Raw genomic sequence first — 144,179 nt, 5'->3', positions numbered from 1 at the left:
GAGAGAATTTCACTGCAACGGTTTCTTTTAACTGTCGATTTTCTCGACAACGGCTGAGAAGTGCATCTTGGTGCTTTGTCACATTACACCTCTGGCCATGAGCTTTTATTATGCGCTGTATGGATCGAATCTGAATTTCACAATTGGCGGCCTCCCCTTGTTAGTCCATAATTTCGTACCATCTTCGTCAATCCAAGCCTTGTCATGTACGTGAACAATAACACCAGGTGGTATTTCAGAAGGTTTTGGTATTATTTTGTGTTTCAAAATGATCATGGATTAATTTTAGTACCTTCAGCACAACATGAAAGTACAAAGTATAGTGCAGTTTTCATGCCCACTTGTTTTTATAGTTACAGTTTTAGCACCTTTCATGGCAACAGTTCTGTTGCTCTATACATCAAATGTCAGCGAGGTTCGTCCATATTCCCTACTTGGCTTAGTTCCACACTGGTTTTCTTTCTACGTTGAATACTGAAGCGATGGAAAGATAATATTTTATCTTGCGATTTTTTCTGAGATATTTTGGTTTTGGTTCGCATGCTCAGTCCATGACGCTTCATGAACCTGTAGCACTAACCAACTCCGCGCTTAAAGTCTGTTAAGTTCCACTGTAGCACTAGTTATCGAGCGTGTAGTTGAGTAAATTTTGTATTTATTCCAGTGCCATTTTGACGGTGGCCTTGAATCCATTTCAATATGCCATCTTCTAGCTCTGGCTATTTTGCATTCAGTGCTCGTTTTGTACATTTAGTCTTCCTAACTTTTTTTTCCGTTTTTCTTTACTAGCCCGCCAATCGTGAATGGTGTTTTCTGTTGGTGGAGAGCCGAAATGCCGCTCAACTTGTCTGTTTCCATGTTATTCTGCATATTCTATTACTTCCAGTTTTTAGCTCGCATTATACACTGAAGCGCCAAAGATACTGCTATATGCATGCGTATTCAAATAAAGAGATACGTAAACAGGGAGAACCCGGCGGTGCGGTCGGCAATGCCTAAATAAGACAACTAGTGTTTGGACTTTCTCGTACGACCATTTCACGAATTTATCGCGAATATCAGGAATCCGTTATATGCGTGTGCAAAACAACTGTTGTTGAAACGAAGCTAAGATCCATGTTTCAGCTTTTATGCTAGTACTAGTTTTCTGGAAGGATAAAAAATCAGAAAGGTGTTACTGCGGCCTTACACATAAAAAAGTCTGGCAAAGCATATTGAAGGGAATGTTCAAGTCATTCTGCATGTCTACCATTGGGAAACTTGCACATTTTGATAGTGTCGCTAATCTTAGAACAAAAGCTAGCGTCCTTCACAGAAGATGATAAGCCAGCGTTCAGAATAGGGGCAGCTAATTCGCACAGACACCAAGAGCTCCACATTTAATCATACAAAGCCGAGAAATATGTTATATAACTCAATGGAGGACGTTAATTGCAGATCGACATCGAAGGATATACCTTTCTCACATGTAGGAGGTAAGTAGTGAGAAAAATTGATCAAGAATCCAGTACCTAGAACTTTCGTGCATAGGACTTAAAAACGTTGCAATTTATGAGTATTCCGGTATAATATACAAAAATGGAATTGGTTTGTACCAAAGTCAACTGCTGCACAAGGATAACAAAATAAAGGGTCAAATGTGTGGGTATAATAGTACACATATAAAAAGGCCATATAAAGTATTATTGTCTGAAACGCTAATCCATCAGCAATGCCAACAGCAGTTGCCTTTATAGTTCAGATCTCAGAGTGTGAGTGTGCAATATGATGACTGACTTGTATGGAACCTCGTCTTCTACGTTTAGCAACATGTAAGGAACGAGTCATCAATAAGAATGCCGAAATTGTATTTAAATGTGAGAAGTATTAGATCGATGATACCAATTACTGGACTGGCTGTTGAAAATTGGAAGAGGAAGGCTTTTAGATGCAGACAATTGATACTCCCATTTCTTTTCAATTGTCACAAGTATTTCGACTAATCTGATTTCATTAACCTTCTTCCTCCTGTATGCCTACTGTAACCTACGTTATCGAAAAATTGTTTTGTAAACAAGGATATTTCACATCAGTGTCTTCGTTCGCCTGCTTCTTTACAAACTTCGCAAATTAGTCTCTTTGTCAGGTACGGCTTTCTCTTCTTTCCTACTCTTTCCATTACTGCTTTATCTCTAAATATTGTGTTTCGTAGACATGAACCTGTTACACAGCATGTATCTTGTTGAACGTACACGCAACATGAAGTAACTGTTGATGATGGATGTTAAACAGCGTCTAGTCAAGTAGTTAAAATAAAATGGCACATACAATGTCCTTTGATCGATACTTTTCTGATGATGAAATCTTTACAATTTCAGTTTTAACTTTTTCAGCGTGGTACATGTAAATCCTTGCAATAATTTTGTTTTCAACATATATCGATGTTAACGTATGAGGTGGTCATCGAGAGTTACTGAAAAATGTGTGGAAACGACAGTCAGTAACGAAAATTTCACGAAAAGAGATTGAATTAAGTATAATAAAACATTCGACCGTTGACAGATAATCGGATCGCACGGTTCTATAGAAAGAAATTAATTGGTTCTGTGGATGCAGCTTCGTGAGTGGTGGCTGAGTATCCCTGGTTTGTCAGTGGACGTTACTGAACAGCAGTGGAGTGATGTTCTGAAGATGGACATAAAAAGCATTGATTCGATGTATCGGGTATTTCCGATGATGGGCCTAAAACATCGAAATCGATTATAGGATACTTTTCAAACAGAAAAAACGCTAGCTACATTAGGATGAAATGTTTTTGCCCCTGGTGGTGTGTATGTGGCGTTGACCATGTATGCCAAGCTGAAACAGAGTGATAGGATAAGATTCGATCTGATGTACCTCTACCTAAATATATACGCCACATGGAACAATTTTGAGCGTCAACTTGCCACTAGCTCTTTTTCATTCCACGTAAGGTGACCATTACAACAACAGAATTGTAAACTGAGGAAAAAATATTTTTGTCATTTATTGGGCAATTACCTGTTGTCTGTGTCACGGCCTGAAAAAATGTTTCGGTTCGCCACATATGATGGGTTTCCAGAGGTTATCGTCACGGGTGCCAAATTAGTCCCACATTAGTCTAACAAAATGGGTTATGACAATAGGGCCAGTTAGGAAAAACGGAAGGCATATAGGCTATTAGGAAATACAGGGGCCACTCATTGTTTTACTGTGGACTTCCATCTAATTGACATCGCATTGACTTTTAGTTGCTGCGTGAGACAGTTTTTGAGTGACTTTCGTCCAAGTAGATATCATTATGATAGATGTAACTCTTTCGAGTGGTGCAGTAACTCTGAAAGTGGCATATGTAGTCTGACCGGGCATATGCTCATATGCTAATGCGTCGGTCTCTTCTTCAATGGAACCTTTAGGGTATGTGGCTGTGACAGCAATGAAAGACGATCACACACCTGATAAAGTTACGTGTGAGTATTTATTTCAGTCACAGTTACAATCGTTTCAAATATGCAGTTACGAGTAGATACTGTCCTTTTTGGTTCGTCCTACGCGGAAAAAAAGAGAAAAAAACGTCGTGTGGCTACGGCCTCCCGTCGGGTGGACCGTTTGCCGGGTGCAAGTATTTCGATTTGACGCCACTTCGGCGACTTGCGCGTCGAATCCTATGCGGTATATGGCGTCAGGTATCACACGTTTTGATATACGTATGGGTAAGAGAATGAACTTACAAATATCTGAACAGACATACGTTTAAATAAGGCCGCGTCATTACGATACACTGAGATAGCTACTAAAACCGCAAGATACAGATTGGGACAGGAAAAAACTCACATGAAAGGGTTGGTCTACAATTCCTGCATCATTTGTCCTTTAAATGATCACATTTATTTACAGTGCACATTATAGCACAAAATAACGTACAATAATACCAAATACCTCTCAATATAACAGGTTGTTAAATGAAACTGAGCCTTTTTCAATTTTAATCACAGACTGACATGACTAAACTTTCAATTCTTGCTACCCCGAGGAATCAGTGCCAGCAACAAATAAAAATAAATCATTGTAAAACCTCTCTTAAGCAATAAGTAAGTAAAAGGTAACAATTGGATAATCTTCTTAAGCAGTTGCAGTTATTCAATTAAGAACTGTGAGGCGTAGCGCCTTCACATCGCTCCTGTCACTTGTTAGGACGATATCGTTATAGACATGAGTCATCGACAGATGTCACCAGCTGACATGGACCTGAGTTATAGAGCTGCACGTAGTTGTACTAGTAGGCGGCAGAGGTCAGCAGTTGACGGACAGTGCTAGCAGTCGTAGTCAAAACAATGTTGTAAAGTTATGATTGACTAATATTTAATGTATTTGCATAATTATAATTGTTTTATATGTGTAGTAATTAGCAGTGTGAGTGTTGTATGAGTGAAGAAGAACAGAGGTAAATGAAAATTGTTTGCCGGCCGAAGTGGCCGTGCGGTTAAAGGCGCTGCAGTCTGGAACCGCAAGACCGCTACGGTCGCAGGTTCGAATCCTGCCTCGGGCATGGATGTTTGTGATGTCCTTAGGTTAGTTAGGTTTAACTAGTTCTAAGTTCTAGGGGACTAATGACCTCAGCAGTTGAGTCCCATAGTGCTCAGAGCCATTTGAAAATTGTTTTGTTTATTCACGAAGTACCACTTCAACGATACAGGGGATTTACTATAATTAAATGTGCAGTCAGTTTATGGTACTAATAAATCGTGAGTAGAACACAAATTAATCGGTAATTTCGGAAGGTGTAATTTTATATTTAATACTTTTCTAAATTTATCTATTTAGCAATTGCCATAGAAAGAAATGTTTTACTATGATTGGTCATTGAAGTAAAGCGCGGTTTAGCGCGGGATAATACTGCAACCTGATTTGCTGCTTGTGATATCAGCCAATCAGAAAAATGCAGGCTCGCGCCAATCTATGCTGGGAACAAAGCCTTTGGTGTGATCTAGGGAAGTCAGGGCTGAGGGTTCGAACTAGTAAGATCTCATTGAAAGCAGCTCCGACGAAAGTACAGTAAAATCGCGGAAAAATGCTATTTACGAGTTCGTGAAGTAGTACAAAGTGTATTTAAGTGAACGGTATAGAGGAAGTCGTGTGGAATTTCGGACGGAATATCAAAATTATTGCTTTTGACTGTTAAAACCGCATGGCGTGTTGTGCGATCTAAGACTGGAACAGGTATTATGTGTAGAGCAGAGTGCACAACATTCATAACATTCACAACATTCATAACATAACATTCATAACATAACATTCATAACAAAACGATCCAGTGAACTCAATTAACTTCGGTAACGGGTGTAAATAGCATAAACTGGCTCCGTGTGTGATTGTGGTGTGCCTGGGAACTTTACATTGTGTAGACACTAAGTACGGACTTTGCAGTATTAACTGTGATCTTTATCGTAAAAATACACCTGGAAATTTTCATTGCCAAGCTAAAACCTTTATTTCAGTACTAGCCACATCCCGTTTGCAGGACAATTCTATGTATTTTGCGACCTGCAGTAGACAGTAGTTGTCTAGTATTTTCTACTAAGGCTTTTAGCTAGACAAATGAACATTCCTGGACATTGGCAGGGCGGTAAAAAGTAACGTTCCGCGCCGCAACTGGTAATTTAGAATAATTATCCAAGCACAGTAGATCTAACAGATTTTCTTACAATCCATAAAACGGATACAATGATGAATTGAATTCAAACAAAATTTTGTGATCAAAATATCCACGGGTGTACTGCCGGTCTAATGTGTCCAACGGGCACAATATTTCGGCGATCGTACATGTCGCCATCATCAGGTGAAGTGACGGACAGAGCTCCTGTGAAAGTGCCGGTACGGAGATCGGTACGCTATGTATGCTCAGGGGGAACTGGGTTCGGTCGCGGCGGCGGCCGATTTAAATACCCTCCGCCCGCGGCGCACTCCCTCCGCCGTCCGGCCCCCGCGCCATGGTCGCGCGGTGGAACAGATTGCGACGGCCTCTGAGATGACGTCGGTGTGATAGCTCTGTCCGCTGTGGTCGTCACAACTATACGTTTGCTCGATTTACTCTTGATTAACACAATCGCTGATTCCCAAGCCTTGCTAAGATTATAGCCACAGTCACGGTTTATAAGGTCGTCATTGGTGCGAATTTCGATGGCCTCTCTAACAACGCTGTCCCAGTATCTCGACGTCTGTACCAGAATCCTCATGCCTTCATACTCCATAGCGTGATTTTCCTACAAACAATGTTTACCGACCGCTGACTTGCTCGGATACATCAGTCGAGTGTGCCTCTGGTGTTCACGGCATCGATCCTCGACGGTACGCATCGTCTGACCAATATACGACTTGCCACATTGATACGGAATCTGGTACACGCCGGCCTTCCTCAAACCGAGGTCATCTTTGGCGCTCCCCACCAGTGCACGAGTTTATTTAGAGGAGGAAACACAGTTCCGACCCGGTGTTTCTTCAAAATGCGGGCGATTTTCCCCGAGAGTGGGATGATGGTGGGATGGTACGAGGTGCCATTGGTTACACGTCTCGGTCACCTCTTGTTCGTATTGACGGCACTTTGAACAGTGGACGTTACATTTCAGATGTGTTATGACACGTGGCTCTACCCTTCATTCGATGCCTGCGAAATCCTACATTTCAGCAGGATAATGCACGACCACATGTTGCAGGTCCTGTACGCGCCTTTCTGGATACAGGAAATGTTCGACTGCTGCCCTGGCCAGCACATTCTCCAGATCTCGCACCAACTGAAAACTTCTGGTCAATGGTGGGCGAGCAACTGGCTCGTCACAATACGCCAGTCCACTACTCTTGATGACCGAGCGGGGTGGCGCAGTGGTTAGACACTGGACTCGCATTCGGGAGGACGACGGTTCAATCCCGCGTCCGGCCATCCTGATTTAGGTTTTCTGTGATTTCCCTAAATCACACCATGCAAATGTTGAGATGGTTCCTCTGAAAGGGCACGGCCGCCTTCCTTCCCCATCCTTCGCTAATCCGATGAGACCGATGACCACGCTGTCTGGTCTCCTTCCCCAAACCAACCAACCAACTACTCTTGATGAACTGTCGTATCGTGTTCAAGCTGTATGGGCAGCTGTACCTGTACACGACATCCAAGCTCTGTCTGACTCAATGCTTATGCGTATCACGGCCGTTATTACGGACAGAGGTGGTTGTTCTGGGTACTGATTTCTCAGGATCTATGCACCCAAATTGTTTGAAAGTGTAATCACATGTCAGTTTTAGTATAATGTATTTATACAATGAATACCCGTTTATCTTCTGCATTTCTTCTTGGTGTAATAATTTTAATGGCCAGTAGTGTATGTTTCTCACTTGTCAATTTGTACATCTGCTAACTCTTAGGCAGCTAGAGGTAGCGAACACCTCACCGAAATGCTGAAATGACATTAAAATAACCTTGTAAGCAAGACTAATGACGTAGTCGGCACAAATGTAGCATTCCACGTCGTATGAAGCGGCGGCGGTGGCAGCAGCAGCAGCAAGGCGAAACACTCCACGAAACGCAGGCGTCACACAGGTTGGAGCGCGAAGCTACGCCTGCCGCGCCACCTGCAGCATTCTCTGCGAACAAAAGACTGTAAACGCGTCGCAATAAAGACGTAATGCCCTGTCATACACTGGAATCAGCCAAGTGTCGAAAAATGCCGTGTCTCCCATCAACTAGCTAAACGAGGCTAGGCCACAAAAGAAAGGGACGGGCAGAGCCGCGGAAATAAAGAAAACGCGACTGCTTAACTGTGTTATTTGAGCTCGTTCGCAAGATCCTGTCCCTTTCTTCCGTCGGATAATGATGGCTCATGCTGAATTTTCGTAACAACCAGTTTTAGAAGGCTGCCACTCAGCCAAATTACTCGTATTTTGCAGTAATCGCAAGAAAGGTGGTCATTACGGATAGAAATTCCATTCTCGTTTTTGTGCCTCTCGCGGGCGCCTCTGACCCGGAGACGCGAGTGGGATTGTCACCAGCGTTCCTGTCGCCAACGAGGGAGGCGTGGGAGGGGGTGAGGCGGGAGGAGGGGAGAGAGACCACGTGGATGACAAAGGGCTTCCGGCTAACGAGGTGAAAGCTGCGACCGCTGACCTGCGTTCTTTTGGGACGTTCAAAACCGTGCAGTCGCTACTGCCGCGTCCGTGGGCAGATACGCCCTGCAAAACGATCAGGTAGTCCACGAGTTGGTACTTTCTGTAACACTGCCGTATAACCTCAAGGTCACTCGCATGTGAATTTCCAGTAAACAGACAAGTAATTTCCGTAAATTTTGCACAGCCACATTCCAACAATCCGAACCCTTTTTTTAGATATCCCCACTAGAAGCATTACTTTAGCAGGAGACAAACTGCCGTATAACCTCAAGCTCACTTGCATGTGAATGTCCAGTAAACAGATACGTAATTTCCGTAAAGCTTGCACAGCCACATTCCAACAATCGGAACCCATTTTTTTTTAACATCCCCACGAGGAGCATTACTTTAGCAAGAAACTTGCTTGGAGGCTACCGAAATTAGCAACATGTACCGAAAATGTACAATACAGTGCATGGGGGCTTAATTAAATATAGAATGCAAATAATTTTAATTTTAGTAGCTGACTGTACGGTTACGCAGTCTCGTAACCGGTTGGCCCTGACTAGTATTACTCCGCAATCTGACTGCATCGAATAACAACAAGGAATGAAACAAAACTTCCGTTAACACAATTAATTAATTAAGTTCCCAGCAACTATAAAAGCTACGAAACAACAAAGCACAAATGTAACTGTTCTGTGTGTGGAAGTGTGATTCAACGTACACATCTGGGACGGTTCTTCCTCAATAAGACAAGGTAATTTAAGCACCATTTACACTGAAGTAATTAAAAAAAACAGAAATACTATAATTGCACATAGAAACCAGAATTACACTCTAATACATGAACACAAGCCAGATGCTTTGTTGACTGAACCTGTGACCAAGAGACATTGTTAGTTAGGACATTTAAAATGAAAAAATAAAAAAGATTTCTTTACCTTCATATATATTGACGAAACATACACTCTGATCATTACAACATCCGCAATCCAACAGCATCGGCTGTCTAGCCCATCAGAACAACTGCATACAACATGCTCACAACTAGTCACGGCTACATCAGAACTCCTACTGCCCACTTCTCAATATGCACTCTCCACGACGACTTCTCGACAAGAACTCTCCACTACCACATCTCAACAAGCACTGCCGGTGGAGGCGCCTGAATAATACTCTTTGGCGCAATCTCTGGCGCTGTGACTCAGTGTAGCCACCTTTCAACAGTCATGGCATTTGCGTCATTGAACCTTTTTACAATAATTACGTGAAACATTCAAAAATTAAAGATACAAATTGATGTAAAACCAGCAATTTTTTTTAAAAAAATTACAGTTTTACTGTTTCTCAACATAATCCCCAAAAATGTTAATATCTTCGTCCCAACGGTGAACTACTTTATTTATGGGTGGTGCAAAGACGTTTTTGTCTTATTTGAGCCGTTTTCCCACAAATTCTTCGACCTCCTCGTTGTTGCTGAGCGTTTTTCCACGTAACATCTCCTTGAGTGGATCAAACAAACGAAAGTTCGAGGGAGACGTTGTGTTTTATCAACAATTTCAGTTTGAAATCCAGTATGCCAGGGTACTCCGAACAAGGTACCAGATGCTTTATCCAGACGGCCAGTACAAGGGAGTGGTGGGGTAGGATATGTTGTGGACAAGGAGCGCGCAGGACTGTCACATTCCCATTCATACATAGCCTTCTCTCAAGTCTGTACACACTTCGAATCTTGTTTCCTTGCATTGTTGTGGTACTCTTTTGGGAACCATCTTGCACTTGATTTGCTGTACTTGAGCTTGTACATGAGAATGTTGCGAACTGTGCCACCTCTTTCTGCCACTGCTATGTGTGCAACTTTAACATGTCGGTGTTCACCAATAATATCGTCGGTGCTGCCTTCAAAGCGAAGGAACTGACACTTCAACTGGCCGGCCAGGACATGAGTTGGTCAGTCACTGACAAGGGAACCTCCCCATCGCACCCCCCTCAGATTTAGTTATAAGTTGGCACAGTGGATAGACCTTGAAAAACTGAACACAGATCAATCGAGAAAACAGGAAGAAGTTATGTGGAAGTATGAAAAAAAATAAGCAAAATATACAAACTGAGTAGTCCATGCTAAGATAGGCAACATCTCGGAAAACATGCACTCATGAGTGCCGTGGTCCCGTGGTTAGCGTGAGCAACTGCAGTGGGAGAGGTCCTTGGATCAAGTCTTCCCTCGAGCGAAAATTTTAATTTTTTATTTTCAGACAATTATTATCTGTCCGTTCGTTCATTGACGTCTCTGTTCACTGTAACAAGTTTAGTGTCTGTGTTTTGCGACCGCACCGCTAAACCGTGCGATTAGTAGACGAAAGGAGGTTCCTATCCAATGGGAACCGAAAAATTTTGATCGCAAGGCCATACGTCAACCGATTCCTCCACAGGAAAACACGTCTGATATATTCTATACGACACTAGTGACGGCATGTGCGTCACATGACAGGAATATGTTGTCGACCCACCTAACCTGTACACTTGGCGAATGGGTAAAAAGGTTCTTCTACCTTGCCCGATTTGCGTTTTCGTGTGGATGTGATAATCACTCCCAAAAAAGTGATCGCATCGGACGGACAGATAATAATTGTCTGAAAATAAAAAATTAAAATTTTCACTCGAGGGAAGATTTAAACCAAGGACCTCTCGTACTGCAGCTGCTCACGCTAACCACGGGACCACGGCGCCCGTGTGCTCTGGCTGTCCTTGATGTTACATATCATAGGCATAGACTATTCAGTTTGTATATTTTGCTTTTTTTTTCATACTTCCACACAACTTCTTCCTGTGTTCTCGACTGATCTGTGTTCAGTTTTTCAAGGCCTATCCACTGTGTCAATTTATAACTAAATCTGAGGGGGGTGCAATGGCGAGGTTCCCTTGTGAGGTTCGACCCTGTTTGAACTACCATACCTACTTACGAACATTTCCGATGTTTTTACAACTTTCGTCTTACTGGAAAATCACTCGAGAAAAGGTTTTAGCTGGTGTCTCGTCGTCAGAAAGCAGACTTTATCTTTGTGTTCTGCCTTACGACAGGTCTTTTCGTGGGGGAAGCCTCGTGAGAGAGGTTCACCACATGATCATCTAGGGAAGTGATTCCAGTGGTGGTTTCCCGTTGCCTTCCACTGATGATGATGATGAAATGATAATGAGGAAAACACAACACCCAGTCCCTGAGCGGAGAAAATCTCCTACCCAGCCGGGAATCGAACCCGGGTCCCTTGGCGTGACAGACCGCCGCGTTAACCACTCAGCTAACGGGGAGGACAGAAGGCAGAAAGCGAATCACAGAATGTTGCTCAACTAGCGTGGAAACTTCAAGCGGACACGCTATCGTCAAATGCAGTGTTGAAGTTATACACAAAACAATTTTTATCCATCAGCTGTTGTCATCTTACCCCAGTGATGCAAGCCGAAGTGTATAATCTCTAAGTCCAGCACAGACAACTAGTGTAAAGCGTTCTGTACTTACCCTATTTAGCATGAGCAGGTCGTAGAGGATATGCCTCAGGACATATACTGGCCTTCGTCATCAGCCATTACTGGAGATAGCCATTTTAGTATGTAAAAGCCCTGTTCACATACCACCTAAAAACAGAAAATAAATTTTATGCAAAACTGGTGCTTAGCCCCTTTCTACAACTACATCTGCATGGATACTCTGCAAATCACATTAACTGCTTGGCAGAGGTTCATCGAACCACCTTCACAATCCTCTATTATTCCAGTCTCGTATAGCGCGCGGAAAGATTGAACACCTATATCTTTCCGTTCAAGCTTTGATTTCCCCTATTTTATCGTGGTGATCGTTCCTCGCTATGTAGGTCCGTGTCAACAAAATATTTTCGCATACAGAGGAGAAGGTTGGTGATTGGAATTCCGTGAGAAGATTCGGTCGCAACGATAAAGGCCTTTCTTTTAATGATTTCCAACCCAAATCCTGTATCATTTCTGTGACACTCCTTCCCATATTTCGCGATAATACGAAACATGCCGCCTTTCTTTGAATTTTTTCGATGTATTCCGTCAGTCCTACCTGGTAAGGATCCCGCACCGCGCAGCAGTATTCTAAAACAGGATGCACAAGTGTAGTGTAGGCAGTCTCCTTCGTAGGTTTCTTACTTTTTCCGAGTGTCCTGCCAATAAAGCGCAGTCTTTGGTTAGCCTTCTCCACAACATTTTCTATGTGTTCCTTCCAATTCGAGTTGTTCGTAACTGTAATACCTAAGTATTTAGTGGAATTTACGGCTTTTAGATTAGACTGATTTATCGTGTTACCGAAGTTAAACGAGTTCCTTTTAACGCTCATGTGAATGACCTCACACTTCTTGCTATTTAGCGTCAACTGTCAATTTTCGCACTATTCGGTTATCTTTTCTAAATCGTTTTGCAGTTTGTTTTGATCTTAAGATTGACTGTCTTAGTAGATAAACGACAGCGTCATCTGCAAACAACCTAAGACGGCTGCTCAGATTGTTTCCAAAATCGTTTATATAGATAAGAAACAGCAAAGGGCCATAACACTACCTTGGGGAACGCCAGAAATCACTTCTGTTTTACTCGATGACTACGAACTGTGACTTCTCTGACAGGAAATCACAAATCCAGTTACATAACTGAGACTGTAATGGACTGACCCGACAGCCAATCCACTAGGACGGGTAGCCGAAAGGCACGCGTTTAAGCTCAAACAGGCTGGCGTGAGGTCTGGAAAATGACAAGGAATTGAGTCTAGTAATTAAAGTACGTAGTTGCTTGAATACTTAACTTTAATCCACAATTCGTGAACATCTCTCGTTACTGTACATGCTTCATTAGATACATAGCAAAGGATAAATGGCGCCTTGCTAGGTCGTAGCAAATGACGTAGCTGAAGGCTATGCTAACTATCGTCTCGGCAAATGAGAGCGTAATTGTCAGTGAACCATGGCTAGCAAATTCGGCTGTACAACTGGGGCGAGTGCCAGGACGTCTCTCTCTAGACCTGCCGTGTGGTGGCGCTCGGTCTGCAATCACTGACAGTGGCGACACGCGGGTCCGACGTATACTAATGGACCGCGGCCGATTTAAAGGCTACCACCTAGCAAGTGTGGTGTCTGGCGGTGACACCACAGAGACCTTATTCCATAAGCACGCAGCCGGCCGGTGTGGCCGTGCGGTTATAGGCGCTTCAGTCTGGAACCGCCTGACCGTTACGGCCGCAGGTTCGAATCCTGCATCGGGCTTAGATGTGTGTGATGTCCTTAGGTTAGTTAGGATTAAGTAGTTCTAAGTTCTAGGGGACTGATGACCACAGATGTTAAGTCCCATAGTGCGCAGAGCCATTCCATAAGCACGCAATTTCACTACGAGCCGCTTGAGTGGTACAGTTGGCAGGGTAACCCTTCAATTGTGGATGAAAAAAATACTTCACTTTCGCTTAAAAGTTTTTTTTTTTCTTTCAGTATCTGCACTAAATGAAACTGCCATATTTAGAAGGAGAGAGCGATTCCTAAATCGACAGTCAGAGAATCGAATAGTGTGCGTGTCTGTTAAAGTTCGCAACGACGAAGAGAGAGTAGTGGCTCGATGTGTCGGAGTACAATGTGTGTCAGTTACTGCCGAACATTTACATTCATAACTCTACTGCCAGCAGTTGGTCCTATTGTGTGAAGAAAGCACCAGGCTCATTTATCCAGTGGGAGCTACGAGAACTGCTGCAGACTACGCTGACAATATATGCGTGGGGGAGCGGTGACTGTTGCTTGGCGGCACTGAATAGCTGTTGGCCATGCCGTGAGTTGCAAAAGTTGGTGTGCTTTATATTTTTTCATTTGGTACCTAATGCGAGTTCGCACGCGTTAAGACGATAATGGCGGTTATAAAAACATTCAAACACTTGTCCATGTGTGATTATTATCCGCCGGACTGTGAATTCAAGTGTGTTACATGTGTGGCAAAAACGGAAGAAACATATTTTTATATTCTTTAATGCATCGTTCTGCACACTTGGAAAGTTAATAATTGTGTCGTGTGGCAAAAATGTTATCGGAGTCAATGAACTACAATATCAGTTGTTTCTAAGTAGCCCATATCTAGTGGGAGTCGACGGAGAAATATTATCGACGCCACATGGATTATGCATACATCAGGAGGAAGTGAAGACTATATTTTCACATCAATAGACCTGCTAAACTTCCCCCGCCACCACCATTCAGCCGGCCGCTGTGACCGAGCGGCTCTAGGAGCTTCAGTCCGGAACCGCGCGACCGCTACGGTCGCAGGTTCGATCCTGCCTCGGGCATGGATGTGTGTGATGTCCTTAGGTTAATTAGGTTTAAGTAGTTCTAAGTTCTAGGGGACTGACGACCTCAGATGTTAAGTCCCATAGTGCTCAAAGCCATTTGAGCCACCATACATCTGCTGACAACATCACACGACAACATCCAACACGCACAGCTAAGAAACTTTAAGATTTTGCATCGCCATAAAGTTCTCACTCCGAGAAGACTCTGAAAGCAGTTCATATAAATTCTTATGTCACTTCATTTCTACTAACATTCTTAAATCAGAGTTTGTTTCAGTGTCGGTAGTAAAAAATGGTTCAAATGGCTCTGAGCACTATGGGACTTAACATCTGTGGTCATCAGTCCCCTAGAACTTAGAATTACTTAAACCTAACTAACCTAAGGACATCACAAACATCCATGCCCGAGGCAGGATTCGAACCCGCGACCGTAGCAGTCGCGCTGTTCCGGACTGAGTGCCTAGAACCGCGAGATCACCGCGGCCGGCTGTCGGTAGTACCACAGTAACTAAAATATATACGTTCTCATTTTTAGGAATATCATCTCCGTACTAATATTATTTGTCGATTTCGTTTATCTTTGATTTTGTTTGCCATTCTATGTAGCTGTACGTATCTTTTAGGTGGATCTGTTTCGACATTATATCTGTTCAGTAACTTTGTCAGAAAATTTTATGTATTTGAATACTGTTGTTGTTGTTGCTGTTGTCGTCTTCAGTCCTGAAACTGGTTTGATGCAGCGCCCCATGCTACTCTATCCTGTGCAAGCTTCTTCATCTCCAAGTAACTACTGCAACCTACATCCTTCTGAATCTGCTTTGTGTATCTCTTGGTCTCCCTTTACGATTTTTACCCGCCACGCTTCCCTTCATCACTAAATTGATGATCCCTTTATGCCACATAATGTGTCCTACTAACCGATCCCTTCTTCTAGCCAAGTTGTGCCACAAATTCCTCTTCTCCCCGATTCTCTTCAGTACCTCCTCATAGTTACGTGATCTACCCATCTAATTTTCAGCATTCTTTTGTAACACCAAATTTCTAAAGCTTCTATTCTCATCTTGTCTAAACTATTTGTCGTCCACGTTTCACATCCGTACACGGGTACACTCCCTACAAATACTTTTAGAAAAGACTTCCTGACACTTAAATCTATACTCGATGTTAACAAATTTCTCTTCTTCAGAAACGCTTTTGTTGCCATTGCAAGTCTACCTTTTATAACCTATCTACTTCGACAATCATCAGTTATTTTGTCATCAGTTATTTTGCTCCCCGAGTAGCAGACCTCATCTACTACTTTAAGTGTCGCATTTCCTAGTCTAATTCTCTCAGCATCAACTGATTTAATTAGACTACATTCTATTATCCTCGTTTTGCTTTTGTTGATGTTCATCTTCTATCCGCCTTTCAAGACACTGTCCATTCCGTTCAACTGCTCTTTCAGGTCGTTTGCTTTCTCTGACAGAATTACAATGTCATAGGCAAATCTCAAAGTTTTTATTTCTTTCCTACACCAAATTTTTCTTTTGTTTCCTTTGCTGCTTGCTCAATATACATATTGAATAACATCGGGAATAGGCTACAGCCCTGGCCCTTCCCAACCGGTGCTTCCCTTTCATGCCCCTCGATTCTTATAACTGCCATCTGGTTATTGTACAAATTGTAATTAGCTTTTCGCTCACTGTAGTTGACCCATGCCACCTTCAGAATTTGAAATAGAGTATTCCAGTCAACCTTGTAAAAAGCATTCTCTAAGTCTATAATGATAGAAACGTGGATTTGCTTTCCTTAACCTACCTATCTTCTAACGTAAGTCGTAGGGTCAGTATTGCCTCACGTGTTCCAACATTTCTACGGAGTCCGAACTGATCTTCCCCAAGGTTGGCTTCTACCATTTTATTATATTTCGTAAAATGTGCTCGACTTGTGACGTGCAGCATTAGGTTTCTGGCTCCAAAAAGTCCCAAAATACAAGGTTTTTTCTCATTGGTCTATACAGCTGCACGGTGACAGGAACTCATGTTTACGATCTGTAACTCGTCTTAATGCAGCATCACCGAAGTCGTGAGTGAGCTTGCTTGCTTTTGCAATTATATTTGGACATTTTACGATTTCTTTGGCTTATTACTACAAAAATATTCATAGAATTTCTGTAATTTATATTTTTTGAAGTTCTGGTACTAAGTGGCCGGGACTGTGACATTAACCGGCTGTTTCCAGCTCTTAAGTGATTTAGTGTTAGCCCTACTTCACTACGGGTTTAAGGTGACAATTTAGGTACATTCGCGCTGAAAGTTTGATTGTTTCAGTCTCACCACAGCTGGTTCCTTACATAGTACTACTCAACTCATAACTATAAGCATTACTTCTATATAAACTTTATACGTATTTACTTATGCTAGAGAAAAGACAGTTAATTGAAAAAAGTCAGCGCTAGTCATCTTGTACTATTCAGATGCTGTTCACAGTTATGCAACTTTACAATGACCTCTATCAACTACTGAACTCACCAAGTATTTAATATAAATATTTTAACTATGTGAAATTTTCATCCGTGAATCCAAATACTTTGATAAATTTTAGAAGGAATGGTTAATGAAATATTATATTACTTTATTTTTCAAATTCCTGCCTGGAGTATGCAGGTAAATTGTTATAAATGTTTGCACCAGAATATTAAGCTCCATTCTGATATATTTTCACTATTAGTAGCGTGGCTATGTATTATTCAGTTTAGCCTCAATTCAGCCATATTATTAATCAAAAATTAATAAAAGAGTAAATGTATGTGTACGACTGCCTATGTCCATGACGAAACCAAATATTTGTTTATCAATTTTGCATAGTGTTTTTTGCTGTAACTGGACTGCAAGGCACGCACTTTCATGTTCCACACTGTCATGGCGACCGTATGTGGGTGGTCTCTTGGACCAAAGACCAGTACATTGTGTGCCATTGACACCCGTAGTTCGGCGCCCCACTTTGGTACAATGCCCAGAGCATAGGGACTGCACCAACGACCAGGGGGGGTATGAGCTCATCTTGGACGATAGTAGATTCGGTGTGAGTAGCTATTCTGGTCGTACCCTTATTCGGCGAGAGGTTGAGAACATGTAATACACCAAAGAACATTCGCGAAAGTAATACGTTTGGTGGTCCAGGTGTTATGGTGTGGGGAGGCATAACGTTGCGTGGGCGTTCTGACCTCCAGATCTTTGAACAAGGTACAATCACTGGTCATTGTTATTGTGACACTGTATTACTTGCTCATGTGGGTTTTTTCAGGGGTGGAATCGGCCCTGACTTCATTTTTATGGATGACAATGCGAGAGCGCATCGAATAACGGCGGTGAATGATCTCTTGGGTCGAGAGGATCCTCAGCGAATACACTGGCCTGCCCGTATCCCCGAGTTACGACCATCGATCACATATGTGATGTGTTAGGGAGACGTATTGTAGCGCGTCCACTTGCACCATCGACCATCCAGCATTCGTCAACCGCGCTGGTGGAGCGATGCCACGCCCTGCCAAAAGACCTCCTTACCAACCCTGTGGCCAGCATGGGAGCACTTTGCAGTTAATGCATTGCCCTCCGTGGTGACCGGACACCCCATTTAGGACCATCCAAAACCCAAGTGGTAATGGTTGGTCATCCTAGGCTCGTCAGCCTGAAATATCGGGAATCCCTACTGTCTTTAACCATAAATGGGACAAATATCAACTTCTCTCCTTTACCAGAAAGTGTAGGAGTAACAACAGATGACTATCTAAATTAGAGTGAGCATACAAGTGAAACGTGTAAGAATCTGTTCCACACAAAAATAAAAGAAGCTCTGCCCTTTTTACATGAAAAAGAAACTTGTACAAACAATCCAATTATTGATTACATCGATGTTATCCTACAAGGCCTTTCTGAGGAAAGCTGAGGACGCCTGGAACGGCTATCAATGACTGTGTTAATGAAATTTGCGATGTTCATCTCTTAGATTATACAGGGTGACAATTATTGAACTATATGAACGAAAACGTAAATTAGTTACAAACTACGACTATCCTGGCCGCACGCTCACAGACATACAGATTTCCATATCCTCCTGCTTCTCTACTGTCTTATCAGCGAACAATGTTCCTCGTACCTCTCCTCGACCTCAACTCCCTTTTCTGAACAACATGGCAGAAATACGTGTTTCTCTCACAGTAAAATCCTTTCTGTCTCACTCTACCGTTCAGCCACTTTCTCAAATCCATCACAGTACCAGGAATCCGACTCTGTAGAAGCCTCCAACATTATATTAGAGAACTGAATAACATACGACTTCCAAAAAAGTTAATGACATATTTCCTAAAGGAACAATAAGACAACAGTTGTCGTCGTACGCACTCGTTACCCTTGTACATCCTTCTTTCCAACCAAATCGTCCTCATATCCTGATATTGTTAGCTGATACAGTCTCCTTAAATTTGCTTTCCTCAGAACTCGCTATATTAGGAAACATCTATTTTGTACGCCTATAATTTTTTTTATATCTTCCACTATCATTATTGTTATTATTGTCATTACTATTGTCATTGCTATTACTACTATTATAATAATAATTATTATTATCATTATTATTACTATTATTTCTATCACCAATCTCGTAGCCGTATTAGACCACCTCATTCAAACTCAGTGAGGTGTTGATAATGGCGTCACTGTCACCTCAAAGGCATTCGTGACTGATATCAACTCACCACATATAATATCAAAGGTAACAGATGCCCACGACCGTTTTGGCGTTTATTTAAAGCAAACGTGATTTTCATCCTCGTACAGGCGCTACTAGCGCCAGTCATATGCAACTAGCGTGAAACTGGAATAGACCTATCTTGCAGATGTAGAAACATGCTACAAACTTTCTTTTATGTCGCACATCTCCTCCTCGGTGTTGTCATCTTTTTCGTTCAGTGTGTACACTGATCAGTCGGAACATTATGACCACCGACATAGTATCGAGATAAACCCCTCCATGCGATAGCAGCATCACCTGGCGTAGAATGACTGCTAGTCAGAAACAAGCACGCTGCATGTAGTATCAGCAAGCGTGCTGTCTGTTCTTAGTTACATGGGGAAAGCGCGCCATCAGTCTGGATTTGACCGAGCGCAGGTTGTGATGACCCGGAGGCTCGGCACAAGCGTTTCAGAAACTGCAGGACTCTTCGGGTGTTCGAGGAGTGCTGTGGTGAGTGTCTTCAACATGTGGCGAAACCAAAGAGAAACTGTTGTAACCACGACAGGAACGGTCGCGCGGTTGCCGCTAATGAAAACGCGGCGGGACCGAACGGGAGCGGCCCACGAACAAACAAGATGCACGAACGGGAATGGAAGGACAAGCACGACGACAAACAACCGAGCAGGACACCAATATCAACAATAAGGTAGTAAGCAACGTCTGGCCGGGGTGGCCGAGCGGTTCTAGGCACTACAGTCTGGAACCGCGCGACCGCTACCCTCGCAGGTTCGAATGCTGCCTCGGGCATGGATGTTTGTGATGTCCTTAGGTTAGTGAGGTTTAAGTAGTTCTAAGTTCTAGGGGACTGATGACCTCAGAAGTTAACTCCCATAGTGCTCAGAGCCATTTGAACCACTAAGCAACGGGGTCACAAGAGAGAACCTCACGAAATCAAAACAAAGTCAAATCGTAAATGGGAAGTAACCACATGCAACGTAAACACGATGTCTGTCAGCGAAATATCAACCGACTCAACGCGAATACCAGACTGCCTCGCTGCGTTTTTTTTTTTTTTTTTCCTTTATTGAGTTTCGATTCCCCCTAAAGGGGGCGGGCTGGCAGCAGCTTATTACGCCGCTCTTCAGCCTACAGAATTTGTTTCAAAAAGATGAAGTCAAGAAAAAATAATAACAGTTGGTGACAAAATCGGTGGCTTACAGGTAAAATGGCAGAAAATGCTGGAGCTTAAAACAAGACACAGGGTTGATGATGCTAATAAAATACACAGGAAGCAGAAAAATAATAGACAGACAATTAAAAAACACGGCGACAGTCTGGGTTCTGTTCGCAAGAGATATAAAATGCACACCCAGCGACAGCATGATTTCCATTCGCAACACTGTGGAAAGACGCACAACACTGAACACACACTTAAACACTGCACTAAAAAGTTGGCACAAATATGACATACCACACCCGAGAGCAGGTGGTGGAAACTGGTCAGATGACAGGAAAAAAAGGGGGGGAAGGAAAGGAAAAGTGAAGTGGGAGGGGGAAAGGAGCCAATGCAAGAGGAGGATCCAGAAGAGGGCTGGGGGGGGGGGCTGAGCAGACGTGCCAGGGAGTGGGGAAGGCAGAGGAGGGGAGTACAAAAGGACTTGGGGGGGGGGGAGAAGGGAGACGGTAGGCAGGGAGAAAACACAGGATGGAAGGGGGGAGGAAGAGGCAGCCCAGGGAAAGGATGGAGGAAAGGAGGGGGTGAGGATCGGAGTTGATAGGAGGGATAAATGGAGGGAGAGAGGGCACCATCCGGGAGGGGAGTTGATGGAAGCCACTTTGGGAAAGGAGATGTAGGGTGTAGAGATGGAGGGTAGGGGGGATACAACAGTGAAGACATGGCAGGGGGCGGAGATGGGAGAGGAGAGGAGCAACCAGGTGGTGAGGGGGTTCAAGGCGGCGGGAGATGTAGAGGATGCGGATATGTTCGAGGAAGAGGACTCGCTGAGTGAGAAGCAGCCGCCTAAATACACGATAGGGTATGTCGCTATTGGCTGCTGGGCCTGCGTGCTCCACAGTGGCGCCGTCACGTTAGACTCGAGCCCAGGAGCGCGCGCAGCCACACTTTACGCCGTGACTGCTGCAGAGACCTCTAGTGGTCATCGAGTTCCATGCCATCCGGCGCGGATTCTAAACACGTGGTGCTCGATACCAGAGAAACAACGTCCAGACATCGTGAGGTTGGGCAAATGCCCTCAACACAGATGTCGGACGTCGTAGGGTGGGCAGACTTGTGAAACGAAACAGTTGGCGAACTATGGCGGAACTAACGCCAGCCTTTAATGCTGGCAGAGTACAAGAGTTTCTGAACACACAGTGTACTGAACCCTCCTAATGACGACCTCTGTAGCCGACGACCCATGCATATGCCAATGTTAACATCGCGACATCGGCAGCTACGATTGAAATGGGCTCGTGACTATCGGCAGTGGAAGTTGGATGCGAGAGAGCATTGCATGGTCTGATGAATCCCGATACCTTCTTCATCGTGCCGATTGGAGGTGTGAATCGGTCGTCTTTCAGGGGAACAGCTGCATAACACCTATACTGGGGGACGGAGACAAGCCGGCAGCGGCACAATTATGCTCTGGGGAACATGCACGTGGTCATCCATGGGTGCAGTGGATCTTGCGCAAGGCACTGTGATAGCCAAGGAGTATCGTACATTGGTTGCAGGCCAAGTAAACCTCTTCACGACGATCATGTTCCCCGAAGACAGTGGAACTTTTCATCAAGATAACGCATCATGTGACAAGGCCGGGAGTGTGATGGAGTAGTTCGAGGAACGCAGAGACTAGTTTCAATTGATGTGCTGGCCCCCGAACTCATCAGGTCTGAACCCTATCGAACACATCTGGGATGTGATTGAATGTGGCGTCAGAGTCCGTCCCCCCTCCCAACTCCCTCCAGCGACCTACCTTCGCTGTAGTTATCCGTGTCAAAGTTCGACATAGCGGTTATTAGATGGTGGACGACAGTGGGATTTTTCAGGAAGGTAATGTCAAATGTCACAAGGCCTACGAGTCTGATGGTGTGGTTCGAGGAACACAGTGGCGAGTGGAAAGTGGCGAATCCAATTGATATACTGGCTCCCAGCTCGCCAGATCTGGACTCGATCGAACACATCTGGGATGTGATTGATTGTAGCGTCAGAGGTCATTGCCCCCTCCCCGGAATTTACATGGAATTAGATGACTTGCGTGTGTAGATGTGGTGCCAACTCCCTCCATTGCTTCCATACCACGACGCGTTACCAAGCCAAATGTCGATATACCTGCTTTAGGGAGGGGGCTCATAATGTTCAGGCTGATTAGTGTGTTTGGTCCAAATTTCATCGAGCTATGTTAGTTGGCAGCGACACTTCACGCAGAAGTTAGTTTCGTGCAGTTTTGCACGTTGGTGTATTTCTTCACTTTCTCTACGTAACTTTTCCTCGTAGAGGAACGTGTCGTGTTATAGTGTCACGGTTACTGTAAGCGCACTCGCGCCCGGGTATAACCGGTGGCGGGGTGTCGGTTGGTACGCGTGGCCGGCACCTGCCGGCTGCAGGGCACCGCCTTATAGGGCGGCGCGGCTAATGGCCGGCGACCGCTTATCTCGCAGATATCTGGCGCGGGAACACTGCTCCCGAAGGCTGATTACATCGACGGCGATTATCCACATGATTAATGGACGGCGGCGCGCGACGCTTTTTAGTGCACGAGTGTGACCGGGCGCGCCGTTACACAATGCGTTACGATAGGACCGGCGACACAAATTACGCACCGCTGTTCGCGACAAATCGAAAACCCAACCAGATAATTACGAAAGCTCGCCGCTACAACGAACGACCGCCGCAGGAACATTCGTCTGGCTGCGGTTCCAGGGCGCTCTTGCAAGACGTGGGGGACTCAGCCTCTCTCGCTTTAGCTACCGAAATGGCGACCAGGCGAGTAGAGGTAGTCAAAGGATAATAGCTGGAAAAAAACACGTCCCATGCTCACTAGCTTCAGCTAGGAAATAGTAGATCTCCTTCTGTATAACAATTCAGCTTAGTTAGCCTGGCAGAAGCCGACCTCGGGGAAGATCAGTTTGGATTCCGTAGAAATGGTGGAACATGTGAGGCAATACTGACCCTACGACTTATCTTAGAAAATAGATTAAGGAAAGGCAAATGTACGTTTCTAGCATTTGCAGACTTAGACAAAGCTTTTGTTAATGTTGACTGGAGCACTCTCTTTCAAATTCTGAAGGTGGCAGGGTTAAAATACAGGGTGCGAAAGGCTATTTACAATTTGTACAGAAACCAGATGGCACTTATAAGAGTCGACGGGCATGAAAGGGAAGCAGTGGTTGGGAAGGGAGTGAGACAGGGTTGTAGGCTATCCCCGATGTTATTCAAAAAATGGCTCTGAGCACTATGGGACTCAACTTCTGAGGTCATTAGTCCCCTAGAACTTAGAACTAGTTAAACCTAACTAACCTAAGGACATCACACACATCCATGCCCGAGGCAGGATTCGAACCTGCGACCGTAGCGGTCTCGCGGTTCCAGACTGATGCGCCTAGAACCGCACGGCCACATCGGCCGGCCGATGTTATTCAATCTGTATATTGAGCAAGCAGTAAAGGAACCAAAAGAAAAATTCGGAGTAGGAATTAAAATCCATGGAGAAGAAATAAAAACTTTGAGGTTTGCCGACGACATTGTAATTCTGTCAGGGACAGCAACAGACCTTGAAGAGTAGCTGAACGGAACGGACAGTGTCTTGAAAGGGAGATATAAGATGAAAATTAACAAAAGCAAAACGAGGATAATGGAATGTAGTCGAATTTAATCGGGTGATGCTGCGGGAATTAGGTCAGGAAATGAGACGCTTAAAGTAGTAAATGAGTTTTGCTATTTGAGGAGCAAAGTAACTGATGATCGGCGAAGTAGAGAGGATATAAAATCAGAATGAGATTTTCACTCTGCAGCGGAGTGTGCGCTGATATGAAACTTCCTGGCAGGTTAAAACTGTGTGCTGGACCGAGACTCGAACTCGGGACCTCTGCCTTTCGCCAGCAAATGCTCTACCAACTTCTTCTTTTTTTTTTTTGTTCATTTTGATCGGTATTGTTCGTTGCGTTTGGTCTGGGCGGACGTCACAAGACATCCGTTCAAGGTGGTTGTTGATTCCTTTACTCAGTTTTTTATTACAGAGGGCGAACAGCGCTCTGACCGAACACGCTGAGCTACCGTGCCGGCATCCAACGGAGCTACCCAAGCACGACTCACGCACCCTCCTCACAGCCTTACTTCTGCCACTACCTCGCCTCCTACCTTCCAAACTTTACAGAATCTCTCCTGCGAACCTCAGTAGCTCAGCTGGTAGAGCGAACCACAGTTTTAATCTGCCAGGAAGTTTCATATCAGCGCACACTCCACTGCAGAGAGAAAATCTCTCCCCCAGGTTGTGGCTAAGCCATGTCTCGGCAATTTCCTTTCTTTCAGGAGTGCTATTTCCGCCAGGTTCGCAGGAGAGCTTCTGTAAAGTTTGGAAGGTAGAAGACGAGGTACTGGCTGTGAGCACACGGCGTGAGTCGTGCTTGGGTAACTCAGTTCGTAGAGCACTTGCCCGCGGAGGCAATGGTCCCGAGTTCGAGTCTCAGTCCAGCACACAGTTTTAATCTACCAGGAAGTTTCAGGATATAACATGTATGCTGGCAATGGCAAGGAATGCGTTTCTGAAGAACAGAAATTTGTTAACATCCAGTATAGATTTAAGTGTCAGGAATTCGTTTCTGAAAGTATTTGTATGGAGTGTAGCCATGTATTGGAGTGAAACGTGGACGATAGTTTGAACAATAAGAGTATAGAAGATTTAGAAATGTGGTGCTACAGAAGAATGCTGAAGATTAGATGGGTAGATCACATAACAAATGAGGATGTATTGAATAGAATTTGGGAGAAGTGGAGTTTGTGGCACAACTTGACTATAAGAAGGGATCGGTTGGTAGCACATGTTCTGAGGCATCAAGGGATCACCAGTTTAGTATTGGAGGACAGCGTGGAGGACAAAAATCGCAGAGGGGGACCAAGAGATAAATACACTAAGCAGATTCAGAAGGATGTAGGTTGCAGTAGGTACTGGGAGATGAAGAACCTTGAACAGGATAGAGTAGCATGGAGGGCAGCATCAAACCAGTCTCTGGACTGATGACCACAACAACAGACTGGCAATTCAGGAGACCAAAGCTTCAGTAGAGAAACAAAGAAGAAATGGTTCAAATGGCTCTGAGCACTATGGGACTCAACTGCTGTGGTCATAAGTCCCCTAGAACTTAGAACTACTTAAACCTAACTAACCTAAGGACATCACTCACATCCATGCCCGAGGCAGGATTCGAACCTGCGACCGTAGCGGTTGTGCGGTTCCAGACTGTAGCGCCTTTAACCGCTCGGCCACTCTGGCCGGCAAACAAAGAAGAAGTAACAAATATGAGCCTTCTGGTTTGAAGTGTACATCGAGGTGACAAAAATCGTAGAATATCTACTAATATCTCTTCGGACCTCCTTTTGTCCTGCTTAGTGCAGCAACTCGACATAGCGTGGACTCAAGAAGTCACTGGCCGGAGTGTCCATGCGGTTCTATGCGCTACAGTCTGGAACCGAGCGAACGCTACGGTCGCAGGTTCGAATTCTGCCTCGGGCATGGATGTGTGTGATGTCCTTAGGTTAGTTAGGTTTAATTAGTTCTAAGTTCGAGGTGACTGATGACCTCAGAAGTTAAGTCGCATAGTGCTCAGAGCCATTTGAACCATTTGAACCTCAAGAAGTCGTTGGAAGTCCCCCGCAGGAATGTTGAGCCATATTGCCTCTAAAGGAGTTCACAATTCCGAAAGTGTTGCCGCTGCAGGACTTTGGGCACGAACTGGCCTCTCTACTATGTTCCATAAATATTCCATGTGATTCGTGTCAACAATCTGGGTGTCCCAATCATTCCCTCGAATTGTACAGAATGTTCTTCAAATAAATCGCGAACGTATGTTTGCCGGTGAATACGGCGCATTATCACTCATAAAAATTTCCATCCTTGTTTGAGAATATAAAGTCCATGAATGGCTGCAAATGGTCTCCAAGTAGCCGAACACAACCATTTCCAGTCGTGATCGGTTCATATGGACCATAGGACCCACACCATTCTATCTAAACACAGCCAATAACGTTATGGAGTCATCACCAGCTTGCACAGTGCTTTATTGACAGTTTGGGTTCATTGCTTAGTGCGGTCAGCGCCACACTCGAAACCTACCATCAGCTTTTACCAATTGAAATCTGCACGATTTCCAGTCTCGTTGGGTATTGAATCTCCATGTATCATTTTGTTGAAGAGTTGAATTAGCAGTTTCACAATTTTGTCACCCCCAGTTCCAGATTGATATTGCCTGGTCCCGGTGATTTACTATTGTTTCCTGTTCTCAATGCCTGAAGTATTTCATTTTCTAAAATCTGGATCTCATCATCTTCATATCCATTTCTTCCACTGTTCCTTCTTCTAGATATTCATCTATGTCCTCATTTAATATTTTTAGGTAATACTCTTCCCAATCCTTTTGGATTATCAATTGGAGATTGGTTTTGCTTTTAATACTGACCATTTGTAGGGAAGCAGCCTACTCACACCTTATAAATTTCACATCAGTCTTTCCATTGTGTGCCAGCCAGTCCGCTGTAACTAGCTCTGATGTCATAAATGTTGCGCAATACCTTAAAAATCAAGTAAATAACCTGGAACGTTTCTAGCATGTCAGGAGTAATACTAAACCAATATGTGTTGAATATCAGTTCAATAACTTTAACCATTTTCTAAATTTGAATGTTTTTCTGTAAAAATCATTGGCGCAACAGAAAAGAGCTAGAAACTTAAAAATTTATATTTAGATTCCATTTGCATAATAATTTAGTATAAACAGTATTCTGGATCTCACAAATTAAAATTTTAGTTGAAATTCATGATTTTCTGGTTTTTATCTTAAAAATTGAGGAAGCAAGATAGATTAAGTAGGCGAATAAATATAGCTAGAATGTTTACATTTAAGTTGAAGGGAGATACGCTATAATCATAAAGATGTGAGAAGTTTCAACTGAATAACTATAAAACTATAGCGATAGCGTATCTCCAAAGAGCAAGCTCAGAGCTCGTCTACTGCGTGTAGTGTAATTAAATTAATTCTCTCGCTCAAAATATTTGACTTAGCCACGTTAGATTTTTATTATGATTACTTACCTGTGTGCTGATTCCACATTTAAATTGAGAGCTTCATCGGCCATCAGCAAAGAAAGCAATGATTTATTCGATAACTTAAAGTGGTGCATTACTAGCCCAGCGGCTAGTCGGATGAGCAGATTTGACCAGGCGTTCCCTTAGCCGTCCGCACCGCGGCTTTATATGTAAGAACACTGCGCGAGAAGAGGAAGGCCCCAGTTCTCTCCAGACGCTGATTAGCGCACCACCTGTGCATAGAGTAGCGTCGCGTCGGTATCGTTGATACAGCCTCGGATTCAGTAATAAGTTACTCGGGATACGCGTAACCATGAAATCGTTTTCGAGTGAAGTGTTAATTTTGGGATGACGTTAATGATCTACCTTTAGTTTGCGTATGTCGTATTTTCACGTGCTGCCGCAGGACAGACATTCTACCATTATTAGTGTGGCGTTTGATGAACGTTATCATCAAATTATGGCGAGCATTCTCTTAAACATTGAATTTGAACAGTTATAGTGGCATCAGCGCATTAGACTCTGAACTGCTCTGGTAGTTGGATTGTGTGGATTCTTTTTGGTCTGTGACTTTCAGAATGTAGTGAACATTTTAGAGAGAATGGTTTTTGATTATGAATCCCAGACAATCTCCTAATTCCTCAGAGCTGTAAGCTGTAGCCATAAATGTATTTCTCAGATGAATTGGGCACTAGGAATTCTAATTACAGGCTTCATGTTTTTCTAATCACTTTCTGGTTGCCAATATTGTAGTTAGGGAGGCAGTGTTGAGAATGGCAAACAACAGCATTAAATAAATAATAGGAACATTAACACAATTATTCCACCCGCCGCCCCACACAAGTTTCTTTTGCTCTCCCAAATCCTAATTTGCTATTAACCTTGGGACATGTTCTTTCCCATGCTTCATTTTTTACCATCCTTATTTTTTTCATCACTTCATTCTTCCTTTCCTTGTATATTGATCTTGTTTCTTCTGATGCAACATTCAACCACCGAAGGAACGCGTTTCGGTTTTCTCTAATGAGGACCCCTCTTTCCTCTCACCTCCACTCTGCTGCACAGACGTGGTTGCTATCTTTTTTACGCAACACCTCTGTTGCTATGATTTTCACGTTAGTTTTTATAGTCATATATTTCCTCTGTTCTTCCTTAAAATGATTCAACCAGTTTCCTTCCCAACCTGGCCGCAAAGAGTGGTCTGATAGTTCCGTCTTGTAGGCTGTCAATATTAAAAGTTACATTTTCATCTACCTCAGTCTGGTTCGTTTTATTTATGTTACTTGTATCATTCCTTGCATTTTCCATGGCCACAAGGATTTCATTTTTACTAGATAGTTGTCTGATCTACATTGGCCTCCTCTATAAGATCTGAAGTCAACTGCCTTGAAACTAATTTTTTGCCTAATGATAAGATAATCTATTATAGAACGAAGTTCTTTAGTGTTCTGTTGCCAAGTATATTTATGAATGTGCTTGTGTTTGAAAAATGTGTTGGTAATTTTTAGATCAAATTGTTCACAAATTGCAATCAATCGTTCCCCATTGTGATTATATTTTTCCTCTCCATGTTTTCCTACTATTCTGCAGGATTCTCTAATTCCTATCCTTCCATTCATGTTACCCATGATAATCAACTCCTTTCTTCTTGGGATTTTTTCAGCAGTCGCCCTGAGGATGGCCCAGAATGTATCTTTCTCCTTATCTTTTGTGTCGTTCGTGGGTGCATATACGCCAATAGTCACAACTTCCTTAGCAAATAATGTCATTTCAACAGTTATAATACGTTGATTGATGAATGTCCAATTTGTGATACTTTTTTTTTATTTTCATGATTTTCTTTATCATAAAGGAGACTCCTGCTTTGGCTCTTATTGCTTTTGATTTTTTTTTTTCGCTTGATATGAGGTTGTTTCGTGCAGCATTTCCAAATGCTTCTAGTTATACATATTTAAGTACTTACAATATATTAAAGCTGTATCGAATAACTTTACTCAGTTTTTTAAAAGTAAAATTCAAAATTCTCTATATTTTTAAAACCAGTTACTTAACATGGTGACGCAAAAACCATACTCGTTGGTCGTGTACCATCTTGTACCGTGAAACAGAGGTAAGTCTTTTGCCACTGAACATGGGACATTTGCAACTTAGGTGGGTTTCGTTAATGTCTTAACAATTTTACCTGCGTCGAGAGTGGAAATCCGTTTTAGTTTCCAATAGCTTCCCCTCCAAGCCATATTTAACTTGTAAAACGGTTTTTGGTAACGCTTCTGCTTAATTTGACTTCACGTACTGATTATTAGTGTGTAGCACAGTAATAATGTAACAGAAAGGCGACTAAGTACAGTAACGACAAGATTTTCTCGATTCAACGCTACTAAATTTCATTAGAATATTTGTTCATAGGGACATGACTGTTTTGTACTTTGGAACATGTTGTTACATTTAGAAAAAAAACTTAAACGTCCACAGCAATTTCTGTAATTTCAGAGAAAGACTGCAGCACATGATTTAAAAATGGAATAAGAAAATACATTAAACTTCTATTACAGAGCTCGCTAGAGACGAAAGTCTGCAAAGTGTCCCAATGTGCAACACCCAATGCCATCATTTAAAAATGGAATAAGAAAATACGTTAAACTCTCTCCTGCATGTCATTTAGAAGTTAATTCTACTGAAATGTAAAGAAACAATCAGAAACTGACTTTTACTTCTAACTACAAGAACAAATTTTTCTGTGTAAAACTAATCGGAGCGCAGAGGACTGAAATGGTATACTGGGAAAATTAAGAGTATAACCTGTAGAAATCCAGCTCGGCCACTTAGTATATATAAAATAAAGAGAAATACTCCAAATGTTGCAAGGTGGAAGAAAGTTGATCTTCACGTGGTAGAAGAAAAAAAAAAAAAGAAGCTGACATCAAAGATATGAGTCATGTAGAACATCGGGAAAATTTTAAGATACTGCAGAGTGATTAGATTGAAAACATGCCACTAGTTATTGAAAGAGCGATGATGTGGAAATTTGTCGTGGGTCTGCTGTTTTATCGGCGACGAAATTCCATGTATATGTCAGCATAATGTACATAGATAATAATAACCAGCAATGAATCAGCTAACCGAGTGATGAGGAGAAAAGTTGATGGCACAGGGAATCTCGCTCGGTAGCCGTGGATTTCAAATACCCGTCCAGTCATCATGATGCAGATTTATCAGATTTTCCTGGGTTTTCCAAAATCTGTGAATGCAAGCTTCGGTATGATTGACTACTTTAAACAGTAGTCTTCTTTCTTTGTTTACGCTTATCTATTATCGTGGAGCACCAGATACTAACCTACTGACACCAGCGACGTTCCTTAGACAGACTCCACAAGATACCACAAGAGAAATTGTCATCAGGCGTGACTGCCCAGCCAACACTTAAATATGAGATTGAGTCCTCGGAGAAGGGTCTCCAACGAACACTTTTCGCTTGGTGGTACGCACATATACTCAGTGGATTTGAGGTCATGTGAACTAGAGAGTCACAGAAGAACATTATATTGAGTTTACGGAAAGCACCCCAGATCATTATAACTATCAGGTTCGTCCCTTTTGATGTCCATCCTGTCATTGTCTTAAGTTTCTATGGTCATGAAAACTGATCAACTGCTTATATTTGTTAATATATTGTTAATTTGTATTATATCGTTAATTACACAATGCCGGAAAAAATGCAACACCCCGAGTATAAAAGCATTTTATTGACAACTGCTGTGACATATAGTTCATCATTGTAGGAGTAAATATTGGGTCGGTGCATAAGTTCGTATGTTTTACCGCAAGACATATAGTTCATCATTGTAGGAGTAAATATTGGGTCGGTGCATAAGTTCGTATGTTTTACCGCAGAGACGTTAGCCATCAATAATATTTTCTTCTTCACTATTCACAACAGTCTGCCAACGATTGGGCAATTTTTCGATTGAGCCGTGGCGAGCTGGCGCCAGTCTTATTTTGTTCATGTATCGTTGAGATCGATTATGGTTGAGGTAAGCTATCTTTGCTTTTCGCGTTCTTACCTTGCGGCTTCGCAGGCGAAGCGAGTTGGTTATCAGCCTTCGAAAGGAACCCTCGAGATCTCGTGTCATTCACGGGGGAGACGAGTATCAACGGCTGCCGAACGAGTGTGATGACCGTTACATGTTGTGGTGTGGAATTGGTTGGCCTTTTTGATGACATGGGCAGCTTGGAGATACAAGTTCTGTGACTTCGCTGGGAACAAAATTTGGAGGGAAGCGGTGAAACTGTGGAACCCACTCCCGCGTATTGTGTACCTGATACGTAGTAAGTCGTCGTAATTGTTTGTTCACCGAATGGTGACCATTATTTGAAAATTTTCTCGGAAGGTTTTTTGCGTCTCTTGCAATGAAATTATTTTATGTTGCTGTTTTTAAAGCCTGCGCTCTATTAATACAGTTGTCCATGAGCAAATGAGTCAAAGGTTCTGCCCAGTGTTTCTATGTTTCAGAGTTATTGGAATTACTTTGTGATTCGGCCTGAAACTTTGAATTGTGCCAGCGGCTTGGCGGGAATGAAATGTCATCCGAGGTCTAGGCCTGTGAGTGTTTAAGAACCTGGCCACTACCGGGAGTTGGTGACATATCGCCTTCCAAAGTTTAGTATTCATCTTCCTTCCGTCAAAGCGGGTTAAGCTGGTAGATATGTATTTTGTATGTAACCTGTTTGTATGCGGACTTGTTTTCTTAGCTATAACTGGCTGGCAACTTGCTAAACCTTAAACTCCATAGCATCCGTTGAGTTCCTTGGGCAGATTTTTCTAGTAATTTTGTATTAACACGTGAGTACGCAAACATTTATTTTTTTAAGATCAGTGTCTCTGTTGTAGTTTTTTTTAATTTAGTCATTCTATCATGTTATGTAAAGGCATCTTAGTTTGGCACTAGTGCTCAAGTGTTATTAAGTCACCCTTTACCTGTAATTGTTTCATTATATCCGTTTTGAAGGAAGCCCTATGTGGGAGTCTGAAGTTCTCAAGTTTGTCAGTAACCCCCTTTTCTTAATTTGGAAATGTTTGTTAGGGTACTGAGTACGTTGAATTTCTAATTGTATTTGCAAAGTTTTACCTAGTTGCTCGTCGACAATTTGTAATTCTCAAATTATTTTCTTAAAGACGTAATGCCAATAAACTGTCTTAATTAAAAAGTGTGACTACCAACCATGATACCACCCCGCTTCCTCTTCTATGGTATTTAAGATATACTGTGCAAGTGTGGTACGACGAAGGAGTCACGTATCAATACTGTAGAAATCAGCTGGTTTTGAGGCGATGAACTTGTCGAGCAACAATATGAACGCATTGTAATCCGAACGGAAGTTCCTTGAAGATTGTTCCACTGAGAGCGGAAAAGATGAAAACATGTGCGCGCAAAGTCAGGTGAGAAAGGTGGGTGCGGAATGAGTTCTCATTCCAACATCTGTGTATCGCTTTTTTTTGTCAGTCTAGCAGAATGCGGGTGGACGTTATCGTGGACTAGCACAACTTCAAGCAAGTTTCCTGCTCTTTGTTTTTGGACTGCATCTGCAAGACGTCTCAGTTTTTGACAGTAGTGTCAACAGTGATGGTTACACCTCGCGAAAGCAATTCGTCGCTGTTCCACCAGATGCATAATATTATCTTTTATAACTGCGTGCAGGTCTTTATATGGGGAGTTACTGCTTTGTTTGGGCTCAACCATTCCTTCATTTTCCTTATGTTCGTGTAAAGACATCATTTCTCGTCACCAGTAACCGTTCAAAGAATTGGTGTTGTTCGCGAGCGAATGGATGATGAGCAAGCATCAGAGCACATATGCAGGGCTTATTTCAATAGTGGTACAAGTCCATTTTTGTTCATTTTGAGATACAGAGTCTTAGAGTTAAATGAGAGCTGAAAAATCTGCAGATATATTCAAGTATATGGCTTCTTGCTAGAGATGGACCTTTCTTTCTGTTTATTTGGATAATTAATTTCAGAAGCATTATAGGCAGAAAAGTGGAGGTAATAGACTTTTACCACTATTGAAATAAGCCCTTCATATGACACCCCGCTGATTTTGGTAATTTTGGCTTAGAGCATGCGGTACTCAAACACCAGATTTTTGAACTTTTCCCATTGCATACAAATGCCACACAATGGAGGAATGACCACAGTTCACCACATCCGCCATTTCTCGAGTGCACCGACGTAGATCATTGTGGATTAATGCGTTCAAACGATCTTCATCACACCTCGAAGGTATTCCTCAACGTCGAGAGCCACAAATGTCAAAACTATCTACCTTAACACGAGAAAACAATTTTATTTCTGTGCTCTGTCCAATGGCATTATCCCCATAGATGACGCAAACGTTTCTTTGGATCTCCGCTGTTGTCACCCGTCTATTGAACTCAAACAGAAGAATATGTCGGAAATGGAACGATTTCTTCACTTGACCCCCATTTTCTAGCGCCCACAGCTCCACTCACTACGTCCAAATGACAAAATGACAATATGTAAACTCAAATAGCAACAGTAAACCACAACTAAAAAGTTACAGTCGGTAAATAAACCCATAGCAACGAGGATAACAACAAGCAAAACAAACGCTAGAAACTTGTGCACCAATCTAATAATAACTTCAGACTATACGAAACACACATCACAGCAAAGGGTGCACAACCAGTTGTATCAATACAGTGTAACCCCTCTGGCGGCAGTTCCGGTCCGTATTCTCGCATCCAGACGATCGTAAAGGAGCTGAATGGCATCGCGTGATAGCTTATCTCAAGCAGTTGGCACCTTTTGTTGCATTTAGGCAATGGTTCTTGCAGGCTCTAGAGAACGAGGAAGTTCCCGCTTCACCAAGTCCCATATGTGACCAATTGGCAAGAGATGTGGTGATCTCATTGGCCGGGCCAGTTGTTGTGCAGTATGAACAGCACGTTGTGTCCAGCAGTCGTATATGGGCTTGCTTGTCCTGCTGTTAAAGCACATCGCCTTCCTCTCGAAGAAGAAGATGGTGTCCCCGCGATGGTGCAATGTACCCTACAGAAACCGCGAGTTGTAACTGATGTCCCCACACACCATGATGCCTGGAATGAGGGTTGTGTGTCGTGGGTGAATGCACTCGGGAATAGAACGCTTATCAGGTCCACTCCCACTACTAAAGACAACCGGACTGCAGTTCTCTATCCTTTCGACTCTTTCAAGGGTACAGAGTAGCAACGCTTGGAGGTACCATGCTATCAGTGGCAACCTGCCCAGAGGCACCTGCGGTATTAATCCTGCTGCAAGCAGACTGTTCCCAGTGGTCTCACATGACACAGCAGATGCCACATGTGCCCAGATTTCTTCCCTGGATGATGTTCGTCGGCTACTGCTGCTCTCTTGGCGTGTGTCTGTACTGGGGTACGTCTAGAACCTGGTCTACAGGTATGAGAATGTTCCACAGACGAGTGCTGTGAACACCGCCATACTGACCGCACTTTGTGCCCGACATGTGCAGCAACCTGTCAATACATCCATCCAGTTTCCCGTAAGCCCATACTGCGTCTGTGGTCAAATGGTTGAAGTTGGGCGACAAAATATGTACTAGTTGGTGCGGCATGGTTGTAGCGTGGAATGAATGTTGCACACACTGTTTGCTTTTAACTCAGGCCTATTACATCCCGCATAATCAAAACAGGGGTCACACAGTCAGGCTTCCAGAGTGCCATCTAATCGCCGAAGACAGTGACAGATGAGTCACTTACTCAGAAACACCTCAGTATGCACATATTATACCCTGGTGCCACTGAACACAGTCTACGAAAGTATTTTCCGTCAGAGTGCACTGGCGCTCTATGAAGCATTACTCCAGTATTTGTAAAACTCTCGGCAGACGTTCATCACGTACCAGATATTAAATGACCAGCGAAAAAATGCTTCTATAGGAGCAAAACAAAAAAAAAAAAATGCTAATATGTTCCTTTTTCTTCAAAAGCCTCTGACTGAAAGGTCTGGTACCAGCTACTTCATCCTACCTTCTTCAGCTCCATTCAAATTTTCCTAAATATTTTGGCATGCAAGCAATTTCGTGCCTTTTTTAAACATGGAACTCACCTCAAATTTTCCCAAGCTCTTTTAACTGTAACTTACACTCACTAATTCATTGTTGTAAATCGTTCATACCCACCCGCTCCCAGTTACCCACTCCCACTCTCTCCTTCAACCCAACTCACGTCACTATCTCTTTGGTCTCTCTGTCACTATCTCCTGTGTCACAGCCACAGTCCACTTCTTTCTGTGCTACTACTACAGTATCTTCTCTCCGTCACTGGCTCCCTCTTACTCTCTCTTAATGCCCAAATCCCATTCCTTTCTTCTTGTTCCTGGAATCTCTTCTCTCTGTCACTATCTCTCTCTTCCTCGTTGTCATTGTCATACACTCTGTCTCTCATTGTCACTCTCTCTTATTCACTTCCACTTTCTCTTTCTCTTTATTCCTCCCCACTTGGCACTCCTTCCTTCACTCTTTTCCAAATGGCTCTGAGCACTATGGGACTTAACATCTATGGTCATCAGTCCCCTAGAACTTAGAACTACTTAAACCTAACTAACCTAAGGACAGCACACAACACCCAGTCATCACGAGGCAGAGAAAATCCCTGGCCCCGCCGGGAATCGAACCCGGGAACCCGGGCGTGGGAAGCGAGAACGCTACCGCACGACCACGAGCTGCGGACACTCTTTTCCAAGCACTGTTCTAAAACTATCAACTATGTTCCATTGTTACTGTATCGCTCTTTTTCTCTCACACTGTCTTTGTCTCCTTCGTTCTTCCTATAACACAAGGGTATAGCGTTTCCGTCTGTTTACCACTCCCACTGTCTTATTATCTCTCAGGATAAAAATGCGCTAATATGTTCGCATGCCAAAATTTTTGGGACAATTTTTAAAGGTACTGAAGAAGATAGAATGAGACAACTGGTACCCCACTTTTCAGTCAGTCTTTTAAACAAACCGGAACATATTCGTATTTGTTGTGCGCCATTAGGAGTGTTTTTCCCTGATGCAGCAGACCGTGTAACTCATATGAAAACAATTCAATTGGTCAGTAAAATCTAGATAGTTTACTTCTGTGAAATTCAAACAATGCAAAACTAATTTCACATCTCAAACCGGATTTTACGTACGAAAGAATTTTGCATGTGGTTCAGCACTGCAACATCGGGTTTCGAAATGATAACGTGTGATAAACCTTTTGCATTTCTTACTTTTATGTTTTCGTCTTCTTTAAAGGCAACGAGAAATGATGAAGCGGTAGCCCAGTGTAGAGCCTGTGCCTACCATCATGTATTTTTGATTTTCAGTTAATAAAAAACAGAGGAATTTTCCTTGTACCAGTAGTAGGTAGGATGGATTCGCGCTCAGCTAGTGAACGAATGAGAAGCACGATTTTTGTTTTTTTTTTTAGCGAGTAATTGTAGACCGCCATCTTGGGATCGCTATGAATAAGTGAGGAGTATGTATTTCGTATGTGCACCGTTTAGAAAAATGCAGTATCGCTTTATTAACAGAAAGGTATCATTATAAAGAAGAGTAAGCACAAATCTACAGAGGAGAACGAAACTACTGCCCCCCTGCAAAATAATATGAACTAATACGAACTTATTTCCAGGCATAGCTCAGCTTATTGTGTTTGTCATTCGTGCCGAAAAATTAATCTCATTAATTCAATACATTTAAAAAAGTCACACATTTCAGCATTTTATTATCATTTATTCCATTATTTTATTATACTATAAACAGAGACACTTCACAACATAGTTCTCCGTGCTACATCACTTTATAAATACATCTTCGCCTCACACCAGAAATTACGTGTACAAGTAGGGTAACGCTGAACCTCTGTATCTCGGAAAAGGAGAACGACATGGTGAAAATTTTCACGGTTATTCGAGATGATGATCCTGGAAATCCATAGTAAAAATTACTGTAATTTGCTGTGACCAGTCGTCTTGAAATCCGTGGCTGGGTTTTGGTACCCAAGAAACACGTTTTTGGGATGATCCCCGATTACGGACAAAGATTTTTGAAAACGAGTAGATGGCTAGCCTAGAAAAATCCCGAGAGAACATACTGTTAAAATTTGAGCAGTTTGCTGCAGTTACTTATTATTTAGTTTACGCAAATACCGGATTTTACGTGTTGAAGTGGTGTAAATTTTAACCTCTGTATCTAGGAAATGAATGAAGATATCAAGAAAATATACAAGGTTGTTCGAGACCCGGATGTTAGGAACGCATCGTAAAATTTTCAATTATTTACCGTGCATAGCCGTCTTGGAATCATCGGGTGGTTTTTGGTCCGCGGAGCACGTTGAATTTCACGGGTAGTGTGTGAGTAAACATTGTGCTGCTGGAACAACACATCATCTTCTTTTTGCAAGAAGGGGCTAACAACATTCTACACATACCAAGCACTGGTTTGCGTCTCATCTCTCCTCCAGAGACACCGAATGTGAATGAGACTTGTAGCTTATCGCACCCCAACCACTAGAGACCGTTCAAATCCATTCGATGAAATCTGAACGTGTATGTGTGTAGGTGTGGGTGGGGGGATGAAAAAGCATATCTGCGAGAGTTATTGCGAATAGAGTTAGTACTAAAGAAGTAATAATTTTAAACGTCATTCATGATGCGACTCTTTTTCACGCATGTCATTGTTTACAACGTCATACAAAAATGGCTCTAAACACTATGGGACTTAACTTCTGAGGCCATCAGTCCCCTAGACCTTAGAACTACTTAAACCTAACTAACCTAAGGACATCACAAACATCCATGCCCGAGGCAGGATTCGAACCTGCGACCGTAGCGGTCACGCGGTTCCAGACTGTAGCGCCTAGAACCGCTCGGCCACTCGGGCCGACTTATGACGTAACATATCGTGAACTATGTGTCGTACAATGATATAAATTTGCACTTACATTCAGTGATATATGTGCATACTCTCTGTAAAATGTGTGGCGAATACACTTAGTAGTTAGAAAGTAATAAATTAAAACGTCAAGCCTCATTCAATAATTATACTGCATGCACAGAGAGAAAGTAGGAAGCGATAAACATTTCTGCTTCCATCGTGTTGTAGGCGTTGTCAGCGAGAAAAATATTTCGCAATGGTTTGGCATTATGTGTCACGTTTGTTTCAAGCCCATAGCTACGCTCATTCTCAAATACTGGATGAATAAATTCTACGATTAACGCGTCATGGGCTACGCTTCTTTTTCACTCTCACTCTTTTGTTACCCCGACAACTATTGCCGCCTGACGGTAAGGCATATGTGTACCAAGTTTGGTTGAAATCGGTCCACTGATCAACATTTTCTCCAAAAAACTTAAACACACACACACACACACATGCACGAACAAACACTGCCATTTTTCATAATATGTGTGGGTTTTAGAAAGGAACCAGCACAGAGGCTCCGACACAGATTCAGCCTTGCGGCTGCTCTGGCGCCTGAAGTCAGGCAACCTCACCTAACGGCTGTCGAAGATTCAAATGGCTCTGAGCACTATGGGACTTAACATCTGAGGTCCTCAGTCCCCTAGAACTTAGAACTACTTAAACCTTACTAACCTAAGGACATCACACACATCCATTCCCGAGGCAGGATTCGAACCTGCGACCGTAGCGATCGCGCGGTTCCAGACTGAAGCTCCTAGAACCGCTCGGCCACACCGGCAGGCCGACTGTCAAAGATGTTGCCTTTTTAGTCACCCACATGTTAACGTTGCACCACGCGATGTTCACGCCACTGGAGGGCACAAAACGGGAGAGCTTAAAATGCATAAGCACGCTTTGCTGCTTGGGATCACAATCAAATTTTATAGAATGGTTTTGAACGTTGGCTAGTAGCTTCACGTTCTATACCAGAGCAAAAACTGCGGTCGCGGCATACACTCCAAAGGGGTCACAACCCGTTCAAAGGGGTTGCAGCTTGCCGATATACTTAGAGTAGTGCTGAACTGCCCGCCGGGTGGCAGCACTGTCGAACTTTGTGCTCGTCTGCTACTCATCGCACTGCAAACTGTCACTTTCGAATGCGAAATGTGTGGGAGTCAACGTGTGAAGGAATGGCGTTGTTTCATTGACGCCATTTATACTAACATCTGAGGGTTTTTCCTGTTGATTCTGAGCGGCGGTGTGTGTCAAATGTTTTCCTCGGCCACCCAGAAGCCACCCGCGTTCTTTCAACGCTGGGTGTTGCGGTTGTGACCTTCATCGCAGAGCCGCGAAAAGCAGGGGTGAAACGTCGGTAAGAGGAAGTATGGCGACCTCTTTATCACGTGACACGCTTCAATGGCGTTGCACAGAATTAAATTTTGTGCCAATGTGACGTCGTTATCCTACCTCACTTGAACTTCTGAGCTGAGCTGTGGCCATTTTTTCGTATGCGTCGACACCTTGCTGTTTTAAGTGCCGCCGCGTCGGTCGCTGACGTCGCGGGGCGGCGTGATTTTAGACCATTACAGTGGAAGGTTGTGGGCAACTTTGAGCCAATTTTCAAACTTACGCTCCGCAATGAGAGACAATTAAGGAGTTTCGAAAAAGTGATCCTTTACTTCGGTCCCGCCGTGTGATTGTCATGGTATGGGATCTATTTACCTGGCTTCTATCTGAAGTTTACCACTGTCGTGATGAAGTCTAACTGAAGTTGTAGACTCACCATATAGTGGAGATGCTCATTGCTGATAGGCACAACAAATTCATACGAATATAGCTTCGGCCATTAAGGCCTTAATAGCCGAAAGCTATAATTGTGTGAATATTTTTGATGTGCCTATCGCGACTCAGCATCTCCGCTATATGGTGAGTATCTACTTTCCTCCTCTAATATTGTTACATTTCATACTGGATTTTCCATTGCTTCAAGTTGTACACTGGTCTATATACTTTTCAATATGCGAACATACTGTTGTGTTCATCAATCCGAATACTGGTTTTCTTATAGTTTCCCAATTTAATTTATTCTCTGCAAGCCTTTTCATCTCAGTAAGTGCTCAGCATACGAGACACCCATTTGAACATGCTGACTGTAATGATGACTTGGCGTCCTGCCGGCCGCGGTGGCCGAGGGGTTCTAGGCACTTCAGTCAGGATCGTCGCGGCTGCTACGGTCGCAGGTACGAATCCTGTCTCGGGCATGGATGTGTGTGATGTCCTTAGGTTAGTTAGGTTTAAGTAGTTCTAAGTCTAGGGGACTAATGACCTCAAATGTTAAGTCCCATAGTGCTTAGAGCCATATGAACCATTTTTGAGGCTTGGCCTCCCTCTACGATTTTTACCCAACTTCTTCCTCCTTATTAAACTGTCTATTCCTTGGTGCCTCAGCAAGTCACCTGTCAAACAGTTCCTTCCCAATTCCAGTCAACACCTCTTCGTTATTCATCCGATCTACCCTTCTGATCTCCTGCTATCATCTGTATTAACACATTTTTACAAATTTCTCATCGTGGTTCAACTGTTTATTGTCCACGTTTAGTTTTCGTACAGGGCTACACTCCAAATACCTTCAGGATATGCTTCCTAGAATTTAAGACTATACAGAGTTGTTATACTTTTTAGAATTATCTCTCTTTAGACACTCTGGAAATAATATTGCAGATTAATTTAATATTACTCTTATTCGAAACTCAATCAGTTTTGCAACGCCATCATCGCCAAGTGCATTTTGTTTCTTTATACATCGAATAGTTTTGTACACTTTATCTTTTATAACTTCCGCGATACTTGCATTGAAATACCTACAGAAATCTTAGCATTATTGTATAGTTTGGTTTCTGCTATTATTTATGTACCATCTGGAACATTTACTGATGGAATGAAATGTCTGTCAAGAAAATGTTTCTGTCTTATATCGTTCACGTTCCTACTATTTTATCGTTTATATCTTCCCAAACTCGTTTCAGAAAAGGTTCAAAATAAGAAGGCTCGTTATTATTATCGTCTGCCTAAAGCAATCGTTTCCTCTCTACTAATTGCATTTTTTCAAATGCATTTTGTTTCTTTGCTTCCTTCACGGTTGCCATATCATTGTACCAAGAAATACGAACATTGTTCGTTAGTTTTCTTACACCTTGCCAGGACGGAATGCGTCGGAAACGGACTCTTGACAATAAACCTTGCGGTAGCATCATCAGAACTGGGAGACCTCAGTCAGGTTTGCAGTTTACGTTTCATGCTTCAGATACTACATATTCTTTTCCATTTACCCAACCATTACTGCAATTCTAGCAGTCTAGTGGCCAGAGGGTATAATTACTTCACTCCTCCGCTTGGAGACCCCTCATCTTGGACATCACATCCGGATATCTCTGGCAGTTGCCAAAATTACATCGTGACACAGGTTTCCCAGTTTACAGATGTTTAAGAGTGTCTCTCTAACAGCGCTTTCTCTGTTATTTCTGTTTTATTTTGTGAGTGGCTAAAATACACTGCCTGTGACCGTTGCTGAAAACTCTTCTGTTTATTGTTTGCTTCATTTGTAGCCATCGAATAGATTTTACTATTTCCTATGACGTAGGTTGTGAAGGTTTATACCATAGACTTCTGCATTGTTTCAACAAACTGCGTAGATTATTTCCCTTCTATGCTATGGCGTTGAAATCTGCTTTAAAATATGCTCGTTGTATTACGATACGGACATCAAGAATTCCTTCCACTGTTCTCTCTGTTATTTAATTATTTACGGGTGGCTTAACACATATTCTAGTAACCTGATAATCTGTCTGGTTATAACGACTATATGTTATCCTTCAGACTGACTGCTGTTCGCATTACGTACATCATCTGTAAGAAATGAAGATGAAACGTGAGCTGACGTGTCTTCAAAGGAATCTGAAGTAGAAGTGTTTCTTACAACAAACATTATGGCTCCACACTAGGAAGACAGTTACCCAGATGCACTCACAGATATTCAAATGTTTCAGGATGTGGTAGGATTATTGGATTCTTGATCTTGCTCTTCTCGTCAGTTACTCTCATTGAGAGACATTGTCTTACATGAACGCAGATACCATTGGCTTTTCCCAGTTACAATAAAAAATTTCCAGTGTGTATCTTCTTGCTGCGATGTTGGTCAACGCGTCTTCAATTTAAGCAAATAGCTGCGTCAAGGTGGCGTATTTACATTGTCCCGGTAAAATATTTTATTCTCCCCAGATAAGACAATTATGGTGAAGAGAGGTACACAGTCCCGAAGGGCGCTCTCGTAAATTAACCTGCGTGCCGCTAAATCCGCAAACAGATTTGCTGTAGAATATTTGGTCTCAGATGATAAAGTCTAGGCGTTCACTGAGCAGAAAATGTCTCCTATAGGATAAAGTCACTCACTGAGAATACCCCACCATGTACTTTTATGTGTTTCGATACACCATCCGTAGCAGTGGCAAGACCTCCATGCATCTTCTACTGAGTCCAACACAGTTCAGGATCTGCGCAAATACAGGGCTATTACATATGATTGAAGCGATTTCATAAATTCACTGTAGCTCCATTCATTGACATATGGTCACGACACAGTACAGGTACGTAGAAAAACTCATAAAGTTTTGTTCGGCTGAAGCCGCACTTCAGGTTTCTGCCGCCAGGGCGCTCGAGAGCGCAGTGAGACAAAATGGCGACAGGAGCCGAGAAAGCGTATGTCGTGCTTCAAATTCACTCACATCAGTCAGTCATAACAGTGCAACGATACTTCAGGACGAAGTTCAACAAAGATCCACCAACTGCTAACTCCATTCGGCGATGGTATGCGCAGTTTAAAGCTTCTGGATGCCTCTGTAAGGGGAAATCAACGGGTCGGCCTGCAGTGAGCGAAGAAACGGTTGAACACGTGCGGGCAAGTTTCACGCGTAGCCCGCGGAAGTCGACGAATAAAGTAAGCAGGGAGCTAAACGTACCACAGCCGACGGTTTGGAAAATCTTACGGAAAAGGCTAAAGCAGAAGCCTTACCGTTTACAATTGCTACTAGCCCTGACACCCGATGACAAAGTCAAACGCTTTGAATTTTCGGCGCGGTTGCAACAGGTCATGGAAGAGGATGAGTTCAGTGCGAAACTTGTTTTCAGTGATGAAGCAACATTTTTTCTTAATGGTGAAGTGAACAGACACAATGTGCGAATCTGGGCGGTAGAGAATCCTCACGCATTCGTGCAGCAAATTCGCAATTCACCAAAAGTTAAAGTGTTTTGTGCAAGCTCACGGCTTAAAGTTTACGGCCCTTTTTCTTCTCCGAAAAAAACGTTACAGGACACGTGTATCTGGACATGCTGGAAAATTGGCTCATGCCACAACTGGAGACCGACAGCGCCGACTTCATCTTTCAACAGGATGGTGCTCCACCGCACTTCTATCGTGATGTTCGGCATTTCTTAAACTGGAGATTGGAAAACTGATGGATCGGTCGTGGTGGAGATCGTGATCAGCAATTCATGTCATGGCCTCCACGCTCTCCCGCCTTAACCCCATGCGATTTCTTTCTGTGGGGTTATGTGAAAGATTCAGTGTTTAAAGCTCCTCTACTAAGAAACGTGCCAGAACTGCGAGCTCGCATCAACGATGCTTTCGAACTCATTGATGGGGAAATGCTGCGCCGAGTGTGGGAGGAACTTGATTATCGGCTTGATGTCTGCCGAATCACTAAAGGGGCACATATCGAACATTTGTGAATGCCTAAAAAAACTTTTTGAGTTTTTGTATGTGTGTGCAAAGCATTGTGAAAATATCTCAAATAATAAAGTTATTGTAGAGCTGTGAAATCGCTTTAATCATTTGTAATAACCCTCTACTGTCACACACGAGTGTCGCCCTCTTCTTTATTATTCTGCACAATACCGGACGATTTTTATAAACCTTTGTAATCTTCTTAGACGTCCTACATTGGCGGTGCATTAATCCAGACAATTACCACGACAGTGACATACAGTCTCATTGAACCATTAACCCCACCCACGATTGTTTAAAGAATCGAACTTACATGTATAAAACAGCTAATTTTTCACGCCTCTCAGTGTTTATGACGTCATCTCTTCTGAATTTCTTGTAAATTTGTGGTAAGATCTTAAGGGACCAAACTGCTTAGCTCATCGGTCCCTAAGCTACGCACTACTTAGTCTAGCTTTAAGTAACCTACGCTATGGACAACACAGACACCCATGCCCGACGGAGGACTCGAACCACCGACGGGGAGAGCCGCGCAGACTGTGCAAGACCCCCAAGATCGCGCGGCTACCCCGCGCAGCATCTCTTCTGAAATATGTGTCGTACAATGATGTAATTTTTCAAAAGTAACAAGTGATGAAAAAGTTTCCGTCTGAGGGCGTTGCTGCGGTTTACACAGTGTGTTCGGGTTCCCCTTAGAAACTTCTAGGACTTGTAGAGGGGAGTGAGTACATAATATTTTGGATAGGGACACATGTCCGGAAATGTTAGATTACATTCAGTTTTCGTTCCATAGGTTCAAAAAATGAGATGAGTCTCGTGGGTGTGGGACATGTTATCCAACGACTCTACACAGCGTAAAAGTTATACGCGCCGGCGCCTGTAAATGTATGTATACCTGTATACAAGGTGACTCCGTGACAAATTACAAACTTTCAAGGATGGCGAAGAAGGATAAATGTATCAATTTGAGGTAAGGGACCCTGTACCGGAAACTAAAGAGTCTGAAGCTGTAAGCGACAACCGTTCTGGTACCTCTGACAGCGGAATACATGTACCGGCACTGTTGTTGCGAAGATTGCAGGGTAGGCAACTTTCAGGGGTGGCAGTATGGACCAAAACAAGAAAATGCATAGGTGGGTTTCCTGATGTTTTGGGGTGGCATTATGTGGGGCCGACGTACGCCGCTGGTGGTCATGGAAGGCGCCATAACGACTGCACGATACGTGAATGCCATCCTCCGACCGATAGTGCAACCATATCGGCAGCACATTGACGAGGCATTCGTCTTCGTGGACGACAATTCGCGCCCTCATCATGCACATCTTGTGAATGACTTCCTTCAGGATAACGGCATCGCTCGACGAGAGTGGCCAGCACGTTGTCCAGACATCAACACTATCGAACATGCCTAGGGTAGATTGAAAAGGGCTCTTTATGGACGACGTGACCCACCAACCACTCTGAGGGATCTACGCCGAATCGCCGTTGAGGAGGGGGATAATCTGGATCAACAATGCCTTGATGAACTTGTGATAGTATGCCACGATGAATACAGGTATGCATCAATGCAAGAGGAGGTGCTACAAGGTATTAGAGGTACCGGCGTGTACACCAATCTGGACGACGACCTCTGAAGGTCTCAAGCAATGTGTGGTTTTCATGATCAATAAAAAGGGCGGAAATGATGTTTATGTTGATCTCCATTCCAATTTTCTTTTCAGGTTCGGGAACTCTCATAACCGAGGTGATGCAAAACTTTATTGGATGTGTATATATCTGTAGTCCTGTGCACATGTCAACTTCTTCCCTTTAAACTGAAACAGTTCGTATTTTTATAAAATCCCAATGGATACTGCGCAACTCAACAAATTGATGATAATCTCCTGTTATATACAGAGTGTCCGATATAGAATCGCGACAGTTCCCCACGAGACCCAGAGGACTTTAGACAGCTTTAGAACTGACGTGCCTTTTTGATTACTGAACCATTTATCTCTGCATCTGTCCTTAGCTATATATGTTTTTGCATTACAATTCTCCAAACGATTGTCAAATTGCAATGCTGATACTAGGATCTTTTTTACTGATTAGCAAAACTACGACTTCGTTTGAATCTGTGATCTAACTCGCCATGTTTTCGTAGTAGTTATCTATCATTGCTATCCAATCTTAGCAAGACTTTTGTTATTCAGACAAAAATTCACATAATAGCTTTTTTCATTTTTCACTATCTTACACAGAATGCATTTACTTACAGGGTGCCAAACAATACAACTGATTTTAAACCTTAAATTTTTCATGTTTCCGTCTGCAAATCTGGATGTTGGTTACAGGTCTTGTCGGAGCAACTGAACAGATATTTTTCCGACTTATGTAACAACTTTGTCAATACCATTACACGATAATTCTACAACGGCCATAGGGTAATTGATTGACTGTTCAGTGTACACTAAATAGAACAGTTCGGTTCGTTGCCAGGAGATACACCAGTTAAAAAACAGGTGTGGTATGTAACTAGCAACCCTGGAAGATTCCGTAAACAGAATTTTAAATCAACGTCACAGGAATGCTCGGGACATCAACTACACTAGTAAACGAAATGTTGAAAAAACTTTTTACACTACCTACGTATATGTGAAAGTGGATATGCTAAGAGAGGATATACCTTATGGAATTAAAAAAGTAGCTCGAATGTGAATTAAACTGCCTGACAAAAAATGAAGTACAGAGATAATATGTTCAAATGTCAACGTAACTTCGTACACGCACACACGTCGGCGGGTATGTAAATGAATAGAGCTCAATTCTCTGTGTAGAACGGACACCAATGTACATTAAAGTTAATTATTTCTAGTGTTGTTTCCAGGCTTGGTAGGATATATTAGGATATATAGGGGCGTGAACAGCGTCAAATGTTGAGTGATCACTGTGTAGCATACAGAGATGGAGTGTACTCATGAGACACAGCGGTATCAGAAACACTTGTAGTATGGGTGGGACTTCATTGTGGGTCTCAATGATCCAATCGTGCACTGCTTAGATTTGTGGAGCATTGGTATGTGACAGTGGCCCTATGTACACTACGCGGAAAGCTGCCGAAAGATACACTGTGTCGAACTTCCGTTTCACCACTTCATCACCATGTTGTGCAACAACCCCCTTCACATCAGCGCGTGTCATTCCAGAGGAAGTAATGGACTCGTTGCAATGTTCTGTATCAACCTGCACCACTGGCTAGACACTAGCAGTAGGAGTTATTGCCCTACGGGAAGGCCGCCATTAAAACCACAACACAAACTGCTGAGTTTGAGCTCTTGGCCATGACCGGGGTGCACGGACTGATGATGAATGGCGTCGCATTGTCTTCAGTGATGAATCGCAGTCCTTCATTACTCTTTATAACTATCCTGAGCGAGTTCAGTGGTCATCTGGCGGAGCTGGGGGGGGGGGGGGGGGAGAGGGGTCGCATTCCTTCCGAAGTTTGACCATGATGGCAGGACACGGCACATGGCATGTACGTTCAGCGTCCATATGTGTTACCTCTCATACAATAGTGCCGTGGTGCCATTTTTCAACAGAGTAATGCTCGACTGTACGTGGCAGGCATCTCTGTGATCTGTCTGTGTGACGTCGAGGTATTCTCATGGTCAGCTAGGTCCCGGATCTGTCCCCAGCATATGACACACTTCCTAACCGAATCAGTGCATGCACACAGGCCATAGCGGGCACAACGTCATACTGATTGGCGTACTCATACTGCCAAGTTGTTAGTGAATTTGACTCTACTTTGTAATCACTGAATTAGCATCACACAACCTCTCCACACATTAATTACATTTTGTTTTCTCCATCCCTTCTGGTCGTTTTATTTTCCTGTCAGTCAGTGCAGTAACAAAATTTAAACAGAGGAAATCTATGCACATCAGTGTCATGAAAATCTGATGCTCGGAAATATTCAATACCCTATTTTTCAATCCCGTTGAGGTATAAAATACCAGGAAGCTCCACACAAACTGTCCACGCACAGGCGGAGACGTTATTGTGCACTGCTGTTCCATTCTTCAACGGCCACTCTTCTTTGTCCCTTTCAGTATGTGAGGAGTCTCAACTGGTACCAGTCAGATTCGGTCTTCTGGACGTCAGTAAATATCGCAAGCCATTCTATTCTTGTGGAGGAAGGCGTTCTTGAGGTTGCCGCGATGTGCTCGAGCACTATCGTCTTAAAAGATGAATCCATCGCCGAGGCATGCTTCACAGCCCTCTAACTGCCATCGACCGCCATGAGAGGCATCCAACAGCTCCGCCTGCAACCGTCGTGAAATTTAGCTGGCCGACCTTTCTGCTCAAACCCTGTAACTATTTGGGAATCATCCAATCGTATTTAGCAATCATCACACTCTTCTACGACTTTAGTGAGCCATCAGATAAATCCTGAACCACGCGAAGAAGGGAGAGTGATGTCAATGATACACCTGACGCACCTCCTTCGCGCACCATGGTGCTCGGGAGGGATTCGGGTTGTTACTCCTAATGGACACCAGAGACTCAATTGATTGTGTGCATACGGTTGTGTGCTATCTACGTCGATACAGCCCTCGCAGTTCCTGGAAAAAGGCAGAGCAAAGTTATGTTGCATTGAAGACCTGAGACGTTTCTGCGATGTATGATTTACTTGCGTATGTGGAGAATATCTGCGGCAGTATAGTCCAGTCCCCTATAAAGGAAAAATTTGTATTTAGTAGACTAATAATGTTTTAAATTACAGACTCATACAGGAGGCGAAATTACGATTCCAGCGACAGTGTTAAAGAGCTGTTTAAGTGAGTACTGAATTAGTCAGAAAACCTAATAGGCAAGTACCAGTAATATAATGAGCTGTCTTTGAATGATTTTACTTTTGTGTGGAACTACAGTCACGTAAAACAGTCTGAAAGAAATAACCGCCATTGGATTGTATAACAGGTTTTAGTCCACAATCTAGATTTCGGCCTTAAACAATTATACTTAAGCAGAACACAATTCATTGTCAAAACATGAATCTTCGGTTATATAAATCAATTTTGTCAAAAGTAAATGCCAGAACATTTGTGTAATAGGCTAATTTACTGGCAGTTAGCACTTCACTTGATACGTTTATGGAATAAAATAGATGATCAAATCATAAGTTTTAAACTTTGCTACACAGTGTAGGAAAGTTTAAAACTTGTGATTTGGTGACCCGTTTTATTTCACAATGAAATGTTTTGGTGATGACTTGTGTTCTACTCAAATCTAATGATTTTTACTATTTGTAACACTTGATAATGGTCTAAGGCCGAAATCTAGATTGTAGAATAAAACCTGTTGTACAGTCAAATGGCGGTTACAGCTTTCAAAAAGCTATCTTTGAACTTATGAGCCCACCAGTGCGATGCCTAGATGCCGGACCACTGGTAGGAGCGATTCAGTTTTAATATCAGCCAAATAATTAAACTGAACAAGTGAGAAGATAGTGTAAATTGGGGAAGAACAACGCCGTTGCATTCAAAGTCGTTATGCAGACACAACAGTGTAGAACCAGATCGCCCTATCGCGGGGATCGCCCTGCTGGTGCCATTGCAGAAAGGCAAGCTTCAACGCCAGTGAGTCTTTGTCGCCCGTCCGGTCAAAATGTGTTGGAGTGGTCAGCGCTATCTCCCCAGAAAGGTTTGTTAAAGAGAATAGTTTTGTTCAGGGAAAGAATGGCTCTGAGCACTATGGGACTTAACATCTGAGGTCATCAGTCCCCTAGAACTAAGAACTACTTAAACCTAACTAACCTAAGGACGTCACACAAGTCCATGCCCGAGGCAGGATTCGAAACCGCAACCGTAGAGGTCGCGCGGTTCCAGACTGAAGCGCTAAGAACCGCTCGGCCACAACGGCCGGCTTTGTTCAGGAGTGACCGGCCGGGGTGGCGGAGCGGTTCTAGTCGCTGCAGTCTGGAACCGCGCGACCTCTACGGTCGCAGGTTCGAATTCTGCCTCGGACATGGACTTGTGTGATGTCCTTATGTTAGATAGGTTTAAGTAGTTCTTAGTTCTAGGGGACTGATGACCTCAGACATTAAGTCTCATAGTACTCGGAGCCATTTGAACCATTTGTTCAGGAGTTCAGGAGTCGGCACTCTACTGCGTTTGCTCCGAGACAATAAAATCTTGGAGACCTGCTCTCCGAGCTCACTCTTAGGCAGACTTCGGACAGAGTCTGTTCATTTTGCAGATACACGACGGTGTTTTTAATTCATAAGCATGGACGTCGCCGCCACCTATAGTTAACATGAAATGGTTTCCACTACATTGGAATCAGTCGTGTGTAAAATCAGGTATCTCCTTGCGTCGCGGGAGTATGTACAAACTTACCTCACCAGCAGAAATCACGGTCGCTCGCTTCTTACCTTCTGAGCATCCTGCACATGGCTCGTTGATGCTGACAGGGCAAGATGTGTCTCACTCATTGCTCTTTGTGTCCGAATCTCTCATCTCGCATTATCAGTCACAATTTCTACATTGTTTCTAATAATGGTTTTCAGGTTTCACTCTTAAGGAATTTTTTGTTCTGGCGTTTTCTTTAATTACTATTAAGTCCTCCAGAGGACGGTTAGTCGACTATTCGAGTAATCCAGACCTGTGCATTCATATCGTTGCACTTCTCACATTTAAATTTGTTTTCGAAAGATTAATACACTGAGGTCATGGGGTAGCGATAGGCACATATACAGAAGACGGTAGTATCGAGCTCACAAGGTATAAAAGGGCAGTGCATTGGCGTATCTGTCATTTGTGTTCAGGTGATTCATGCTAAAAGCTTTCCGAGGTGATTACGGCTCTATGACAGCAGTTAACACGGAATGGTAGTTAGAGCCAAACAGTTGGGTCACTCCAGTGCTAACATACAAGTAATACTGCGTGAAATAACCGCAGAAACCAATGTTGGCGGTATTATGAACGTATCCGTTAGGCAAGTGCGGCGGACTTTGGCGCTAATGGACTCTTGTAGCAGATGGACGAAGCGAGTGCCTTTGGTAACATCACGACATCGCCTTCAGCGCCTCTCGTGGGCTCGTGACCATATCGGTTGGTCTCTAGACGACTGGAAAACCGTGACTTGTCAGACAAGCTCTTACTTCAGTTGTTAAGAGCTGATGGCAGGGTTAGAGTGTGGTGCAGACCCTAAGCATCCATGGACCCAGATTGTCAACAAAGCACCGTGCAAACTGGTGGTGGAATCATAATCATCTGGGCTGCGTTGATATGGAATGGACAGGGTCTTCTGGACATTCGGCCACTTGGAAACCATTTGCAACCATTCACGGGCGTCATGTTCTCAAACAGTGATGGAATATTTATGAATGACAATGTGCCATGTCACCAGGGCGCACTTGTTCGCGATTGGTTTGGAGAACCAACTCGACGAAAGATCCGTACCCAAAGACTGGAAAGTTGCACAGGTCACACCAATGTTCAAGAAAGGTAGTAGGAGTAATCCACCAAATTACAGTGCCATAAGGTTAACGTCGATGTGCAGCAGTATTTTGGAACATATATTGTGTTTGAACATTATGTATTACCTCGAAGAAAACGGTCTATTGACACACAGTCAACATGGGTTTAGAAAACATCGTTCCTGTGAAACACAACTAGCTCTTTATTGACATGAAGTGTTGAGTGCTATTGACAAGGGATTTCAGATCAATTCCGTATTTCTGGATTTCCGGAAGGCTTTTGACACTGTAGCACACAAGCGGCTCGTAGTGAAATTGCGTGCTTATGGAATAGCGTCTCAGTTATGTGACTGGATTTGTGAATTCCTGTCAGAGAGGTCACAGTTCATAGAAACTGACGGAAAGTCATCGTGTAAAACATAAGTGATTTCTGGAGTCCCCCAAGGTAACATTATAGGCCCTTTGGTGTTCATTATCTATATAAGCGATTTGGGAGACAATCTGAGCAGCCGTCTTCGGTTGTTTGCAGATGACGCTGTCGTTTATTGACTAATGAAGTCATCAGAAGATCAAAACAAACTGCAAAACGATTTAGAAAAGATATCTGAATGGTGCGAAAAGTGGCAGTTGACCCTAAATAACGAAAAGTGTGAGGTCATCCACATGAGTGCTAAAAGTAACTCGTTAAACTTCGTTTACACGGTAAATTAGTCTAATGTAATAGCTGTAAATTCAACTAAATACCTCGGCATTACAATTACGAACAACTTAAATTGGAAGGAGCGCATAGAAAATGTTGTGGGGAAGGCTAAGCGAAGACTGCGTTTTGTTGGCAGGACCTTAGAAAATGTAACAGACCTACTAAGGAGACTGCCTACACTAGGCTTGTCCGTCTTCTTTTAGAATACTGCTGCCCGGTGTTGAATCCTTACCAGATTGGACTGACGGAATACATCGAAAAAGTTCAAAGAAATGCAGAACGTTTTGTATTATCACGAAATATGGGAGAGAGTGTCACAGAAATGAGGAGCTTCTCACGAAATTCCAATCACCAACTTTCTCCTGACAATGCGAGAATATTTTGTTGACACCGACCTACATAAGGAGGAGCGATCACCAGGATAAAATAAGGGAAATCAGAGCTCGTACGGAAAGATTTAGGTGTTCATTCTTTCCGCGCGCTATACGAGATTCGAATAATAGAGATTTGTAAAGGTGGGTCGATGAACCCTCTGCCAGGTACTTAATGTGATTTTCTGAGTATCCATGTAGGTGTAGATGAACATTCTGGACAGTCCGAGCGAATGGTTTGGCCAATCAGATAGCCGTACAGGAATATCATCGAATATTTATGGGACATAATCGAGCGGTCTGTTAGTGCACGAAATTCTGCACCGGTAAAACTTCCTCAACTATGGATTGCTATAATAGAGGCAGCATGGCTCAATATTTCTGCAGAGGACTGTCAAAAAGTTGTTTAGTCCATGCCACGTCGGGATGCAACAGTACACCGACAATAGGAGGTACTACACGATATAATAGCTATCCATGACTTTTGTCTCATCAGTGTGTATTTCCATTGATATACTCTTACTATCTTACGCCCTTTCTGCCGAAAACACCTCATGCAAAGTCTAACTCCGATGGTGGCACGAGTTTTTGGACAGTAGACTGCCGATAAGACGGTTTTACTTGATGATAGAGATTTTAACAGATAGGGCAACTGAATCAATTTAATTCTTTACACCTCTACTTTGTCAAAAAATTTCGCACACGCTAGAGCATTCTGCTCAGGGTACCAACGGAGCAGTGTTTATAAACAGCGGTCGACAATTAGTGTTGTTGACCGTGGGCGGCCACCACGAAGTAGATGGTCAGTGTTTTGTCAATCATAATAGCGGCTGAATGTTTGAATGACGTCACTGTGGTGTACGCAGGGAACTTCCACTACAGCTAAATCTTCATGCGTTCGGTATAAGCTCCATCCGACCCAACAGGGCAAGTTGACTGACTGGACAATATACACAAGCCACATTGTGCTATTCACGATTGGAGAAACAGTACGCTCTGTCATCTGCCTTGAGAAAATAGTCTTACTTCCGACTCCACTACACATATTACTTTACGTTCTATGATTAAAAAGTACTGCGAGAGAGGCTTATCATCAGGAAAACCATAATAGGCAGGTCACGAAGCCAGAGAAAAATCGTTTTCTCTTTTATTTTGAGCAATTTATTCATCTTGCTGCACTCTAAATGCAATGGAGCAGCACGTAAGACATGTGCCTGTTTCGTTGGTAAAGTAACAGACAGAAGATATGAAAACACAAAAGCGAAAATCTCCAAGACATATTTCTCAAAACTTTAATGCAGCAATGTAACAACAGTCTTTAAAATAGTATCGAATGAGTAACGAGCGGGATTTCAAATGACGTGGTTCTGGATTCAAATAAAAAAACCGAAATAGTTAGGGAAAAGTGGGGAAGTCAAAAATTCAGGTTTTCATCTACATCCACACGATCACACTGCAATTCACTCTTAAGTGCCTGACAGAGGGTCCTTCGAACCATCTTCAGACTATGTTTCTACTGCTCCATTCTCTAACAGCGAGTGGTAAAAATTGAACACTTAAATCTTTCTGTACCAGCTCTGATTTCTCTTGTTTTATAACGAAGGTCATTTCTACCTAGATTGGGGAAAATAAAATATTTTCATATTCAGTGGAGAAAGTTTGTGACTGAAATTACGTGAAAAGATCTCGCCGCAACGAAAACCGCCATTGTTTTAACAACTGTCACCAAAGATCGCTCAATTTATGCGTGACACTCTCTCCCCTATTTCGTGATAATACAAAACGTGCTGCCTTCCTCGAGACGTTTCCGGTGTGCTCCGTCAATCCTATTTGGTAAGTATCCCATACCGCACTGCACTACTCTAGCAGACGGCGGAAAAACGTAATGTAGGTAGTCTCTTTAGTGAAATTGTTACATCATATAAGTGGTCTGACAATAGAAGGTAGTCTTTGGTTTGCCTTCCCCACAACATAATCTATGTGAGCTTCCAATTTCAGTTGTTCGTAATTCTAATTCCTAGGCATTTAGCTGAATTGACAGCCTATAAATTTGTGGGATTTATTGTGTGACCCAAATTTAAAGGATTCGTTATTCAACTTATGTGGATAACATCATACTTTACATTACATAGAGTCAACTACCACTTTTCACACCGTACAGCTATTTCATCTAAATCAATTTGCAATTTGTTTTGATCTAGTGATGACTTAACTGTACAGTAAACGACATCAACATCTGCAAACAATCTAAGAGAACCGCTAAGGCTGTCTCCTAATTCACTGATCTAGAGCCGGGCGCTGGTGGCCAAGAGGTTCTAGGCGCTTCAGTCTGGAACCGCGCAACCGCTACGGTCGCAGGTTCGAATCCTGCCTCGTGCATGGATGTGTGTGATGTCCTTAGATTAGTTAAGTTTAAGCATTTCTAAGTTCTAGGGGACTGATGACCTCAGATGTTAAGTCCCATAGTGCTCAGAGCCATTTGAACCAACTGATTTAGATTATGAATCGCAGAGGGCCTATAAGACTTCCTCGTGGAATATCGGATATCATTTCCGTTTTATTTGACGATTTTTCGTCGATTGCTATTTACTGTAACCTTTCTGACAGTAAATCACGAATCCGGTCGCACACTAAAGCGATACTCTAAAGACACGCAAAATGATTAGAAGTCTCTTGGAAGGAACGGTGTCAAGAGTATTGTGGAAATCTAGAAATATGGTACCAAGTTGATGCCCCTGACGATTGCAGTCATTACTTCAACGTTATTGAAAGCTCTACAAAACAGTAGCTCGGGAAAAAAAAGACCACCAGTGAATAACATAGTATGGAACACCATTGTCATTTTATTCTTGTAACTGTTATCTGAGAAAAAGGAATGGATTACTACATACTATGTAAGTCGCATGTGAAACATGTATTGTACTTTTTTCAGTAGTTAAATCCATGCAAAATAACTTAGTCAGCTTTACTTCAACACTTTAACCTCACACAGTCTTATGAGCTACAAAACAGTATAAGAATAGAGTACTTTTCATAAGCTTAAAGTTTATTGTTTCTATTGGGAATGAGTGCAGAAGAATCTTAAATAATCTCAAAACGCTCAATCGCAGGAAACATCACTTTGTACTGAGCAATGTCTGTGTAGCTATTCAGCACACGCAGTAGATACGGCGAACGCAGTGCCATCTTCAGGCAAAGCACGCGGACCGCAGCACTCTGGTGACGTCACTGGCTCCCCTGCTGACTGTGACGTCACCCGCAAGCCGCGGTCGCTGCTGCGGGACGAACTGGTTCTCGTGGCGCAGTTACTCGCATCACGGCCCTGCAAGAGACAAAAACACCAGGGCATTACGTGAAGGAATTTGTGTAACGGCAGCTGTCCTGCCGAATACCTTGCTAAATTGTTCACAGTTAGATAATACAGCAAAGAAAAATATAATGGAATTTTCCGATTGAACCGCACAGTACTTGACGTGCTATGTCATTCAGCTGCGTAAGGTGAAAAAGCTGACTTACAATACTATGCGACGGAAAGACAATCCTTGTAGAATGGCGTGATTCATTTGTATTCGACATTAGTAACAAAATGTAAGTGTTTATGAGTTTGAATGTATGAGAATATTTCTAATATTTTTTCTTTCCTGTCAAGTCAGTTATATTATCTTAAAGAGACATTGTCGTTGTAGAATTGAGGGCGGAAAGCAGCAATCCAGGTGTTCTCTGTAAAAATGTATTGAAGCTGGACGGGAAGAATGAGAAACGACAAATGGAAGAGTGGTCAGTTATACGAAGTAATGCTGGTTTACAGTTCTTTTCCACAAACTGCAGGATGTCGCTTAAGTTTTACTGAGAAAATGATAAGTATTTTACCTAAGTTTACAGCTTCCAACTTGTCACTGTTCAACCTGTCTATCAATGCGTCATTGTTTGTTACATGACCTATAACGTGAGAATAGCGAGGAAGAGAAAGTTCTCCTTGCGAAATTTTATCGCGCACACACACAGACATACACACTTAAACAGCACAACCCTCAAACACACACACACACACACACACACACACACACACGCACGCACACGCACACACATACATACACATAAATGTGCGCTGTTGTCTGGGGCAATGGATAACCCTGTCGCAAAAACAAATTTAAAATATTTCTTTGTCTAGTACATGCTTTATATTGGCGACATGCCATCCTTAACCGTTCACAGTAAACAGGAATAAATGACAGCTCCAGCTGAATAAAATACGTTCTCTAATGCAACCCGTTACGACATTTAGAACATTCTCAGGATAACAAGGGTTGTTGAACAGAATGTGTATCCACGAAGTTTAGGAGTGTTTTACGCCTTCCTGCCTAAAGACGCCATTTGATCCCGTTTTTGGGATACGTTCCTAGGACAGACAGGAATCCAAATCTCCAGGTGTGAATGCATTACAATGTACCATCCTTATCCGAATGGCCGAGCGGTTCTAGGCGCTACAGTCTAGAACCGCGCGACCACTACGGTCGCAGAATCGAATCCTGCCTTGGGCATGGATGTGTGTGATGTCCTTAGGTTAATTAGGTTTAAGTAGTTCTAAGTTCTAGGGGACTGATGACCTCAGAAGTTAAGTCCCATAGTGCTCAGTGCCATTTGAATCTTGTCCGCCGGCCGCTGGTGGCCGAGCGGTTCTAGGCGCTTCAGTCTGGAACCGGGCGTCCGCTCCGGTCGCAGGTTCGAATCCTGGGCATGGATGTGTGTGATGACCTTAGTTTAGTTAGGTTTAAGTAGTTCTAAGTTCTAGGGGACTGATGACCTGAGTTGTTAAGTCCCATAGTGCTCAGAGCCATTTGAACCATTTTTTGAATCTTGTCCGAAACGTCTGCCGGAAATCGGTATGATGTCGACCAAGAGCAACATCCTTATCTGATGTTAGCTACACACCGATATCTCCAAGATAACATTGTCTGTAGCGCTAACAGCAGCCTCAGTACCTGAAAATTTCGTGCATACTGCAAAGCGACTGAGGCTCAGAGAAAACTGACTGGGATGTCACGCGTCCAGCGTGTTTACTCGCTTCTGACCGTGAATGGTCGGGCTCGATTATCGTGCTTATAATACCTGTAGCGGCTGCTGTGTAAGAGCACGAGGGGATGTGAACACCGTAACTGTCGACACCTTGCACAGCTAGCGCTAGCCACTCATCTAGAGTTTTACGTCCGTGCCTCCAGATGGTAGTACACTGCGGAAGAATTGTATCCCCGTTCGTTCGGCATAAATCCCGCAACACGATAACACTCTCCTCAGATATGCTAATTCACTCACTATATACTGTAGTAAATTTATATCGGACGTCAGAATATGTTAAAGTTGTGACAGCAAAGCTATTTTGTGGGTTTCCGGATGAGTTTCAGCATATGAAGTTATGAATTTCATCAGTCCCATCTGAGGCGCTAAGAATCATAAGGACCTACAGCACATCACCGTCGATTGTGAGACTGTAGCATTTATTCATACTTGTGAAATCTGTTGATCTTGCGGTGAATCAGGTTAATCTGTGCTGTAGTCCCACATTTTATATAATTTACGAAAAGCTGTATCACTGGTTTCTCTGATACTCATTGAAATGTGGGATCGTCGGTGGCGTGCTTTTGGACCTTATCGATCTCAGCGCCTCATTTGTGTTCTAATCAAGTGACCAAGTTGGTAGACGTTACTACTTGAGTTTAATCATTTGCACAAACGGCAGTTTGTGTTTGAAGTTGGTTGTTTACTGTGCGGGAATGGGCTTTCGTGTGCAGTGTAAACATGAACTATGTTGAATCTCATTAGTTAAAGCTTCCGGGTTGAGAGGCCAAAGTAGATTCGTAAAACTTCTTCTTCCTGGTGTTTCGTTGCCAACTGCGGGCAACATCTTCCGAGGTGAGTCAACGACTCAAATTTTTTAAATTATTTTCAATAATTAATAACAAGGATTCAAAAATCTCAGCAATTATCCACGCTCTTTCAAATCCAAACTAGATAGTTTCCTCATGGCTCACTCCTTCTGTTAGGTCGACGAATTCCTTGAAAAATCAAGCTGATTCCTATGTTATATTGTTGATTGCGTTTAAATAAACTTACCTATAGCTTGACGTCTTTTTATAATTCATAAACATTTTATTTTGTCTGCCATTACTTTTCTGTTGTAATTTCGTGTACTGACACGTTCCATGACCACGGAGATTTGCTCGTCAGTGTGGACCTAGACGTGGAAAATAAAGAAAAAAATTACGGTTCCAAAATGAAGATGCCCCACCACAACGCTCCGTTGATGTCAGAGAACATTTAATAACGTTTCCCCCAGTCGGTTGAATAGGAAGGATGGACCAGTACTGTGGGCAACACCTCTCTCCCGACCTCACTACTACCGATTCTGTTTTTTGTGGGGAAAAGAGGCTTTTGGTGTGTGAGACACCAGTAGACACTCCGGAAGAGCTGGTTGCCGGTTTGACTGAAGCTTCAGCCTTTATTCGAGAAACATGTCCAAAGTTAGGGTATTAGACAGTCATTAGTATTCCGACGCCACATTTGCGGCAACGCCTCTAGAAAAATACTCATCGTACTAGAGTTAGAACACCATCTCTGAACATCACTAGCGTCAAAACCTTCATGGATCTCTTCATCGCGGACCACTGTGGCCTAGCGGTTCTAGGCGCTTCAGTCCGGAACCGCGCTGCTGCTGCGGTCGCAGGTTCGAATCCTGCCTCGGGCATGGATGTGTGTGATGTCCTTAGGTTAGTTAGGTTTAAGTAGTTCTAGGGGACTGATGACCTTGTCCCATAGTGCTTAGAGCCATTTGAACCAACCTCTTCATCGTCGTTGGTGAGATGCGCCTTCTAGGCGCCGGTCCATGGCAATCTCACTGTTTGTCAAAGACGCTTAAGGCAGTAAATTTCGACAAGTGCGGCCCGTACCGCCGCTAGAATGATTACCGATTCGTTTCTGCTTCACTTATTTACTCGTACACTCTAAAATATCCACCACGAGGGAGTCATCCAAAAGGGAGGAAAGGCTGTAGATGTGAAGTAGGTGTGCAGACAAACAGATGATTACAAATTCAGAAAAACTGAATGATTTATTCAAGAAAAAGAGGTTCACAAATTGAGCAAGTCAGGAAAGCGTAGGTCCACCCGTTGCCCATATGCAAGGAGTTATTCGGTTTTCCATTGATTGGTAGAGTTGTTAAACGTCCTCGTGAAGGATATCATGCCAAATTCTGTCCAGTTGACCCATTAGATCGTAAAAATCGCGGGCTGGTTGGAGGACTCTGCCTATAATGCTCCAAAGTTTGCTATTGGGGAGGCATCCGGTAACCTTGCTGGCCAAAGCAGAATTTGGCAAGCACGAAAGCAAGCAGTAGAAACTCTTGCCGTGTGCAGAAGGATTTATCTTGCTGTACGAGATGCATTCAAGTTCTAAGGCCTCCGATTTTTTTTCTCCGGACTGGAAAGAGATAGAAACATGCGCATTGTTTTAAAATGGAGCTGCCTTCATTGTCAATACGTCCCAGAGATGGCAGCATCGCACGGCAGATGGAATTTTACCACGAGCGGCGAGAATGAGAGCTGTTTTAAATACTTAAAATGGCGACGTTTTCCTTACTTGAACAGCATGCAATCATTCGTTTTCTGAATTTGCGTGGTGTGAAACCTATTGAAATTCATCGACAGTTGAAGGAGACATGCGGTGATAGAGTTATGGATGAGTCGAAAGTGCGTTCGTGGGTGCGACAGTTTAATGAAGGCAGAACATCGTGTGACAACAAACCGAAACAACCTCGGGCTCGCACAAGCCAGTCTGACGACATGATAGAGAAAGTGGAGAGAATTGTTTTGGGGGATCGCCGAATGACTGTTGAACAGATCGCCTCCAGAGTTGACATTTCTGTGGGTTCAGTGCACACAACCCTGCATGACGACCTGAAAATGTGAAAAGTGTCATCCAGGTGGTGGGTACCACAAATGCTGACGGACGGCCACATGGCTGCCCGTGTGGCATGTTGCCAAGCAATGTTGACGCGCAACGACAGCATGAATGGGACTTTCTTTTCGTCGGTTGTGACAATGGATGAGACGTGGATGCCATTTTTCAATCCAGAAACAAAGCGCCAGTCAGCTCAATGGAAGCACACAGATTCACCGTCACCAAAAAAATTTCGGGTAACCGCCAGTGCTGAAAAAATGATGGTGTCCATGTTCTGGGTCAGCGAGGGCGTAATCCTTACCCATTGCGTTCCAAAGGGCACTACGGTAACAGGTGCATCCTACAAAAATGTTTTGAAGAACAAATTCCTTCCTGCACTGCAACAGAAACGTCCGGGAAGGGCTGCGCGTGTGCTGTTTCACCAAGACAACGCACCCGCACATCGAGCTAACGTTACGCAACAGTTTCTTCGTGATAACAACTTTGAAGTGATTCCTCATGCTCCCTACTCACCTGACCTGGCTCCTAGTGACTTTTGGCTTTTTCCAAGAATGAAAGACACTCTCCGTGGCCACACATTCACCAGCCGTGCTGCTGTTGCCTCAGCGATTTTCCAGTGGTCAAAACAGACTCCTAAAGAAGCGTTGGCCGCTGCCATGGAATCATGGCAGTGTTGTGAAAAATCTGTGCGTCTGCAGGGCGATTACGTAGAGAAGTAACGGCAATTTCATCGATTTCGGGTGAGTAGTTAATTAGAAAAAAAATCGGAGGCCTTAGAACTTGAATGCACCTCGTAATGTAAGCTCGAGATGGCTTGCGTCGAAGGCCGACAAAACGGGGCGTAGAATACTGTCGACGTACCGCTGTACTGCAAAGGTGACGCGGACGACAACCTAACGTGACCTGCTGTGAAACTAAATGGCACCAAAGACCACTCCCGGCTGTCGGGACGTGCGGCGAGCGACTGTCACGCTGGTATCCCACCGCAGATAGGGGCGTCTCGTGACACGTCTTCACTTCGAAGAGGGAATCGTCATTGGTACTTTACATGCTTACCAATAAACAATGTAATACACTTTTACTGATATGAAAGAGAAGCTTTCACCATGGATTTGACTGGTAAGATGACGAGAACGCAGCGGATGAATTCAGTTGAGCTTGATGTCTTAAAAGGGACCGGGGAGGGAGGGAGGGGGAAGGGTTCTCTAACACACGAATTATTACTATATAGCAATGGAAGTGTCACTTGTGGCTTGTGAATGAGGAATGGCAGAGGATGAGCCCGCCGAGACAATGGCCGTCTTGGTAGTAAACATTCGGCTGCACTTCCGTGACCTTTTCAAATACACTCATGCTCATAAACTAAGGATAATGCTGATACATGGTGAAAAAACGCTCTTTTGGACGATTTGCGGGTTTAAAACACCCCGGGGTAATACCATGCGGTGCATTTGACCTGCGGTCGTCGCACGGTGGCGCTGACAGGAGTCCACATATGCAGAGGTGTGTTGATGCAAATCAGAGTACGGTGCAGCGAGAAAGACTGCAGACGTTTTCAGACGTGCTAATGGTGACTGTCTGTTGAAAATGGCTCAAAGAACACATATTGATGACGTTATGAGGGTTAGAATACTAGGGTGACTGGAGGCTGGTCAAACACAGCAGGTCGTAGCACGGGCCCTCCGTGTGCCATAAAGTGTGATCTCAAGATTATGGCAACGATTCAAGCAGACAGGAAACGTGTCCAGGTCCTACAGTACGGGACGTCCACAGTGTACAACACCACAAGAAGACCATTATCTCACCATCAGTGCCCGCAGAAGGCCACGGAGTACTGCAGGTAGCTTGCTCAGGACCTTACCGCAGCCACTGGAACAGTTGCCTCCAGGCATACAGTCTACAGACGACTGAACAGACATCGTTTATTCGCCCGGAGACCTGCAAGGTGCATTCCACAGACCCCTGGTCACAGGAACGCCCGTAAAGCCTGATGTCAAGAACACAGAACATGGTCACTGGAACAGTGATCCCAGGTTATGTTCATGAGCGAGTCCAGGCATAGTCTGAACAGTGGTTCTCGCCGAGTTTTCATCTGGCGTGAACTAGGAACCAGATACCAACCCCTTAATGACCTTGAAAGGGACCTGTATGGAGGTCGTGGTTTGACGGTGTGGGGTGGGATTATGATTGGTGCACTTACACCCCTGCACGTCTTTGACAGAGGAACTGTAACAGGTCAGGTGTATCGGGACGTCATTTTGCATCAACTTGTCCGCCTTTTCAGGGGTGCAGTGGGTCCCACCTACGTCCTGATGGACGATAACGCACGGCCTCACCGAGCTACCATCGTGGAGGAGTTACATGAAAGAGAAGATATCAGACGAATAGAGCGGCCTGCCTGGTATCCAGCCCTAAACCCCATCGAGCACGTCTGGGATGCTGTCGGTCGACGTATCGCTGCACGTCTTGAAACCCCTACGACACTTCAGGAGCTCCGACAGGCACTGGTGCAAGAATGGGAGGCTATACGCCAGCAGCTGCTCGACCACCTGATCCAGAATATGCCAACCCGTTGTGCGGCCTGTGTACGTGTGTATGGTGATCGTATCCCATATTGATGTCGAGGTACATGCGCAGGAAACAGTGGCGTTTTGTAGCACATGTACTGCGGGACGGTTTTCTCAACTTATCACCAATACCGTGGACTTAGAGATCTCCGTCGTGAGTGTTCCTTATGTGCCTACGCTATTAGCGCCAGTTGTGTGCAGTGCCACGTTGTGTTGCACCACATTCTGCAATTATCCTTAATTTATGAGCATGAATGTAGATCTGAAGATGGTAGGTAGTTGGTAGCCGCAATGGAGCTTGCACTAACGTAAAATTTCGGTCGAGGTGAACAACTGTTCCACTGTGAAAGTGAAATACCGGTAACTCATCTGTGCAGTTTTCAACACGTCAACATGCATAAACCAGGGAAATGTATCGGATGGCAACAACAAGTAAAGATCTTGTAGTAGTTGTACACTACTAAAACTACTCAAAATTACCAAGAAAAATCATTAAAAATCAAGAAAGATGGACGTTATGTTAGAAATCAATAACTCCGAAAGCAGACTTAAGACTGAAAGGAATGGAGCACAACGAGAGACAGGACAAGAAGCCACACAAGAGGAAAACATCATTATTAATATAAATGGAAGGATTATAAACGATAGTCACAGGCACCAGATATGTTTAATAATCTTTTCTTAAATGTAGTAGAAAGTATTAAGAGAAAAATCAGAAGAAAAATCAGTAGGGTGTGTTGAAATAGTAACGTACATGAAATTAAATCTTATAGATGTCGCACCCACTACTCCTTCTCAAATCAAGAAAAGCATTTTGGTCTCTCGAAGATAAAGCACATCTGGATTTGAGGTGTTCCCAACAGACTATTAAAGACTTGTTTCCAAAAAATAAGCACTGTCTTTTCAGAAATGTGTAATGCTTCACTAACTCATTTTCCAGACAGACGACACGTTTCACTACTGTTATCATTTCCCAAAATTTTTCAAAAGATCATGTGTTTTAGAATAATATCCCATCTCAGTAAGAAAACATACTCATATATGACATGGAAATGTGATTCTGCCTTGGACAAACAAACACACAGTCTTGATTTAATACCAAGACAGGTTTCGGAGAAGGTTCTCATCTTGAGTCGGTTCATTTACAATGAGGTGACGAAAGTCATAGGATACCTCCTAATATGGTTCAAATGGTTCTGAACACTATGGGACTTAACTGCTGAGGTCATCAGTCCCCTAGAACTTAGAACTACTTAAACCTAACTAACCTAAGGGCATCACACACATCCATTCCCGAGGCAGGATTCGAACCTGCGACCGTAGCGGTCGCGCGGTTCCAGACTGTAGCACCTAGAACCGCTCGGCCACTCAGGACGGCTCCTAATATCGTGTCGGACCTACTTTTGCCTGGCGTAGTGTAGCAGCTCGACATGCCATGGACTCAACAAGTCGATGGAAGTTCCCTGCAGAACAATTGAGCCATGCTGTCTCTATAGCCGTCCATAATTGCGAATGTACCTCCGGTGAAACATTTTATGCGCGAATTGACCTCTCGGTTATGTTCCATAAATGTTCGATGAGGTTCATATCGGGCGATCATGGTGGCCAGATCATTCGCTGGAGCTGTCTAGAACGTTCTTCAAACCAATCGCGAGAAATTGTATTCCGCTGACATGGCGCATTGTTATCCATGAAAATACCGTCGTTGTTTGGGAACATGAAGTCCATGAGTGGTTGCAGATGGTCTCCATGTAGTCTAACATAGACATTTCCAGTCAGTGATCGGTTAAGTTGGCCTATAGGACCCAGTAAATTCCCTATAAACACCACCCAAAACATTATGGCTTGCTCAGTGGCTTGTTGATAACTTTGATCCATGGCTTCGGGGATCTGCGCCACACTATAAACCGAACCTCATATGACCAGTCAACGATTTTCCAGTATTCCAGGGGCTGTTAGCAAAGTCACTCGCGTCGGTCGTCTGCTGCCAGAGCTCATTAACGCTAAATTTCGGCGCAGTGTCCAAACGGGTACTTTCGTCGTACATCCCACATTGATTTCTCCCTTTATTTCACGCAACGTTTCTTGTCTGTTAGCACTGCTAACTCTATGCAAACATTGCTTCTCTCGGTCGTTAAGTGAAGGCTGTCGGCCACTTCGTTGTCCGTGGTGAGTGGTAATGCCTGAAATTTGGTGTTCTCGGCCCACTCCTGACACTGGGGAGATCACAATATTGAATTCTCTAATGATTTCTGAAACTAAATGTCATATGCGTATAGCTCCAACTACCATCCCGGTTCAGATTGTATAATGACCTTTTTCAGAAGGCCCTCTTTAAAACGCTAGGAAATACCCGTATTCTGCCTGAAAAAAGCCTGTAGATTATTAAATTGCTTACACGAGTTCTTGCAAGTTCGCAACTGAATAATCAAATGTTTGGTGTGTGATATGTCCCTTTTCTGCAGAGAGTTCTGACATCGATGACGAAGGCGAACAATATGATTTTCGCGCACATTACGATCCACAAGAAATTTCTGTTGTCACAGTGCTGGTTTAATTTAGTAGGAGCTACAGTAATAGCCTGCTCTGTGATCAGAAGTAGTGGCACATTTGTTTCTACAACTTCAAATACATAATGGTAGGAAAATGTTACGCTAGAGAAGTCAAGTGGATGACTTTGTTCCTCTACGGCAGCTAAGCTAGACTCAGATCTAGCTAGTAACATGGACGAGACACGTTGATTGTAGCTTTTTCATAACCTGTTGCTCGCCGTTGGTTGGAAAGTCGTGAAATAACTCGTTATTCTGTTTAGTGTTAAACAAGCGCTCTCTGATTCATAACTATTAGGCTGCTCGAAAGACATTTCTGATGAAATTGTATCTTTATTAATAGGAAACGTGTCGTCGTTGTTAATTTACAGCCGCTTGGAAATATACTAACCTCTCTTTCACATATGCTAACTGGATACCGATACGTAATTGCGCTTGCTAACGTTGTGTTGTATATCTCGTCCACGGTGGTAAAAGAGAACCACCTTTGCAGAAGGTAAAACGTGCAAGTACATGCAACAGAGGGAAGTATGCGCTCACAATGCAGCCCCTGGTGGACGTTTACGACGCCCGTTACTTATATCTGCCCTTCCTGTTCGACTGGAAGAGTGCGAAGGGAACAAAAATTAACGAAGTCGTGTTTGCAAATAGTGCATTACAAAAACACTAGAAACCTGAAGAAAGTTACGAGAAAATATTGAAAACATAACATAATAATTTTGTACGACTGCTGTGGCGAAAATTTATCTTAGAGACTGTACTGCAGCATTTTTCACAGTGTTGACATTTAATGTAGCGGCAGATTCTTCCTCATGGTCACAAAACAGAAGGACGCGTTAGTTCGGCAACACTTCTCTCTCCAGCGTGCCTTTGTGGGCACTCCTACATTCTCCCACCCCTCCTCCTCCTCCACCTCCTAACCGTGCTCAACTTGTGATTTAATGGCTCCCCTTATTTCACATCGTTTGTTCAGTAAATGACGGTGTAAGAGTGTCTTAAGGTTTACGGGAGAGATAATGCAAGTATCCATAAATACGCTAGATAGAGGTTAAAAAATGGTTGAAATGGCTCTGAGCACTATGGGACTTAACATCTGAGGTCATCAGTCCCCTAGAACATAGAAATACTTAAATCTAACCAACATAGGAAATCAAACACATCCATCCCCGAGGCAGGATTCGAACCTGCGATTGTAGCAGTCGCGCGGTTCCAGACTGAAGCGCCTAGAACTGCTCGGCCACAGCGGCCGGCCAAGATACAGGAAAAGGCAGAAATAATTAAATTTAGACTTCAGTTTTATGGAGTAAGTCGGCTGAAAACTTTATGGCAAATGGATGAATTGGGACTGAACATTCAACAAGAGAGTTGTGGCTTACGTGCATGAAGAACCATTACTACTAAAGTGATGACCGTTAAGCGAGATAGGTTTTCATAAACGTTGTTTTTTGCACTGATGACATATAAGCAACGATAAGGTTGAATCTAATTGATCGATGACTTGATGCCATTGTAATGGCATATAATGTGACTCAAAAATGACTTTACAACTTTGAAAATATATAGAAATTCATTGAGATAACATACAAAATCATAACGTTTGTCATTTTTAGCAAACAATCTGAAGCTTGATTCACGTAGGGCATCAATACAACCAGCGTAGTGCACAGTTGAAACGCCTCCTTTCACTGGCGCGGAGCGTGCTCGCAGTGTGGCTAAACAGCACCAGATTTCTTTCTATGGAGATCCACCGAAGACCGTGCGTATGTTCCTCCCCTGCCAAACAATTTAGCTGGCCTGCAAAATTGAAGCTACGCTGGCGTTGCACAAGTTACTCCCGATTTTCTGCGACGAGTGTGGAAGGCAAGTGCGGATACACCAACGGAAAGATCATGTCTATTCAAATTTCACGCCAGTCCCACAAGAGTGGCGCAGGCAGCACCACTATGCGGATACAAGTCAGCTTTGTTTTAAATACACGGTGTAACGGTCGAGAGCGTTAGTTACCTTTGGGACTAGGCGTGGTGAGTTGGCGTTAGTCAAGAATGTCTTTAAGGGGGGTAGGACGTCAAACGGGCCGACTTGGAGCAGGAGAGGCACCACAGGACATTACAATTTCCACTGTCTATACTCTTACAAATAAATTTATAAAACTTCGTCAACATGACCAGGAAGGATTCAGAATTCACACTCTTAGCAGTGGAAGTTCGAAAACATAATGAAATATTTTTTTTTTACAAGTGAAATTTCATCATTTTTTTCACTTACTAATGGCAGCGTTTGTTGCTATAGGTACAGTTTTCTTCATAAGTAAGAGAGATTCTTCGATGAATTTGGCACAGCACACAAACCACACTTACAGGTGTATGAAACTCTAGAATTTTCCAAATCTATTATAAACTGTGGTAAAGATTGAGGTAATTAACTACAAAATTTGTGTTTTTTTCTAAACATGAAGTTTAAAATGCAACAGCTCATTCGTTTTTTCATAAATTACATAAATTCTAGAGTTTCATACACCTGTAAGTATGGCATGTATGCTGTGCAAAATTCATCGAAGAATCTCTCCAACTTATGAAGAAAAGTCTACCTATAGTAACAAATGCAGCCAATAGTAAGTGAAAAAATGATGAAATTTCGCACGTAAAAAAAATTATTTTGTTATGTATTCGAACTTCCACTGCAGTGGGTGTGAATCCTGAATCCTTCTTGGTGATGCTGACAAAGTTTTATGAATTTATTTGTAAAAGTATAGACACTGGAAATTAAAATGTTCTGTGATGCCTCTCCTGCTCCAAGTCGGCCCGTTTGACGGCCTACCCCTCTTAAGGCACGAAGACGTCATTATCTACACCTCACTGAGTTTGATCAACGTTGTATCGTAAGAATACCGGGTTCCGGATGGCAACGTGGCATTGCCGAGACGGAAGACCACCGTGTTGGCGTATGGCTCTGGCGAATAGTACTGCACCTGCAGCAGTAATTTCAACAGCTGTTGGCACCACAGTGACACAACGAAGTGTTACGCATCGGTTACCTCGAGAACAGCTCCTATCCAGTCGTCTTGTAACGCGCATTCCACGGACCCCAAACCACCGCCACTTGAGACTTCAGTGGTGTCAAGTGATAAGTCATTGGACGGCAGGGTGTCGGTCTGTCTTCAGGTAACAGCTGGTTGTTTCTCAGGCCAGTGATAGCCGTCTGTTGTTGGTCAGGACGCCGTGCTAGAGACACTGGACCTACACCTGGAGTTATGGTCTGGGATTCGATGTGGTATAACAACAGTACCACTCTTGTGGTTATCCGACGCATCCTGACTGCAAAATTGTACATCAGTCTGGTGATTCGACATGTTGTGCTGCCTTTCAAGAACAGTATTCCAGGGGGTGTTTTCCAACAGAGTAACACTCGCCCACATACCGCTGATGTAACAAATCATTCTTCAGAGTGTCGACAAGTTGCCTTGGCCTGCTCGATTACCAGATCAACCTGTATCTCCAATCGAGCACGTATGGGTCATCGTCGGACTACAACTCCAACGTCATCCACAAACACATGTATTGACCGACCAAAGTCAACAGAAATGGCACTCCCTGCTACAAACTAACATACGGCACCTGTACAACACAATGCATGCACGTTTTCATGGTTGGATTCAACATTCTGGACGTTACTTGGGTTATTAATGTACAACCATTTCGTATTTGCAATGGCTTATCTCCCGCTCACAGTAACCTGTAACCTTGCGATGCTGATCACTTAAATACGCTAGCTAGACGAATGTATTCTCGAAATTTTTATTCCTATACATTAATTAATATTTGGTTTTGCGTTTTTTTCCGTCATTGTGTTTTTATCGGTGACTGAGGACAGTGTACTGAACAGCATTACGTCGGTATTTACTTAACTTTCAAGGATAATATAGCTATTAGGAGTAGTACCTTTTAGACTGGTTTATGCCTCCGAGTACAGTATCGCTGAAAAGTATTCTTTAGCTGAACTAGTGGGTTGGTAGGCATTTATTTTATACGAAGAATCAAATCAAGCGATTGTTCAGACTGAGAACTACTTCACTACGTCGTGATTCCTTGTATTGGCTGCTGAGTGCAGGTAAGCATGGACTTTAGCCATAAAAAGTGTTTCCAAGGGGCTCATAAATATTTTGTAGAATGAGAAGGCTGTAAGAAACTTAACTACAAACAAATCTACTTGCAGCATACCTTAAACTAAGGATTATTTCGTAGATTTCATAAGAGCAGTCCTAACAGGCGTGAGTCGAGGCCGAACTCTGTCTTTTGTTGTGAAGGTGTTTGGCATCCCACAACAGCTTTTGAGTGTCCGGACGCAGCTGCGATAAAAAAAGGGGGGGGGGATAGACAACACTGCGCGAAGTGATCGCCCTCGGAAAACCACCCAAAAAGAAGATAAGATCATCCGTAGGCCGTCGATGGCTGATCCCAAGAAATATGCCAGGGCAACACGTGACGATGTATAGGTAATACGCTTAGTGAAGTTTAATGTTTCGACATTTATACATCGCTTAGCAGCTACAGATCTGAATGGTAGTCGATCTTCTCGAAAACCTACGACAAGTACGAAAAAGGCCAGACTACAGTTTGCTAAGAAGTATGCGTCATGAACCACTGAAAGTTGGAGCGCTAAAAGGAAATTTTATCTCTTGTCCTCAGACGGTTTACGGTACGTTTGATGGCCGAAAAACAAGAGGGAAGACAGAAGGTACCAAGTAGCCACAATTAAGCACGGTGTCGGGCTGTTTCTCACGAAGTACTTCACGTAAGACGAAATATGCCTCGCAATTGGCAATTCGAGCGTGACAACGATGCGAAGCACACTTCTGGCTGTGTGAAGACAGTTCTGAAAGAATACAAAGCAAAAGTATTCGAATGGCCAAGCCAAGGTCCAGACTTAAACCCCATAGCACATCTTTGGAGCGTGCTAGATAGACTTTTTCGCCAGTGAAACTGCACCAATAAGGAGGATTTCTACAAAGAGTCGCGCGAGCAATAAAAGAAGAATCCTCAGGTGCGATTGATTAAACTCTTGGTTTCTATGCCATGCAAGTGTGCTGTAGTAATACACGCAAAGGACTGTACAATCAAGTATTAAGATAAGAACATCATGGATCAAGTATCCAGTATTGTTTTTCTTCTGTTTAGTGTTTTAAAAATACTTTTGAACCTCTGTAAGTTGCTCATTTGTGTTTGATTATTGTTGCAAAGTTAGAATTGTGTAACGTATGTAAGAAAATATAGTTCACATTATAAAGATGTGGTACTTTAGTTCTTTCGTTTTAATTTTCTCCTAAAGAATTTTACTTCCGAATTTATTATCTCTACAGATTACTTTTGAGCGATACTATAAGTGTGACAAGAGCAAGCCATTAACTTTTATTTTCCTCTAGGCAGCAGGTTAGGTGATACACAATAGGGACACATGGACGGAAAACGGTTAGTCTATACTGACAGGTATAGTCCACTTAGTGGTGCAGTTACGACCATGCAAAAAACTTTAGATAGTAAACTATGTGACGTGTTTGCGGGAAGACTGTTATATACAGAAATACACAATTAACACATTGAAGTGGGAACATATTAAAGCACCAATTATCACAACATCTCCACTTATATCCATAACACCCTGTTTATATAACACTTTGATTACATTGCCATCTAACTGGGCCTCAAAGAGCATCTCTGGTCCATGGTTGGGAGATGTGCTACAAGCATGACAGGCCAATCTGCCATACTTCGCTTTTGCCGCATGGCACGCAAGACGACACTTAATGCGCCAGTGTGGTGCAAGATTGATAATCGAGAAAGGCCTGTACCTTGGCCTCCAAGATCCTCTGGATTTTTCTTTCTGGAGTCATCTCAGGAGTTAAGTTCACAGCACTCCTGCTGACACTTTTAATGAATTTAGCCACGTGTCTTACAGTTATGGTAAAATTCACAAGATCATTCTGGGTAGCTCATGGCAGAGGCGAGTGCAGTACTGCATCCAAATATGGTAACAAAACGTGGAACACCTTCTTTAACCGTTCCTCACAAGCGTCTTCTAGCAAAACTGAGTGCCTACGGAGTATCGCCTCAGTTGTGCGATTGGATTCGTGATTTCCTGTCGGAAAGGTCACAGTTCGTAGTAATAGACGGAAACTTATCGAGTAAAACAGAAGTAATATCCGGCGTTCCTCAAGGAAGTGTTATAGGCCCTCTATTATTCCTGATCTATATTAACAACATAGGAGACAATCTGAGCAACCGTCTCAGATTGTTTGCAGATGATGCTGTCATTTACCGTCTTGTAAAGTCATAAGATTATCAAAACGACTTGCAAAATGATTTAGATAAGATATCTGTATGGTGCGAAAAGAGGCAATTGACCCTGAATAAAGAAAAGTGTGAAGTTATTCACATGAGTACTAAAAGAAATCAGCTAAATTTCGATTACGCGATAAATCTCACAAATCTGAGGGCTGTAAATTCAACTAAATACTTAGGGATTACAATTACAAATAACCTAAATTGGAACGATCACATAGATAATATTGTGGGTAGAGCAAAACAAAGACTGTGATTCACTGGCAGAACACTTAGAAGGTGCAACAGATCTACCAAAGAGACTGCTTACTCTACGGTCGTCCGCCCTATTCTGGGGTACTGCTGTGCGGTGTGGGATCCGCATCAGGTGGGACCGACGGATGACAGCCAGAAAGTACCAAGAAGGGCAGCTCGTTTTGTATTATCGCTAAATAGGGGAGATAGTGTCACAGACATGATACGTGAATTGGAGTGGCAATCATTAAAACAAGGCATTTTTCGTTGCGATGGGATCTTCTCAAAAAATTTCAATCACCAGTTTTCTCCTCCGATTGCGAAAACATTCTGTTGGCACCCACCTACAGAGGGAGAAATGGTCATCACGATAAAATAAGAGAAATCAGGCCACGCAGAGAAAAATTTAAGTGCTCGTTTTTCCCGTGCGCCGTTCGAGAGTGGAACGGTAGAGAGACAGCAGGAAGGTGGTTCATTGAACCCTCTGCCAGGGACTTTATTGTGAAAAACGGAGTAATCACGTAGAAGCAGATGTAGATGTAGAAACGGCTGACGAGTGTACAGTAAATTGTAATATAAACATGTTGAAGGATTCTTGGATTACTTGTCAGTGGAGGTTGTGGAAGAAATTTGAGCTCAATTAGTGGGAGTCAACTGAAAAATCTACAATTAGACCACTTTAGTAGTCACAACTCAAACTCCGCCTGGAGACCCTTCGGAAGGTTCAAGGACATCGAACGGAGTATGATCCTCAGGTGATAGACGTCGCTGGATATGGATATGGAAGGACATGTGGTCAGCACACCACTCTCCCAGTCTTGTCAGCTTTTCATGGCCAGGGCCGCTACCTCACAGCCAAGTAGCTCCTCAATCGGTTTCACAAGGGCTTAGTGCTCCTCACTTACCAACAGCGCTTAGGAGATCCAGACGGTCACCCAGCCAAGCACTAGGCAAGCCCAACAGTCTGTAACTACGGTGATCTAAAGAGAACTAGTGTTAGCACAGCAGCAAGGCCTCTCTTGTACTAAATATTTTAATAATTCATATGGAGGTCAGTGGGGGTTGTAACCAACAGAATAGCTATTATATTTTTGCCACGCTTTGAAGTGTGCGTATATATATAGAAGTATGCATATATATATATATATATATATATATATATATATATATATATATATACACACTCCTGGAAATTGAAATAAGAACACCGTGAATTCATTGTCCCAGGAAGGGGAAACTTTATTGACACATTCCTGGGGTCAGATACATCACATGATCACACTGACAGAACCACAGGCACATAGATACAGGCAACAGAGCATGCACAATGTCGGCACTAGTACAGTGTATATCCACCTTTCGCAGCAATGCAGGCTGCTATTCTCCCATGGAGACGATCGTAGAGATGCTGGATGTAGTCCTGTGGAACGGCTTGCCATGCCATTTCCACCTGGCGCCTCAGTTGGACCAGCGTTCGTGCTGGACGTGCAGACCGCGTGAGACGACGCTTCATCCAGTCCCAAACATGCTCAATGGGGGACAGATCCGGAGATCTTGCTGGCCAGGGTAGTTGACTTACACCTTCTAGAGCACGTTGGGTGGCACGGGATACATGCGGACGTGCATTGTCCTGTTGGAACAGCAAGTTCCCTTGCTGGTCTAGGAATGGTAGAACGATGGGTTCGATGACGGTTTGGATGTACCGTGCACTATTCAGTGTCCCCTCGACGATCACCAGTGGTGTACGGCCAGTGTAGGAGATCGCTCCCCACACCATGATGCCGGGTGTTGGCCCTGTGTGCCTCGGTCGTATGCAGTCCTGATTGTGGCGCTCACCTGCACGGCGCCAAACACGCATACGACCATCATTGGCACCAAGGCAGAAGCGACTCTCATCGCTGAAGACGACACGTCTCCATTCGTCCCTCCGTTCACGCCTGTCGCGACACCACTGGAGGCGGGCTGCACGATGTTGGGGCGTGAGCGGAAGACGGCCTAATGGTGTGCGGGACCGTAGCCCAGCTTCATGGAGACGGTTGCGAATGGTCCTCGCCGATACCCCAGGAGCAACAGTGTCCCTAATTTGCTGGGAAGTGGCGGTGCGGTCCCCTACGGCACTGCGTAGGATCCTACGGTCTTGGCGTGCATCCATGCGTCGCTGCGGTCCGGCCCCAGGTCGACGGGCACGTGCACCTTCCGCCAACCACTGACGACAACATCAATGTATTGTGGAGACCTCACGCCCCACGTGTTGAGCAATTCGGCGGTACGTCCACCCGGCCCCCCGCATGCCCACTATACGCCCTCGCTCAAAGTCCGTCAACTGCACATACGGTTCACGTCCACGCTGTCGCGGCATGTTACCAGTGTTAAAGACTGCGATGGAGCTCCGTATGCCACGGCAAACTGGCTGACACTGACGGCGGCGGTGCACAAATGCTGCGCAGCTAGCGCCATTCGACGGCCAACACCGCGGTTCCTGGTGTGTCCGCTGTGCCGTGCGTGTGATCATTGCTTGTACAGCCCTCTCGCAGTGTCCGGAGCAAGTATGGTGGGTCTGGCACACCGGTGTCAATGTGTTCTTTTTTCCATTTCCAGGAGTATGTATATATATATATATATATATATATATATATGTATATATATATATATTGAAGTGTGCATATACAGTGTGGTCAGAAAATGTCTGAAACGCTTGGAGGGATGTTGTAGGGCAGGTTGTACTGAGATATGAACGTTACAAAAAAAATTCGATACGTTGCGCCGTTTCGGATTTATTTAGCATTGAAGTTAACCAATCAGATCGTCGCGCGCGTAAATTCAAGCTTCAGGTAACGAGACAAAGCACTCGTTGGGCAACACCGCCCCTGGCAGGCCGCTTGAGGGCAACACCGACCCTGGCAGGCCGCTTAAATTCGTGCGCGCGACGCCCCGATTGGCTAACTTCAATGCTAAATAACTCGGAAACGGAGCAACGTATCGAATTTCTTTCTTAACATTTATGTCTCAGTACAACCTGCCCTGTAACATCCCTACAAGCATTTCACATATTTTCTGACCACCCTATATATATATATATATATATATATATATATATATATAAACGATGAGTATTTATAGAGATTCTGGAGCTACTTGTTATATATATATATATATATATATATATATATATATATATATATATATATATATATATATATAAACACTAGTTCTCCTCAGATCACCGCAGTTGCGGACTATCGGGCTTGCCTAGTGCTTGGCTGGGTGACCGTCTGGATCTCCTAAGCGCTGTTGGTAAGTGAGGTGCACTCAGCCCTTGTGAAACCGATTGAGGAGCTACTTGGCTGTGAGGTAGCGGGCCTGGCCATGAAAAGCTGACAAGACTGGGAGAGTGGTGTGCAGACAACATGTCCTTCCATATCCGCATCCAGTGACGCCTATCAGCTGACTATGACAATATATATATGCTAGGCGCTATCTTATTTTCGTCGTTTCCCAGTAAAACAGCAGCAATGCCACGGCTATGGTAAAAGAGTCACAGAAGGTGCCCATGGGAGAGCCGACCAAAGCACCGGTACATCAGTACACCAGGGGTACTAATGCACTGCTCATTGTCCACATGTCGCTCCGAGCCAGGGGGCGGCGACTCAGTAGCTCCGATAGAGCACAAAAATGGGACCACTGTGGCATAGCAAAGCTAGTTACTACACTTCAGAGCTATGTGGTTGGAAGAAGTGCTTCCGCATAACAAGTAGCTGCCGAATCTCTATAAATACTCATCGTTTCAGTCTGGCAGCACCATCTACGAGAAGACGTTTATACTTGCCCATGGGGTAACACGGTTTTACAAGCAGCCACATTTGAACTTCGCCTGCAGCAACGACAACCCTATTGCTAGTTTTATCTTCACCAACGCGGACTTTGCGCCTTCTAGCTGGTGGGCCACCTGCAGGCTCACACTACCCGCAGCCAATCTTCTGCCTTCGATGGCAGCCATTCGAGTTCCAGGTCTGTGCAGCTGCTTTGACATCTACACCTCCACTGACGCTGTACTCCTCTGCAACATAAAAATGGTGGTTTACCCGGAGGTGTGGAGTCATGATGAGGGGGTACACGTGCTGCCACGGACTCCACGCGTCAGCATTCCTGCCCAGCCACCGGTGTCGAACTGGCCACTGGCTGCATGTTGCATCAGCGCCGTCATGGCCGCTACTGTCAGCACAGGCCCACCGGGACGTTGCCACAGCAGAATTTCGCCAAGAGTATTGTAGTTTGTTTGCTAATAAATGCATGCCTAGTAATGAGTGTTCCTTGAGCATGTGATCATCCTGGCGACAACCCACCGAGTCGATTCAACCGTTCAATCACAGAGATCATCCCTCCCAGACCACTATATTTTTATGTCAGATGTGGGATCGACGGCTGCAGCTGGACCGGGAATCTTGTCTCTAGCGGTAACTGGAAAGGTCAACATGCACTGGGTTGAGTACAGTGCTTTTTATTTTCTTTTATTTTTTCGTATTGACCTGTTGGGACAAGGTAACAACTTCAATTCCTCTTCTTTCCTTGCTGTTTTCTGTTTTTCCAGCACGTCTTCATCTCTTCCCCCTGTTGTCTTTTCCTGTTTCAGTCCTTGTTGTTCCCAATTTCTTATTTCTTCTGCATTGAAAGCTTTCTAAAATTTACGTTTATTATTAAAATTGTTTCTGTCTGTTATTTCCGATTCTTTGATGTTTTTTCTTTGTAGTTCTTTCCTTATGTATGTAATCCACGCAACTGTCGGTTTCTTTTTCATGATATACCGAATATTTCTTTCGTGATCCTCATCTCATCTACTTGATGTAGGTGTCCAAAAAAGATTACTCTTCTTTCAGCCATTACTTCTGACATTTGTCTATACTTTTGAACTTCCCCTTTTCCAACGGCTTATAGATCATCATTAAGCGTTCACATCCCTATAAACATTCTAGTCGCACCACGGTGTTCTAGTTTTGTTTTTGTAGATATGCATTTCTTGTTGTAAATATTCTTTCTCAAACCATATCTTCTTTCCATTTTGTTAACTCTTACATCTACTCCAAATTTTTCTAGTCCATTCTGTTGTATAGTTTCTCCAAGATATTTAAATTTACTTACTCGCTCTGTTTTACCTGTTTGTATTGATGTGCACTTTGGTACATATTTTACATTTGTCGCGAAATTTGTTTCTTCAGCTGAAATTTTGATAGCAGTGGTACTTGCTATTTCTTTCAAAAGATTTCTTTGAATCACTCCATCTGTCAGACTTTCTGGAAGCATTGTAAAATTGACTGCAAAAGGCAGGTTACCTTAATTTTATTATTTTACCATCCTAGAATTGTTGGTGCAATTTGGTGATTTTTAGCTCCAAATTCCTGATTCATACAATTTTTTCTGTCCACGGCTCGTGGTCTTGTGCTAGCGTTGTAGCTTCCCTCGCAAGGGGTTCGGGGTTCGATTCCTGGCGGGGTCAGGAATTTTCCCGGCCTCGAGATGACTGGGTGTTGTTGTGTTGTCTTCATCATCATCATCATCATTCATCCCAATTACGGTCTGACGAAGGCAATGGCAAACCACCTCCGTTAGGACCTTGCCTAGTGCGGCGGTGCAGGTTTCCCGCATCGTTCCGTATTCTCCTCGGAGTATTGGACCTCACCATCACAATAATTTCTAGGACGCAGCTGAACAATAAATGTTTTAAACCATCCTATTGTCTATCACTAGTTTTTATTTAAAATAGCTCGGATAGCTCTCCCATAAACTTAACTTTAAATATTATTTCTTAACTTTATGTTTTTAACTTCAGATGAAGGGCTTATTTCAATAGTGGTACAAGTCCATTACCTTTACTTTTCTGTCTGTAATGCTTCTGAAATTAATGAGCCAAGCAAACAGAAAGAAAGGTTCATCTCTAGCAAGAAGCCATATGCTTGAATATTTCTGACATCTCAACTGCAGATTTTTCAGCGCTCATTTAACTTTAGGACTCTGTATCTCAATATGAACAAAAATGGACTTGTACTACTATTGAAATAAGCCCTTCAGATGTCACTTATGTATTAATTTTTTACTAGAGTGCAAGTGGCACGGTTAGTCAGTGGTTCTTTTTCCAGACATTAAATTGTATTTTTAGCTTCAGTATGTGGGAAGTAAACTCAGGTGCGTTAGGTGGACGTGTGAAAACAAATGTTAGTTTTCGCCTGGTTGACGTGGGCAGTATGTCGTATGGTGCGCAAAAAATAATTAATCAGGCAACGACGAGTAATCTGGTAGCGCAATAGTAAATGGCCTGGAGTGCTGCTTCATAGTGGTCGTAAACTTCACACAACGTTAATAAATAAATTCTTTATGGTAGCGCATGATGTTCACCTTCATCCACGTCTAAGAAATGTATGACGTCATCCACTTTAGATAGCTGCATTAAATAAATGTGTTTGAAAAAGAAATATTTGCAAGAATCACGTTCACTTAAAGTTGTAAGCTAATCAAAATTTCCCGCAATTTCTTAGAAATCTGCGAGATCTGTCACTCTACTTTTATGATGATAGTAGAATTACTAGACCAAATGATAAGTACAATATGATTTAGTTAGTAATCGTTTTATGTATCCTGGCAGCTAGTATATTATTCACGATCACCTGTTAAAGAAGTTGTTAGAGGTTAGACTTTCTTTCATTTATAGACTTTGTTTCTTTCCGTTCAAAGAGAACCACTGCCGAAATTTTGCCGATTATATTTTTTATTCTAAGTATATAACTCATTTGTTGCTATCCATTCGCACTAATTTTAATCAGTTTGTAGAACAATAGTTCCGTATCCTTAGCAATTCCTGTTCTGACACGGGTAGCGTGTTACAAGCATAACGCAGTAACCTCAAAACAGTCCATCAGCTGCAAATAGCCCTTCTCTGTGTATATTGAGCTAGCTGGTTCGTACCGCTCGAACGACCGACTTTTGCGGTCGGTTGAGAGATGGCATTACGAGAAGCCTCATGCCGCCATCTAATTTCGCGAAATTGCGCGGTTTTTGCTGAACTAGTTCCTTCACGCGTTGCTTCATTTTCTCAGGGCACCTATTTCATAAACGTGTTTGAACATAGACAGTTGTAGCTCAAATATTTCCTCCAACAGGCGATATTGCAGGCTCGTTTATGTCACACGGTTCGTAACATTTGTTTTATTTTTGTCCATTCTATGTATAGCATTGCAGTGAAATGAGATTAATGGATACGTACATGACATGTGCTGTTCAAAGCAGGGCCGAAGCCATTCTACAGATGCAAAAGTCTTCTGTTTTTGCTGCTGGAAAATAACAGCTATTACTAGAAGCTTGCGTAATATTTCTTCCGTCGAATTACTCTTGATTTGTATGCTTCCTTCACGTTCATTATTAACTCTTGCAATGCATTAGCGGCAGATGTTAAAAGGCGCCGCGCGTTGTAAGGCTGACCGGTGGAAACACTCCCAGCTGACTCGCAAAACCCAATGACCGCATTCCGATGTATCAAGAAGGTGCTGAGGCAAAGTTACTCTACTGCTTCCACTCTTCTCTCTGCCGATGCTGCGTCCAGGAAAGCGAAGTGAAAATAGTTAATGGTCTATACAAAACGAAATTTTATGTCATCGACATTTATGAAGCACAATATTGCCCAAAATTGCTGATATTTTGTGCTAGGATGTTGATAGTTCCAGCGCAGAAACTGCTAACCTTCCGAATAAAAATTTTTGAATTTATTATTTTTTTTAAATTTTCGCACTGATCAATTAGTATCAAATAACAACTTCAGTTCCTCTTCTTTCCTAGTTGTTTCCCATTTTTTCTAGTACTGCTTAATCTTTTCTCCTCATGTTGTCGTTTCCTTTCTCCATTCCATATTGTTCCCGACTGCCTATTTATTCTGCAGCCTTCTAAATTTGGTTTTTTATTATTAAAAATGTTTCTGTCTGTTATATCCGATTCTTTAACGTTGTTTCTCAGTAGTTCTTCCTTTACTTCTGTAATCGATGTTACCGCCAAATCATTCTTACAGAAATATAGGAATATTTGTTTCGTTAGCCTGTTCTCATTCATTAGCTAGGGGTGTCCAAAAAAGATTAATCTTGTTCTACCCATTAATTTTGGTATTTTCTTTGTATTTATGTAGATCTCATTACGTCTCATTTTCCAGCCATCTGTAGTTTGTATTGCACCTGTTATTTTTCTGACAGTCTATGTTTCAAGTGTCTCCATTCTGTCCAGCTCGGCTTTCACATCCACACAAACATTCTGGTCGTACCAAGGTGGTATAGTGTTCTAGTTTTGTTTTATACATTTGCATCTTTTGTTTCATGTATTCTTTGTGAAATCATATGCTCTCTATATTTTGTATATCTACTGAAAATTTTTATAGTTCGTTTTGTTATGTAGTTTATAGAAGATATTTTAATTTGACTTAATCGCTCTATTTTACCTATTTGTGTGTCTATGAATTTTGAGACCTTTTTATATTTTTGTCTTCGATATTGCTTTTTTTGCTTAAATTTTGAGACCAGTTCTATTTGATATATCTTCCAGAAGACTTATTTGCTTATTTGGATAAGTAGGTCTGATTTTTTGAAAGTACTCCAAAATCGTCTCGAAACATTAGCTAGTTTACATTAACTCCATTTGTTTTCCTTCTTAGAATATTGGTTCAAGTTTATGGTTTTTTAGCTTCAAATTCCAGATCCTTACAATTATTACCACAACGCAATTAAACGTCAGCTTTTCTACACCAGTTAGTATGAGGTAGTATGTGGATGACTCTTGTCAGTCTTGAAGATATTACCCCCTGGTTTTAGCATCAATGCAAGGAAAAGAACTTACTGTTTCTACGCTACTAAACATGGAGAATTGTAGAAAACTTGTCATAGTTATTCATCATCTTACTAGTAACGACATAACTGCCCCGTAAGTCGCAACGACCTTCTTCAACAAGTCCTGTAGAAGAAATTTTCCTGTCGTTCTAGATCTCTTGAGGCCTCTCAGTAAGATTAGATCGAGTGATTTTTAGAAACATCTGCAGTTCCAAATCTATATTATCGGTAGCTAATACCAATTTAGTATTGGTTGTACTCGGCATGTGCCTCCATGCACGCATACGGATTTTTATAACACACGTTACCGTTTTAACTTCGCTCCGCCTTTAATGACTTTTTCTTCGACGGAACACAGATACTTCCCCCCGTTTTAATTATAAGCGTGTGAAATATCGCAAGGTTCAAACACACCGCATAGTCCACCTTTGCACGAATACACTATTATTTGGAAAAAAGCAAAATACTTAGGATCTTGCTGAAAATATTTGTATGAGAATTACAATTAGACTGGTACCGGAGAAAGTAAAGCGAAAAACGTGTGCAGTTTGTTAGGCTTTCTTAAAGCACAGCGGTGTTTTCATGACATAGTGCAAGTGATCACAATCATTTCATGTTTCTCTGCTAGTTGTGAAATGCTGCCACTAAAAATTACCTGGCGAAAGTCGTGAGCCAATTTAGCAAGTTTGTTTCTACTTTTTGCCGCTGTCACAGTTGACGTTAAGCGATGACTCACTGAGCGGACAAAAGAAAACGAGATACGATTGCGAGAGATCCGGGACGAAAGCCGGATGCGACTGAACGCCTCGGCCTGCAGTTTGAAGCTTTCAATGCGATGTATAAAACTCGAGAGCGCCGTCCTGTCCGCTGTAAACCAGGGGCGCTTCCTGATCCAGGCTTTACATGCATTTCCGAACATCTCTTTGTAGGCTCGGTTGATAATTACATAATTTCTTTGTAGACTAATGGAAGCATTCACATTATTACCGACATTCTGACACGACGTGGATTACATCAACTTCCTTATCAACAGACTTTGCGCCAATGTTCTAGAATAAATCCAAAACTTTTCGTGCACTGAGGACAGACTCTTTAAAGTGATGCACCAGTCGAATGAAGACATTAAGAGGGGACATTCATGAAAAATACACACTCATTAAAAGATGCACCAAATACACCATTTTGAAGATACGGCAACGAAATTTTGTACCAAGCTTTAGATGAAATTAACATGTTTACTGTTAAGTTCCTTGGATTACAGATATCTAACTTTTTTATGGAATTTAAAAATTACATTTCAAAAAATTATATATCGATCTTTTTCTCAGAAACTATTCAAGATATTTCTACAAACTTTTCTGTGTTTAATATCTTTACACATAGTAAGCTTCGCTCATGATATTTTTCGATATATCGAACAGGAGAACTTTAATAATTTTTAGGTATAATTCTGAAAGCTTAACATAAAGTTGATACAAAGTTCCAAGCACTTTGGCAACATATCTCAGATTACATTCAGAATTTAAAAATTCCCTCTTGAGGCAATATTTATTGGTTGTATATTCCAACATGTCCGCAGCTCGTGGTCTCGCGATAGCGTTCTCGAGTCCCGAGCGCGTGGTCGTGGGTTCGATTCCCGGCGGTGTCAGGGATTTTTCACCTGCCCCGAGACGAATGGGTGTTGATGTGTCAAACTCATCATTCATCCCCATTACGGTCGGAGAAAGGCAACGGTAAACCACCTCCATTAAGACCTAGCCTAGTACGGCGGTACGGATCTCCCGCATCGTTCCCCTGCGCTCTGTCAAGAAGCATGGGACTTCATTTCCACTTCCATATTCCAACATAATTGTCTAAAGGAGGGTGACTGAAATATAAGTGAAATGTTTGTTTTACACTACCGTAATCAAGCCATAGCCACAGTACATAAAATTTTTCTTTATAAAAAAGGGCTTACATTAGCTGTTTAAACGAACTACGTCATTTTCAAATGTAAAAGATCAGTTGGAGACTATGTAATAGGAATTGTGAACTGACAACATTTACGAAAAATAATGAGATCAGCTAGCCGAAGCAATGGAGGCACAACCAAGACACTACAAGTTACACCGATGCTTGCCTAACCATTCATTCCACGTCCTAAAATAGAATAGATACAAATCACACCAGGTTAAAAATTTCCAAGGATTTTTGCAATGTGTCCCGCTGTGATACAACGATCGTATGGCACTATTGTAGTGTCAAATAAACATTTACTGGGTTTACAGAAATAAGTGTATAAACCTTCACAGTTACTGCTCTCATAGATTATGAAAAAAAGATACATAAACCTTAACAAACATAATTTTCTGTCGAATCAATTTAAAGTACAACTTAATGCTTTTTATTTTCCATCTCTTCAGAAGGCATCGGGTTTGTATTCAGGTCGTCTTTTCCTTCAAGGATTCTCCTTTGGTTCCATGTTTTATGCCTTAGTTTCTTTGTCAGGTCGTCAACTGACTTTTCAGCTGCAGAGAGCTATTTTTCTGGAGATGTCTTGAGTGAAATTTCCTGTTTTAATGCCCGTTCTCTGCAATTCCTTCATCCTCCCTCCATTCCCATCATTAAATAGAAGAACTCCATCGTAAGTTTCAATTCTGATAATTGCAGCAGATGAAAATGTGGTTTGAGGGCGCGTTTCCATATGAGTGAATTTGGAGACTAATTCGTATTCGACGTTTTGTCATTAACACACCTTTTAAGAAGTTCGGGAAACTCCAGAAACCCGTAAATGGGCTTCACAGCATTCATAATACAATTTGGAAGCCCCTCCTTTTGAACGTGGAGGTTGTTATACAACTGTGCCTGGAAATATTGAAATATAGCTTCAAAAAGTGGGCGTGGCAGGAAGGTCGTGACATGCACTTGATTATTTTTCAGGCACTTTGGATGCGATTTCACCACTGATACTTCGCGAATATGTTGTCATGAGTTCTACTAATAAACAAAAAATTAATTTTAAAATTGACCTATTCGGTCAGTTTCATGAACGTCGCCCCTCCCTTTCCCTCCCCTGAAGTTCAACGACCTCTTGGTTGCCATTAGAGAGAAGCACTACCTGCCGTACATACACGGGGACCGCGTCTACCCGAAATCACCGATTTCGTCCACATTTATGGTATACGCAGGGCTTGGCCAGAAGTGTAGGTGACGGAAGTGGGAACTTCAGAGGGCCAAGCATTTAGAAAAATGTTTTGTCACCGATCGCGCCAGTTCCTGTTTGCTTAGTTTCCAGAGAGCTGTTGGCGTAGAAGAAAGAGTAGGGTAAAGGTTGTTGCGTTGACGCGGAAAAGAGAGGACTTTCCCTTTTCACATTTGCTGATATGTGGCAGGACCAGTCTGTTAGTAGCAAGTTAGTAGTTTTTGAGGACAGGCGTGCTGCAAATTTTGTAGAAATTATGAGCGTATTCGCAAGTTTCAGGAATGGATTTTCTCACCGACCGGCCGTGCAAAGCGTCTGAAATTTCACGAACATATTGGAGTATTGTGATACGTATAATGGATATGCAAAGAGGAATTAACATAAAACCGAATGATGCAAGCCATAGACAACTTCATGATAATGGCGTGTTTAATGCTAGTCAAACATTTTTGCACCGGAAACGCAAGGTCCGACTTGTTCACTACCGCAGTTAGCGCATCAAAGCAGTAGGAGAAAAGACGCAAACCTCAAACGGGTATCAGTTTAATGTGCGGTAATATCGCGCTTATAGTGTAATATAGTTTCTCTAAATGACCTACGTTGTGCTTGCACATTAAATACATCGTACCAAATACCTATAACCGGGCAACGAATCGAGCTTCACGTGTTTCTACGATGAATATCACATAGCGCGTGTAAAACATCAGCCGTGCAATAATAGAAGTATCTAATTTTGTGTACGAAGTTCTCATGTGCACCTTACAATTCATTCCCTGAAACAGATTTGCAATCCCAAATTCATCTTTGACTTTCCTCTTCTTGATTCTTACGACAATATTAATAATTACACTAATGAAATATACTTAGCAGTATTTCAGTTTATTTTCAATTATGTAAGTAATGTAAAAATTTAAAGTAGAAGAAATGAAAAAAAATTCATATAGGGACTCGACTGCACAACCCCCGGATTACCGTGCCGTACTCTGTCCGCTGCGCCAACAGCTTACCCTTCACCCGACCCGCACGAAAAGATTTTTTTTTCTCTAAGTGCTTGACCATCTGGAGCTTCAAATTGTGTCGCTTTCATTTCTGGCCGAGCCCCAAATAGGCTATTAATTGGGACGAGTAAGCGTTGTCCTCTCGTGACCTCACACCCGTAACACCCAAAACGCAACTTCGTACTTTTCAAGCACTTATCCCAGACATCAACAATACACATGTATTCTCTTCACATTTCATAACGTCTCAGATGAAGACAACGGCTGAAACACCTCTACTATGAACTAGGCCAGAAACACAATGCAGGGTTCAGACATCAGCTCCCAACGTTCATTTGCAGAGTATAGAGTTAATTTCAGCTTTTTCATATCCGTTGTGACCTGTGCTGTCCATATTACAATATGATGCATTTGAACGTTTCAGCGTTCTCTGCCATAATAAGAGTTCTTACTCATGGGAAGTTTAGCAACACGGGTGCCAAATGATGTCTTTGATATCTCGGATGATGTTCTCGTCTGTTGTAAAACGAACTCAGTGGTTTCGACATTTTTTTATGCCATCATTGCTGTGGAAATTACCTGCTTCTTTTTCTGCTCTTCATAAACAGCAAGGAGTGAAACATCAGGCGTCATGCCAATCAGAAATAGAATCACTGTACTTAATTCTTCCAAAGTGTAGTATTATCTGTGACTCTGGAATTAGTGTCGCATCATATGTACAGCGATCAAGTATTTGCTTGAAAATGATGAACAGTTTCTTTACCTCTGGTAATGAAAGTCGGACAATTCAATATCATGTAAATATTTTTTATTTACTGTTATTCGTGTCTTTGCTTATTTGAAGTCCATTGTATCATCGCCTTTAAAATAGTTCGGCTTATCTGACATTACACTGCCGCTAAAAATATTGCATGATGATGTGAGCAAGAAGAGGACAAGAATTCAGACTGCATTGCATGATCAGTGACAGATTACGAACTGAGAATATTAAAGCATATCACTTATCGTCATAAAGATCTCAAATACATTAAAATTTAAACATCACGGTTCAGGATGTGGGATACAGCATCATATCGAAACAGTCACTAACCCATTCTGTTATATCGATCAAACGAATACCCTGTGCCTGCTGATTGCTGCAAGCAGCATAGATCTGGGCTTTAGAACATTGAACACAGTATCAACAAAGCATTACGTTTATTTACTGCGGTTGCCTAAGATTGTAGGACAAACATTTCTAAATGGTTCACTTATCGGAAACTGTAAGTGATATGTTTTAGTGTACATGACTGCGGTGAATATATGTAGAGTGTTCTGTTGTTCAAAATCATCAGGGAAAATGAAGAGAGTCAACTCCCGTGGTGGTGCATTGATTATTCCTCTAGAACGGTAGGAATAGATTTCAAGGGCTGGACATTTGGATACGACTGAGGGAACATCATTGGCAGTATGACACGCCCTCATTCTGCGAAAAAGTTTGGAGAGGTTTGGAATTTGTCTGCAACGTAGATGCATGGTCCAGTGAGGGGAACCTGTACGAAATTGTCTCTCCTCTCATTGCTACCACACCGAATGTTTTCTTCTGCTAGAATACGTGGAAGCCGAATGCGTGTCCAGTTCGGATTCCATTGAACAGTTAGCACGTCGTGCTGTTGTGGTTATCGCTACTGACTGTTGTTCGCAGGACACCGGCTCCGATTCCCGGCCGGGTTTGTGTGTCGGTTGTCATCGTCATCATCACCATCAACAAGAAAATCGCCGGAATGGTGTCACTAGAAAGATCTGCAACAATGGTCGAACTCCTCAAGGAGGGACTCCCGGCAAAATATACATTAAGCACACATTTTTCCACGAAGAGGGTTAAGCGACGGTTGTCGACTTTGTAGACGGGTAGCTTGAAGCAAGTTCGATAGTTGAATTGGCGCGTTCCAATTTGTTGTGGTCTTCAGTCCTGAGACTGGTTTGATGCAGCTCTCCATGCTACTCTATCCTGTGCAAGCTTCTTCATCTCCCAGTACTTACTGCAACCTACATCCTTCTGAATCTGCTTAGTGTATTCATCTCTTGGTCTCCCTCTACGATTTTTACCCTCCACGCTGCCCTCCAATGCTAAATTTGTGATCCCTTGATGCCTCAAAACATGTTCGACCAACCGATCCCTTCTTCTAGTCAAGTTGTGCCACAAACTTCTCTTCTCCCCAATCCTATTCAATACCTCCTCATTAGTTACGTGATCTACCCACCTTATCTTCAGCATTCTTCTGTAGCACCACATTTCCAAAGCTTCTATTCTCTTCTTGTCCAAACTAGTTATCGTCCATGTTTCACTTCCATACATGGCCACACTCCATCAAAGACTTTCAGAAAGGACTTCCTGACACTTAAATCTATACTCGATGTTAACAAATTTCTCTTCTTCAGAAACGATTTCCTTGCCATTGCCAGTTTACATTTTATATCCTCTCTACTTCGACCATCATCAGTTATTTTACTCCCTAAATAGCAAAACTCCTTTACTACTTCAAGTGTCTCATTTCCTAATCTAATTCCCTCAGGATCACCCGATTTAATTTGACTACATTCCATTATCCTCGTTTTGCTTTTGTTGATGTTCATCTTATATCCTCCTTTCAAGACACTGTCCGTTCCGTTCAACTGCTCTTCCAAGTCCTTTGCTGTCTCTGACAGAATTACAATGTCATCGGCGAACCTCAAAGTTTTTACTTCTTCTCCATGAATTTTAATACCTACTCCGAATTGTTCTTTTGTTTCCTTTACTGCTTACTGACCATTAAAATTGCAACATCACGAAGATGACATGCTACAGACGCGAAATTTAACCAACAGGTAGAAGATGCTGTGATATGCAAATGATTGGCTTTTCAGAGCATTCACACAAGGTTGGCGCCGGTGGCGACACCTACAACTTGCTGATGTGAGGAAAGTTGCAACCAATTTTTCATACACAAATAGCAGTTGACCGGCGTTGCCTGGTGAAACGTTGTTGTGATGCCTCGTGTAAGGAGGAGAAATGCGTACCATCACTTTCCGACTCTGATAAAGGTCGGTTTGTAGCATATCGCGATTGCGGTTTGTCGTTTCGCGACATTGCTGCTCGCATTGGTCGAGATCGAATGACTGTTAGCAGAATATGGAATCGGTGGGTTCAGGAGGGTAATACGGAACGCCGTGCTGGATCCCATAGGCTCGAATCACTAGCAGTCGAGGTGACAGGCATCTTATCCGCATTACAGTAAAGGATCGTGCAGCCACGTCTCGATCCCTGAGTCAACAGATGGGGACGTTTGCAAGACAACAACCATCTCCACGAACACTTCGACGACGTTTGCAGCAGCACGGACTATCAGCTCGGAGGCCACGGCTGCGGTTACCATTGACGCTGCAACACAGACAGGAGCGCCTGCGATGGTGTACTCAACAACGAACCTGGGTGCACGAATGGCAAAACGGCATTTTTCCGGATGAATCCAGATTCTGCTTACAGCATCATGATGGCCGCATCCGTGTATGGCGACATCGCGGTCAACTCACATTGGAAGCGTGTATTCGTCATCACCATACTGGCGTATCACCCGGCGTGATGGTATGGGTTGCCATTGGTTACACGTCTCGGTCACCTCTTGTTCGCATTGACGGCACTTTGAACAGTGGACGTTACGTTTCAGATGTGTTACGACCCATGGCTCTACCCTTCATTCGATCCCTGCAAAGCCCTACATTTCAGCAGGATGTTGCAGGTCCTGTACGGGCCTTTCTGGATACAGAAAATGTTCGACTGCTGCCCTGGCCAGCACATTCCCCAGATCTCTCACAAATTGAAAACGTCTGGTCTATGGTGGCCGAGCAACTGGCTCGTCACAATACACCAATCACTATTCTTGATGAACTGTGGTATCGTGTTGAGGCTGCATGGGCAGCTGTACCTGTACACGCGATCCAAGCTCTGTTTCACTCAATGCCCAGGCGTATCAAGGCCTTTATTACGGCCAGAGGAGGTTGTTCTGAGTACTGATCTATGCACCCAATTTGCGTGAAAATGTAGTCTCATGCCAGTTCTAGTATAATATATTTGTCCAATGAATACCCGTTTATCATCTGCATTTCTTATTGGTGTAGCAATTTTAATGGCCAATAGTGTATATATATTCAGTATTAATATCAAAAACGCTATGTACGGGATTTTAAAGCAGACTTCGCCTATTAACACTTTCAAAACAGTGTTACTAGAACAGATTCAAAGGGCTGGATCAAACAATTATTGTAAACTGCTCAGTGTAGCTGGAAAAGTGAATAAATCTAATTTGTGCCAAAGACAATTGAAAAGAGAACAGTAGAATTAACTAATTTTGTGACAACGTCATTACCTACTTTCACTGATACCATGAGATTGCCTCTGAATAACATTACAGAGCAATCTAGGAACTAATATCTGATATGTAGTCAGAAGACCACTGAGCTAGATATGTGACTAGATATGTGACATGTCAGATTTACGCACTGCTCAGATGCGTAAAAATGATTAATACGACGAACAGAAAAATTAATTCGTGAAAGGGAAAATGGAAATGTTTCGACATATTACTCTGCCATATCTTCACCTACAGCTCTGATTCCATACAACTTACTGGCACATGCTCAGCACTTGATTTCCATTACTTTGGCGAGCGGTGAAGGCTCACGTGACCGCCTGGCACCAGTACAGCACCATCTATAGCTACCAGCGTCCTCTTTTAAGAGGGTGAGTAACATTTAGGCCAATGAGCTTGTAAATCAGAAAAGAAATCAGGCAAACTCTTCCGAACATGTGACTAGGCCACCATGAGCGTATGGCATTGGTGGCCGGGAGACCCCTCGCGGGGCGGTTCGGCTGCCGCTCTACAAGTTCCTTAACGCCACTACGGCGGCTTGAGAGTGAATGAGGATGAATTAATGATGAAAGACCCACAACACCCAGTCATCTCGAGGCAGAAAAAAATCCCTAACCCCTCCGGGAATCGAACTCAGGACCCCGTGCACGGGAAGCGAGAACGCTACCGCAAGACCGCGAGCCGCGGAAGGAATCATTAGATTTCATTTCACATTGCGACATTGTCACATATCGATAACATTATAGCACCCATATAATAGGTCTTTGGAAGTCTTTGTGACAGACTTTAAGGAGTTTTAGATCACGCCATGGGGAGTAACTTCTTTTGGAGACAACGTGTTCGCTGATGCTTCCCAGTAACGTCAGGAGTTGTCTGAGTTTGGTAACGACCCTGAAAAGCAGCAGGTCGGTTGAAATGGTTCAAATGGCTCTGAGCACTATGGGACTTAACTTCTGAGGTCATCAGTCCCCTAGAACTTAGAACTACTTAAACCTAACTAACCTAAGGACATCACAGACAACCATGCCCGTGGTAGGATTCGAACCTGCGACCGTAGTGGTCGCGCGGTTCCAGACTGTAGCGCCTAGAACCGCACGGCTACCCCGGCCGGCGCAGCAGGCCGCAGGCAGTCTCTGATGTTAATGGGCAATACTCGTTGCACATCTTCGAATAATCTTCTCCACGTCAAACACACTAGACTGAGCAAAATCTAAGTTCCACATTCGCTTCTAAAATTTCTTTTTCCGATTACAGATGTTAATTTTTATGGTTTTCTTGGTAACATTAATCGGCGCCTAATATACTACACACATGATGAGTATTCACTGCTAATGTGATGAAATCTTGGCGTTTAGTCTCAGCGAGAATGTTGTCTCTTACGTAAGTTTTGCCCCATGACATCATCTGTCACTTCTACACGTTTGTTGCAAGGAATTTCAAATACTCTGTATATGTATTTGCTCAGTAAGAGTCTGTATAGTATTATACACCACTATTAGCCCCTCCTGTCCGATTACACACACACGTGGGACAATCGTAAACGAGTTTCTGTATATCTCCATTCCCACCCTACTCCTATTTAATTCTCAAGATGTTTATGCGGCTGATGGGACAGGGACGGCATAAACTTTCTGTATTCCAGAACAGGTAAGGTTCCTTTACCCACCAGGGTTTATTGAAAACGGCGTCATCTTTCTTCAATGATTGCCAGTATAGCTCCGTGTGTTTCTGTGGGTACTTTCCCTGACCATCTCTGTTGCACTTTCGTATTCGATATGCCCATCTGTTATGGTTTTAGCGGTGGTCATCAGAAATCCTTCTATGTCTCGTGTCACGCCTGCTTGGCAAAGACACGAAAACCTGAAGCTGTGTTCTAGGATTGGTCGCACTAGCATCTATTATGCTGCTAACGTGTCAGATAGCTTGCATTTCTTCAAAATACTCTCAAGACATATGTTACTCGTGTTTGTTCCCTTTCAATATCTCTTCGTTGTTCAGCACCTTTGAACCCAAATAATGTCTCAAGATAGAAATGTTTATCATAACTTAGTAACTAGGCGCTGCAGAATATTATGTATTGTTATTTGCCTTTACCTTACATTTATCCGCAACAGAGTTGCTATCGGCACAGAAATTGTAAGTGGGACTACTGTTCACGTGGTTTCTGGTTTCACTTAAAAATTCCCCACTGTAACTATAACTCCGCGAGTTGAAGATAACACAAGTGACTGACTAGTCGTCCTGATGCTATACGTCGTGGGCGTCGTTGGAGCTAGGATGGAGGTGCATGCAGTCAACACCTAGAGTTCCCAGTCGTGGTCAGCTGCCCGACTTTGGAACCATTATTTATGACTCAATTACACAATCCGAGTTTGTGCTCTGTCTCTAATGACCTCGATGTCGACGGGACGTTTAACTCACTCTTCACTTTTTTATGATTCAGACGGCTCCTCAGTTTGTCTCACAAGGCTGAATGGTTTCAGCAAGGAAACATTGCCGGAAATCTCAGGTACCAATCTCGAACCCTCAGCATCCCAGTTTACACAGAGCAGCGAGTTAGAAAGTATCCATCTACGATAGTTTGCTGTGATAAACAGCATCATCAGGTTGAAATGCGACAGTAGTGGTGATCCTGTATGGTAAAGAGTTCATGTGTACTGACAACGGTGGAGGTTGGAGCACACACGATGTTACCTGTGTTTATGTTGAACATTCGTACTGGATTAAAACAAAAAAGGAGTCTTTGAGAAAATCAAAGACGTAATAGCTGATCTCGAATGCACAGAACTGCACGAAAAATGTGCTTGATCTAAACTGCTCATATGAAAAACGGTGGTGTGGAGCATTTATATGTAACGCTGCTCGTCTTATCCCGAGAGTTAATTGAATTTACATCCATTCAAGGTCTAAGGGAGGAAGTTTGGTAACAGGAAAAAAACAAAATATCATGAACCAAGACACACACATTTCAGTGTCTTCACTGAGTTTAAAGTAATTATGCTATCTGAAGAACGTACTTTTTCGCTACTGACCTGATAGTGTTGCACAGCTATTCTGTCCTCAAAGTGCAGGTATGCGATTTCAATGAGGTGATTAAAGCAAAGTGGAACAGAACAGTACGCACTTCTGGCTGAAGTCACTTTTTCACATTCAACATCGAATATGCAGGTTATGACGCTGACATACGAGTAACGTCGTTGAGAAATGGAGAAATGTAATTAGTGTGGCGTATGTTGGACTGCCTGAGAGCGGAAGTAATACTGAATGTGAAAAAGTGTATTTAGTCGGAAGTTCATACTGTTCTGCTTCACTTTGCTTCGACGACCTCATTAAAATCCCACACCTGCACTCCGAAGACTCAGTAGCTGTGCAACACTATCATGTCAGGAGAAAAAGTTAGAAGCTCATACAGCATAATTATGTTAAGCAGTGGAAATACAGTAACAGGACACGGTATTGAAATATGTGTGTTTTTGATCCTATAATGTCAATATTTTGTTTCACCGCGGTAGCACTTTTCTTCTCTTAGACCTTCAGTTGGCAGTTGTGGTACCATAAATGCCTAAACCGTGATGCGTGCCGCCACGGGGCCGCAGATCAGATGACACACAGCCCACGGTCAGCCGCTCTTAGCGCATGCGCAACGCTGGTGAAATGGACAGCACAGGAGCGTCGCATGTACCGCTCACCGCCTGATGCTTCAAAAGCGCTTCAGCATCTCACTGCAGGAAGTCTCGTCTCGGACTTCACTGTCGCTGATACCGCGACGCCACACCATTCTATTCGCCATGGACGGGATTTCAGTCCCACTCTGGAACTGGACTACTCACAAAGGGAAACTCCCCTTCTCCGCCCTCCCTTCCCACCACACTCCCCACAGATTTAGTGGTAACATAGCCCGATAGATAGTCCGTCAAAAACTGAACACGAACCAAGCATGAAAACAGAAAGAATGTGTATTGAAGTGTGAAAAAAAGCAAAATAGAAACAGTGAAGGTCCAAGCTTAAGAAGTGCAACATCGAGCAAAGTGGAGGAGCGATGGCGTCATGGTAAAGCGATCACGGTTTTGGCTTGCAAAGCGGGCGAGCAGTGTTAAAAACTAGCTCGTACCATTTATTTTTATTTTTTTCACAAAATTATGAACTGTCCGTCCTACCATTGAAATGTTTGTTTCCTTTTTGTAATCTTGGCAGTTGTCGTAATATACATTGGCTGTAGAATATGAAATGTTCGTATGGCATTGTTTGCCGGGAGGCCCCACGCGGGGGAGTTAGGCCGCCGTGTTGCAAGTCCTTTTTAATTGACGCCACTTCGGCGACTTGAGAGGGGAAGATGATGAAGGACACACAACACCCAGTCATCTTGAGGCACAGAAAATCCCTGACTCCGCCGGGAATCGAACCCAGGATCCCGTACGCAGGAAGCAAGAACGCTACCGCAAGACCACAACCTGCGGACAGCCATGTGGTAATAACATATAACCGTAGCAAATGGTTCAAATGGCTCTGAGCTCTATGGGACTTAACATCTGAGGTCATCAGTCCCCTAGAACTTAGAACTACTTACATCTAACTAACCTAAGGACATCACACACATCCATGCCCTAGGCAGGATTCGAACCTGCGACCGTAGCGTAACCGTAGCAAGTAAATGTGATTGAACAGTTAGAGCGGGCGAGATACCATACAGACGTCTCACAGAAATGGAAACAACAAGTGTAAACTATTTTACAGCAAAGGAATTCAACAGTCAAAACTTCCAAAATGGAAAGCAACTTTCAGAAACATTAAAAACGTACGTTTTGATAGAGCACAGAGAAAACAGTGAGACTGTAAAACTGCTGCGTTCATTTGTTGCAGTTTATGTGACAAAATAAGGAATTATCACATTTACATTCATGTTGTTGTTGTTGTGGTCTTCAGTCCTGAGACTGGTTTGATGCAGCTCTCCATGCTACTCTATCCTGTGCAAGCTTTTTCATCTCCCAGTACCTACTGCAACCTACATCCTTCTGAATCTGCTTAGTGTATTCATCTCTTGGTCTCCCCCTACGATTTTTACCCTCCACGCTGCCCTCCAATACTAAATTGGTGATCCCTTGATGCCTCAGAACATGTCCTACCAACCGATCCCTTCTTCTGGTCAAGTTGTGCCACAAACTTCTCTTCTCCCCAATCCTATTCAGTACCTCCTCATTAGTTATGTGATCTACCCATCTAATCTTCAGCATTCTTCTGTAGCACCACATTTCGAAAGCTTCTATTCTCTTCTTGTCCAAACTATTTATCGTCCATGTTTCACTTTCATACATGGCTACACTCCATACGAATACTTTCAGAAATGACTTCCTGACACTTAAATCAATACTGGATGTTAACAAATTTCTCTTCTTCAGAAACGCTTTCCTTGCCATTGCCAGCCTACATTTTATATCCTCTCTACTTCGACCATCATCAGTTATTTTGCTCCCCAAATAGCAAAACTCCTTTACTACTTTAAGTGCCTCATTTCCTAATCTAATTCCCTCAGCATCACCCGACTTAATTAGACTACATTCCATTATCCTTGTTTTGCTTTTGTTGATGTTCATCTTATATCCTCCTTTCAAGACACTGTCCATTCCATTCAACTGCTCTTCCAAGTCCTTTGCTGTCTCTGACAGAATTACAATGTTATCGGCGAACCTCAAAGTTCTTATTTCTTCTCCATGAATTTTAATACCTACTCCGAATTTTTCTTTTGTTTCCTTTACTGCTTGCTCAGTATACAGATTGAACAACATCGGGGACAGGCTACAACCCTGTCTTACTCCCTTCCCAACCACTGCTTCCCTTTCATGTCCCTCGACTCTTATAACTGCCATCTGGTTTCTGTACAAATTGTAAATAGCCTTTCGCTCCCTGTATTTTACCCCGGCCACCTTTAGAATTTGAAAGAGAATATTCCAGTCAACATTGTCAAAAGCTTTCTCTAAGTCTACAAATGCTAGAAACGTAGGTTAGTCTTTCCTTAATCTTTCTTCTAAGATTTACATTCATACCAACTCGTAAATCTGGCAGGGAGGCGTATCTCACTCACTCACCAGGCGTACAAGTTAGGTGCGTCAGTAAGAGATTCGTATCCTATGACACAGGTACTTTCACTAATGTCGTGTATGATACACCAGACGTAGGTACTTTCACTAATGTCGTGTATGATACACCAGACGTACACCAGACGTATTTTCCGGTGGAGGATTCGGTTAACTTGTCGCCTTGTTATCAAACGTTTGCGGTTAACATTCGAAACCTATTTCCTTTCGGATCCCAATAGTGTAGTTGTGGCGCAGTAGTGGCCGTGCGGTTTAGGGCGCCAAGTTACGGATGCGCGGCCCCTCCCGCTGGAGGTTCGAGTCCTCCCCCGGGCATGGGTGTGAGTGTTGTCCTTAACGTTAAGTTAGTTTAAGAAGTGTGTAAGTCTAGGGACCGATGACCTCAGCACTTTGGTCCCTTAGGAATTCACACACACACACACACACACACACACACACACACACACACAGTGTAGTTGCGCAGAACCATCTTTCATTATAGGTCCCTCTCTTACACCTGGCTGTTGCAAACGGACGTTACAGCACGACACAGACGCAAATTTGAATATATCGAAAAAAGAAAAGAAAACTGTTGGTACGAGGTAGCTTTGAAGACGATTGCATGAATGGTATTCTAACACCGTGACCACTTAACCGCGACGTGGTAGCACCTCTCGGTTGCTCTATGTTGCATTTCTAATACTTGGAGCGTCCACTGTTTTCATTTTGCTTCTATTTCCACAACTCAGTACAACTTTGACTTAGAATAGGAAGTAGATTTAGGCAATTAGAATAGGAAAGTAAATTAGGAACCTGCAGCGATAAACCATCTTTGCCTGCCCTGTGCCAGGGGCACGCCCATAGGGATTAGCTCTATGGGCAAGGCTTCCAAAGTAGTAGGTTTATACATTACACTGGCACAATTGTAACGCTGCAGGCAGTTAGGACTAACCCTTTCGTAGTAACTAGAAGTTAAGCTAACTTAGAATAAGAAGTAGTCTGCCTAGTACTAACCACATAACTGTCTGTAATTAAGTAAAACGTAGAAGCTGCCATTGTATAAAGTAGGAACATAGGACCCACTAATCATTAAGGTGGTGGGTCAATCATGTATAATTATTATTGTTGTTATGAATAAAGAAATTTAAAAAAAAAAAAAAAAAAAAACTCAGTACACCTTCTTCCTGTTTTCATGCTTGATACCGAGCGAGGTGGCGCAGTGGCTAGCACACTGGCCTCGCATTCGGGAGGACGACGGTTCAATCCCGCGTCCGGCCATCCTGATTTAGGTTTCCCGTGATTTCCCTAAATATCTCCAGGCAAATGCCGGGATGGTTCCTTTGAAAGGGCACGGCCGCCTTCCTTCCCCGTCCTTCCCTAATCCGATGAGACCGATGACCTCGCTGTCTGGTCTCCTCCCCCACAACAACCCAATCCAACCTCTAGTACCACTGATCACATCTAGGTGCGGTTCTAAGCATTCGAGGTCACGTACTTCCCGTTCTGAGATGTTTACTACTCCACTCGCACTCACCAAGTGTGTGCAGCCGTTGTCACCGGGGCGCCAGGAACGCGTCATCCAGCAGCGGTGGCGGCGTCAGGCAGAGGTCCGGGGGCGGCCACGCGTCGTCGAGCGCGGGGGCCACGCAGTCCGCCCCCAGCGACGACGACGGCGTCAGCGACGGCGGCGGCGTCAGCAGCTGCTCGCAGCCCGCCGCCGCGTCGCCGGAGAAGAAGCCGCCGCAGGGCGCGCCCTGCGGCAGGATCAGCGTCGACACCGGGGGCAGCGACACCGCGGCCGACACCCCCAGCTGCAGCGCCGCCGCCTCCCCGACAGTCTGCTGCTGCTGCTGCGGCGGCAGCTGCGGCGGCAGCTGCTGGGTCTGCAGCGCGGAGTAGGGCACGGAGAAGACCTCCTGCTGCTGGCCGCACGGCGCCGGCAGCAGCGCGGGCGACGGCGGCGAGTACGACACGGTCTCGAGCGCGCGCGTGAGCTCGGTGATGTAGCGGATGGCGAGCCGCAGCGTGGCCACCTTGGTGACCTTCTCGCCGGCGCGCTGCTGCTCCTCGGACGCGTCGTCGTCGTCGGACTCGGGGGCGGCGGGGGCGGCCAGCGGCGGCAGCGCGCGGCGCAGCGCCTCGAAGGCGGCGTTGATCTCGCGCATGCGCTCGCGCTCCCGGGCGTTGGCCGTCCTGCGGCGGTACCTGCTGAGCGGCTGCGGCTGGCGGCGCCGGGCCCTCCGGCCGCCGCCGCCTCCGGTCCGCCGCCGCGCGCCGCCCCCGCCCTCGGCCGCCGGCGACGCCTCCCCCGAGCACTTGCCGCCGTCCTCGTCCTCCGTCGAATCCTCCTGCGAGCGCTGCCGCCTCTGCGTCCGCGGCCTCAGAGAGTACTTGCTCGCTCCCGACTCCGCGGCGGGCGCCGCCTCCGCTTCTCGCTCAGTGTTTTCCTTGGAGCTGCCGTTCGCCGCCGCAGCGCAGCCATCTTCGGTAACCTCGGGCGTATTATTATTCGAGTCGAAGATCGGCAGCGAGTTTAGGTACAGCAATCCGTCCATCTTACTGCTGGCTGGAGCAGGCGTTACTGGTGTGCCATCACTTGATAGCAATCTTCCTGATTTCAGTCATTCCCAGTCAAACAGCAGACCTCGGTTTTGAATCTGTAAAATATTTTAAAAATGTGTGTTGATACTAAGAGACATTCTGAATTAAACATTTAACAGTACACAAACGACATAAATTAGTAAAGCATCTTAGATAAATAAAGTTACGAATTGTTCTCCTTGTACACGAAATAGAGAGGACAAAGGGAAGAAATTAGTGAGGCAAAATTACACTTCCGATTAGAAAGTTATATATCATTCTCAAAAACGTCTCCGACTTGGGAAATGTGTGCGAGTAATGCTCAAAGCAGGTAAGATCTCAGCTAGGGAGGCCGGTCATCTTAGGTTCGTTGTTGTGAAGTCGATCGAGGAAGCAGAATACAATATCATACAAAATAGGAAAGAGAACTATCGGGAAGATGATGTACCTTAATCAAAAAATAAGCTTGGTGCAGTTATATGTACGACTATAACGTAAATAGAGGCTGATAGGCATTCCTACAATTTTGCAAATACAGACATAATGTCTGATAGGATAGCAGCAATCAGTGATTTTACAATGTTACTTATAATCAGTCTTCATTGCAAAATTTTTATTCGTATGACCGGTTTCGGTTCATCTAGAACCATTTTCAGGTCTGATATTTCGGTTACAGGAGTAACCCGTCCAAATCCAGCAACTTTCACATGCTGCGTCAGGTGGACGCGTTACTCCTGTAACCGAAATATCAATATGCAAATAATTAGCTTTTCAGAGCATTCACACAAGGTTGGCGCCGGTGGCGACACCTACAACGTGCTGACACGAAGAAAGGTTCCAACCAATTTCTTATACACAAACAGCAGTTGACCGGCGTTGCCTGGTGAAACGTTGCTGTGATGCCTCGTGTAAGGAGGAGAAATGCTCTGATAAAGGTCGGATTGTAGCCTATCGCGATTGCGGTTTATCGTATCGCGACATTGCTGCTCGCGTTGATCGAGATCCAATGACTGTTAGCAGAAAATGGAATCGTTGGGTTCAGGAGGGTAATACGGAACGCCGTGCTGGATCCCAACGGCCTCGTATCACTAGCAGTCGAGATGACAGGCATCTTATCCGCATGGCTGTAACGGACCGTGCAGCCACGTCTCAATACCTGAAACAACAGATAGGGACGTATGCAAGACAACAACCATCTTCACGAACAGTTAGACGACGTTTGCAGCAACATGGACTATCATCTCGAAGACCATGACTGCGGTTACCCTTGACGCAGCATCGCAGACAGGAGCGCCTGCGATGGTGTACTCAACCACGAACATGGGTGCACGAATGGAAAAACGTCATTTTTTCGGATGAATCCAGGTTGTGTTTAAAGAATCATGATGGTCGCATCAGTGTTTGGCGACATCGCGGTGAACGCACATTGGAAGTGTGTATTCGTCATCGCCAAACTGGCGTATCACACGGCGTGATGGTATTGGGTGCCATTGGTTACACGTCTCGGTCACCTCTTGTTCGCATTGATGGCAATTTGAACAGTGGAAGTTACATTTCAGATGTGTTACGACCCGTGGCTCTACCCTTCATTCGATCCATGCGAAACGCTACATTTCAGCAGGATAATGCACGACCGCATGCTGCAGGTCCTGTACGGGGCTTTTTGGATACAGAAAATGTTCGACCGCTGCCCTGGTCAGCACATTCCCCAGATCTCTCACCAACTGAAATCGTCTGGTCAATGGAGGCCAGTACTCTTGATGAACCGTGGTATCGTGTTGAAGCTGCATTGGCAGCTGTAGCTGTACACGGCATCCAAGCACTGTTTTACTCAATGCCCAGGCGTATCAAGGCCGTTATTGCAGCCAGAGGTGGTTGTTCTGGGTACTGATTTCTCAGGATCTGTGCACCCAAACTGCGTGAAAATGTAATCACATGTCAGTTCTAGTATAATATATTTGTCCAATGAATACCCGTTTAACGTCTGCATTTCTTCTTGGTGTAGCAATTTTAATGGCCAGTAGTGTACCTTCACAAACCCACCAACAAACTGTCTGATCCCTGATACGCGGTATCACTGGTGTATTTCGTTCCAAACATGGACAAACAAGCAATTAGACAGGTGGTTATAGTATTTCTGCTCATTAGTGTACGCTTTCAGGGTTTAATTTCGTAAACTGACCGACGATCTGTCAACCAACTGTTAACCAACGTCTCAACCAGAGACGTTCGCGCAGGAGCGTGCCGGATGGCAGATTCAGGTGTGCCAGACTGCGCCGCCCCACAGGTGTGGACGCGCCTGTGCGCTGTCGCCGGCGGCTGAGTGTGCCGGAGAAAGTTCCGTTTTCCTTCCGCCTCGAGCGGCTACTGGTTGCCTCGCAACTGGCCGTCGGCTCAGTTCTACCATACATGGAGATGGAACTCTTCCTGTTCTCTTCCTTACGGTTTATTACCCATCTTATTTTTTTCCCTCTCTGAAGGAATTGATCTAGAGATGTTCGTTTCTTCCCAACGACTCCGTCGAGGAAGCGATTTTTCCGGTATTTCTCATCATACTGAAATTGTTTTGAAAACAGAGTAAAAGTGGTTCGAACAGTCCACTGGTATACTGCCGGTTCATAGTGTGCATCGGGCACAATATTTCGGCGATCAGACATGTCGCCATCGTCAGGTGCGTTGACGAACTGAGCTCCTGAGGGCGGGCGGCAGATTTAAATCTCCTCCCCCCGCGGGCCGCTCTCTTCTCCGTCCGCGCCCGCGCGCCGGTGGTCACGAAGACGTGGGCGTTGGAATCTGTCGTAGCGTCGATGTGCTTGCTACATCCGCCCTGGTCTTCTTAAAGACAGTGCAGAGAAGACTCTCAGCAAGAAGTATGAGCTGGCGACCAGGGCGGACGTAGCAAGCACATCGACGCTACGACAGATTCCGACGCCCACGTCTTCGCGACCGCCGGCGCGCGGGCGCGGACGGAGAAGAGAGCGGCCCGCGGGGGAAGGGGATTTAAATCGGCCGCCCGCCCTCAGGAGCTCAGTTCGCCAGCGCACCTGACGATGGTGACATGTCTGATCGCCGAAATATTGTGCCCATTGGACACTATGGACCGGCAGTATACCCGTGGACTCTTCGAGCAACAAATACGAGGGGAGAAACTGAAGAATCACAGAGTAAAAGTGATTTCCATATACAAAAGAAAATTAGGGAAAACGACGTACAAAAAAGCCCCAAACAAGCTGCTATTCTGAGAAGTGCGTATGTACGATGGACCAATATGGAATGTGATTAATGGATCGTAAGGAAAAGCTTAATGTTTAGGAAGAAGTGACGACTGCCTCATAGCCCAAGAGGGAGAAAGATTTGCAGCCACACAATACCTACATCAAACACAGGGCACATTAGGGGACTGTTGCCATTTGGAGTTGAGAGATGGACTGTGAATGCCACCATGGCGGGTCATCCAACTGCTATTGCAGGACCAGTCTGTGTTTTCGCCAGCAGTAGGACTGAGGAGCTCCTTAAAAAAGAAATGCAACCTGCCATAACACAGGGAGGCGTTCCAAGTAAGCCTTTCGTGAAGAGTATGTGTGTGGTTCTTAGCCTGGGAAAAGAAGGCATTGCGCAAAGCTTACTAAATTTCTCGTTAAATAATTCGACTACGGAGTAGAAGCGCGGCCACTACCGCCGGAGGTTCGAGTCCTCCCTCGGGCATGGGTGCGTGTGTTGTTCTTAGCATAGGTTAGTTTAAGTAGTGTGTAAGTCGAGGGACGGATGAACTCAGCAGTTTGTCCCTTGGGAATTCACACATATTTGAACATTTGGGCAGCAGAAAAATATGAGCTGGCAAATCAGATGTAAGGACACGACCACTGAGATCCGTACAGAACGCCGGGGGAGAAGTCATCGTAGTGTGAGACACTTTACTGCTGGATTTAAGTGTGTGCACTCCAACATCCTTCATGAGGAGCACTTATTGACGTCTCGAACAACGCTCTAGGCTTTGCTTCTGGGAGCAACGCCAACACGTGGAAGTAGCCACTCCTAACACCTAACATCCACTACGATCCAGCTCTGGCCAAGAAACTTGCAAGAGGTGCCGTCCGAGATTGCTGCCAAAGGGCTCCCGCCGCCACAAGTATGACGTTAATTGTCAGCCAATCACCGCTGCCTAAATGACGCGCACAACAGCACTCCAGTTGCGGACCACCGGTCAGTTGACACTTGTCTCACAGCAAGTAGTTAAAACACTTTTATGACCTGAGATGTTTTCTTATTTCAATAGTAGTGATATAAGTATATCTAGCTTTTTATAACGGGCAACTAAAGTCAGTAGCCGTGGACCAAGCACAACATTTTTTGAAGGTACTCAGCCGGCCAGAGTGGCCCTGCGGTTCTAGGCGCTACAGTCTGGAGCCGAGTGACCGCTACGGTCGCAGGTTCGAATCCTGCCTCGGGCATGGATGTGTGTGATGTCCTTAGGTTAGCTAGGTTTATTTAGTTCTAAGTTCTAGGCGACTGATGACCTCAGAAGTTAAGTCGCATAGTGCTCAGAGCCATTTTGAAGATACTCAGTTGTGCTACATTCTGTTCACACTCTTGCAGCTGACTCGCCAAATTCCTTCATTCATTGTAAAGTTCGCACGCAAGTGCAATTATGAGATGTGTTGAAACAGTAATGCAACACATTTCTCTCTCGGACTATTTCGGTTGACAAAAAATGCAGAACTTGTTGTCATAAATCGTGGAATATTCCCTCTTCACTCCCCTACAGTTTCACGAATTACCGACAGGTGGCGGCGTTGTAAGTAGCCTTCAAAATGGCGTCTGTGACTGAGGTGCGTACCAAGCAGAGAGAACTCATTGAGTTGCTTTTGGCGGAAAACCAGACCATTGCAGATATTCATAACCACTCGCAGAATATCTACGGCTGCCTGGTAGTGAACAAAGAGCGGTGACTCATTGGGCGAGGCGTCATGGCAACAAGGACGCGCAAACCTGTCCGATTTCCCGCATGCAGGGCGGCCGCACACAGTTGCGACTCCTGCATTTTTGGAACGTGCGGACACTCTCATTCGAGGTGATCGGCGGTTCACAATCAAACCACCTCGCTGCTCAACTGGACGTCTCTATTGCTGGTGCTCACACACTCGCCCACCAGTTGAGGAACTCACAGGCGTGCGATCACTGGATTCCTCGCCACCTAACACAAGACCATAAAGAGCAACGAAAGACCATCTGTGCGGAAATGGTTGCACGTTACGAGGCTGAATCGTGACATATTTTGTCGAACATCGTCTATGGCGATGAAACATGGGTTCATCACTTCGAACTGGAAACAAAACGGCGATCCATTGAGTAGCGCGACGCCACGTCTCCTACGGTACGTTCAAAGCGACACCAACAGCCGGTACAGTCATGGCGACGATCTCTCCGGGCTCTGAATGGGCTATGCCTCATTCTGCAACCATCGACTCGGAAGTGTATTGTGCTAACCTCAGGAAATCGAAGAAATGCCTTCACCGTGTTCGTGGCCACAATAATGCAAACAACTTCTTCTCCATGACAACGCTGGGCCTCACACAAGTCTGCGAACACGATAGGACCTTACAGAACTTTCATTGGACTGTTCTTCCGCATTCACCCTAAAGCCCGGATCTCGCAACTTCCGATTTCCATGTGTTTGGCCCAATGAAGAACGCCCTCCGCGAGAACCGGTACGTGGATGATGGGGAGGTTATAGATGCAAAAAGACGTTGGCCCCGACGTCAACCAGTGGAATGGTGACATGCCCGCATGTCCTCCCTGTAGGGGGCGTAAGTCCGTCCCATTGAACGGATATTATGTTGCAAAATAGGGTTTTGTGGCGAGGAACGACATGTTGTTCGGCTTCCACGTCATACCTTACATCGCTTCCCGCAGAAATGTTACTGGGGTAGGCTAGGGAAATGCAAATCCCTGAAGTTATGTCCAATTGAAAGTCTTACACCAAGCAGTTGAAAGACATGGAATTATTATCATCATTATTATTATTCATATTATTATTATCTGCCTGTTTCCATTGTATACATTCTGGTTTCACCATGTAACATTATTTATTTGCTGAACCAAATCGCTATCCACTCGTAATAGCTGGAAACTGTTCACTTAAAGGCTAAATAATATTGTGTTTGAGATTTGCAGACAATGTTGTCCTTCTAGCCAATGACGGAAAAGAGAACAAAGTACTTTTAGAGACGATCAAAACTACAGAAAGAAACTATGGAAATCGAGTAAATCTAAAGGAAACGATTATAATATAAATACGGGGAGACAATGGCGTAAGGGTACTGTCTAATGGATTACAGGTAAGATACTGAGGAGCTATGAACTAGAATAGAAAGAAACTGCAGATGCATCATAGGCATTAAAGCAAAATCAGCAATGGCGAAATCGTCATTCTTTACAAAGAGGAGAATGTTGTGTAAAGGTGTCGAAACGAAAGTGAGGAAAAGGCTGATGAAGGGTTATTGCTGGAGTGTCCAAATGTTTTCTTCTTCTTCTTCTTCTGTCAATTGTTAGGCATTTTCCAGTTACGTTCTGTTCTTCAGTGCCTCTATTGAACGTGGTTAGTTTCTATTTGATCTGTCATCACTTTCTTGCATTAACTATTGATTTTTCGAATATTAGTCGATAATTATTTATTATTTAGGCATACTATTTTCATTCATTCATGTGACTTGATGTGTCCATTTATTTCTGTACTCCTTAATCTGCACATTTATGGTTTTAAGTCCTAGTTCTTGTCTCATTACCACAGCTTTTCATATCATACGGTCTATAGGCAGTGGCCATTCTTAAAACCTTCATATCCCGATGTTAAGTCCCAAAATGTGGACCTTGAGGAAACAAGACTAGAGGCATTTGGAGAGTTTTTAAAATGAGATCATGTCGAAGAACTGATAAAATAAAATGGATAGATAAAATAATGAACGAAGGGGAACTGTGGAGATTGAGTAGTTGTTGGATGTAATTAAACGAAGTAAAATAAACTGGAATGACCATGTACTGAGAAAGATTGACGGAATTTTTGAATGCTTTTTGAAACGGTATGTGGAAGGGAAGAGAAAAATTCGGAGAGATTGGTCAGATCTCGGACGATCTGCTTCATGGATGTTAACCAAACAGCCTGAAGAAGAAACTGATGAACCTCAAAATGAGGTCACGTTCATAGTGTAGAAAACTGATAACTACGATGATAACCTAATGCGCACGCTGGTACATGCCTTCCCAATATTTTTCACTTCATGACATCGAGCGGAAGATTAGTGTTTTTAGATGGAACATACAGATCTAAAAAAATACACAGAATATCGCTTTTATTTATGATCAGCTGAAATTATGCCAAGTAATAAAACGGAGGAACCCAAACTGGTTGTCAATGTGATTAATAATTTTTCATAGTATATTTCTACTTCCATCTGTGTTATTGTTTTACTGATGTCACAGGTGTATTCTTCCACTACGAATTATGATAGAATTTGTTTACTGCTATAGTGAATTCGTATCCCGCTTATGATCTTTTCACTTGTCAACGTTCCAGATCTTAGGTCGAAGTTTCGTTTCTTCTGTACTTAGCTCAATATCAGTAAAACATTCATAGCTACTCAGATGTAATTTGCGCTTAAGTAGACAGATTTTGAACTCCAGTATGGAAATCTGTCATATTTACAACTTTCACTGCTAAAACTATTTTATATATTATTTACTCGCAGGTTCACTGCAAAGATGCACGTCTATACCTAGCTTTCCATTTCTGCAAGCGTAAGTGTGTTTAGGAGCTTCAGTAAGCTTGGTTCGAAGGGCTCTGTGAAATTCCAATTACACGGGTCGCTGACATTCATGGGCACCTCGTGGCGGACTGTGCTCAGCGTGTCTTCTCTAGTGTGGTCTGGAGGCCTTTTTGGTGTTGTCTGGTGTCGAGGACGTCACTGTATGGTAACTCGCTGTGTGATTGTGTAGAGGATCAGCACTTCTGCGATACGAGTTTATCAATCATACACAGATATTGTGCAGTATACGCGTACTTATTTTCTTGGTTTGCGCGGCGAGGCTAGTACTGGAGAATTTCACCGAATCTTTCATGACTTCAAAGAGTGTGTTTCATGACTTCGACGCACGATACGGAATTGGTCTGTTAGTAATTAATCCGAATGGGTGAGCACTTAAATTCGTCTCACCATACTTACTGGCGGTTTTACACATATATAGATCTTCTTTTGTTTCAAGTTATCAGGTTGAAGCATTTTGTACCACATTTTCTGCGAACTTACGTTTCAGCGCCATCGTGGCTTGGTTATTAATCAGATATTTTACAACTTAATTTGATTTCTTTCCCATCATTTTCCAATGCAGATGAATTTTAAGCCTCGCTACACCTTACAGTTAACATGTGCCACTATGTGCACCATTTTGCCACCAGCAGAGACGGTGTTTCATAAAATCTTTTACGGATCAATCTCATATCTTGCACCAATCACAGTGAACATTACACACCGTATGTCTACGCGTGGTTTTCAGATCACAAAGTAAGTGACGGGGTTCTTCACTCTGTCAAGTGCAGCTATTTTATTTTATGTATTTGTGAACTATCCTAACAGTGTGGATAAATGATACCTACGGCACCTAACGCCGCAATAAGCACCGTTTTTCACGCATTTCCATATAACTTCAGGTGTGTGCTACGATTAATTGGTTCTCGTAAATCAGTTAACCGCTCGAAATGGAAATTAAAACACCTTCAGCCGTCTCTCTTGCATTTAATTTATTTACGCAACTAGTTTCGGTGTTCCGTTACACGGTCTTCAGACCCATCGACCAATGTAAATTGGGAGCAATCCAATCTCGTGTGCAGTCACAAGAGGAGCCAACATTAAATAACCAATGTCCATGGATCTCTTGTTTACCTGACACTGTCCCTTGTTGCATCAAGCGAGACCCCCTGTCCAGTCACCGATTACTCCCCGTCTAGTTGTCAGTTGATGAACGAGAAGTTGCTGTCCATGCATGAGCACGGCTTTAGAAAGCACCGCTCCTGCGAAACCCAACTCGCCCTTTTTTCTCATGATATCTTGCGAACCATGGATGAAGGGTATCAGACGGGTGCCATATTCCTTGACTTCCGGAAAGTGTTTGACTCGGTGCCCCACTGCAGACTCCTAACTAAGGTACGAGCTTATGGGATTGGTTCCCAAGTATGTGAGTTACTCTAAGACTTCTTAAGTAATACAACCCAGTACGTTGTCCTCGATGGTGAGTGTTCATTGTAGGTCAGGGTATCATCTGGAGTGCCCCAGGGAAGTGTGGTAGGTCAGCTGTTGTTTTCTATCTATATAAATGATCTTTTGGAGCCGGCCGAAGTGGCCGTGCGGTTAAAGGCGCTGCAGTCTGGAACCGCAAGACCGCTACGGTCGCAGGTTCGAATCCTGCCTAGGGCATGGATGTTTGAGATGTCCTTAGGTTAGTTAGGTTTAACTAGTTCTAAGTTCTAGGGGACTAATGACCTCAGCAGTTGAGTCCCATAGTGCTCAGAGCCATTTGAACCATTTTTTTTGATCTTTTGGATAGGATGGATAGCAATGTGCGGCTGTTTGCTGATGATGCTGTGGTGTACGGGAAGGTGTCGTTGTTGAGTGACTGTTGGAGGATACAAGATGACTTCGACAGGATTTGTGATTGGTGTTAAGAACGGCAGCTAACTCTAAATATAGATAAATGTAAATTAGTGCAGATGAATAGGAAAAAGAATCCCGTAATGTTTGAATACTCCATTAGTAGTGTAGCGCTTGACACAGTCACGTCGATTAAATGTTTGGGCGTAACACTGCAGAGCGATATGAAGTGGGGCAAGCACGTAATGGTAGTTGTGGGGAAGGCGGATGGTCGTCTTCGGTTCATTGGTAGAATTTTGTGAAGATGTGGTTCATCTGTAAAGGAGACCGCTTATAGAATGCTGGTGCGACCTATTCTTGAGTACTGCCCGAGCGTTTGGGATCCCTATCAGGTCGGATTGAGGGAGGACATAGAAGCAATTCAGAGGCGGGCTGCTAGATTTGTTACTGGTAGGTTTGATCATCACGCGAGTGTTACGAAAATGCTTCAGGAACTCGGGTGGGAGTCTCTAGAGGAAACGAGGCGTTCTCTTCGTGAATCGCTACTGAGGATATTTAGAGAACCAGCATTTGAGGCTGACTGCAGTACAATTTTGCTGCCACCAACTTACAGTTCGCGGAAAGACCACAAAGATAAGACAAGAGAGATTAGGGCTCGTACAGAGGCATATAGGCAGTCATTTTTTCCTCGTTCTGTTTGGGAGTGGAACAGGGAGAGAAGATGCTAGTTGTGGTACGAGGTATCCTCCGCCACGCACCGTATGGTGGATTGCGGAGTATGTATGTAGATGTAGATGTAGATGTAGAAGGTATAGTGTCATGTAAACCAGATATCTACGGACACAGGTTATTTAACATTGGCTCCTGTTCTGACTGCACACGAAACTGGGTTCTTCCCAACTTACGTTGATCAAGGGGTATGAAGGTTGTGTAATGGAACACCAAAACTGATGTGAAAATAAATTATTTGAAAAAGTGATGGCTGCAGGTGTTTTAATTTTCATTTCATTTTGAACAGCCAATGTCTTTGCACCCATCTATTACAAGGATGAGCGTACAAAGAATGAACTGTCTCGTTTGCCCCTTATAATACGTTGCATGAAATAAGTGTCTATTGCTCCACGTCGTATTCTCTTAATATTGTAGTCAGATCGTGTTATTATATTTATTCGTGCGTCTTAACTTTCTATGTGAGAGGGAATTTCAATTTACGGCATATTTCGGACTTACTTTCGTAGGTAATCCGTTTTCGAAACTGTCTAGGGAGGTCACAGTATCCCGCATGATTTTTAGAATGAAACTGCAGGGTAAGTATGACGTTTCAGAACTGAAACTAGGTGCTACCGAAAATACTTTACGATGTATAATGATGTCATCTACGTGCTTGCTTGCCGAAATATACCCCGTGGGAACAGGACACAGCGTAACGTTGCACAGTACGTACATTATACACTACTGGACATTAAAATTCCTACACCACGAAGATGACATGCTACATATGCGAAATTTAACCGACAGGAAGAAGATGCTGTGATATGCAAATGATTAGTTTTTCAGAGCATTCAAATAAGGTTGGCGCCGGTGGCGACACATACAACGTGCTGACATGAGGAAAGTTTCCAACCGGTTTCTCATACACAAACAGCAGTTGACCGGCGTTGCCTGGTGAAACATTGTTTTGATGCCTCTTGTAAGGAGGAGAAATGCGTACCATCACGTTTCCAACTTTGATAAAGGTCGGATCGTAGCCTATCGCGATTGCGGTTTATCGTATCGCGACACTGCTCCTCGCGTTGGTCGAGATCCAATGACTGTTAGCAGAATATGGAATCGGTGGGTTCAGGAGGGTAATACGGAACGCCGTGCCGGATCCCAACGGCCTCGTATCACTAGCAGTCGAGATGACAGGCATCTTATCCGCATGGCTGTAACGCACCATGCAGTCACGTCTAGATCCCTGAGTCAACAGATGGGGACGTTTGCAAGACAACAACCATCTGCACGAACAGTTCGACGACGTTTGCAGCAGCATGGACTACCAGCTCGGAGACCATGGCTGCGGTTGCCTTTGACGCTGCGTCACAGACAGGAGCACCTGCGATGGTGTACTCAACGACGAACCTGGATGCACGAATGGCAAAACGGCATTTTTTCGGATGAATCCAGGTTCTGTTTACAGCATCATGATGGTCGCATCCGTGTTTGGCGACCTCGCGGTGAACGCACATTGGAAGCGTGTATTCGTCATCGCCATACTGGCGTATCACCCGGCGTGATGGTATGGGGTGCCATTGGTTACACGTCTCGGTCACCTCTTGTTCGCATTGACGGCACTTTGAACAGTGGACGTTACATTTCAGATGTGTTACGACCCGTGGCTCTACCCATCATTCGATCCCTGCGAAACCCTACATTTCAGCAGGATAATTCACGACCGCATGTTGCAGGTCCTGTACGGGCCTTTCTGGATACAGAAAATGTTCGACTGATGCCCTGGCCAGCACATTCTCCAGATCTCTCACCAACTGAAAACGTCTGGTTAATGGTGGCCGAGCAACTGGCTCGTCACAATACGCCAGTCACTACTCCTGATGAACTGTGGTATCGTGTTGAAGCTGCATGGGCAGCCTTCCAACTTTGTTCGACTCAATGTCCAGGCGTATCAAGGCCGTTATTTCGGCCAGAGCTGGTTGTTCTGGGTACTGATTTCTCAGGATCTATGCACCCAAATTGCGTGAAAATGTAATCACCTGTCAGTTCTAGTATATTTGTCCAATGAATACCTGTTTATCATCTGCATTTCTTCTTGGTGTAGCAATTTGAATGACCAGTATTGTACGTCTGCGCCAAGTTTCACGTGGGACGTGCGCCGCGACTCTGCCACAAAATGTCAGGAGTCGCGTTCCCCTGATCTGCGTGCAGCACGGCGCAGTGGACTGCAGTGCAGTGCCCCTTGCAGGTGAATGCACCGGCAGGGTGCCTCTGAATGGCAGTACACCCACCACACCCACCGCAGCCAGCGGAGCGTGAAGGCCGCTACACTACTGTACACCGATACGCCGCTACGCCGCGTTCACGAGGTGCCCGCAACACACCTCTGCTGCGAACCGTTGCAGACTCCCCAGGCGACGCCCGACGCTCTCCGCTCACTGAGACAGGGAAACAGCGGAAGGGAGGATTCTACCACTTGCAACATTTTTGTTTCGATTTGCTACACGGAATTATTTCCGTTCCGCGACGGTGATGAAACGTCTTTTTGCCTGTCATACATAAATGACCTAGTAGGTAAAGTCGGAACTTAGATGAGGATCCTCGTGAATGATGCTTTTGTATACACAGCAGTCACAACGCTAGAAAATTATAATGAACCGCAGGAAGACCTGCCGAGGATCGATGCTTGGTGCAGGAGCCGGCAGTCGACCATCAGTATAAACAAACGTAAGGTATGATAAAAGCAGAAAGATCCGTTATCGTAAGATTACACTATTACAGAAAAATCGCTGAAAACAGTCAACAACCATTAAAAATTTCAGAGTATACCTACAGATCGACTACAAGTGGAATGACCACATAAAACTAATGGAATGTAAGGTAAATGCCAGACTGAACATGACTCGAAGAACCGTCCCAGCGAGGAGGTTTCTAACAAAACCCTAGCTTGACCAACACTTGAATATTGCTCTTCAGTCTGTGAGCCGTAGCATATGGAATAGATAGAGGGAGAAAATCCAAAGAACAGCAGTGCATATCACAGCAGGTAGGTTTAGGAAGAGCGAAAGCATCACGGAAATGCTCTTCTAACTGTAGCGTCAGACGCTGCTAGAGACTCCTTGCGCATCACTGTATGGCTCGCTGTAGAAATTCCGAAATCATAGATGTGCAGAAAGAACGAGCAGTATATTTATATATTCCTGACACTGTCAGTCTGGTGGTCATCTGCAGTGTGTGTTGAGGTAGGAAAACTTCACATTCCAACATCGCTGAAAAAGCATTTTATTGGATGACCAGCTTCGACAAAGCTAGGCTGTCGTAATCGGATGTTGTGGTTTAAAATTTTTACACCATATTGTCCCTCAGTATTGCTAGTCGTTTCACACTGCAAGTGCACTTCCCACTACCATGAAAATCACTCCACATTGACATGTCAACTGTAAAAGTGTTATGTACAAACAAACATAACCATATTGCGCCGATTACAAATGTTGTTATTCATCACCAGTTGGCAAATGGCAAAAGGAACGGGTAAAGGGGGGAAGAACAGCAGGACGCAAAGAACTCTCCGTGAAGCACCTTAAAGAGGTCTACTGAGAACGGATGTGAATGTATATGTAACAGATATTTAACAATGGTATTAGTCGTTCACCCGTGAACCCCATCGTATCTTGTCCCAAATTTTTCAGCTTTGTACCACACATGCTGATCTATTTTCTCTGTGTATCTCCTTCTAGTACCAATATAATTATTTCTTGACGCTTTAACTAGTGTCAAATCTGTCATTTCTGAGTTTCCTTACCTGTGGACATGTCTTTATTTGAGAGTAACAGTTACATCCAGAACACTTAATAATTTTTTTTTTCGAATTGCTCAGTCTCTGTCTCCCCTAGAAACTTAACCCCCAATCGCTGTCTCTAGTATCATGCAAGTTATTTCCTGATGTGTTACTACATGTCCTTCCACAGGGCACTTTGTTCTAATTACTGTTTTCCGTATCTCACTTTCTTCCTCAGATAAGGGCCTCTCTGTTACTAGTCGGCATAGTCTGCTTCTTATTCCCCTTGCTTCAACCGTCAGGTATTTTTCTTCCAAGATTGCAGAATTATTTTCCCTACGTAATTTTTAATTTTGTTGTCAAGTTTATCGCCAATCTCATTTCTGCTACACAAAACTACAGCCTTTATTTGGTTAGCCTCCATCCATATTTTGTGCGCAATGGTTATTCACGGAACGCAACAGATCCTGTAGTTCATCCCCACTTTTATAGAAGATAGCAGTGTCATCATGTAATATTGCCACTGAAATCATTTCGACCAGAATTTTAATGCTATTTATTGATTTTTCTTTAATTCTTCGTCTTACTTTTTTCTTACTTTGTTATCTCTTTTATATCCTTTCATCCGACCCGTTGTTTCTGACTATTCTATGCTTATTGTTCTCTCTTGGTAGTTGAATAGGGTAGCCAAAATAATTGTGGCCAGTATAATATTTGCAAAGTTGATATGGAATTGGCCCCTTATTACCTAAAAGCAGAACTACTGATAACAGGAGTCGTTGTAAGCCTTGGACCAATCGGCTGCTATTATATTTCTGCGCACCTGCATCTCCTGCACGCAGTGAACTGAACACTTCGCTGTGTCATCACATTTCACCTATAATCTACGTTTACATGAGTACTCTTCATTTAACAGATGTGTGCCTCAATGAGAGTTCATCGAACCGCCTTCAAACAATTTCTCTGCTTTTCCGCTTTCGAGCAGCGCGCGGGAAAGTCAACACTTAAATCTTTCCTGGCGATGTTTGATTTCTCTCATTCTATTACAATGATAATTTTGGCCTATGTAGGTGGGCGCCAAAAAATACTTTCGACTTCGAAGGAGAAATGTGCTGACTGAAATTTCGTAAAAAGATCTCGCTTCAGCGAAAAACACGTTTGTTTTAATGAGTGCCGCTCCAAATCGATATCTCTTCTATTTCGCGACAATGCAAAACGAGTTGTGCTTTTTTGAATTTTTTCTGTACCCTCCATCTGTCCTATCTGCTGCTCCAGAAGAGCTTAGTGTACGCAGTCTCTTGCATCTTCTAAGTGCTCTACCATAAGTCACAGTCTATGGCAAGCTTTCGTCATTTCATCCCTGCGGATTCCACCTCCTTCGCATTATTCGTTATTTAAAGTCAGAAGCCACTTTTTGCGTCATACGGATTTCTTGTTTAAACAATTTTGCAATTGGTTTCGACCATCTAAAGTCTTTACAAAACGGTAAATGAGAGCATCATCTGCAAACAATGTAAGTGGGCTGCTGAGATTGACTCTTATATCGTTTATACATCTACATCGATATCTTCGTGGCTACTTTGCAAATCACACTTATGTGTCTGGCAGAGGATTCATCGAATCGCCTTCATGCTAATTCTCTACTATTCGGTTCTCGAACAGCGAGCGGAAAAGACTAACATTTATATCATTCCGTGCGAGCTCTGATTTCCCTTATTTTATTATGATGACACTTTTCTCCGTATGTAGGTCGGCGTCAACAAAATATTTTCGCATTTGGAGGAGAATGTTGGCGATTGAAATTTCGTGAGTAGATATGCAGCAACGAAACACGCGTGTGTCTCAATGATTTTCATCCTAAATCTTGTATCATGCCCGTGACACTTTCTACACTATTTCGTGATAATACAAATCGTGCTACCCTTTCCTGAACTTTCTCGATGAACTCCGTTAATCCTATCGGGTAAGGATCCCACATCGCACAGCAGTTCTCCAAAAGAGGACGAACAAGCATTGTGTAGGCAGTTTCTTCAGCAGATCCGTTGCAACTTTACGTGTTCTGCCATTAAAACGCCGTCTTTGGTTCCTCTTCCCCTCAAAATTTTCTGTGTGTTCTTTCCTATTTAAATTTTTCATAATGACAATTTAATAATGAACATCTAACTTACTAACGTTGGCAGTGTTTGAGTGAAATCAGCAGACGTGTGAACTCACAGAACATGCGCTATCATACATCTGAAAATTCCCAGCAGCATCCTAAATACTTGTTGGGTAATCTCACTATGGGTGTTTAGTGTGCAGTGTCTGCAGTCCTATTCGTAACTCGATTTCAAACAGTTAATACTAACCGGTATGTGCAGAAGCTGTGTAAGCTGTATGTGGAGCAACTCACTGAAGATGGATCAGTCGTTACCCACTTCGATCACCTGAGCATTCTCTTCCTGTGAATTTCACCTGTGGGGCACACTCAAGGGTCAGATGTACTCAAATAATGTAGAGCCAGAGCATAACACTGGAAACGAAACTGTTGCTGTCCCTCATCCAGAGTTGCTTTGCGTGTCTCACAACTTGGTTCAAATGGCTCTGAGCACTATGAGACTTAACATCTGTGGTCATCAGTCCCCTAGAACTTAGAACTACTTAAACCTAACTAACCTAAGGACATCACACACATCCATGCCCGAGGCAGGATTCGAACCTGCGACCGTAGCGGTCACGCGGTTCCAGACTGAAGCGCCTAGAACCGCACGGCCACACAGGCCTGTTTTCACAACTTGAAAAATCGAATACCGTGGATGCATCGACGCCGAAGGACGCAATTTCCAGCATCTTCTGTGACTTTGATTAACAAGGATCAATCCCGCGTCAGTTTTACTGTAAATATTTTTCTACCGAGTTTCATTTTTCCGCCCGTACATACAGAACATTACCTACCGTTCCTTATAGCGTGTAGCTTACCTATTTTTCTAAGGATTTTCAAGAATTCGCAACACTGGACACTGCCCAAGACTGTTTTAGGCCTACAAGCCCTATAAAAGTCTCTTCGCTTCTTTCACCAAGTATAAAGTCAGAACTGAATATGTGATGTTTTAAACTTTCTTTTTCTCTAGTTAAGACTATGTTCGGGCCTCGAACTTAGGGTGTTTGCAATTACGGCCGTAGGAAGAGTTCAGCGAGGAGTATCGGAAAGTGCAATTCGCAATACACTGCTCATGGAAGGGAGGCTCCTGTTAGGAACGCACTGCCACTTCCTCTAGAGTTTGTCAATTTGTACTTTATTTACTCTCTTCTATGATACCATCGTTTCGAGGGGGCACTTTTTATATGTTTTACCCCTGTTTTCCCACAGTACACGTTTTATTTACATGTAATGCCGTGCTCTCTACTCTGTAAGATGTATCTATAGTCCAAAAAATTTCTTCTTCAATTTAAAATTAAACTCCAAGATGTCATCATTTCACATACTTCAATGAGCACCATCGCTTCCACCGTACTGCGTATTCATATTCCCTTGGTGGATGAGCTCTATCACTTTCCTCACTGTTTTCCGCAGTTTTGCTTCTTATCGAGACTTGGTAAAGCTCTCCGTCACTATAACCAGTTAATTTTGCTATTTTCAGGCCACATTAACTACTATTTTACCCACTCATTTTACATCTTACAGTTTTGAGTCTTCATGTCCAACGAAATGATCACGTCATGGGTGAATATGAGCATTGTTATCTATTCTTCTTGCAAAATTTTTTTCTGTCCCAATATTTTCTTTCGCTTTGCTCGGTACTCCTTCAAGATAGCAGACAGGATATCTTGATATAGACCTTTAGCCATAATCATACACAAACAAACAAAATTTTTCAGTCTTGGCTACATTTTATTATTTTCATTACGTGTTTTGGCTGACGACCATCATCGTATAAAAAACTTTAAAAATATCAATACAAGATATACCATCAAACAGTGCATAATAGTATGACGTGTAGACGCACCTTCACCTCTTTCGAGTGCTTACTATTTGACGATATACTTTGTATGGATCCAGAATGAGATTTTCTCTCTGCAGCGGATTGTGCACTGATATGAAACTTCCTGCCAGATTAAAACTGTGTGCCAAACCGAGACTCGAACTCGGGACCTTTGCCTTTAGCGGGCATTTGCTCTACCAAACACGACTCAGCCCCGTCCTGACAGCTTTACTTCTGCCAGTACCTCGTCTCCTACCTTCGAGACTTCACAGACGCTCTCCTGCACACCTGCAAAACAGGCTAAGCCATGTCTCTGCAGTATCCTTTCTTTCAGGAGTGCTAGTTTTGCAGGTTTTCAGGAGAGCTTCTGTGAAGTTCGGAAGGTAGGAGACGATGTAATAGCGGAAGTTAAGATGTGAGGACGGGGCTGAGTCGTGTTTGGGTAGCTCAGATGGTAGAGCACTTGCCCGCGAAAAGCAAAGGTCCCTAGTTCGATATTCGGTTCGGCACACAGTTTTAAGCTTCCAGGAAGTTTCATTGTTTTGGATGTTTTAAAGTATTCGAATCGAAAATGGCCGTAAGCCAAAGGGCGTCATAAAAATAAGAAACAGTAATGTATGGCTATGACTGTAAAATTTTGTGTGTTTATTAGTTCTTCGACACAAAAAATTAAAACAGTGTAAAGCGCCAACCGTGCCTTACAGCATTTGTTAACAGTAATATTCACATCTTCATTTTCTTTTTTCCTCATTTCCGCTTATTATATTTTATACATCACATATTTAGACTACCTTATTTACGGACCTATAAGTCCCGAATAGAAGGAATGTGCCCAACGCCGTGTTTATTCTTCCTGGCGTTACTGACAGCAGTGTTAAAATTGTTGCGAGAGATGTTCAGTTTTTTTTCTGAACCTAAACTAAGTCTCGTCAATAGCTTCTCCAGTTTATCTTACTTTTCATCCCTGTGTGCGTGTATTCATCAAGCGAAAATTTAGACTAATTGTCGAATACATTTGTAATCTCTGGACTGCCTCACATTCGCTATTCAAATACTGCACCTGACATGTAACATCTTCGACTCGTGTTTGTGTACCATGAACTCCTTATTTAACAGATATTCACAATGAAAATGCTGCTTCCGATCTTTTGATAACATTTGGAGGAATGTTTATCTTATGAACAAAAGATACTGGATACCTGAACTTGTGCAGAAAAAATTGCATTAGATAGCTATGTACGGCTATAATCACAAATAAGCGTAAATGAGAGGAACTCTCAGTTTTTTGCTCTTTCTGTTCTTCTATTAAACAGGAGACATGGATCTGATAAAAGTTTAAATTCCTTTAATAACTTTGGTTGAGACCAAGCGCTGCCAACTTGTCGCACTTAACGGAAAGCCGATCACGTAGCACCAATGTCAGAATGTTGATTATTTTGTTTCTTGAGATATTACAGATTTTTAAGATGCAATAATGCTATCCCAAATGTGCAACTAACTGCTTCAATTACTTCAGCAGTAGATTGCACTGCAGTGTAGTTTGTAAAATATAGTAATCAAATTTATCTCTAGTTAGGGCGGACTGTGATCTTGTTATACGAAAGGCGTATCATAGTACGAATAAGCAGCGGATGCATTCGCAGTCATTAGTCACTCTCGAAAGCATAACAACAGGAACAACACTGGAAATCTGCTGTTCATATGTTGAAGCATTCCTGTGTGATGACAGATTCCAAAACTGTTACCTCAGATGGAATCGACATTCAAACTTTACATTCACCAACATTTTTTTGTCACTGACACGTAAATAGTTCTCGCAAAATTCGGGCTCGGCTCTATGAATTCTATTATGCAAACATACAATAAATAAATTACTTTAAAATTATTTAGAAACTTAAGGGCCCAACTTCATATTTCAGAAACAGTTTTAGAAGAAACAGAGAGCAAGTAGTAAGTCCATACTTTGTACCTAAATAGTATGCCGACTCTCTCAGGAGATATAAAAAAATCCCCATAAAAAATCGACGAATTGTGGATCAAACTATGAGACATAATTTCGTGTAGTAGCAAAATACATGTATTCATTTGTTTTTGTGAAATATAAATTATAAATCGTCAGGATAATGAATGGAACACGTCATGTTAGTTAGTTGTAATAAGAAGAGTAATTAGTTTGTTTTCATGAATATGATATACAAAAAACTACGATAATGGATACTAATGAAAGGAATATATGTTAGTTAGTGTTAATATGAAACGTAATCGATTTTTCTTCATGAATACGATGTAGCAAAAATGCGATAATTAACAGAGATGCATATTCCTGAACGAAAATATTGAGAAGAAAGAGTAATATCGAAAGGCCGTATTGCCACGCTCGCTTTTGTCGACAAACAGGACAAAACCGACATAGACAATGAGAGGAGAGGCTGAAGTTGTATGAAATTTAAGTAACGGCTGAGCGCCTAAATCGAATAACACTGTTGTGGCATTCTACACTAGATGAGAGAAAAGCATCTTGATCAAATGAACCTGTAATCTTCACGTCAGTACAAAATTGGTAATACTCGGATGTGAACACGCAGTAATACAGTATTCCATTTTGTAGACGAGCTTCGTGTAAATTAGGACACGAAAGAGTAGCAGGAAGGCAAACAGCTGTAACACCATAGGGGACATACAGGTTTTCCAAGACAGTGAGTAGAATAGAAGTACCTACAAACTGACCTTTACAGACTAAATCACCAAGGGGTATAACGGAAATTATCACCAAATTAAAGTGAAGAAGTGCGCTTAGACAAATAAAACTTGGTCGTTCTCTAGTCACTCTACGATCTGGATTTCACTGATGAATCGTTGAAGGACGTCCAAAGTAACTCAGAAGAAAAGTTTTGCATGATTTCTTTTCTGGTGAAATTTTCGCACTAGTTGCCTTTGTACACTTATGAATACGGATATTAACTTCCACATGCCTAAGGTTTAGCTAATCTATAAAGTTATCAACGGAAAATGTTTTGGGATAGTGAATGTCTCCTCACATGTGACTATATAACTGTCATGTGAACTCTGAGAGGGTAAAAGCTAGACACAGCAGAACAGAAGCAACGCAGATGTGGAGACGGGTGAAAGTGTGCTGTGTTTCGCAGTATAATGTCAGCTGTCGATGTGAAGCACTGTCCAATGGAGAACCACTGACCGCAAAACAACTGACTAGTATGGATAGTGCACATTCAACCGTAAATGAGTTCGGCAACAGACCTTTGGACGATCTTACTCGTATTATGAGGAGTGATTTTGTAACTCGAGAAATCTGAAAGTAACTTCCTGACAATTCTTCTTCAGACCACTATCACTTGATATTCGACGCTGTAAAACAGATGGTATGAGGGACTATGTATCTCGTAGTTTCTTGATAATTGTAGTTTTGTTGACTTAATTTATGTATTCCTTTTGGATTACCATTATTCATAAACGTATAGACGAATGATTTCCCATAAAATCACTCTTTAAAGGGATTAATCATGGTTTTTATTCCTAACACACTGTCTTATGACTCGTTATTTTTACAAATTTAACCCAATTATCATTTACTTTCACCGAACTAATTTCTTTTACACCCTCTCTAAATGTTTATCTATTGCTACAACCCTACCACCACAGATTTTTTCTCGCTTGCTAGTCTTGACTCAGTGGAACTATTTTAGGAAAGTTTCTAGAAACAATTCCGTTTTGCGAACATTACTGTCCAACTAATGATAAACAGGTACCTGTCTGATAGTTTTCGGAACAGCTGCTCCCTCTTTTCCATTTGATTGTTCATAACCAGTTTGCATATAACATCTTGTTTGAGAGTGGTTTTAGAAAAAGGTGTACGAACTTCGCGTATTCTTCGTCGCTGGCGTGGACACAACGAAAGTGCTCAAAACTAATAATGATAGTTAAGGCATGAAATTTTCAGATGTCATTGCGCTTTGATATACTTCTTACGTAGACACAGTGTCAGGTTCTGTTACTTCCTGTCATGCTTTCATTGAAAATCAGTAACGTTTCTTACTGTATTCAGCAGTCTTCTCTTTACTTCACTTAAGATGTAGGGTAGTATCAACGAGCGAAGAGATCTCCAATCTAGAAAAAAATGTCGTATAAAAGAGTATGGAGGGGGCATTAAGAAGCTCGAAATATAGTTGTTAATCAGTTAATCGACTGAATGGACTTCAAGGGATATGCCAGTTTCTTAGATGATCATTCACCTGGCATTACTGAAAATGGTGATCGATAGTATTTTGTACAAAGTAGTAAGCCTTTCTGTTTAATTTTCAGCGACTGTCTATTGTTTCAGACTGCGTAATCATTCTTCGTATGGTATCTAATACTTAGCCTTTGTTTTTGCCTTCTGACTGATTTTTCATCTTGGATGCAACAACAACAACAAGTCATGAGACATATTTTTCAGTCATAAATTCGATCCAAAACAGTAATTCACAGTTAATTTATCACAATATCCAGTTGAAATCTCATCGAAGGTTCCGAAGACATCCTTCTTCACAGTTGCACCGATCGTTCAGTTACTTTCTAGGTGCAATTTAGACACTTTTTTCGCCTATGAATACCTGCCCCGTAATCAGAGCAATGCGCAGATTTGCAGAGACTTAGCTCTTGAACGAATTAACATTATCAGTCAAGCGTTTCTTTTGCAACCCACCATTTCTTCCAATTCAGTGGTATTTTGTATGAATTTTCCTCCTTGTGACGAAGTGACTTTGATTGTACACAAAACCATCGTGGAGGTAACAACTCTCAGTTTTACAACAAAACTTTCGGAGAAGTATATACTCACGGTTGCAACAATGGGTATATTCCATACAAACAACAAAATCTAGCAATAATTCGCCTGTACTAAAATTCGATCGGTTCCCTCCAGCGTAATAGAGTCATAAATGAGCGTTTGTCGTGTTTAGTGGTGCATTTTAGTCATAATGCTTTTCCGCCGAAGCTTGTGAAACTTTGGTAAATTGTAGCCAAAGACGAAATATTTTGAGATCCTTTCAGGCCATTATAACGGAATATTCGTTGCTGAGGACAAATGAACGTTCTCGAAGAAATTCAATACGAATAGTGCTAGTAAAAGTAATAGTTCATAATCTGTAAGTGGTGTGCTACTAAATACTATTTTCGGTTTCCCAATGAAGGAAGTTTTACAACTTATCTAACAACTAGACTGTATCATGGTCTGCTTTTAGACTTTCAGTGATCTAGAGGGGAGATGTTACTTCCGAATGACAATACGGCTGTCTCTTACCTATGTCACGTGGTAGAGCAATCGTTGAGTTAATGTAGATATTTTTCAACACGTTTTGATTACATGACGTGAGTATTATACGATCTAGGTACTAAGATTGAGGACTGAAGTACTTACCTCCGCTAAGAGCATATCATCATAGCAGTCGTAGAAAACTCCCGTTCGACGGTTAATATGTCCTTTGGTCAATTCGTGACTTCTAAATTAACAGCGATAAATTCACACGCATTTTTTAGATCTGGGAGTACTATAGAGTTCGTTTGTCTGTTTGATCGAGGTGTGCTAAAAGATCACAAGAGTGCATAGGAAGATGAGGAGACTGTGTCCGAGTATCTACAGTTCATCAGTTAACACTCTTAAGAAATTGAGCTAATCGGTTATTTCACTAGCACAGAAGATGGATATTGACTCCTTTCCAGTACTCCGTTTGACTGTGAATTGGCGTACTGGATTAGCAGCGATTATGTCTGTGAGTGGGCGTCAGTTATTAGCTTGCGGCGCCTAGCGGTGCACGACATCCCACAAGGCATGCTGACACGGAGACCTCCCGACGAATTTCTTCTGGTGTTGGCGACCCTACGGACGGTGCTGGGAAGACGTGAACGCTGCGGCGGCTCCAGCGGGTGAGCAGCGGACGGATGCAGGGAGGTGCTGCCGCGGTGGCTGCCGAGGCGGCACTGGAGCCCGCTGGAGGCGGCTGGAGCCCACTGGAGGCGGGTGGCGCCGTGGCGGCACGCGCGCAGCCCGCAGAGCGGACCGGTCCGCCCCTCCAGCGCTCCAGCGGGCCGGGCTCCAGCGGCAAAGTGAATCACTGTGCCGGGCTACCGGCGCACGTGCCTCTCCGCTGCTCCAGCGGCGGCGGCGGCGGCGGCGGCGGCGGCGGCGCCTCGTCGAGCTGGAAATGCGGCCGGCACGACCGCCCAGATTAAAGATGTCACGCGCAATTTGCGGCCCGCCGCTTCTGCCTCTGATGGGTAATCGACCCAGCCAGAAATCCGGCCGCAAATGTTCCGCCGTTCAGTCTCCTAGCTCTGGCGTGGGTGGCCGAATAGTGTCAAGGACGCTCGCCAGCCGCTGGAGCGCTGCGGCTTCTTCCAGCGAGAGCATCGCTTGCAGCAATCTTCTGAGTCGGCGGACAGCGAAGCGCCTCTCCATGTTAGGACGAATATGGTACGGCCGATGACGCAAGCAGGCAACGAGCATTGTAGTGGGGAAAATGGGTAAAGAATAAATTACGGTGAAACAAAGGTTACGCGTGAGGTGCTGTTCGCAATCTCGGTATCTGAGGTTACGCCGCATTACAGTTGTCGTGAAGTGCGACGTACCTAACTAAACTGCGGCGACCTCAAATTATAAACTCGACCTTACCCCATTACATCATAGCGAACATTTATCTCTTTATTCTCCAAAGTATTTCGACTGCCTTGGTGTAGTCTAGCATTAATACTATGTAACGTCCTCTGACCGCAAAAATTTTAATCCATACATAGGTATTGTAAAAATGTCTGTATGGAACGTATGTGTGTGTGTGTGTGTGTGTGTGTGTGTGTGTGTGTGTGTATGTATGTATGTATGTATCTATTTGTGTGTTCGTTCCATATCTTCTCCTATACCTGCCGGCCGAAGTGGCCGTGCGGTTAAAGGCGCTGCAGCCTGAAACCGCAAGACCGCTACGGTCGCAGGTTCGAATCCTGCCTCGGGCATGGATGTTTGTGATGTCCTTAAGTTACTTAGGTTTAACTAGTTCTAAGTTCTAGGGGACTACTGACCTCAGCAGTTGAGTCCCATAGTGCTCAGAGCCATTTGAACCATTTTTTTTTCTCCTATACCACTTTTCAACGGAACTTGGTAGATACATAGTTCAAATGGCTCTGAGCACTATGGGACTTAACGTCTGAGGTCGTCAGTCCCCTAGAACTTAGAACTACTTAAACCTAACTAACGTATGGACATCACACACATCCATGCCCGAGGCAAGATTGGAATCTGCGACCGTAGCGGTCGCGCGCTTCCAGACTGAAGCGCCTAGAACCGTTCGGCCACAATGTCCGGCGGTAGACGTATCCCTTACCGTCTGGCAACAATCGCTGTCTGGGTGAGAACTACCTACCCATCTTAGTTCAGGAGATATAACGCCATAAACAGTGAGATTCGTGAGGAACTGCCGCATCATGTATGACGTTTAAATTTATAACGTCATTATTACTAACTCTATTTATAACATATTTTTAAGACAATGTCCACATATGCCGCTCAATGTAGCTACAGGAATATACACTGAAGCACCAAAGAAAGTGATATAGGCATGCGTATTGAAATACAGAGATATGTAAAGAGGCAGAACACGGCGCTGAGGTCGGCAACGCCGATATAAGACAACAAGTGTATGGCGCAGTTGTTAGATAGGTTACTCCAGCTACAAAGGTGGGTTATCAAGATTTAAGTGAGTTTGAACGTGGTGTTACAGTCGGCGCACGAGCGATGGGACATAGCATCTCCGAGGAACGACCATTTCACGAGTATACCGTGAATATCAAATCTACGACATCACTGTGGAAAAGATCCTCCAAGAACAGAACCAACGACTACTGAAGAGAATTATTCGACGCGACAGAAGCGCAACCCTTGCCCTAATTGCTGCAGATTTCTGTGCTGGACCATTAGCAAGTGTCAGAGAGCGAACCATTCAACGAAACATGATCGATATGGGCTTTCGGAGCCGAAGGCCTACTCGTGTACCCTTGATGACTGCACGACACAAAGCATTACTCTTCGCCCGGGCCCGTCAACACCGACATTAGGTTGTTAATGAATGGAAACATGTTGCCTCGTCGAGCGAGTCTCGTTTGAAATTGTATCGAGAAGATGAACGAGTACGGGTATGAAGACAACCTGATGAAGCCATGGACGCTGCATGTCGGCAGGGGACTGTTCAAGCTGGTGGAGGCTCTGTAATGGTGTGAGGCGTGTACAATAGGACTTATATGGAATCCCTGATACGCCTAGATGCGACTCTGACAGGTGACACGTAAGTAAGCATCCTGTCTGATCACCTACATCCACTCATCTCCATTGTGTATTCCGACAGACTTGGGCAGTTCCAGCAGGACCATGCTACACCCTACACCTCCAGAGTTGCTACATAGTGTCTCCAGGAACACTCTTCTGAGTTTAAACTCTCCCGGTGACCACCAATCTCCCCAGACGTGAACATTATTGAGCATATCTGGGATGCCTTGCAACGTGCTATTCGGAAGAGATCTTCACTCCCTCGTATTTTTACGGATTTATGTACAGACCTGCAGGATTCATGGTGTCATTTCCCTCCAGCGCTACTTCAGACATTAGTGGAGTCCATGCCGCGTCGTGTTGCGGCACTTCTGCGTGCTCGCGGGAGTCCTACACGATATTAGGCAGGTATACCAGTTTCTTCTGCTGTTCAGTGTATCAACACATATTTGAAAAGAGATGATGTCATAAACACTTGGATGCGTGAAAAAAAATCTGCACTATGTATGAAGTTTTAATACGAGTTCACTTATTCTTCCATGACACTCCTACAGTCAAGTCAGTTTAAGGAAATCCCTGACACCTGGCAGCACTTCTTACACCTTTCAACTGTGAAGTGCAAACTGCTGTAGGTGGAAACAGTAGCCGTCTATAGAGCTATGAAGAGGTGTAGCCATAGAGTCGCTTACAAAATCGCGTTGTAGCTTCTGGACACGTAACAATAAATTTTGGCTACAATCGGGTTCTAAGTTAAATGAACATTACAGAAAATTAGTATTTTTCATACTATGTTTCTTAATTTGGATACCGACTTATATATGTATGCGTTACCCTAGCCAGAGGGCGCTGAGGCGTAGCTGCGGCCGGTTGCCTGCCGTGTTTGCCAGAGAGCGTTGGTCTGGAGGAGGAACCGTAATTGCGGACATGTGGGAACGTACAGGAGGCCACGCCATTTGTTGATCTTTGGCGTGACTCTTGTCAGGTGTGAGGCATCATTAAGACAGTGATAGCAGCCAATGTTGCCGTGATTTCTTATCTCCGCATTGGTTAATCTAAACTCATAATATTTCATTGCTTATATATAGGAGGGAGGTGCTTGTGTCCCACTTGCCAATAGAAAATTCGCAAAACACGTACCCGGGCAATGGCAGGTTTGTCAGCTAGTTGCACAATAAAGCAAACACATGAGTTGAGCAGCCTTCAGCTGTGATATTCTTAAGGAATTTCCTACTTTTCTTGTTTTACCAGAAAATGAGAAGTCTTGCGTAATATTTAAGCACTATAGCTAAGCGTTCTATTATTTTTTGTGAAAGCACCTTTAGCACGTCAGAAAACCATGTGATTTCATCATAATTTTACTGTTTAATTATCCATACTACGAACCACAAACGAAACGTAACATTCCAGTCGTAAAGTTTTAGCATCAAGCAGAGGCATAGCCAGATCGAATGTTTCCTTATAAGAAGAAATTGACGACAACGAGGCAGAAGGTAAGTATTTAGTTCATGTCTGATCGAAGTCAGTCGGCCCTCGGTAGCTGAGTGGTCAGCGGGATAGAGTTTCAATCCTAAGGGCCCAGGATCGATTCCCGGCTGGGTCGGAGATTTTCTCCTCTCAGGGACTGGGTGTTGTGTTGTCCTAATCATCATCATTTCATCCCCATCGACGCGCAAGTCACCGAAGTGGCGTCAAATCGAGAGACTTGCACCCGGCGAACGGTCTACCCGACGGAAGGCCCTAGCCACATGACATTTACATTTTTACACTGAAGTTAAAGTAGAATAGAAATCGTGAGCTCAAAGGAGGAAAGTGGCAACTGCCTTGTGCTCATACTTTCCTCCATGCACACCGACTACATTCAGTATCTTTCATAAGCCGGTCCACAGTACGGTGCGTCTCTTTATCTGTCTCTGCTGTTTTCAGTCTCTAGTGCTCTTCATAGCACCTAGTTAAACGCAGGGTATATGACTTATAACACAAGCACCGTCTCCGGCGTTGCACGATGTGACACGGAGCAGATCGGATCTTTGTCGAGAACAATGTAGACGAGTTAGGAGCGGCCTTGGAAAATCGTTGCGCCATTTTGCACTTCGGAGTGGGGTGTTAGTCCAGCCACTGAGAGATCTGTGTACAAACTTAGACTGAAACGTTACAAAGTAACGGCACTGGATCGGCGGTAGTGGGGATACTGTTGTTGCTCGACGTGAGTATTGATACTGGCTATTTGTCTGTGCTTGATGCAGATATTGATCCTGAAATACTCATTCCTTTCTGATGAGGCATCAAAGCATTCTGGAAACTAGCCAAACAATCGATGACTGCATTCTAAAAATCTTCACCAACTTGTAAGGTTTTCATATGTTGCTTTGCATTGTAAATAATTCACCTTTACTATCGTGGGACAAAGATGAATGAGCGTACTGCATGAGTAGTGAATAGGAGCCCTGAATCTGTGTTTAGTTTTATCTGCGGTTCACTTGCTAGTCGGTATGTTATGCAGCACTGGAGCATTCTTATCTGAAGCATAGTAGCGAGCAGTTGAATTTTTCAGGGAAGGAAGTCTGTTATTTGTGAATCTGGGAGAAAGTATATGGAATGGTTTGGTATGTGGATGAGAACTTATTTATGAAGCTATTTCATTCTTTCTATTAATAGAGAAGATTTTTGGAGAATTTTTTAAAAGTAACGCATGTATGCGCAGGAGTGAGATGTATTGATTGTCAGAACTATTAATTGAAGGAAATCTTTATCCCTATTTGTATTTGCTTTCGACAACGTCAATATATCAGACTCAAAACAGCATGCTGAGCAAGAGGTAATTCACTTTTATTTCAGTGCGGATTTCACCTTGCATTCCTGTGAGCGATTGTGAGCAAACATCGTGTAGTCGGAGTTATCAGGTGTTGTGCTATAAAGCAGACTGATTTTCAGCGAACGGTGATGGTAATTTCATACAGTTTTTTTCTCCGAGTAGGGTAGTAATTTGTTTTTGTTATTATCTCAAGTCAAACATTGCACTTCATATCACACAACTTTCGTAATGTAATTCGGTGCTGAGTTTCACTGACCTAGTTTTCATTGAGCATATCATTAGTTTCATTTGGGCAGTTAATTAGATTCATTTTCGTTATTCCAAATTCTGCATTTCATTAAGTTTGAAGTTTTGTTTCACGACACTGTTTACAAGCACATCACAGGGCCAACCAACAGTCACTATTCCTCAGCAGTAGAACACGACATCTAAAGTACACGTTAGACGAATAGACAGTTTTCGAACACCAGATATTTGGTATTCAAACGTATAGGCAATTGTTTTGCAAAACGCTTACAAGCTACGTCATGGTATCAAATCAGGGGGTGGTGTCCGATTGGTGCAACACGATTTACTAGGTTGATCCCTCTCCATCAAACCATAACTTCTGATAGAGAAATGAACTGTAGGGTGTGCAGAATATTTCATGTCCATTAAGGTAGGCATCTCTCCTTACATCCAACCACACCCCAGGTCAAGGTGAAGGAAGTTGGGTTGGCTATTTTAAGGTGTAAGAAATATTTTCGGGGCATGTTTTATTCTGCACACCTTGCATGTACTATATTTTTTTTTTCCTTACAACAAACAAGTAACGAAAAGATCTACAGCCATTTGAAGCAGTGCAACGCAAAAACGTACACCTCGAAGGAGTCTGAGATATTAATACGAGATGATTCTGGTTATAGGACGGTTCCTACGTGAGTGTCTACATCTACGACTATAGTCTGCAAGATACCTTTCGGTGTGTGGAGGAGGCTATTTTGTGTATCACAGTCACTTTCCCCCACTCCTGTTCCAGTCGCGAATCGTTCGCGAGAAGAACTATTGCTGCTAGGTCTCCGCCTCAGCTCTATAATTTACCTTCATGGCCTAACACTAAACCACACCGTGATGCCGAACGCTTCTCTTGCGGTGTCTTCTACTGAAATTGGTTGAGCATTTCCGTGACGCTTTCGAGCTTATTGAATGAACCTCTACGAAAACGCGCTGCTCTTCTTTGGATGATCTACATTTTCCTCTCTGTCTCACATGGTTCCGATCCTAGATCAGCCAGCAATATTCGGGTTCCTGCAGACAGAGTATTCTTTAAGCTACTTCCCATATCAGTGGACTACATTTCCTGAGGATTCTTGTAGCGAATATGAATCTAGCATTTGCCTTACCCGCTGTTATCTTTGAGGTCGTGCCATTTTAAGTCGCTGTGTATGCGTATTCCCCAATATGTTACGGAATTAACTGCTTCCAATAACTGTTCTGCAGTCTTGTAGTCACACAATGTATCTTTGGGACCGTTCAGGCACAGTACGTTACATTTGTTTACGTCGAAGGTCTGATGCCGATTCCTACGCCAAGCTCGGTCTGCAACAGGTGTTCCTGTTCAATGCTGAACACGGCACTTGCGTAGCTTATGAAACACCGTGCACTTCTCGGTGCTACTGAACTTAGCGCAGCAATCTGTCGTGCCCCTTCATAAGGTAAGGGATTTCTACACACTCATGTAGCCGTATTACCTAGCAGCCCTTCAGTTCGCACAAAATATTTATCTCCAAATTTTTAAAATGTTACAAACTTGTCACGTTTCTGATGGGCACATATGGCATACTGAAATTTGCAGTGTTACTGCGCACATCACAGCTTTGTGAAAATTTTCTTTTAAAAATGGATCGTGTGGCAAGAGGATGCAACCGACAGTATCACGAATTGTATTACCGGCGGAATAAAGTTGAAGACTCATTCAATTACCGGTGATGTTTTCTTAGTAACGTTTCTCAGCAACGAAAGATGCAGAGAGGACTCACTTCTATTTTACGAATATATCACGCTAAATTACAGAGCAGGAAAATCATAGGACCAAATTTACAGTTTCAGGACACAAAATTGTCAGTGATCAAGTAGCAACATTCTCGAAGTAGGAGAAACGGCAGCAGAGTTGAGGTACGAGTGTTAACATATTGAAAACAGCAGACAATAGTTGAAGTATTCTCCAGGACGTGTTACCAACATAGATTCGTGAAGATTATATTAATACCTGACCAAAGTAGAAAACAGCATTTGTTTCAGTCACAAACAATTGTTGTGTAACTTAACAAAGTTTCAAGCATGTGATTCGTAATGGACGTGTTTCTTATCTCTGGAATTTCCAGGCTCACAAACTCCAATCTTATAGTCCAAATTAGTCGCACAGACCTGTTTAATTTGCTCTTAATGGAGGATCTTAATGGAAATTTGGCGAACTTCACATTGCTTGAAGATGCATGAAAGCGTGTTAATAGGTACAACAGATATTCCACGTTTAATTGCTCGCGCATTGAGCATCTTTCAGTGTGGCGCTAAAATTTTGATAGGGAACATTACAGTACAATGAGTACTAGACAACCGTATGTCACCACCGACGCCTCAGTTGACAATGGTTTTCCAAAGAAACCGATACAGCTAGTTCTTTAGTTTCATTTTTTCCTTCCTAAATATGATTTTTAATAGAAAATAATACTGTTATTTATGGTTTCCTCATTTTACTCTTGAATATTGGTCTAGACGTTTCCAAAATTTATGTGTACGTTTTACCGTACAGATCGAAGCAAAGGCGTACAAAATTGCCTATGTTCATGACACTCTGAACATCATGTTTTGGAGGAGCTGTTGATTGATAACCTTAACACTGGGAAACAGGTCTACGAGTCGAACGAAGTACATCAACGCAAAAAAATTATTCTCCCAGACGATTTGACTCCTTTGAAGCCGGATGAAATTTTCATGTGCTGTATGCTTGAGGGTGATTTCTCATGGTATTTGTCCAGAACTGACCGTCACGTATAAGTCGGTTATTGGTAGCCTTTGCAACAATTGCGGTCCACCAAGCGGTCCATGTACTCCCAAAGCGATAGGATGCTCTCACAGTGTTACAAGTTCAGTCACCACGTTATGATTTCTCAAAGTAGGTTTTCTGGATCTATGGACAGCTACTGACAGCAGATGATTCAGTATATCTCTTGAGCATACTTTACTGGATCTTTGCTCCATCGAGCCGCTGGCTACCGTTACGTTTTAGGGTATCTGACTTGTATGTACCCTCAATTTTTTACTTCCTGTGGCTAGCTAAGGTTTACAACATTGTATTGTCAACACCAGGACTAGATTCTCTCCCCCTAACAACACATCATGTACCAGCAGAGAGAAGTGATGTCGAAATTACAGACGATAGTGCTCCAATTAAAATTCTTACTGCACCTCGATTTAATGATAATCTTATTATAGTAATATGCTTTCTCAGTTAATGCAGAACACTGAATGGCAATATCAGTTTCTGTATGTGCATATCCGGTAGGTTCACTCACAAAACGATCAGCTTCCTGTACGTGTTTGTTAGAACCAATATTCCTGTCTTTGTTTATTTATTTTTTATTTTAATGTTCTGGAGATATTTATGTGGTAGATATCTCCTGTAATTAAGATTTATTTCGGCATTCTAAGAGGGGTGAAAATTCCAGTTTTCCCATATGCCAAAGCCTAGTAAGGTCTTGTTCGTCAGATGATGTGAAGGAAGAAACATCACGTTTATCGTCCCTTCGTTATCGATGTGCCTAGACTAGCTCAGTTAGACAAGGATGGCGGATAAAATCGATCGTGATTTATTCGAAGCAACTATCCCAGTATCCACTTGAAATGAATACGGGCACCCAATATTAAATTCGATGCCGTCCAGCACAGCTGCTAATTATCTATTTCATTATACTAAAAGTTTCGATTTCTGGTTGAATATATCAAAACAAACATTACATTAAATACGATAATGAAAGTTGCACGTTGTCGCTTCATCAACAATATGGCCGGGAATAGGAAAACAGAAAAGCTAAATTAGGTTGGTGGAACTAGGACTTGAGCCCCTCTTCTCCCAAATGCCGGACCAGTACTTTATCGACTGCGTCACCACAGACAGTACAGAAACTGTGTAGCAACAAAGGTTAATTGTGCACGTTTGGTCTGTGCCTGGCAGTTCCTATTGTTAGTTTGCTACAAATGTAGCAATTACTAGTCATAGTATTTCACAAATGTTTCTGCTCCCAGCCAAGCAGAACTATGAAGTACCCTCGGTTTTACATGTATTCTTCGCAGCTTGGAGTCTTCCAGTCGTCTAAAAGGATTTCTGTGTGGGGTTTACGGATATACTGTTAATTTTCTGCCTCAGTAACTGTTGATTTTACATTTAATATCTAGTACACTGGGTTCAATTGTCCCGTATGTCGTAAAGATCTAATTTTATAGAAATTAGTTGTTCAAGTAGCCCAAGGGGGCGAGAAATCTTGGCCAAGGGATTGTGAAAAGCATTTGCTCTCTGACGCACTAGTGGACTCCAGCAACCTAGTGAGAGACGAGAAGACTGCATGGGCACACTCTTTCGTTTCGCCTCTAATAACGTTAAGAATGACATAGCTGAGGGGACTCGATTAATTTACAAGTCGAAAGAAAATGGAGTTACGAGCTAATCATACGTTAGTATTTTGAGAACGTTTTCTAACAAATATTTTTGCAAGTTAATGTTACTTAATGACAATCCCTGTCCTAATGAACTAATTGGTTGGCAAAATGAAAAATCTGAGATGGCCAGACAGATATAAGGATAAACACGGAGTAAATTCCACAAAACTGTGGATGAAACACACTTCTACTGGGAAAGTGTTGCTGTGAAGCCTTACAAGACAATCAGAGTCATTGCCGGTAGATATCCGCCCCTCTTTGCCCCAGCCGCAATATGCACACTCGGCTGCTGTTGTTATACAGCCAACACAGAGAGATCCTGTCTGTAATGCGTACTGACGTACACCGGCTGGTAATGCAATACAATAATGTTATCTGTTTAAGTTGCACCTATCTTTGGTTCAAATGACTCTGAGCACTAGGGGACTTAACTTCTGAGGTCATCAGTCCCCTAGAACTTAGAACTACTTAAACCTAACTAATCTAAGGACATCACACACATACATACCCGAAGCAGGATTCGAACCTGCGACGTAGCGGTCGCGCGGTTCCAGACGGCAGCCCCTAGAATCGCTGGGCCACGTAGGCCGGCCAGTGGGCTTCACTGCAAAGCTGTATGAGCTCCTTGGTTATTTTCTGATGTTGGAACTGTCATTTCATGTGCCTTGTGCTTCACTCTGGTTACAGAATCCGTCTCACGCCCCCCCACACACACACATACACTCCGCGATCAAATCTGCATAACATCGACCGCCTACAAGTTAACTTCTGTCATATTCTGTGATTCGGATGTAGTATTTGAAGGCATGGGGCAAGAGATTATTATATCGCCCGTTGTCGGCTTTCCAGACTTTAGAACCACTACATCTATTCCAATAAGTCTTCAGTTGGCATTACGAGGCTGAGTTGATCTGTTCCAGTACTCTCATCGAGAGGTAGTCGTTACGAAGGTCGTTTCTTGTTATGACAAGAAGCATTACAATATTATATCAGAATACAAGCAATTTCAAATGCTAATTCTGAATGAGAAATCCACTGTGCGATCTTTTCTCTTGCAATGTAGATTTCGTTACTCCTACCTACTTCGTGCGGTTGTCCTGAAATGTAGGCATGTAACACATCGAAGCATTCGCCACACTTCATACCAATCTGATGTTTCTTTCATGTCACCATCTTGTCATGGGAATTGTAATGGCCACAAGTGCAGTTCATACATCAACAACATGTAGCAACTTTGTACAGAACTAGGACATTCCCGTTCTGTTGGCATGGGGAATGTACACTATCTGTTCAAGTGTACATTGACATCTATTTGTGAACACTGATATGGGATATCTACATCCTTCACCTTCACGACGTGAACTCCTCTACAGACAGTTAGTGAGGTGTCTGTACGTTTGTGGAGGAATGGCAGCAATTTCTGTCTCAAGTGCTGAAAAGAGAGAAGGTAGTAATGTAGGCTTCTGGGGTCTGGAGCGAAGTCAACGTCCTAACTCCTCCCACAGCTGTCCCATTAGGTTCAGGTCCCGAGTGTGAAAAGACCTGTCTATTGGAGAAACTGTTGTGGACAGACCACTGCCTCACAGTTACTACATTATGACAGAGTGCACTGTCACGCTGATACGAACAATTGTTGACCAAAAATTTGTCCTTTACTGTGTGCAGTAGGCAGTATTGTAAAATGTGCTCATATCTTTAGCCATGTAGCAGCACCACCACCTTCATACTTCACTGTTGACACTACACATGATGGCAGGTTACGTGCTCCAGGCATTCTCCATAGGGGATAGCGTTATTCATCACTCCAAATCACTGGTATTTAGACATCCAGTCTCCAGTGGAGTCGTTCTTTACGGCTTCTCAAGCAACGCTTAGCATTGACCACTGAAATGTGTGATTTATGTGAGCTGCTCTGACAACATTGTACCCCATTTTTTACAAGCACCCTTCACAATGGTTGGCGGTCGCTGCCCGTCAGTACACAAAGTCTGACTGGTCTTCGTCTGTTGCTTCGACTTTCCACATCACCAACATTCTTACTCCTCCCGAACAGGCCAGGAAGGTCCGAAGGTATCGACCGGCCGCCGTATCATTCTCATCCACAGGCGTCATTGGATGCGGATATGGAGGGGCATGTGGTCAGCACACCGCTCTGCCGGCCGTATGTCAGTTTCCGAGACCGGAGCCGCTACTCCTCAATCAAGTAGCTCCTCAGTTTGCCTCACAAGGGTTGAGTGCACCCCGCTTGCCAACAGCGCTCGGCAGACCGGATGGTCAGTGCTTAACGTCGGTGATCTGACGGGAATCTGTGGTACCACTGCGGCAAGGGCGTTGGCCAACAGTCGTCTCGGGCAGCTTTAATAGGGTTAAAACGTCCCTAATAGATCCGCTACTCATTTGACTTCCAACAGTACCGCTCAGTTCCTTTTATGCTGGCAGGTCCACCTCTCGTCATTTCTAGGGGTCAATTCTGCATTACATATGGCTGTCCAGATCCTCTTGATCTTAGAGCGTGTATTTTTATCGGACACGTATGTCCCGCTGACTAACGCAATGTACTCCTCCGTTTGCGGTGTTCGCTCTGATACCTTCTCTTAAGGCTTCGAAAATGGAAGGTAAGCTTCGGCGCTGGTCAAGCTAGAACACAACGGTTCTAATGTGCTGAGCGGCTGGGCACAGTAGCTGAACATATATTGGTTTACTTAGTCTACACAGGCGTACACAGGTATACAGAAAATTCATATCTTTCTTAAAACAGTTAAATCAATAATCCTTCAAACATTAACATCATGTAATTTTTTGAACGTAAAGTCTTTCAGACTATTTAAAGGTAGTTCCTGAAATTCTAAATCAGCCAAATTTTCTTTCCCTTTAACACTAGAGCCAACAACCTTAAAAAAATATTACAATGATCCAAGGTATTTAGAGTAATCAAAGAAGTTCTAGATTTTCCAAGCTTCCTTTTTCTTTAAACGTTGAAACAAATAACTTTAAAAATTTAAAATCGTCCGCGGTATTCTTTCTACAGCAAATAAGCTTAAGTTCAGAAACTCTTTCATATTAGCGCATCGTAAGTGGCCATAGGTAGGCTGACATGTGAATGACTTAACGCCGCCGGCCAGTGTGGCCGTGCGGTTCTAGGCGCTTCAGTCTTTAACCGCGTGACCGCTACGGTCGCAGGTTCGAATCCTGCCTCGGGCATGGATGTGTGTGATATCCTTAGGTTAGTTAGGTTTAAGTAGTTCTACGTTCTAGGGGACTGATGACCACAGATGTTAAGCCCCATAGTGCTCAGAGCCATTTGAACCATTTTTGACTTAACGCCAGTTCAGCCGATCCGGTCGTGAGAAAATCAACATTATGGTAGTCACAGAAGAATCAATAACAAAATTTAATCACGATTCACTGAAGCATAATATGCGATAATGCAGCCGCACACAAATCAACCTTTCATATCCAATCCGCAGCCCGTGGTCTTGCGGTACCTTTCTCGCCTCCCGCACACGGGGTCCCAGGTTCGATTCCCGGTGGCGTCAGGGATTTTTCCCTGCATCGAGATGTCTGGGTTTTGTTGTGTTGTCTTCATCATTCATCGCCATTACGGTTGGAGGAAGGTAATGGCAAACCACCTCCGCTACAACTTTGCCTAGTCGGCGGTGCGGGTCTCCCGCATCGTTCCTTAACGCACTTCAGAGTATGGGACCTCATCATCAATTCATCTACATCAGTACGTGGCTCACTGTACTACAGGCCGAGGCTAAGAACAAAAACTGTAAACGACAAGTTATCGCTCTCTGTTACAGCATAAAGTCAACCGCCGGCACGCCAGTCGGGAACGAGAGAGCAGGGAGTGCTGTGAAGGAGGAGTCAGCCAAGTGTACGCTGACCGACCCCCCTCCAGGACGACAACGCGACGGCAGCGGCCTCTAAGCGCCGCACCCGACTGGCCGCGGCCTGCTCCTACGAGAAGCTTCAAGGTCAGCGACCCGAAAAGAAGCGTCAAAGCCCATTACTTTGCTCGTACATTCTATACAGCGCAAAATTGGAATTGTTATACTGGAGAGATTTCTTGTTTCGTCTGTCAGTCTTTGCTTGCGACACTTCTGTTCAACATAAAGTATTATATTCTTTTCCTTTCCTAATAAAATTCATTAATACGATTTTCTTGAATTGTTGTCTAGCGGTCCGAGAAAGCAGGATTCCTAGACATCCCATATTCGACGACTAGGCGGGATTCAACACTGTCAGTCTTAACCAACTGTACGTTTGCCCTGCCTCTTGAACACGAGGCGATTTGAAACAATACATCCAAACCTTGATGGGATTAGTTGACAACTTTGTGACCACAGAAATTAACTCCCTTACATGCAGATTTCGGCTGGTGGAACCTGAGAACGTGTATCCACAATAACGAAGTACCATGAGGCTAACACGCCTTCTCTAGAATGTCAGGCACACACCCCGAATGGTCTAAAAGAGAAAAGCATCCGGTTAGCTGCACATACATGGAAATTTGCAGAACACTTCCGTGGCACAATTTAGTGACGCTGCAGTCCATCTCGCTCTTCGGCGCAACATCCAAGGAAATCGGAAAAACGCTCCCGAGAGTTGCTAACCGGAAACAGTTTCATTTATAGGATGAACCTGCACGCGACAGGAGTCGATCACAGACGGACGAATTACTGTAACAGGCAAGGCGAATAGGCGAGTTCAAACTCCAAACGGAACGCCGACGCTCACCAAAATCAGCGGGAGTGCAAGACACTAGCGCTCCCCGCCATCCGTCCACTAAACAGTAGTTACTGGGCGACTAACCAGCCACACGGATCACGCCGCAGCACTTGCAGTCCACAAGCAGCATGCGCCACGCTCTCGCTACAAGGCTTACTCCGCCCTCTGTCGGCCAGTACCGCAACCGCCACAGGCTCGCCCGTCGCGCGCTTAAAACTGTTACCCACGCCTGGGATCTCTAAACACGCAACAATTCTTCTTTGCTTACAGGCGATCTGACGCCAGAAATCGATACTGTCACATGTATGCATAGCAGAAGTACGAACCGAAAATCATACGACCATATCAGGCTCGGCGTTGGCGCAGCATGACTGGTGTGATGTTTTCTCAGTCCTTAGTTCGTCGTTAGATGCTACATGCCGTGCAGGTGAGAGTAACGACATTCCGTCAGCTTACGTTATCTCTGAACGCAGAGATCACCTGGATGCCATTGCTGTCGTGCTGTCTTCTGCAACGACTCTCTGCCATCTGCCATATGCTCTGCAGTGGTGGAAACAGACGTGTTAATCGCTACCGTCCTGACACCAGCCTCGCAACTTAAGATGTTGACCAGCATATCGATTACACACCGAGTCTGACCCAGTGGCTGTAACACGCCGTCTCGACCACAAAGTAGGGCACCACAAATGACAGCTTCCTCATAAGGGATGTGTTATTTCCAAAACTATTACCATTTCTCCGAACAATTCAGCGTGCCATGTTTCAGAAAGATAATGCCCAGAAAGCTGTGGCGCGGTATATGTAAGCCTTTTGCAAAGAACGGCGTGCGACAGAGGGAAGTATAAATAAAGCTGAGGTGTGCAGCACGGCTCTTATCTCGTCGGAAAGTTGAGCCCAAGCTCTGATTGGTGAGCAGTGACTTTTCTGTTTGGCATAAATAAGTTACTTCACCTCCGACCCCCTCCCTCGCTCCCCCACATTTGTACCGCGAACCTAATTAGTCCAAACTTTTCGTATGATCCCAGGATTTTCAGCGTCAAATTTACATCCGTGGAGGATCTGTATTAGGACGCTAAGTAAGCAGAAAATGTAACAAAACAATATGAAAATATAAATATATCGTCTCGTGATAATAAAACACAAAATACTCAGTATACAAATTTACAACATAAAATTTGAGGTTGGCTGTCACGAATGATATACCAATGTTGTTTAGTCTTGCACATCCTACTTACTGAAAAAATAAGCACAGACCAGCAGAATGTCTGTGGAATATAGTAGGCTCAATGTTACAAAACAATGTCTATTGTGTGTAAGGAAACACAGTTACTAACGTCAGATATTGTTGAAACAGAGGGGATGGTTATCTGACTTCACGTGTTCGTAAAACAGACGCACTGAGGCAGCTGTAAATGCGTGATGTCCCACATCATCGACCACAAACCACTATAGATAGCCAATGGTTCGCGCTATTTTTCTCAAAGTTTCAAAACCACCTCGCTTGACGGCAGCACCAAAAAGACATGGGACACATTCGCCCCAATGCTCAAACTATGAATTACTTTAGTGGGATGAGTCTGCAGTCTCTCACCTTTCTCTGGATGAATAGCATTTTATAATACTGCAAGTCCAAAGTCTGTGTTTTCATTTTTCTTGTTCGCCTGCAGGCCACAAAGTGTCATACATGTAGAAGATGAGAACTAAATTCTACGTATTTTCTTCTTTCGTGTGCGCCTTTAAGGTGCTACACGAAAAGGAAAGCGCTGCCAGTAAAGTAATTTTACTGCTGTTAAATATTCCGTTTACCACCAGTGTCCACAGTGGAAAAAGGGGTTGATTCTCTTATCCATTCGTTAATGAAGTAGATGATCGTTACGTCTACAAGATGACAACCAGAACACCACTACGATGTAATTTTTATCGTTAAATGATTTTAATTTCACCTTTATGACCGGTGTTTATTTTTATTTTTACATTACATCTGCAACAGGATACAGGAACAAATTATAGAACAGTATTTACACTAACTTTCTCTACATTAAACTCCTATAACCTATCGAAAATTACAAAAAGTGAATAACGTCTGATTTAAAAAGCATTGTCCACTAAATTTTTATATTTTATTTAAGACACAAACAATTACAATACTCACTTGTCTCCTTTCATGACATTACACTTGAGAAACAGACAGAAAACATTTAATTTTACGTTATATCATTCCTTGTATAAATAACCATCACCCAAGCATCTGTATCACTTTTTTTATTTGTCCCATTTTCGCAGATTATTGTCCAGTAAAACATTTATTCTTTGTATCGTCAGGTACTCGTTCCACGTGTTGTTATTAATGTCTCTAGTCCTCATTGCAAGTCACCAGCTGCCACCTGGCGGCCAAATATACGTAAATGTGAGCGGACTATAGCGGTCCCTCACAAATGTTTGCTTAGCAACTGGCTCGTAGCGGTCCTCCGAGTTACCACTGTTGATAAGTGGTTGCATCGCATAGGAAACAGCGTAGAGACGAGGGAAATATCACAAAACTATTTTTAGACCCTTCCTTATTTCGTGTCAGAGCAATTAGAGGCAGCGTCTTCAGCACGTGGAGCTTCAGGTCGCACTGAATTCTCACAGCCAAGAATCACGTAAAGTTCAGATATAACAATCATTTGTGTTTTATTATGTACGTTTTCTGGTGTGTTGTGTGGATTTTAGCAACTGTGTCGTTTCTTTGTTACACATTTCAAAAGAATTAATACAGTTTCATACCATATCTGTTATTTATATATACGAAGTGAATTACAAATTTAATTATCATGGTCCTCAGATAATTTGAAATGTTCTTCCTTATACGTTCACTGTTCAATGTCAAATGCTTTCCCGTGTTTCCAACTTTAGTTCAAATGGCTCGTAACACTATGGCACTTAACATCTGAGGTCATCAGTCCCCTAGAATTAAAACTACTTAAACCTAACTAACCTAATGACATAACACACATCCATCCCCGAGGCAGGATTCGAACCTGCGACCGCTCGATCACAGCCGCCGGCTCAACTTTAGTAAAATTAGTTTTTTACTTATTTTATTTATATATGAAATCATAAATGTGTTGTAGTAAAGCGATTAACATGATACCCTCTTGGCGATTACAGTGTGAATATTGAAGACGTGAGCATCATTCCGTGATTGGTGAAAAGGTACGCGACATATCACAAGCCCAAGAGTTCAGCGATCGAGTCTGTGGTTTCTATGGTTACTTATGCCTCTTTTTCCCTCCGTCATTGCTTTGTGAACGCTAAGAACACAAAGCAGTATCGTTGTTACGAGTCGACGATCATCTATAGGCCCCCACATAATCGACAACGTAAATCAGTTAACGGCTCGGAGGAAGTCATTAACGGCCGAAACAACCACGTGTAGTGAAATGCTATTGTTTCCAAACCAGCCTCTGGGTTGAGGACAGTTTATTGTTAATCGTCGTAGGTGTTTTATTTGTTGCTTCTTTCGATGGAAAAATTCAAGATAAAATTTCCTTTTCACACGGAATCTTTATACTACCGCTTAGACACGTATCCTCGATTTACTCTTATGGATTTTCAGATCACAGTTGCTTTACAATAAAGAGATTACAGGTAATTACTGAAAAATGTACTTTCGCCAACAAGAGTACAGAAGGATGATATAAACATGCATTACAATACTATTAATGCAAGTAAATTCACCTGAAATTGACCATATGGAAAAAGAAGACGACATGTAAGTGAATTTTCGGAACTTTGCTTATACAATACAACGTAATGCAATGTAATAGGTAATGTGCATCCAGGTAACAGGTTTCTAAAAATAAGACCTTAGTGTATTCAGTTATTCTAAACAGGTGAGAGACTATGTCACTAGAAATGTGGCCTTAGTCTTAAATAGAAGAGCAATTTTATAAGCAACTGTAGTTAAAGTCATTGTTAAACTTTAACAACAACGAATGCATCGAAAATGTTAGAAAGTTGAACAAGCTTTCTCTGTAGGTTGTACGGTAGTTAAGCTTATTTGACAGTAGATATAGTTTTATAGTAATGCGGGAATCCTGATCTTCTAAGCCTGAATGTGAAACGCAAATACCCTCTGCTGCCGGCACCGAGTAGGTTAAGACGAATGCCAGAATCATTTAATTTATTAGCACACGACCACTTCCCTTCCTTATCTCTGGTCTGTCCGAACTTATGCTGTGTTTTAATGAGTTACACGTCGACGGGACGATATACCGTAATCTTCTTACACTGATTCCGGTATTTATCGACGCCCCATCGCCGTTGTGACGACTTTTTTTTTTTTTTTCCTTCGAAGCGTTTCGCGTAGCTGGTAAAATTACGTGGTGGTTCTTGTTATAGTATTTACATAGGCAAGTGATTGGAAGATTCTCGCATGAGAAGGTGACAATACGGCATTTAGGAATATCGATTACCTTTCAAAGTTACTCTCCAACGTCAAGAGTTACTCTCCACTTAACTGAAGTGACAAACTTTGTTTCCGCCCCGCATAGGTGTTTGCTTATGGTGCAGAAAACGACTGCAAGTAACTGCAGTTCTGTGGAATGTAACGCATCTACGCACCACAAGTGAAGCAGCATACACGTAGGGTTTTACGATATACTCAGATATGCAGGCGCTAAGGCGAGATTTCTCGCTCAGATTATGCTAATAAATTCTGCACGCTAAGTGAGACGAATATGTAGATGGCGTTCACCCACACTAATTCTCGTCAGAGCACTTGTTTCTACAGCAGTTATTAATCTGGTTATCTTTTAATTTATGCCATCCTCTCATGTGCAACATGTCACTGTCGGGAACGTGTGATCTGTCTCTCTGTCATCACCATTTCCGTTTGAATCGTAATGGATGCAAACAGCCCAGATATAAGACTCAGACAAACCGATTTTCTGTGTACAGTAAGAAACTGCTACATGACGCAGTGATCTTTTAAATTGTGACTCAATATTTCAGGTCGCATTGTAGTCATATAGTAGTTAATGTGAGTGGCCGAGCGGTTAAAGGCGCTTCAGTCTGGAACCGCACGACCGCTACGGTCGCAGATTCGAATCCTGCCCCGGGCATGGATGTGTGTGATGTCCTTATGTTAGTTAGGTTTAAGTAGTTCTAAGTTCTAGGGGACTTATGACCACAGCAGTTGAGTCCCATAGTGCTCAGAGCCATTTGAACCATTTTGATCTTATTCTTTATCCTGACTGAACTGCATCTTAAAGAAAATTTTTACACGTCTGTAATGCTTAAGGAAAAAGATTCTGATAACTTTGAACTACAGTATGCTGAAATTAAATGACTACAATAAGTAAATAATGATAGTAATTCGGTGGAAAGGCTTAACATCATTTTAAAAAGGATAATAATGAAGAACGAATGAGAAAGCTGATAGTCCTAGCCTGTCAGCTGGAATCATCCCAGCATTCATGTATATTTATTTCTGATAAACAAGAAAAACCAGAAGAAACATGGAATAAAAATGAAAACGCCAGCAGCCGTCTCTTTTGCATTCCAATTCATTCACGCGTCCAGCTTCAGAGTTGTATTACACCAACTGCCGGCCCGTATGTTAAAAACGACAATAACGATGTACTCAAGGTTACAAACATATTCGTGAAAAAACAGCACTAAAATTGAGAGATCATGAATAGCCAAGAGAATTTACAGTAAATATTTGCCAACAGCCACACGGTTCATGACGTTATGTCAATGGTAGTGAACATCTCAAAAGTAAAAAGAGAGCAGATATAAAATTTTATGAATATTATCTGAGAAACATCTATTCCGTCATCCCTTTACCCATAGACTATCCACTTATTGGTCTTATTTTAGGTTTACCTGTGTCTCATACTATTGATGGATATGTGGAGGTATGTTCTGGCTTTCCAGCTAAAGGAAAGACAGTTCCTTTTTTGCCATACACGTTTCACTGATTTTATTTTTGAAGCATCTTCAGTGGCTTGCAATAAATGTTTGGTTTTTGCATATATAATAAACGCATTATGTAGAAGTTGCAAGTGTCACTATGTTTCGTTTTCTCATGGTGTATTCTTGTTTTTCATGTTAGACACAATTTTGCAGCACAAATTTCCTGAGGTTAAATTATCGTTTGGTGTAACTTACTATTTCCAATGTTGCTAGTCTATGTGTGTGGTTAATACTGTTTACAAATTGGTAATTCGTTATGCATGTTATTTTAATTTTACATTGGTCGCTGTTTCTGCAAACTCCAGATCCCAATTAGAGAGTAAAGGCACGCGCGCGGTTCCTCATGTTCATCAGTTAATAGTGCAAGAGCCACAATTCTAAGAGGCACAATGAGAAAAATTGAATTATAATGTTAAGCAAATATATTCATAAAAAGTAAAGTTATGACTACATATCTCGGCATTTACGTCGACGAACATTTACACTTTAACGAACATCCCAGACTAACAATTAACAAAGCGACGAAACTTACGCATAGGCTTACAACACTGAACGCTGTAGGAAACAGACTACTCCTACAGTCAATGAGGACGTATTACACAGCACTCTTTGAGTCAATATCCTGTTTCGTGGTTAGTGCATGGGCACATCGCTTAGATACACACAAAACCGCTGTGAGGCGCGGGCAGACAAGTTTTCAACTCAGAATCTCGGGTGGGCTTCCGGCACGCGGTCTCGACTGTAGCACTGTGTGTGGTGCTGCGAATTTTCCCTACAGGTATTACAATTCGCCATAGAGCAGCAGCCTACAAAATAAGAGAAGTAACTGGAAAAGACGTAACCGACAAACGGAAATTAAGCAAGTGGAAGACTGATACTTGCCAGACAGAATGGGACACAACTTACAAAGGAAGACGAGTCTACTCTTTCTTCGCCTGTATCCGAAAGCGGATGCATTTGAAGTACGCAAATCCAAGACGCGGCATGGTGCACTTTCTCACGGACCACGGCTCGTATCCAGTGCATCTCCACAGGTTTTACCTCATACAGACTCACACTGCCTGTGGTGAGAATGGCACACCTCAATACATGATGCTCATCTGCGTTGCCCTAGGACATACACTAT

The 144,179-nt window shown here is 43.2% G+C and overlaps 2 protein-coding genes across 2 annotated transcripts; one reads left to right on the top strand and one right to left on the bottom strand.

The window, feature by feature from the left end:
- Window positions 1–55,561: 55,561 nt before the first annotated feature.
- Window positions 55,562–122,537, bottom strand: LOC124782801. Its single transcript, XM_047253976.1, has 4 exons — window positions 121,963–122,537; window positions 98,013–98,531; window positions 97,409–97,964; window positions 55,562–56,068 (listed from the first exon to the last, which is right to left on the bottom strand). The coding sequence occupies exons 2-3, from the start codon at window positions 98,427–98,429 to the stop codon at window positions 97,428–97,430; spliced, it is 954 nt and encodes a 317-aa protein (XP_047109932.1). The 5' UTR covers window positions 98,430–98,531; window positions 121,963–122,537; the 3' UTR covers window positions 55,562–56,068; window positions 97,409–97,427.
- Window positions 122,484–122,774, top strand: LOC124782646 (alanine and glycine-rich protein-like). The gene has a single exon (XM_047253961.1). It carries the CDS (start codon window positions 122,484–122,486, stop codon window positions 122,772–122,774), a length of 291 nt encoding a protein of 96 aa, XP_047109917.1.
- The last annotated feature ends 21,405 nt before the right edge of the window (window positions 122,775–144,179 follow it).

The sequence above is a fragment of the Schistocerca piceifrons genome, chromosome 1 (assembly GCF_021461385.2).
Source record: "Schistocerca piceifrons isolate TAMUIC-IGC-003096 chromosome 1, iqSchPice1.1, whole genome shotgun sequence".
Lineage (NCBI taxonomy): Eukaryota > Metazoa > Arthropoda > Insecta > Orthoptera > Acrididae > Schistocerca > Schistocerca piceifrons.
The sequence above is the reverse complement of the archived record's forward strand: the minus strand, read 5'-3'. Positions and strand labels throughout refer to the sequence as shown.

Excerpts from the sequence above, each read along its gene's own strand:
- LOC124782801 (XM_047253976.1), bottom strand. The coding sequence starts at position 98,429 with ATGGACGGATTGCTGTACCTAAACTCGCTGCCGATCTTCGACTCGAAT. Across the intron at positions 97,965-98,012 it reads AGATCAACGCCGCCTTCGAG|TCCGACGACGACGACGCGTC; the intron begins GCGCTGCGCCGC and ends GCCGCCCCCGAG.
- LOC124782646 (XM_047253961.1), top strand. The coding sequence starts at position 122,484 with ATGCAGGGAGGTGCTGCCGCGGTGGCTGCCGAGGCGGCACTGGAGCCC.